The sequence below is a fragment of the Haemorhous mexicanus genome, chromosome Z (genome assembly GCF_027477595.1).
Source record: "Haemorhous mexicanus isolate bHaeMex1 chromosome Z, bHaeMex1.pri, whole genome shotgun sequence".
Taxonomy (NCBI): domain Eukaryota; kingdom Metazoa; phylum Chordata; class Aves; order Passeriformes; family Fringillidae; genus Haemorhous; species Haemorhous mexicanus.
The window spans coordinates 61,879,829-62,008,974 of NC_082381.1; the positions used below are offsets into that span (position 1 = coordinate 61,879,829).

Genomic DNA, 129,146 nt, shown 5'->3' on the forward strand with positions numbered 1-129,146 from the left:
GTCCAACCATCTTTTAGTAAAAAACATTGATTACATTCTGATTTTTCCTTATCCACATAGTAAGTATAAATTTACTTGAGATATGCAGCATATTCTGCATCTAAACACAAAACATAAGGCTTTTAGCAAGACAACCATTTTTAATCAACACTGCTTTCATATTTAAATTTGGCAGGTTGTTTAATGTCATTAGTTACAAAAATTATATGAAGGGACTGAATGTTTTAGTGATTGTCTAACAGCGAATAACTGTTGAATAAATTAAAAAAAATACTTCATCAAAAATAAAGATGAAACATGCATTCTTTAATAAAGATCAAATTGATGAAATGCTGGGATACAAATTTGCAGAAATTTATCTGAAATTATTTGAAACAGATTCCATTAGGTCCTGACTGATAGAAGTAGGCACCTCTGAAAATTAACTTCATAGATAGAAGCATTAAAATACTGAAGTGATTAAATAATCTTCCTGTAACAAAAGTAACAGAAGTAGCCACTGTATAACAAAAGTAGCCACTTCCCTTTAACAAAGAAATTTTCCTATAGACTGAAATGTTGCTATAGATTCAAATATTCACAAATATACTGGTTCAGGGACGATGTATAGTGATATTTATAAGTATATTTCAAATTTCTGCTAAGGCCTTGATTTGTTCTTTCCACACAGATATACACATAAAGTTCCATGATTTCAGGAAGGAAATCAACAGCCCACTGCTTTTATCCTCCAACTTTACCACATTCACCACAGCTGACCCTGTTAAGGTTGCCAAGCAAATAACAATGCAAGTGACAATTGACACAACAGAAGATATCCAGAATTAAAATACTTAAGATCAATGCTTTCTTTAGCAACATAGATGACACAAATGTTGCTAAAGCTTTACCATGGAATTAGGTCACATCACTCTGGCAACAATTTTCTGGTAAAACTTCTCAGTATCTGGCACCTCTATTTGGTTTTCTACCAAACCAAATAGTATGAACCTTGTTCATATGAAATTTAAAATTGTATGAAACACAAAACCTTTCTAAGTACAAGCTAAATTAAAGTACCTGTATTTGCTAGATAGAATGAGAGATACCTATAAAAATCTTTTACCTTTAATTGAATGCATTGCTATATATTTTTATTAAATTAGATTGCTTATAGTTGTGTCTCATTTTCGTGTTTTTGAAAACATTAGTCATGTGAGTGTGAGCTCTTACAACACCCAGATATCCAATGAGGTTGAAGATCTCAGCTGAAGTTACTAGTTTAGCATCTCACAAAAATTCATGTTCCACAGCAGGAACATGAAGACATACCCTCAGCTGTAGAAGGGCTTTAAATAGTTTTATTAATTCAAGATTATTCTGTTATAGACTTAAATCTCTGTAAATCAAGATCTTGTTTGTATATACTTAACCCTATTTCCCAGTATTTTTTGGTAAATAGTTGCCACAGCTTAAGATAGTTACACAGGGCCCTGAAAATCAGAATACATTTACTAATGTAAGAGCAATTTCCATTTTTTTCTGTAGGGAGAGGTGGGGTAGAATTCTTTGTAGACCATTCCACACAAATGTCAGGTGCTTTTAGAAGGAGATATTAGAAAGATGTGACTGTTAAACCACAGGCTGGTAGAACATGTGAGGACACAGACCAGTTCATAGGTCAAGAGGGAACTCCACGGTTTACATGGATTATAGCATTACGGGCAACACAGACTACTGCAATTGTGTATAAAGTTTCAGAGATACTTTTCTGGTTAGTAATGGGCTGCAGATGGGGATGCACAGCAACTACTGGGAGACACAGTAGCAGCCAGCAGAGGCAGGGGCTCTATACATAGCCTCAACATATACATACTCACTGCAGGAACTTCTTGAGTTTGGCAAGCCCTGGGACAGGCTGCCCACCGAGGTCCTGAATATCCCCTCTCTGAAGACATTCAAAACCCACCTGGACATGTTCGTGTGTAACCTGCTCTGGGTGACCCTGCCTTGGTATGGGAGGCTGGACTAGAGGATCTCCAGAAGTCCCTTCCAACCCTATGACACTGTATACACCTGGAAGGACCAGACACAGCCTATGAGGAGAGCATCCGGTTATCACACTTAGTGGTAATCTCCCTTGAAATGTTTAAGGAAATACTGGATGTGGCACTCAGTGTGGCGTCTAGATGACATAGTAGTGTTTGGTCAAAGATTAGAACCGGCGATTTCAGAGGTCTTTTCCAACCCAATGGATTCTGTGAGTCGGTGTGCCAGCTGGGACAACGGCCCAACGCACGCACTCGGGCCGGAAGGCCACGTGGGCTGAGAGCAGCCACCGGGCACTCCGAGGCCTTGGCTCGGCCCCCTGCAGAAGTCCAGGGACGCGAGGCCACCGGCAAGTCGGCGGGACAGGAAAGACGACAGGCATGGTGGCGGCAGCGCTTCCCCTTCCATCGCCACTTGTCGCCGGCGACCCATTGCTCCTCTTCCTCCCCACCTCGAAAATGGCAGCGCGGGCCACGGGCGGTGGGGGAGCGGTCCGCCCTCCGCCATCTTGAGGCGGGAGGGACGACGGCTGCTGAGCCCCTCCTGCCCGGCCTCCTGCCGGAAGTGGCGTCAGGCGGCCCCCGCGCGGCCACACCCCCCCCGCCGGGCCTCGCGCTGTTGCCGCGCGCCCCGCGCCGGGCCGGGCCCGCCGCGTGCGCCCCGCCGCGCGGGCGGAGAACCGGGCGAGCGCGCGCCCCGGGCCGGGGGGCCGGGGAAGCCGCCGCGCGCCAGCCGTTACCGCTGGCCCCGCCCCTTCCGGGGCGCTCGGCCGCGCCGCCGCCCCCGCCTCCCTCCGTCCGCCCGTCGGTCCCTCCCTCCCGCTCCCGCTCTCCTTTTGTGAGTTATAGCAACCGTTGCCTTGTGAATCGAGCGCCATAGTCACCGTAGTCCTGGCGACTGTTACCCATCAACAACAGCCGCTCCGCTCCCGCTCCTGCTCCTCCTCCTCCTGCCGCTGCTCCGCACCCCCTGCCTCACCGTCACCCACCACAACAACAACAACAACAACCGCAGCCGCCGCCAGCAGCAGCAGCGACAGCGGGAGCGCCGCCGCAGCCCGCCCCGGCACAGGTGAATGCGCTCGGCGGGCGCACCCCGGCCCTCCCTCCTCCTTCTCCGTGAGGCATCCGGGCCCGGGCTGCGCCCTCGGGTTGCGCCCGTGCTCGCGGGGCGGCGAGGGCACGCGGGGCTCCCCGCCGACCCCCCGCGGCCCTGCCGGGAGCGCTGTGCGGTCGGGGGGAGAGGGGCGGCGGGCATAGACGGGGGTGTCGGGCGGGGAGCGGGGCCGGCCGCCGTGCGGGCCGAGGAGGAGGAAAGGCTGGGCGATGCCGGGGACGCAGGCATGCTGCGGGATCTCCAGGACAATCGCTGGGATGCGGTGGGTGTGCGTCTGAGTTGGGTCTCGTTTGTACGGGTCGGGAGGTGGAGAAATCGGGGAAAGCGCTGCGGCCGCAGTCAAAGGTTAATGGCTTTAAACCTGGAAAAAGCCGTAGGGTTGGGAGGAAAGATGCAGCCGGAGATGGATCCTGTAGGACAGCAAGAGTAGGGATTGATTTCCCCCTTTCACTTACAGGGGCCTTGTTCTGATTTGATTTGACTACTAAATGACTTAGGTTTTTCGTGAACTTGCTGTATCTGTTAATGATACTCTCGTGCTATCGATCATATCAACCCACCTTTTTTGTGCTTTCTGTGTGTAATTTTTTATTATATTCATAATTAACGTTGCAGTTTGTTTTCGTGCGAGCTATATTTTCTTTGTATTGTGAATTGGGGTTTTGTTTATTCAATACCCCCACCAATATATACATAGTGTAGCAGGTTGGTTTTTTTTTCTTGTTGCACTCCTTCTGCAGGGAATTGTTTTTAAATTATGCTTCATAGTGACAGTGTAGCATGGAACAGTACATGTGTAGGTCTAGTTTTTTGCACAGTGAGTTATGTTCATGTTGAAAGAATCCATTTGTTTCCTTAAACTCTCCACGATGAAGGAAATTCAAGATACTGATTGTGGGTTTTAGCGCTAAGCAGCAAAGAATGGAGAAAAAAATCAGTATGAAAAAGAAGTCTGTGATTTTGTTAGTGGTACTACTTTTCAAGAGTACTTTTGTGAAAGAGGGAAGGGGCAGCTATTTACCCCTCAAAGAGATGTAGGAGGACTCATGTTATTAATGAGTATGGTTTCCTTCTTATTTTTAATCCAAAATGCTTGCTTTCTTCAACCATTTTGTGATTGCTTATTAAGATCTAAAGATTTGTGTTGTCATTGATGTCAAGTTGTACTTCATATACTTTTTGAATTCTTTGGATGAAGTGAATTTTTGGCATCTTTTATGGCAATGAAACATTTAACATCTTAACATTTCCATACGCACTTGTACTCTCCCCTTTGACTTGCCAAATCAGGTGTTGTTTTGGTAGACTTTATTCTTTCTGAAGTGGTGATTTATTTATTTCCTTATTTATTTAGTAATATAATTAGGAAAAAATAATGCTCTTGTGTTTAATCTAAACCCTACATTTAAGTGTGCATACCCCTTTTCCGTTTTGAATATCCTTAGATATCCAGTGTAAGATATGGGATTTTTCTCACATTGGAACTACCAATGAGTGTGACTGGGGCAATTTTTTCAAGCAGGTATTAGCTACAAAATCTGCCAAGTGATTAGTGCTTGATACTGATATTCTTTGAGGCAAGGCATATTGGATCTTTTTTTAAATGCGTTTTAATATTTCATAGTTCATAAGAACTTAGAAAAGAAATTATTTTAGATAATGACCAAAAGCCTCTACATAATCATCTTTTAATTTTTTTACTCTAAGATGAAACCACTGTGTGCTAATTTTGTAGGCCTGGTGTAAATAAATTCTAAATACATTAGCAATTTTCAGTGTGAGTTCTAGTAGGGTATCAGTTATCTGGCACATCTAAGCTTTTATGAATTTGTTGTTAGTTTCTGTGATTCATTGGTTTTGAAATAATTCCTGGCATCTACTGTTGTTGAAAAGATGTCAGTTCTGCCCCATACCTTGCTTGAGTAGGTCTCTTAGAGCAGGACAGAAAACTGCTCAGGATGGGATCATTCCTGGGTATTGAAATCTGTCAATATGTATCTAGGCCGCTAGGGTAGCAAAGGAAAGTGTATGCCTGTGTGTGAGACAAAGTTTCTGTTCCAATTCTGCTGGGTGATGTATACAGGTGTTTCTGAAAAATCATATTAAAAGCACATGTTTTTGTCGAAAACCAAAGACCTTTGTAGTACTATTTGGCTGCATTTTCCTTAGCCAGTTACTGCAATTTGGAAAATAATAAAGCAGGTGTAATCACTGCTTTTAATATTATGGACTTTACTGACTCTTTCTTCTTTCTGGCGTGCTGCAGTGACCACAGATGAGATCTCCATTATGCATTCTGATTCCCTAATGCCCACAGCTAGCAAAATAGTTGGTGTTTGTGATGCTAAGTAGTGTTTAAAAATTACATGGCTTGTGATATTTATTTATTTATTTATTTAAAATGCTTAGGTTTTCATGACTTACAGAGTGTGACTATCTTATTTTGTTTCAATGTATCCAAACAAAACAGTAAGGATCAGCTACTCTATTGTGCTACTAGTAAGCTAACCTACATTATGCTACTTTGGTGAAATCCTTTCAGTAAGGTAGTGTAGGTAAATGAAATCAGCATCAAAGAAACTGTTAAAAGCTGTTAAAGATTTTAAAGTCCTGGTGCTTTATTAGATTCAGCTTTGTTAGCACTATCCCATTTCTTGTTCCTTCCTGACAGGGTATTGTTAATCAAAAACTGCCTAGAGAAATAAATGTTGCACTTTATTTCCATTTACTAAACTTTTGAGAAGTCTGGCTGCTTTTGTTTGCTTCTGTTACTTGAAACGTTAGCCAGTGTCTAAAATGCAATAGTACTTTATCATTGTAGTTCCTTTTAGTGTTGTAGCTAGTGTTTCTCATTTTCATGCTTTACTTTGGAAGGCTTTCTTCCTCTGAAAATATTCTAGATTAGTTGTATTTTTTACCTGCAGTCGTCAACAGCTTACCATATGCAGGTATGTGTCATTCAGAGTGCTTAAAAAATGAATAGGTTTTAAAAAATATATATGACTATTAAAATGGTTTTTAAAAATTATTGTCAGTTGAAAAGACATATGAATGCTCTACAATACAGAATAAAAAATAATCTTTCAGTGGCAATATGGTGTCCTTGTAGTTGGAGTTCCATTTCAAAATCAAGCTTCTTGTCAAATTTATGTACTAGAGTACAAAAAGAAGAATGTTTTGAAATTATCAATGAAAATGTTTTGGTTTTGTTTTTTTTTGGCCAAGAATTAGGACTGAAAACTTAATGATGCTTTTAATATGAATAACTGAAGTTTAAGACCTTTTTATTTCAATTAGCCACAAGTTTATTGTCTATGTATTTTGCCTACAGTTGGTTGTCAATCAAAACAATACTTCTCTTTTCTCTCAGCTAAGATTTTGATTTTTAGATTTGGCTAAATCTAGTTTGTTAGGGACAGATGGCTGATTTAAACAGGTGTCACTTTAATTTCTTGTGCCTTGTGCTGAAACTTCCAGAGGTTTACAAAAGAGCTTCCTAAAGCAGATGGTGATCTCCACTTCTGTGATTAGAAAAATATACTTTTGTAGGAAATTATTTTCCTAGTGACTAGGTGTATTTTAATAGTTTGTGTCATATTAGAGTTTGTGCTTTAATAGTTAAAATGTCAGCAGAGTTTGAAATGTTTAATATAATACAATAATTTTAAAATTTCTTTTCTCATTGGACTTTCAAAGGAGATACGAGTATTTTGGTGTGAAATTCAGCAGTTTGAGTGTGTAGATAGCTGTAGACCTAATAATTGTTACTCCTGCAAGACCAAGAGCAGATATATTCCTTGGTGTAACATTTTGTTTCACTACCTTTTCTACTTAAAGATTATTTCTTTTTGGAATATTTTTTAATAAAAATTAATTACTATTAAGAATACAGGATTAGTGTCAAACAAATGTATGTTTATTTCTTTTTTTTTTCTGGCACCTTGCTGTATTAGCCTATCTGCTGGTTTCTTTTATTTTAAAATTTTTTATTCAGTAGTTATAATTTCCTCAGTTACAAAAGATTTTAATAGGGAAGAAAGAAATTGAAGTTAGTTTTTAAATAATTTTTTGATATTTTTGTTTCTAGGGACTCCTTTTTTTTGTTTTTATGTTGACTTTTTTATCACAATGGCTGGTATTTATTGTTAGTTGTTTTCTTTTTCTAGCAGATGCACCAGAGGGTGCTGTGCTATTTGAAATACAAAAAGGAGAGAAAATCCTAAAAGTTTGTTCATTGAAATGCATTGGTAATGCACATGAGACTTAAATAAACATTACTGAAATTTTCACACTTTTCTGTGCAGTGCAGTATAGCAAACTTACTGTTTTGACAATATTATGTTAAAAATCATAGAGAAAATTGGCTGTTCTGGATTGGATTATGTCTGTGTATGTAGATTCACACACTTAAAATGCAATTTCTGTTCATCAAAAGAAAACAAATATTTATATGTAAATTGTGTCTGTTTCACATGTAGCTAAAACTATATAAACTGTATACTTACTGAAGTTTACTACATGAATTTATGTGAGACACACATGCATTTTGGAGTGACCTTTATTGTATGTTATATTTTTCATTTTTAAGTCTATGTTCACATTTTTTATAGCTAATTTGCTCATATGTGAATCCTTTTTGAATTTTTTTCCTTTCTCATTGAAGCTCTTCCTAGATGAAACTGAGGTTGGCATGGGGGGTATGTACTTATGAATTGCAAAAAGGACAGGATATTTTTCTCCATCAATCAGTAGTTCTGAGAAGGAAAGCCACCAGCCCACCTCCCCCTCACACCTTGCCCCCCCCCCCCCAAAAAAACCAACAACAACCCCACCCCCCCAAAAAAAACCACCAACCAAAAAAAGCCCAGACCAGCCCCTTCCTCTACATATTTATAAGTTCAACTAGGTTTCATTTAAAAAAATTCTCTATGGATTTATGAACCTGTCAGATTAGAAATTATTTGTAGTAACTTCTGTAGTTTTGTAATATCTATTTTTTATCATACCCCATAAAATTAATAAGGCAATATGTGTAGGTGGTTAATGGTGTTGAGTTTAGTGTAATTTCCCTTTGGAAAGATGAGAAAATACACAGAGTATATCTAGGGTGGTACACCTTAAATTGCTTTGTTTTGGACACTGTTGCAAACAATTTAGTTGTTCTACCTGTTCCACTATTGTGAGTAGTTTGATAAGTTAGGAACTTCAGTTCTGGTGTCCTAAAATCAAGAGATAGCTGATGGAATATATTGTAAATTCTATTTGATAAAGAAATTTCCCATTTTACAATATAAATTTTACTGAGACTTGGTAGTTTAATTTCTAGCAATTTAGACTTCCTCGTTGAACATCTAATGTATTTCTATTCTGTCTTCTTTAAATTCTTGCATGACATTCATAGCAATGGTATGAGAATGCCAAATATTGTATATGAATAACTGAACTGGAGTGTACTTGTAGCATTTATAACTTCATTCATTCATCAAAGAGAGGAAAGAGCAGTTTACCACTATTTTTAAAGGTCATTTCATTCACCCATAGACCAACCATGTTAAGTCCATCTCAGCTTCTTAGACCATCACTGAGTAAAAAATATAATTAGTTCTTTCATTTCTTCTTTTTGAAGACTGATTTCAAGTTTATAAGGCCTTTAAGGCAAGAACCTTCTATTTAAATTTTGTTCAGGTTTTGGGTGCTACTACTACAACGAATGACTCAAAGCCATGTTTGCTGTTTATGTACCAAGTAAGTGGATTCTCTCTTCTGTTTTACTTCCTCATTATATTTAATTTAACTATGCCTTCTCTTAAATACCACCTCAGGGATTTTTTCTAAACTCTGAAACTCAGTGTAGTTAAGTTATGAAACATTGTAAAGTAGGAATAGAAAGAGGCATGTCTGTTAAAAGGTGAAGTATGTCAGTTTGCCGGTGCCATTGACTCAGATTATTCTACCTCAATTAAGGTGTTCTGGGGTTTTGGGTTTTTTGTCTGATTTCTTTTTTATGTGCTGTTAACTATACATCCTTTGCAAGCAACTTTAAAAGCATAATAGGATTCTGTGACAGAACTATTTACAAGACCGTTATTAAGGTTATACATAGCTATTTATTTATTAAAAAATACATTTTTGGCTCCAGTGAACCAGTTTATGTCTGCTGAATTTTCAGGTGATTCTCTAATACCTTTGGTCTGATTTTCTTCCCCCCTCCCCAAAAGTACCTAAATCTGGGGTAGGAAGAAGGCAAAGCAGTCTTAATCTGACAATGTTATTGAATGTTTACTGAATTTCTGAAGTTTCCTTTCTAGTGGATTAGATTACTAGGACTGTCAGTTTGTACTGTTCTCTTTTGGTGTGATCTGTTGCAGATTATCCACAAAGCATTTTGAAATGTTGCTGTTGTACTGTGTGGCATCATCTTAAGAAAATTAGTCTTATCACCTGAGCTTTTTCTTCCTTGCATTGTGGTAGCATTCTGCACTGCAAAGAGCTGAAAGTGAAATTAGCAGTGAAACTAACAGAGTTGAATGATAAAAAGTGACTAGTGTTATCTAAAGAGGACTTAATCTATTTATTATTGGTAGGGAGAAAGCAAAAAAAAAAAACAAACAAAAAAACCCCACCAAAATAGCTGTAGTACTCATGCTGTTGGAAGCAATGGTCAATGTCAGGATTTTTGTCTTACATTAAATGTCTCATAAATTTGAAGACTTATTTTCTATTTAACTGCTGCAAAACATATTCTAAATTCTCCATTTAGAGTTCTGGGTTTTTTTTCCCAGTAAGATACCACCGTATTCTTACCTCTTTATTGTTCTGAGACTTGAGAGTAGATACAATAGAGTTATGGATTTAATGAAGGAAGAATGTTTCCTACCTCCCATTTTTGCTGATTAGATGCACATTGTAGTTCTTCCATTAGGAAGGACATGTGGCTATACACAAAGGATTGTTGATTTGTCTTTCTAGTTAATATTTTGTATATTGTGTTTATTATTGGAAGTCAGTGTTAATTACCTTGTATCCCAGAGAATTTAGAAGATACAATAAAGAATTTATCTTTCTTTATAACTACTTTCTTTAATTAAAGTCCCATTCTTCCTTTTCAGTGTTTTTCAGAAAAATGGTTGTTGTATAATTGCCATTTAAAAACTAAATTGTCTCAAAATTTCTGATTGAGAAAATCTGGAATAATTTAATGATCATCTGATATGCATTTTACAGTTAAGTTATAGAAAGGTGTTGTTTAAATATATATAGTTCAATAGACTATAGGTGTTGTTTAAATATTTATAGTTCGAGAGACTACTACAGTAATTTATAAAATACATGGCTTATGAAAACTATTTAGATTACTTCTGTAGGAAAGTCCAGCTGTTTTCAAAGTTGCATTAGCCTTGGATAGTAAGGAGCAGTTGAGTTACCTCCATAGAAGCTGATTTATCAAATTGACTGTTAGCCATGAAGTGAATTGACACACTGTGGTAGCTAAGATCATATGAATATTTGTATTTGTCTTTATCATTTAGTTCACTCCTATTTTGTTTTGTCTTCTCTGTGTTAAATCAATTCAACTGAGTTGCAATTTGCAGAGGAGTTGATAAATAACTTTTCTATATTCATTGTATTGTTTTCCTGTTAGATTTAGTAAATGGAAAAGTGTAGAATCCAGGGTGTTTCTAATTCCTCACAGTTGAAACTGGGTAATAGTAACAGCAATTCCCATAACTTCTAGGAAGTTTATTCGTTAGACTTTCTGAAAAGCATGGAAACTCTTCTGTGAGCTATATCATCCTTACAGTTGTTTTAGAAAGTAGAACGTGCTTAGTGTTAAACAATGGATTTAATGTAATTTAATTATTATTTAATAATAAATGGAGGTAAGTAGGACAGAAATATAGCTTCATTCCCTTATTTTGTGGAAATATTTTTGAGCTGCAAGTCTGGATTCTGAAGTGAGACAAGAGTGAAGTGAGGCAATTAAGATGAAAACGCAGCTCTTCATTGTCTCTTTCCAAATGCTTTCTGATGAAGGTTCTCCTGAGTTGCTCTGGCTTTCTCTAACTTTGAAACTCCTTTCTAGGGTAAGGAGCACGGTCCTGAGAGGGTATTGCATGGAACAGTAGTGAGCAAGTGAATGTATAGAGATTTCAGTATGCTGGATCTGTAGTGGTATGGAGATGACAAAGGCATAGGGTTTTGCAGACTTCAGGCTAGTTCACAGAATTTAGGGTTTGTGTCTGAAGTACCCTTTGCTAGCAAACTTAAGTCACCCTGAGGAAAGGTTTATTTACAGTAAACTCAGAATTAGAGATGGTCCTACAAAGCAATAGCATAATTTATCATGTAAGTAATGATTCTGTCTTAAGAAAAAGACCTTCCAATGTTTTAAAAGTTGTGGGTTGACACTGATTCAGTTGTATCAGTTTGATGTGGTGTTTTTTTTTACTGCTGTTGTTTCAGGTTATTCAGATAGTCAGTTGTCAAATACTATAACCTTATGAACTTGTGTGGTCTGGACTATCCAGATTTTATGTTACTGTTTTATATCCATACTTCCTGTAGAGGCAGATTTAAATTTCAGATATTAAAATTTCCTGCCATGATCTTGATTCAGGCCACTGAGTCAAATTTCCTGTCCTTAACAGGGCTTGAAGGTCTTCAGTATCTTCACTCCTTGGCCTACTTTTTAATTTGTTTCTCCTTACTGAATTCTGAAGAAACTGACATTTCTTGAATTCTGAGAAGAGCTGGACACAGGATCATGATTTCAGAGCAGTGGCCAACTTTCATGACCTGATGAAAATGGATTCTTCATGCAGTCTCAAATCACCCATTACAAGTTTGTTTGTCACAAACATATTTAAGGCAACTGAGATGAAGAGAAGTTTTAGTATTACTTTCCATGTGAAAGATTGCCATATAAGGGCACCCAGCTGCTTGATTTCAGGATGAAATACTAGATTATTTGGCTAAGACTTGTAACAACTCAGTGCTGTAAATCTCAGAAGCATTTGATGGCTTGTGTTTTCAACTCAGATATAAGTTTGAGATATTCAGAAGTTCTTGTGTCAGCATAGTTGTATTTTCTGTTACATGCTATGATCCAAGGGTGGTAACTCTTCAGACACAGCTGAATTTTTGAAAGCTCAACATCAGCAGACTGACCATCTGTAGCTTACTGAAAAAAGGGTTAAACTGGAGCCAGTAGTTAATTTTTTTCCCCTGTACTTAAAAATAATGAATATTTTGAAAAACTACAAGCATTTTCTTCCCATATTTTATAAAATGGAAGAAGATAGAATGTCCAATTCGGAAAAACAGGTGGATCTGACTGCTAGGAAAATAGAAGTTATGTTTTTGTCATCTGTGATGAAGAAAGCTGGGTATGTGTGTGTAAGTTTTGGTCAGAAATGCTTTAGTACTTGTCCCAGAGTTTGTAGTATAAGAATGGGAAAGTAACAGGTTTTGGCCATTAAAAACAGCTTGAAGATGTAATTGCGTGTTCATAGTGGGACTTGAGATGTGATTCATAAGTGTTACATCCTCTAATAAAATTACGTGTGTCATCTCCATAAAACAAACTGCATGGTCACAAGTATAAATTTGTTTTATTGCTAGGCTTTTGACCTCCCATTGATCTGTTCTTTTTGACTAATATTTAGACATCATTTTCAAAAATATGTTCATTCCAGATAAAGTACTTCTGTCTTCCACAGACTGATTCAAAAGCGTTTTATGTGCTCTAGTTACAAGAATTAACTTGCTAGTATGGAAATGTTTAAGATTGCCACAATGATTTTTGCTTTCTTGTTTCCTCCTTATATATATTTTTGACTATATTTAGACTATTACTGTTTAGTTATATAGTTCCTAGCTAGCTCCAGTACTTTTCTCTACCCTGATAGATAGAAAGACAAAACACATTCCAGAAGCTCCAAGCCCCAGGAGTCCAAGGCCTCTATCTTGTCTTGGTTCTCTTTGGGAGCCAACATTCAAACCAGCTCTTGGAGACACATTTTCTTAGATAAAGTTTAGTTCCTATCCAAGCTGGGGGAGAATTCAGGAAAGGGTAGAGCCAGGGGGAGTTACCTCATCAGTTGTGCTTCTAATTAGGGATTCTTTTCAATTATGCTAATTTGCTAAACTTATAAAACTGTGTTCACCCTGTGCAGGATGGGCATTTTTACATACCTGCCCCTTGCAGGCCTCCAGTAAAGACCAGCCTTTATATTACCTCCTCTACTGATATTGTCTCCAAAGTGTATTGCTCATGTCTAGATCTTTAAGGCATCAATAAAACCAAAGGTACAGGAGATGGTTAGGGTACTCAGTGCAGTATGGTGTGCCGTTTGAGGTTGGTTTGGTTGATTGTTTGGGGTTTTGTATTTGCTTGGGTTTTTTTTCCTTGAAGAGTGAAAGAAACATGGTAGATACTTTCATAGGAATAAGAATCATCTAACAAGACATTTTATTTTAATCTAGATGGTTCAGCTTGTCAAATGGAGTTACTTGTGTTAGAGAAAAGGGTAAAACTGATTTTTACATCACTGACTGGTATGTAATTTCTGTATTGAGCATATTGTCTCAATCTGCTGGCCATCCTTCACAGGGTGTTAGAAAGCTTGTCTTTTCTTACAGCAAACATACAGATTACCTATTATAAACACAGTTGTCGTAGTGAAATCGAGAACAAAAGCAGCCACTGAAAAAAATACTCTTTTAACCTGCTTCTACAAGAATCTTCTGGCCAAAAGGGACAAAAATGCCAGTCCTGTGAAGCTCTCTAGGGCTTCATAGACCTGTAGCTGTAGATTGTGGGCTGGGGACATAGTGACTGAGACTACAGGCTGGATGACACCCTGAGGTCCATGGTTGTCAGATAGATGAACATGAGCAAGCAGTGTGCCTATGCTGTAGGAAAGATCAAAAATGTCTCTTGGGCTGTATGGACACAGGTATAGGTAGGAAATTGAGAAAAATGTTTATCCATGTCTCTTCTGTATTTATTATACAACATTCACATGCATTTCTGCTTTTACCATCACTCTTCTGCAGTTGTGGGAAAGATTTTGGTTGGAGTAAGTTCTGCAAAGGGTGGCTAAGATGGTTATGAACTAGAGTGCACGTCTCTGAATAGGCACTGAAGGACCTGGACTTGTTCAGTCTAGAGAAGAGAGAGTTACAGAGGTCCCAACAGCAGTCTTCCCTGGAAGTGCACAGTGTGGTGAAAGGATGAGAGACAATTACAAGAGGTTTAGGTTGGACACAAGGAGACCCTTTTTCCCCATGAGGACAGCCCAACAATGCACTGTAGCAGGCACAGGGCCTGGAAGGGCCCCATGGCGAGCAGAAGCCTAAAGATAGGAAATGCCAAGTCATGGTGAATGGGCTAGAAAAGACCTTTTTCTGCCTTTGGACCCCTGCTTATCTCTCTGTATCCCTATAGGTCACTTTTCTTTAACCCTTGCTATTGGGCAATTTCTGATCCCCCTGTATCCTATATAAAAGGCGGTTTTAGCCTAGTAGAAGAGCCATCATTGGAACCCTTCTCAGAAGACTCAGTAAAGACATTGCTGTGGAACTTTAAATGGCCTTCTCCTCTCTCTCCCTGTGTCTGCCTGCCTGTGGCACCTAGCAAGCTAAGAGCTGAAAACACAATGAGCTGATAATCACTGAAGAGCTGATATCACTTAAGCTTGCTAAGGCTGCCAGCAGCTGAGGGCTGCTTGGGGACTCAGGCAGTCTGTCCTGGAGAGGACTGAGCTATCTGGACCTTTGTGGCCTACTGGAGACACCCTGCACCCAGCAGGAGGCCGAATTATTACACTTGGACCAAGTGACGTTTTGCCATTTCCATCTCTGAAGACTTTCACTCTCTGACTGGATAAAGCCATGGGGAGGTGGTCTAATGCCAAATCTGAACCTGTTTTGGGAGGGAAGTTTGGCTTGGCAGCTCCTGATATCCATGGCGGCCCCAGCTATACTATAATTTTACTTCGGATTCTTGCTCTACAGCAGAAGTTCCTACATGTGATCTAGTTTGCCTTCTAGTCTTGCTGGCTAGTAGTTCACTTTCCTAGGACTGTACTTAAATCCTCACATCTGGAAGTAAAAGTGGAGGGATAGAGCTGGAGTTACAAAGTTGTTCTCTTGACATATATCACGAAGACCTGGATTGGGTGCCCAGGAGATGATCTCCCTAACAAAACAACCCATGGGTTCCTTTTTTTCTTCAGTGCATTACATTTCTGTTATTTTGGTCCAACACTTCATTCTATGGATTCTGCAAACTTAGGTCTGGACATAGACTGGATTCCTCACATTTATTTATACAGTATTTTAGAATGAAACCTTGAGACTTTTCACTGGAGTCCTGCAGAGGGAAAAAAATAAAAGCAGTAGCAAGAAACCAAAATATTTTAGGTCTCTAGAGGAAAAGACAATGATGAACAAAGGGTTATATGATAGAAGGAGGGACCTTGGTTGGATACCTGGCAAAACCAAAGCCCAGTTGCTAATTTCTGTGGACATTTATTTGTGAGTATATATCAAAGTCTTAATTTGCAATTTTTAATTATTTTGTTGTAGCAAAAGAGAAGAATAAACCAGAAGAGGAAGAACTGCAAATGACATTTTTATTCAGAATTTTAAAATAAACTGGATAATTTCCCTTCTTTGTTGAAACAAGTTCAGGGGTGTTGATGAAACATTCTATATTTGGCTTCTTGCCTGGTGATTTGCAAGTGGTGTTCAATGTACATAACAGCCAGCAATCTGAAGAGGGTATCAATCTTTTTTGTAATGAGGGTATCTAAAATTTTCCTGTAACTTGACTATATCTCTGTTCACTTTGATAAGAACTGGACTGTGTCCAAAAAAAAAACTGTTTCAGAAGCAAGCATGATCATTTTGAGTGTATGTAAAGAGATGTTTGTTTTAAAAATGTATTTGCTTTAGCATATAGCTACAGATATAAAATTAATAGCAATGATAGAGATCAAGATCAAGGATCTAAGGAAGTATGTATTGCAGTAACTATTATTGGTGAAATCAGAAAAAATAGATTGATAATCAATGCTTCTGTGGACTGAAGTGGTTCTCTTTGGGGGTCTTTAGGTTGTTTTGGCTGGAGTTTATTATGATGGGACATTCAGATCCATAGCAAAATTAATGTACTTTGATTTCTCTTACTCTATTTAGCACTGCTTGAAGGATATGTATACATTACTAATTATGATAAATGTAGTCTTTAAAATCATGACGGTATTAGAAAGTAATCCCTTTATTTAAATGGAGATGTTTCATATCAGCTAATAAGATAAGTTGAATGGAACCATTAAGGCCTGGGTAAGCAAATACATTATTTAGGATGTGTTTGTATTTTATTTGTAATATATTAAACTTACCTCTGTCAAATTTGAGAATTTAAGTTAAAGAGGGGTGTAGGATTTCCATAAAGTGTTTCCAGTGATTTTTTTTTCCACAGAAAAATAATTTTTCTGATTGAATAAAGGATGTGAATGCTCTGTGAAACTCAAAGAGCCATAAATGATCTAACACCATGACATAGTCAGTACCTTTTTCAAGTACCTCTTTTTTAATACATGTTGTATGTGTCATGGTTTATATTTCTATTTTCCATATTATAAATGAGATACCTAATAATATCTGTTCGATATAATTTTTACTGTTACTTGGCAATTATGGAAGAACAATGAAATGGTATGTTACATATTCATATGTCTTTATCTTAAGACTTAGAAATCAAATTCAGTTTCTGCTGTTCATGACATAAATCTTGTATAAATATTGTGGCTGAATGTTCTTTATAGTTGAATTGTTTTTTTACTCTCTATAGGTGCAGTAAGCTGGAGCCAAATTTAAAAAAGTTACCAAATAATTATAAAAATCAGTTACCATTACGTTTTGTCAAACCATCTTTTGGAAGTAATATTACTTAAACTTTCTGAGCATAAAGCTTTTTGTCAGATTATATGAAAATTTCCATTAGGAATGTTTTGTAACATTAGAAGCCAGCAAACAAATAAACAAACAAATGTGTTTTGGATCCAACTGTGCAATTCTCAATATTCAATTTCTCAATATTCAATTTGTATAAAAAAAATTACTGTAAACATAGAGATTAGTTAAATACACACTGTTGTACAGTTCCAGTCATTGTCATTGATTAATGATATTCTTTCCTTTTCTTTTTTATAATTAATTAATTTCCCCTAAATTTTTACTTTTTTATTATTTTTTATTTTTATTTCTGTGTGCTGGTATGCTTTTCATTATTCCTTAGTTCAATTGGGTTTAACATTGTACTTAATTTGTTTTTAAACTCTGTTTTTAAATTGAAGGCAAAAAAGCTATGCTAGATAAACCTAGCTAATAAGAATCCTTATGCATGTTTTCATTTTACAATTTTATTTTATCAAATGCTTTCTACAGTCAAACTTGGCTAAGAGCTTAGAGAACTGTTTTTTTGAGAGAAAGGTAGTGGTGAGTAAAGAGGATTTAATAATTTTAGGATATTGTTTATAAATAAATGCCTGTAGGCTGAAAATATAAGTTGAAATGGTTTGTTCTAAGTCACACATGGAATAAAAATAAAATATTGGTATCTGTCCAGGAAATACAAGCTGTGGTTGTTAAATCACTATCTTTTCAGGTGCTCAGTGCTGTTAGGTTGGAAAAGCAGAACAGAATGTGCTGTGGAACTGAGTGTCTTTTACAGTGAGGTCAACAAAAAGCCATGTGAGAAGGTTTTTTTGTATGTTTGGCTTGCAGGTTTGTTTTTTTTTTTTTTTTTAAATGATTTGTATGTATTTTAAATGATAAAATAGCTTTAATTTCATGTGACACAAAAGCAACACCGGGAGTAACAGTGTCTTGTGAATAAATATCTGCTTGTGAAAGCTAATGTCTTGGGAAAGGTCACACAGGAAGGCAAACAAAGTTATAATTAATATCTTACATAATGTTGTCAAGTGTGAGAGTGAATTTCAAGCATGTTTAGTAAAATAGTATTTTTGTAGTGAGAGGTTTTTTGTCATTTCTTTCAACATAATGCTTTTCTTGTGTATTTCCTGTAGAATTGCTGCTGCTGAATTTGCTCTTAAATTGAGTATAAATTTCTTAAATAAAAAAAAAGAACATGGTAAACATATTGAAATATTAGTTGTCTTGTTACAGTTACAGTACTTCAAATACATGGTTACAAAGCTAAGTAGATTTCTAAAGAGAAACATAAAATTCAGATGGTAGGGCAGGGTAAAGGATATCTTTAGGACATAAAGCAGTATTTTATAATGAGACAGCCTTCTTTAAATAGCTTTCTAAATTTCTAAGTTTGTAAATGTTCCTTTTTCTCTCTTTCTTTCAAATTAAAGTATATGCCTGTCTTGAAGTTTTTTATGTCAGCAGTTTTTCCTTCCTTTGGGTTTATAATGTAGTTCTTTTTTTGCTGCTTTATTATGTCATCACTGGTGACAGTGATATCTGCTTACTTATATTTTGCAATTACAATTATTTTTTCAGTACTTTTGTGGCACTTACCTTTAGTTATTAAGCACTGTGGTTCGGTATCCAGAGTTTGGTTCTTTATTTTTTTCCCCTGTTGTTGTTGGATGCCTGGCTTCAATGTGGTTTAATATTTAACAATTTACCTGAGATAGTGGGGTGGATGCTTTGTCTGCTGAGCATCACACAGTGCTGACATGGTTGTAGGAATTGCCTACAGCTGCTGAGATTGGCTTTCAGGGACTGCTTGATTTTTTATTTGCCAACAGCTACTTTGCTTTCATATTTGCTAATCTCTAGCTTTCTCTCAGGGTGCTTTAGCCTGCTTCATGGCAATGTATGCAGAATTGATAATTAAAAATATATTTCGAAGAACATTTGTTTAATCAGTTTGATGTAATTATAAATAACTTGAATTGAGAAATTCAGAATCTGTTTCTTTTAACAGCTACATGAGAACAGGTAAATCTCCAGACTCTGTAGAAAATAACCCCAGTTGTTGAGAAGTGAAATGCTTGAAGAATATATTAAAATAAGATCTTGAGTAATTTGGAAGTTTTGGTGGAAGGGGGTATATTTGTTGTTGTTTCAGGAAACTCAGAGGAGCAGTTGTATGGACCATGCATTTGATCTGGCCTAATTGTGGTGGTAGCGAATTCTATCCTAAGAATAGGATTCTAGAATTATGGGAGAAACATTACCTTCATAGGTAATCTTACTAATGTGGAATTGTCTCCTAGAGCCAAGGGAATGTTCAGCTTGTACAACTTATTTGAATGGCCAGTTTACAAGCGAGTCATCTTCTGTAATAAAGGATGAAGGAATCTTAGGCTCCTTCTTCAGCTAATTATAGTGAGATTCTGGTCAACTTTCTTTTTCTAAAGTGTCAGTGAGGTGTCTCACCAGACTGAAGGCATCAAGGCATGTTTTGTGTAAAAAAACCACTGATGTCTACAAATTTAATTTCCTTCATCAGCATTAAATAAATATACTTACAGAAGAACATTGAAGGAAAAATGGTGGATGGACGTAGCTTTGGATCTGTTCTCTTTTTCAAAGTCCTCCTTTTCTCTAATAAAATCTTGGGCAACACAGAAGTATGTTACAAGCTCTAACAAAATGCTGACTGCAGAACTCAATTCAGATAATCAGTACCTACTTTTTAATTATAAACCTTAGGTAGTTTTACAGCATGACATGCTTCTATTACTCCTCTAGCTGTATCTAGTTGTTGGTGTTGTCCAAACAGCCTGTCATCTTTGAGGTCATGTTGTCTAGAGTAACATACTACAGTGATCCTTTTTTATAAAATCATAAAAAGTTAACTAGCAATGGTGGTTATACACAGCAATTCTTTAGATTTATGGATTTGGTTAGAATGTGTTTCATTCTGGCATTTTGTTTTAGACTCTACTAGATTTATGAGCGTCAGCTGTTCCAGGCTAAATCCCTGAAATACAGCAGCTAATGCAGTTTTTTTGTTGAGTGTTACCCTGACACAGGTGAAAAGCTCAGTTTTGCCTTTGAAAAATATATTGCAAACTTAAAAATTCTGGAAAAGTAAAATGTTGTAGTTGGAAGAGTTTGAATTCATGAATGCATTCTGCTGATATTTGCTGTTTTACCCCCAATCATCTGAGATTTTTGTCTTCAGAACATGCTTCATATTTGTTATCGTTTTCATGGTTCCCCTAAAAAACATCAGCCACTAAGTCATACAAAGCATTTTGGAAAGGATAAACCCTAGCATTTCCTTATATCACTGCTGGAATTAATTTTGTGGCACTGTCTTTTACATCTGTTGTCTAGATAACTGATCTTAATATTTCCAATAACTACTAGGACAGTGCATTAATTTCTTAAATGTGTACCCTTTAGAAAATAAGTTTGTTTTGTTGTTTTTTGGGGTTTTTTTTTCTGATATACCTGTCTTATTCAAAAGATTATTAGAAGTTTCAGAAAAACATACTAACAAAATAATTAGCTTGAAAAGGTAAGAAACAATCGGTGCTACCATTGAAGAAGAGACATTTGCAACTTACTTTTCACTCCCAACGTTCTGGACAGTCAGGTGACAAATATTCACAATCCATCCTACAGTGTTGTATGGATCCATTTAAAGGACCAAGATGGAGGAAATGCTGCTTTCATAATTCTGGTGCCATGGAACCACTTGTTCTTTGATGCAGACTGGAACTGCCTCAGATTATTAGAAAGAAAAGCCATAATAATCAGCTGTTTTTCATGTAATTTCTTAGCCATTCTTCAGCAGATTTACAGAGATATTGCTGAAAGAAATTAATCTGTAGAGATTTACATAGATCTCTAATATGTAGAATGTGTAAAGGTGACAAAGACACACAAAACTAGAACTCACTTGGAATCTGCTTAGAGGTTTGTTGGACATCTTTTGATATAGATTATAAATAAGAAATATTCTGCCATTTCAGAGTTAATTAAGTTTTGGTTTTTTTCCCTCAAAGTTCCACTTTTATGATCTAGAGTATGAAAATTGTATGAAAATGTATTGTTCTATCAAAAGTTTATAATAAAGATATCTTTGCAGAGTATGTTTAGCAACTCTGTTATACTAACTGGTTAGTATGTGAAGGTTAGACTTTGACAGGGTTTGGGGTTTAGGAGATTTTAGCTTTGCTAATTTAAATGATGGATTAGAGGAAATACGGCTGTCTGCTTTGTTGTAGTGTGCTGTGTAGGTCAGGTATATTGCTTCTGTGTAATTTTTTGGAGTTTGTGTTTGTGTACCGCATTCAAATCTGTCATTGTAACTTTTTTTAAGAGTATGCCTGGAATTGGAGTTGACTAAGGAGAATGTTAATCTATTTAAGTAAACTGGTTAGAGCCATAGGAGAGGGCCTGTGGTGTTTTCAAGGCTTCCCAGCCTGAAAGTGCCGCATAACCCTTTTAGGTTGCATAGCAACAGGCTCCTAGCAACAATAATAGATTGAATTTCCAATAGTGACCAGGCCGGATGTAATAATAAAGCAAGAGTACAAACAGTTGTCATGGTTTTCTTTTCACAGTAAACTAGTGTTGAATTTAGGGAGATTCTGTTTCTCAAAGTGGTGAACCTCTTTGGAAAATGAAAGTAATTTTGAAAATTGAGGTACCAAAACCCTGACAAGGTACTTAAAATGAGTGACTTTGATGTCTAGTAGTTCAGAACATTGGGGAAAACAAAGAAACATTGAATTAATTGTTAACAAAAAAGAATATTTAGTAACCACTTTACATTGCTTTTAAATGCCAGCTTCTTTTATAAATTGACCTGTACTGGATATTCATAAAAACCCCTAGCTGTAATGATATACATATTGTTTAGAAAAGTTAGAATTGTCAGTATACTGTAAAAAGGTGTTGAATAAAACTGAGTAACAGATTTGTTTCATGGCACTAATCTGGCAGTACTTCAGGACCTGTTATGTTGAAAGGTAGAAATATATGGATAAGCAAGTGACTTGGAATGAGACAGAAGTCATGTCATTAAATAGTAATAGTTGTAATTCCGGATGATTGCATTTCAGCTTTAACGTTTTGACCTGGCTAACAGTTGAAAATTGTAACACTGGTTGTTAAATAAAGACATAGATTGACACTAGATTAGCACCACTTTTCAGTTCTAACATCTGGTTTTGGAATGATGTTGAAGTGTCACTGTAGTATAGGTCAGTTACCTTAACAAAAAGGACAAATTAGTTATTTGTAATCCGCTATATTCCATTAATATGGCACTCTTTGTTTTCTGAATAGATGAAAACTGCTCTAAGAGTATAAACTACTCATCTTTAGTTACTGATAACAGGGGCAACTCTGGGGGCTGTACAATATTGAAGAAAAGGACAATAGAGAACAAGAAGTTTGGCAAAAAATCTGTGTAGTCCATTGGGCTGTACATTTATCCTCCTACTGAATTACCATGAAATGTCATGCATTGTGGCGTGGCATGGCATTGAGTGTTTAATCCTGTTTTGTTTTAATTAGTGCCATTGATATGCAAATTTATTTTCAGGATTTTCCATTTCATGTAAACATATTCTATTCTCCTATTGGTTTATTGTAAGAACAATTACACTACAATTTAGTGTAAGATGTCAAAACAATTATTTTTTGTTTAATGTCTATAAGTCGAAAACTGTAGTTTGGAATAATTGACCAGATACCAATTCTGAAGCAAACATCTCATATGCTTTCTTTTTTTATTTTTTGTAGTGATGTCTTTCTTTTCTCAATACGCTAACTATGACTAAAATAACAAATGCAAGCAATAATATTGGTTTATGTAGTGTTAATGAAATGTTGTGTAAAATTACAAGATGTTTAAAAATGCTGAGTTTTTCTAATGGGTTAAGAAGTAGGCTAAAGTAGTGAATGCTTCCAAGCAAAAAGCTATATTAGCATTGAATGTAATTCTTGTGTGGAGGACTATAAGATCTAACTAACTTTTTGGCGTTAACTGCCGTTTATATGCTACTAGAGCATGTATTATATTCTTTCATAAATTTACCCATGTACAATATTCACTCTTTGATGGTATACTGTTATTTATGCCACATTTATCTGCCAAGAAGAGTGAAGAATGTCAATGAGATGCTTTTCTGCTTAATTAAATACTTAACACCCAACTTAATAGGTCTACATCATGTAAACATAGCTGTTAATCAGATATAAGTACAGAATGCTGCTTGTGCGTTGGACCTGAACTTGTGTGTTCAGTATCTCTCTTTTTGATACACTCTTGAAGATTTTAAAGTTACTTGTTTTGGAAAGGTAGGTGTGTAGGGAGCTACTGTGCAGAATTCCTGGGAATCAGACCTGCTTTTATCTAGAGAGGACAAAGATGGACAAAAATAATCTTTGATGGTGACCTTTTGAAGAGAGAGATGGAATTTTCAGGTTATGAGATTTATGCCTGTATATATGAGATTTATGTATTTTTATATTTTTGGAAAATAATTCTTCAGAATGCTCATGTTTGGTTTTTTTTTTTGTTTGTTTGTTTGTTTTTCCAAGGGTTTAATTATTGGAAACTTCCAAACTGCCTAAGATTTACAGATTTTCTTAGGTATTTTCCTATGTTTCTGACAATTAAGAATCTAAGATTTCTGTGGTATTCTGAGAAAAAAATACTCTTTTGCCATTTTTCTTCCAAATGCATTTTATGTTGTAGTAAATAGGAGAGCATCTAAATAGTATTGCTAAATATTACATACAGCTTTACATTTATACTTTCATGTACCAGTTCTTTGTGTTTCATTTGTCTTATATGTTTAATAGCATTTTTGTCTATTCTGAAAGTGCTGACTATGATCATACAATCTTAAATGTAGCCCTTGGGGCTACCTATTTCATATTCGTTATTGATGAGAAAGCTGTCATTAAGGGCTTCTAAGAAATTTATACATATAGTGTGTGAATTGCTGTCTCTCATGATTTAATTTTTGAAGCATACTAGAACAAAAAGCCCAGTGTTTGGAACTTGGGTAATTTCTAGGTCTTTATAGAAGCAGAGAAATTTTCTATTACAGTCATTGAAGGTGCTTACCTATAAAGCAATTTTTTTTTAAATTTTCTCTTACTTGATCATGGAATATAACTACCAAGCCAAAATCAGTCAGTAACATTGAGTTATTCTTGCCTTGAGATAATACGCCATTCAGTTTTTAAATGAATATGAGAATAGTGGTGATACCACCTTACAATCATTTACCTCATTAAAATAAAATCTATTAAGCCTCTAATCATGAGATAAATAAGACTGCAATGACTTGAAATCTCAGTAGCTAGGCCTATATTTTCCTTTTCTGTACTGTAGAAGACAGTATCTTTTGAACTTGAAGGTGTTTTGACATAACAAATGTGACATTAAGATCAGTGTAATTCCTTTGAATAATTAATTGGCATACCAGTGCTCTTATAAAAGTGGCAAACATAGGATATATCTGGTGTTGTTATTTCTAAATAATATTCTTTTATAACTGCAGTAATGCTCACTGTAAAAACACAGTGTTATAGGTTCAGACATACATCAGTTCTTTTAAGAAGTTTCAGTTCCTTAATGTTTTTGACTAGGTAATTTTATCAAAATTTACTAACATCTCCGTTGTGTCATGTATTTGAATGTGGGGGAAGGGGATATTCCCAAATGAATTCTAGTACTATTCAGCTTTCTTTGATATTGTTTTTAATATCTGAAACAAAACCATTGTAGTGTTGAAAAAAATATCTTTTACCAGGTAATGATGCCTTAAAAGTTTGACTCCTGGCTTGTACTGTTAGTCACTTCTGGCTGCGCACTGCAGTTCTTACCTACACTTTACACTTCCATTCTGTATTTCTTCTTTGGTGTGTGAGACAGATGAGTAATGAGAAAAGCAAGTAGTTTAATTTTGAGATGAATCAACAAAATATCAAACTGTATCTGTATGACTGAAACCATTGTGATGTCACAGTATTGCATACCCTGCAGTGAGTTTGATCACAAGGAAGCAGCTGATTACTTTGAAAAATAAGTTGCTATCAATGCTTTCTCTGGGGATTATTTAAAAATAGAAATGTGTGGAAGGGAGAAAAGGGAATTGAAATGTCGAGATAGTAATTGAAAATTATTTCTCTAGATGCAATTTGGGGCAGATTTGGTAGAAAAGGACAGTGGTAAAAGGCAAGGTACCCAAGGTACAGTCTTCACCTTGGTGTTTATTGGTAAGATCTGCCTTCAGGTGTTGCAGGTACCAGTGGAAAACTTGTGAATCATGGAAGGTTTTTAGTTGAGGAGTGTCAGGTTATGATGATTTAAACAAACAATGCATACAAATTTCCATTGTTTCAGGGAAAATGTACTGGGAGCTCACCAATGCCACCAGGAGATCAGTCTTGATTGTTTGAAAGGTCATGGTGGTCAGGGGATGTTCAGATGTGGGGCTGCAGATATGTGTTTTTGCTACATTTCTGATCCATGCTTCTGTCTGTAGACAATTACCACAAAAATACAGTTGTTTTATATATATTCTTACTAAAAAATAACTACACATTCTTCCACTTGTATTACTCCATTTTATTAAACCTTTTTTTTTTTTCAAATTAATAGATATCTATGTAGTGTTCACTTTTGCTTAGGATTGTATTTTCTTTTTTTGGTAGAATACTGACTAAAACCAGATACTAGCACTAGATAATTAAGCTATTCAGCTACCACTTTCAGAAAATTTATTCTAAATGCAACATGATATTATTTAGTTAAAATGGTTTCAATGCTGTTTTGCTATCTGGTTTATTAAAGATGCTTTAGGATAGTATAGCCTCAACTAGTAAAAGACTAATGTAAGGATGTAATTAAAGAATAGAATTGTTCATGGTGATTTGTATTTCATTAATTTAGTCAGTTAAATACCATAATTAATTAAAATAACTATTGAGCTACATCTGAACTAATTGACAGAGCATAGTGATAGTCTAGATGCCAAAGTAAGTTGCATAGAACTATTCCTTGCTTTTCATTAATGCTGGTGTGATTAAAAAGATTCCATGTCAACATTCCTGTGGCTTTGTCACTGCATAACTTACTATGTGACCTGCTGTTCGGCAATGAGCTTATTCCTCATTATTTGCTTTTAAACAGGAAATCTAATTTTTGCAAATTATAAAGTTGCTGTCAGTGTCTATTTTTCATCTGGGAATATTTGAATTAAAATGATTAGGTATTTGAGAATTGATTTACTGGTCATAAACATTAGCGAGATCTTATTTCTGTAGGAGATATCTCAGGTCTCAATTGTCACAGTCAACAGTTTCAGTCCTACAAATGTGTGAATAATTCATTTTGTGCTGTATTTTGCCATATCTTTACTACTGGAAATTACTACTTCAGAGATAGGAAGGTTGATGAAGAGGATTGAATGGTTAAAAAGGCAAAGAGACATATCAAAGATCATGAAAAAGAGTGTGGGAAAACAGTAGTGAATTTAAAGATTCTCAGCTCTTAGGTGAGACAGGGATCTTCACTGCATGGGCCAGGATGCTTGAAAGTTGTTTTGGTTTTTCTAACCTAGAGATTATGTAGAGAAAATAAAACATCTACTGGATATATTGAGAATTTTTTTCCTATGCTTAAGTCTGTGAAATACTTAGGACATGCAAAACAGTAAATGGCTATATGGAGATAGATGTTCATTTTGTGTATATTATTAAGAGTCTAGAGCTGAAAAGTCTCAGTTCTGCTGCTAGCTCTGAATTTAGCCTTCTAATAAGGTCAATATAATCACTCATATATCACCTATTATAGGGTTGAATTTTAACATTCTAAAAAGGGGTGAGAAAAGCAAGAGGATTAGTACATTAGTTGCATTTTGAAGAAACTGGTTAACATCACCTGAGATTTATTTATCACATTGTACAGCACATGCCTTCTGCAATGATTTTGCACTTTTCCCAATGAGTAAATCTACTCAAGCAGCATAATAAACCACCACAATTTGTACTAAAATGAAGTTAGTAAGCAGCCAAAGTAGAATTTCCATGGACTAGAACTTCTAGGATTAGCTGCAGATTAGCAACATTCTTAGCGTATTAAGGTCTGTGTAATTCATATGTTCGTAATGATATTTCAGAAGCTAATGTAATTAAGGTAATTTTTGAAGTTTATGTTCATTCATCCCTGTAACATAATAGAGCTACATTGGTTTATCAGTTTATCTTCAATTATACTGTTGAGTTTACCAAATAACATCTTCATTAACTGAATTTTAAAAAGTAATTTTCATATGCTCAGTCACTGTAGGGGAATTCTTAGTGTAGTACGTTAACTTGATGGTCAAAAATATGATCTGACCATCAAGTCAGAATTGACCAATAGTGTGAGAGAGATAACTACTCAAAGCATTTAAAATGACATGTGGGTAAGAAAGATCATGCTAGTGATTATATTTTAATCTTCCATTACATTTCATTAATTTCAGATGTTTCATGTTTTAAAGAAATTTCTACATACTACAACAAAAAAGATTTTTTTAAAAGCAAAATTAAATAAATACTTATCATATGGCTTCAAGTTCTCTGTAGGTATCAGTCAGTCTCTATCAGTAATCATGAGAAGTTGGAAAAAAATTAGGTAATGGATTTCTCTCAGGCATGCATTAGGAGTTCAAAACTACCAGATGTGTGCAGTATTTCTAGTAGGTGCTTGTCATAAAAACAAGGATTGGTGTCTCAGCCTGTTTTCAAATATCTCTACAGTAGCTAATTTTATTTTTTTTGCGCTTGGTGTTTAAGGTTTCAGGGAGTTTAAATACTTCAACTTCCATTCCATTAACTGTGTAAGTATGATTATGTATATAACTGTTTTGCTTTCTTTGTACTGCTTTTGTAGTTATATAATTTAGTTACTATGGCAGTAGTGGTGATGGGCATTTTAGTTAGGAAAGGTTAATTTCTTCTGTCTGGGGTTTTCTTTGATCTTGCTTGAAAACATGGGGACCTCTGTCCTGATTATTTTTTTAGGCTGAATTGGAATACCACTATATCAATGCTATACTGGAACAAAAATTAGACAGCATTCATTATAATAAAGATTTATCAGAAACCCTGGAGTACATGAACAAGTTTTTTAACTTAACGGTAAGACAGAACACACTTTGGGAAAGAGCTATGCTTACTAAACAGCATCTCTAGATATATTTTCTTGTAGAAAATGTATAGGAAGTACTCTTAAAATTGTGCAGTTACAACATTATAATATACTATCTACCTAGCTTTCCACATTATAAAGAACGTGTAAGAAAGCCATGTGAATAAATTGGTACCTTACCTCATTGTTGCACCTCTTTTGTGTGTGTGTGTGTGTGTGTGTGTGTGTGTGTGTGTGTGTGTGTGTGTTCTCTGTCAACCTGTGGGCCAATTTATTTTTTTCTAGAATGAGTTCTTCCTTAGTTTCCTGGAGAGGAACAGTTATATTTTTTCTTGCATTGATTTTTATGCAGTTGTTTTTTACTAATTTTTGCTTTCTAAGCTGAAGTTGAACAAAATTCCTCCTGATATTTTAAATTCAGCGTTAACTCTCCTAGGAACCTGATCACTTCAGTTTCTACTATCAATGACTGGAATTTCTCAAGATGCTAGCAACATGTTTTTTCCTCAGCTCACTTCGTAGCACATGGTGTCAATTTAAGAACAAAGATGTTAAAAATGGGCAGGAGTATCAATTTTCAGATTGACAATATGGTCTCTTCCTCTGCTTGGACACCATTCTTTATGGACAGTTGACTGTTACAGCAGTATCTAAATGAAAGATGTTTTTGGAAAATCAAATTTTGTGCAGGGGAATCCATGTGTTTGTGACAGCAGATACAAAGAAAGGTGAAGCCAACTGTTGAGACCTTGACTTACAGCATGGAGGATTGAGAAAGCATGTTGTAATAAGAATGTGCTGTAAATAGAGATGGAAAAGGATCAAGACATTCACTACAAGAATAGGGAAGGAAAAGTTTGAGAACTATTGCAGCACAGATAGGTTTCTATAAAAGATAGTAATTATTAGTTTTTGAAAAATACTTAATAAAAACTAAGTAAGATTTCATGAAACCTCTAGAGGCAGTGACTTCTGTACGTTAAACAGTTAGAAAAATGAGGACAGAAAGTACACTTTTCATTATTTTCTTCCTGTCTGTCCACCACCTCTTCCTTTGCCCTTGCTTTCTCCCCTTTTCTGCTTTTTTCCCTTTCTTATACTTTGCCAGACAAGAAACTGTGATAGAAGAACACAGTGAAAGAAGAGAGTTTTAAAGCTTCACTTTGTGTGTCCTTAAAATACATACTTTAAAAGACTTTAGGTTTCTCTTTGAAATATGAAATTAAATAACAATTGCAGTATTTTCCGTTTTTTGTGAAATATCCAGCCTTATGTGGCTATATTCAGCCTTTCTAAAGGCTGAATAATGCCACATAAAGTTTAAATTTGCAACCACTATTCTTGCTGTGATTTTTAGATTAAATTTTTTATACAGAGTGTATAAATTTTTTATACAGAGTGTTTCTTTACAACAATTCTAGATATGATAATCGAAAAATGAGTATATTTATTTTATGTAGCATATGCAGATTTAAAATAATACAGGGAATTGTTTATTAAAAATAAATTATTCTAGTTTTTATGCCTGACATGTTCACTCTTTTGTAGATACTTATTATTTTGTAATAACATCCTGATATGTTCACTCTTTTGTAGATACTTATTGTTTTGTAATAACATTCTGGTTTCCAGAAAGGAGAAAGGGCAGGGGGAATGAAGTTTGAATGTAAAATATATTTTAGCTTCTCCAAAGCTTATGTTGACATAAACAGGTCTAGGTCTTTATGGCTGGCATTTGCAGTCAATTAGCTTTCTCTTCCTTAACAAACAAAGCAAATGGAGTCACAAGACACTTGTTACCTTTTCTGTCACTCTAATAATAATTTATGTATTTAACTTAGGCAGGTTCTTCAGTTGTTTTTAGTGCTAACCGTCCTACATTACATATAATGGAAGAGATAAGTAAAAGTTACAAAATGTATGTGTTGCAAGAGAAAGTATGATTGACAGCTACATTCCTCTATACAGAAAAAAATCAAGCGTGTGGTGGAGCCTAAAGAATGTCCTTAAATGTATAAACCTTAATACTTCAGGTTTTAGCAGTTAGCTTTGAAAAACAATTGCTACTTTGGATTGCTTTTAGTATGGAAACAATTGTTTAAATATTACTTTGAAAACAGTATTTTGTTTTATTGATTTTGGTTTGGTTTTTTTAAAATTTTTGACAGCAGTATCAGTAATAGAAATTACAGAGAAAAGAAAATTTATCTTATACTCTGAAATAGCATTTTACCCCATTTGAAATAAACCAATTTCAAAACTGTAAAATCCAAATGGGTAAAGTGGAAGACACAAGAAAAGAAACTAATATGCTAAAAAAAATACTGTTTTAATGTGAAATAATGTAGGACTTGTGGTTATACTTTGTGAGAGATGGTTATGAACTACAATTGAAAGCTTACCTCTAGAATCTGTCATGTCTGTTGAAGAAGAAAGAAGATCCAGAAATAAGGGTGTTAATCTGGAAACTTGCTGTCTGTTCCCTGTTTTGCAAATTCTCTGTGTGTGGTCCAGAATTAATTGTTTTGGCCTACATACCTGAAGGCCTAAACGAATCTAATTCTTCTTAGCTGATCCTTAGTCAGAGTTTCTAAGTATTAGGGCTTTATTTGGCTGTGATATTTCTTCTTTTTTTTTTCTCAAAAGTGTGAGATTTTTTAACATACTGAAGTTTAGCACCTTGAATTTGTTGCGGAATTTAAAAGAAAATGTCTAGGATTTAAGAGATACCAGTCTTGACTTACCTTTTTAAATTTTTTAGTAGTTTTTATATGGAGTATTTTTCAATCGGATCAAAGAGCTTTTATCTGACGAAAAGAATATATTGGTATAAAATTTACAATATCCTAAACATCAGAGAAGAAATGAGGCTAAATTGAGGGCTAAAATTGTTTAGCATCTATCAGTCTCCAGAAAAATTTTTGGAACTCAAGTGGTTTTTTCTTTATCTTACCCATTTATTTCACAAAGACTGATCCTTATCATTTGTCAATGCAAGAATGTAAATTGCTAAAGTAATTTAAAAGGAAATTGATTTCCTGATGACTTTTACTCGCTACCAACCCGTATATACAAACCTGTCCTTGCAGTTGTCTATTACCCACAAGATTGCTGGGGTGCACTGTGTACCATCCTGTAGGTCATTAATGAAGGCATTAAACAGTACTGTATCCAACATTGATCCTTGCAACTGTACTGGCCACCTGCTGAACTTTGTGCTGCTGGTCACAACCTTCTCTTGTTAAATTCTGTTCAGAAGTTTTTGAAATGTGGGTATCAGCAAATACATGTTCAGAACTTCGAAGACTTTAGTATGCATGCTTTCTAGTCCTAAGAAGTCACAAGTGGGGCAGGGTCTCTCTTGGGCCTCAATGTTGCACTCGTATGCTTATATAAAAAGTCTCACAGGACATACTCAAAGTTGTGTGGGCCCTGGTTCACTGAGTGGTTCATAAGGATTGCATTACAGGCATTACTGTGAAATTCTTACTGCATGTGTTAGGCTGATTATAATCTTAATTCCTGTATTTTTGCAAATCTCATATTTCAGCACAATTTTTTTTTATTTTCCTGTAATGATGGTTATGCTCCAGATGACACTATATTAGCAAGTTTCAGGTTTATCCCAAAGTAATTGTATTGTGGCTTTGAGCAGGAAAGGAGGGGGGGTTACTAAATCTTTGGGGGTTTTTGTCATGTGAGATTGTAGTGATCCAAATCCATATTTTAAACAGATTAGACAACATCCTTTCATTAACTTTCACTTTCCTTGCTATGTGCTTTCATCTGTAGTAGTATTCTTCCCTTTGCTTTTATATTGTATTATTAATTTATTAGCTAATTTTCTAATTTATTTAAAATAATGAGTAAAATTACATAAATTCTGCTCAACTTCCCTTATTTCTTATTTTAAAGCTCTCTCTATAGCATGTGGCAATAAATTGCAAATCTGCTTGGGTTTTAACTTTGAAAACAATTAGTCTCAATAAATTGCTGGTAGTGACCAAATATCCTATAAACTTGATGATAGAATCAGCTCTTAAGCTATTATATTTTATTGAGGTTTTATTGTGCTTTTGTGAAGACTACTTCATGTTCTCTAGTCCATGAGACATGTTGCAGATGGTACAGTTGCTATTTGTCTTGTTTTAGAGTCTGTGTTTGTTACTGGTTATTTCCTTCTTCCATTTTGTCAGACTGGTTTCTGGCTCTAATAAAATAGGGCTTCAAATAATGTGCTGCTTATCCTAAACTAAGACACAACAGATTTTTCTAATAATTTGCTTATCATGAAGATACATCAATCTTCATGCAAAAGTTAGACAATAACTTTTAAGACTGAAATGAAGTGCTAATATATTGTAACTTTGATGTAATATATTAACTCCTGAATGTATTCTTATCTGACATTTATTGCAGAGTATGCTAACAGTAACAGTTTAATTTATGGCAGCTTGATAAAGGAAGTATACTCATATTTGCTTGAGGTCATATTCAGCTTTTGCACTTTGTATACTGCTTGTGTACATACTTTCTGTTAAAATCATCCTTTTCTTCAGTGATATATATCTCTTGGGATTTTCTTGTTTGTTTTGGGTTTTTTTTTTTTCCTTTTACTTGTTTGGATATATCTAGAAACTTACTTGCATTTGTTAGAAACTTCATAAAAACAGCAAACAACAAAACCTATCTTCTTGTTAACCTATGCATCTTCTCTATATAAGACAATCTAATACACGTCAAGAACATTGATGTAAAAAAAAAAAAAAGAAAAAATGGACTGTACTTTTGGAATGCAATTCATTCCAGTATCTGCAGCACATAGAAGTTCTCTTAAGAAGACAGACTGAAATTCTTGAAAATATTAATATGCCCCCTAAAAACGATTACAGTTTTAGCTCACTCCTCCTTTTTGCCCCTGTGAGCCGCCATGACTCATTTTAAAAGGTGCAGAATATAATGGTTAGACCCCAGCTGGGAACTTAGCACTATGAAGCCTCTCACTCACTCCCCTCTCCCAACTACTGCCTCCCTGCACTCATCCACTGCGGGGGAGAAAAGTTAAACTTAATCGGTTAAGGAAAAAACACTTTATTAATTTAAACAAAATAAAATTTACTACTAGTAGTAACAAAAAAGAGCGTGCAGTACACCCAGGGGTTGGGAGAGACGCGTGCTCCGGGAAGTCGCTGGATGGTCATTCCAAGTGCATGAGGGCCGTAAGCCGCGCCCCAGCATGCGCAAGAGGATGGCAGGTCCAGCGGCAGAGCGGGTCGGGCGCTCCCCTGCAGCCTATCGGGCAGAGGTGTCAGAGGTTCTTGGAGCTCTCCCTCCGTCCCCTGGCGGCCGCCCCCTTCTCCTGGCAGCGGGATGGCGCTGGGGCCGCGGGCGCAGCTGGTAGCGCCAGTGCGGGGATGGGCCGGGCGCGCTCTGCCGGCAGCCGGGCGGGCCGAGCACGTACTCCTGGTAGTCGTCGTCCGCCCTGACGGTGTGCAGGATGCGGCCGAAGCGCTGCCTGCAGAGCGGGCAGGCGGCTCGCACGGCAGCCCACTGGCGGATGCAGGCGAAGCAGAAGGTGTGCAGGCAGGTGTCCACGTGTGCCGCGTTGTCCACGTCGCCCAGGCAGATGGGGCACAGCCCGGCTGCCGCTGCCTCCCGCTGCCCCCCGCTCGTGGCGGCCGGCGCGGCGGAGCCGCTCTCCTGCAGAGCCTCGGCGGCACCGCGCGCCATGGGCTGCCGAGAGACGGGCCGAGTGCCCGAGCTTCTCTGGCGCCGGGAACCGGGCAGCAGAGAAGGCCCAGAGCGTGGGCAGAGAGGGGAGACAGGGGCCTCCCGCAGCGTCTCCGTGTGGGGCAGAGAGGGGAGACAGGGGCCTCCCGAAGGGTCTCCTTGCAGGAAAAGGAGACTTTCCTGGAAAGTGACCGAGCAGCCCCTCAGCTGCCTTCGACACCTGCCTCCCCCTTGGTACCCCCAGGCACACTGCCCCCCATTCCAGGAGGAATCTCCCTTCCACACTGCTCCCGCCCAGCCAGTGGGACTCAGCTGGCACAGGTACCTGCGGGATGCGGTCTAGCAAGGAGGAAGTGGCTGGGAGCCCTCAGTGATGCCGAAGGCCCCAGAGCACTCTCAGGAACCAGAACCAAATGCACTGGCTGCTGAAGTGCTGTGGAGTTTATGGCTCTTTGCCCCTCAGTGGTAACACGTAAGTCTCTGGGCCTGCACCACAACCAGCACCTGAGGAGGACAGGAAACACCCCTGAAGGGTGAAAACCCTTGAATCACAGGATGTTTATCATGTTGTGATGGCTTTTTGAGCTGAGATAAGCCTCAGTCTTCTCAGATCCTGTAATGACTGACTGTTTCCCCTTAGTGTGAGGACTCAGCAACAGGCAGTGCAGCAATGCAGGCAGGGAACTGTTGGTGCCTATGAAGCGCTCTGTCTTGGCACTTCAAAGATCTGTCGGGAGAAGAACCCCTTGCTTGTGGTAAGAAAACTTAAGAAGTGGAAGGTAAACTCTGGAGGCCGTCTCTTCTAAACCCCTGCTCAAACAGGGCCACTTAAGAGAGAGTTGCACAGGACCATATGCAGATGGCTTTTGAGAATCTTTAGGATGGAGGTAACACAAGCCGTTCTAGTGGTTTTTCAGCCTCACAGAAAAAAAAGAGTTTTTCCTTATATTTAATAAGGATCCTCCTGTATTTCAGTCACAGGCTGCAGAATGGATATCTGCTCCATTGTGGACCTCTCTGGGTTGCAGGAGCACAAACTGTGTCACCATATTTTTTTCCACAGGGTCCAAGAATCTCTCTTCCAGTGCCTGAATTACCTTTTCTCCTCCTTCTTCTAACCTTGATGTCTGCAGGGCTGCTTGTCTTTTTCAGGTGCTGTTGAATGGCTTTTTTTACCCTCTCTTGATTATGTTATCACAGGGGCATTGCCACCACTGCTCTGCTTTGGTCAGCAGTGAGTCTGTCTTGGAACCAAGTGAAAGTGGCTCTCTCTGACGTGGGGGGAGTTTCTGAAAGTTTACCAAAGCCAACCCTGTAGTCCCCTGGCTACCCAACTGCCAGCTAATATAGGAGCCCATAACTGGACACAGCACTCCAAGTGTGGCCTCACCAATGCTGAGTAGAGGCCAGTGATGACTTCCCTTTTCTTGTTTTCAATACTTTGTAAAATGCAGCTGGGGATTTTTGTAGCAAAATACAATCTAGCTTCTTTCAAGGAGGAAAATTCAGAATGGAGCCTGTTGTGCATATATATGTGCATATCAATAGTTTAAACATGAGAGTGTTTCCTTGGCACATGAATTGCTCAGGTTGCATGGCATCCAGCTGTACCAAGGTAAAGTTTAAATATTTGCTGTTTTGAAGATGGTTCTGTTGAGCATATCTGGACTATCTTAGAGTTAGAGACAGCAACTTTAAAAATAACTTTATAAATCTTTTTGTGTTGTCTTTAGGTTAGTCAAGTATACGTGTATACATGTATGTAAATGTTGCTAGTTATTTCTTCTGTCCTGTAGGTCAGGAACTTACTTCTGTTATGTCTGCACAGAACTACCTGGGTTTTACTTTTTAATATTTTAGCATTCTTTGTAACAGCTCATTATATTCATGACGTGTAAAATACATGAAATTTGTTTCTGTTTTAAAGCAAATTTCTGGTCCTAGAGCAAAGTCTTAACAGAAAGATTTTAACTTTGTCATACACACCTTGCACTGAGAACTTAAGACACCTTTCCTTTTATTGTGCTGTGTCTTGTTAGGTGGTAGTTGTATAATAGTTTTTTTGTGTGCACTGTCTCTAAGTGAAAACTATGCAAATGCTGAATTGTTTCTGTTGATATAAAATATGGCACATTTCAAAGTGCAAAACTAACGCATTTTTAAAGGTTTGTGTTAGGTAGGAGTAACATGCAGGTAGTCTACTGCAGTGTAGAGAAGTTTTGTCCAGGAGCTTGAGGATCGTGAAAAGGTGTGAGGAGAGATAGGAAGGGAAAGAAGAGAAAAATATCAATTCTTGTAAATATCACAAAACTCAGTTAAGGATACTGTTGTCGCTTCCTCTTATTCTAGGAGACACACCATCTCTCTTCTAGTAAACAAATTAAAAGAAGGGAAGAATATTTAATTAGTATTTTGTTAGGTGCAGTATGTGATAACTGTGCAGCTTGCCCTCATGTTCTCGATTTTGTAATTTGTATTTCATAAGGAAATTTCTGTCTTGTCTGAAGTGTTTAAACACTGTAGTTGAAAAAAGTAGCCAGTATGACTGGCTACTTCATTGATTAGTGAGCAGCCTTGACATTTCAAATGTGAGCAGACCATTTAGATTGTGCTTATTTGCAAATATATTGTGAAAGTATAGTGGATACAGCAGGAACTGGAACAACATCTGTTTTTCAACTCCTGTAAGTATTGCCACCGATCTTATTTTGTATTTGGTGTGAGTTGAACTACATTTTTATCCCGCCTTCTCAGAGCAATTGAGGTAGTTGTGTCATTATCTTGATTCACCATAAATGGAGAATCACTTGATGGCATACCAGATTTGGACATTTTAACTGAGTACAAGTTTTAATTATGGTTGTAGGGTTCTGTGGCTTTCTGGGTTTTTTTTCTTAGAATGGAGACAAAATAGTATTTGTTTAAGTGTTATTGACATAGAAATAACAAAATATAACATAGCAAATCAATGTTGACTCACTTATAGAGAGAATAAATCTTGCAGTAGGTAGGCACATTTTTTCTGCTTGGTACCAGAAATTTGAACTACAGTGTACGGAATTGGAGGAAAGCTACTCTTTACCAGAAGTAAAAAATCAGCACTTATCTAAGTATGATGGAGTCAGTGTGATACCTGTCAATTCATCTCAGATATTAAGTGTAAATATAATAGCTGCATTGGCGTATGTGCTGTGAACAGTAACACTTCAGCAAACTTGTTTAAAACACATAGCTAATTTTGTGGGGTCTGACAGGCAAGTTTTCTTTTGCAGTTGAGGAACTTGCCTTACAATGATTGATAGTTTTTGCTTGCTTTGTTGAACTGTAGTAAAACTGCGGGTGATATTTGTCTCTCCATATGCTAAATGTGTGAATAGTTGAGGGTAGCTCAGGCTTTCAGCTCTTCATGCTACAGTTGTTCTCCTAAAGTTACCAAAAAAAAAAAAAAAATCAGTACTGATTTATTTGCGCGTAAGGTAAGAACTATTTGCTGTGAAATTGTAGACAGAATTGGAATAATAGCTCTGTAACAGTAAAACTCTTTTATACTTAAAGGCAGTACATGTTTGTTTATACAGTGCAAGTTCCAATGTTGGCATCAGGGTCCCACTCTTTCCATGTGAAAAGAAGCCAGCATAGTAGCACCTGGGTAGTTTTTACAAGGTGAGAAAGACTCATAGTATAGGATGAAGCCTTAAAGAACAAAAGTTGTAAGAAAAGCTGCAGTAGGAATTAAGCAGTTTTTTTTCAGTAAGGATAACAAGCCTACTGCTGTAATGCTACAAGGATGTGAGCAGTGAAAGAACAAATAATTTTTGTGTCTCTTCACTGGAGACGTGGAGGTATCATGCTGTAATCCAAGTCAGGCAAATAATAATGTTGTGTGTGGTGAAGTTCATTCTTAGTAAGGCAAAGTTTTGTGAAGTAGGAAGTATGCGAAGTTATTTCTTACACCTGACTAACCATTTGAATTAAATCTTACTATTTCCACCTGTCAAATGGTGGAGAAATTTGTTTCTTATTTCTGTTCTTATCTGAGAGCTGTCTTTTAATCTCTTACTTGTGAAGATGATGTACAGATCCAAGCTCATTCTTAATAGGAAATTTTCTTACCTCAAAAACCTACATATTTTTTCTTATGTATAGTGTTTTAAACTTCATCTTCCAGTCTGGTTGCGTTGGTTTTGGGTTGCACTATTCTTTTGTATACAGCCACAGTGGATCAGATGCAGACTATTGAACCTGGAACCATACTGTTAATACCTTGGTTTGATTTGAGTCCATTCTTTCTTGTAGTCAGTTTGTCAGTTCCTGCAGACAGTCTGTGTGTTTTTTTCACTTTTCTACGTACAGACTTCTTAAATGTAACTGAATCTATCTGAGAAACTAACACATTCCAGTTTTCCTATAAAAATCTTTACTTTGTTGATGCCTGGAAGATACCAATTCTTGCTTACCAAGGTAAGCAAGAATGTCTAGTTAAGCTGAATATAGGTTAATAATTTGGTAACTACTGATTTACTTGATTTTTTCCCCCAAGATGTTAGATGTTATCTCTCTAAGAAAAGATAAATGAGATATGGGAAGAAGGTTGTTGGTTTTTCTTTAGGTTGAATTAAGAAATCTAAGCACTCTGCTTAAGTCTCTGTTTTGTTGTTTTGTTTTTTTTAATGAAGGTATAGGTTGTCTTAGAAAAACTACTGGATTACTGATTTATTTGTGCTACAGCATAAGCATCATCTTTAGCATTTAGAACACAAGTTATCTGGAAAATGGCCACTTCTAAGATTGAGTGTGTGGAGAGGCTATCTCAGAGAAACACTGGTCATCATATTTGCCACTAAAAGTATTTGGATGTTTCTGATGTTATAAAGGTATGTCATGAAATTAAAGAGGCAATTTACCTGTCGATCCTTTGTCAGGAAATTATATGTATCTGAATTTAATAGGCTTCTTTTATTAAGGCTGAACAAATCCCTTCTGACCTACTGGTCTGACTTTCCTTCCACATCAAATATAATTGCTTTTTTCTTTTTTCTCTTTTTTCCTATTTCTTTTTTCTTCTTTCTTTTTTCCTTTTTCTTTTTTCTGTTTCCCTTTTTCTTTTTACCCCTTTCTGTGGAATCCAAAGATGAATAGATGGATAGAGCATTTCAGATGGATAAAGCATTTCATTACCTCCAGTCTAAAGTCTGGAACTGAGGCACTTGGTGTTATAGTCAAATCTGCTGTTGGTTGTCTTTACTGCAAGGATGTATCAATCTACAGTTCCCATTTTCTTTACTCCAGTTGTGTCTAAATACTTAGTAATTTTTAACATGTCAACACTTAATATGTGTTACAATGTATTGTTTAGGGAGATCAGAAAGACTCATCTGAAACAAGTTAAAGTTATACATAATTAAAGCCATCAGCACAAGTAAAATATATGAGAATATTTTTTTCTACTACTATTATTAAAATAGAGAGCACATAATATGCTGTGATTTTTACCTTTTAAAAATTGCGGATATAAATTAAAATACATTCCACTGTCTGTTCTTTAAACAATTTAGTCCTTGCAGATTCTTTTTGCAATATAAAATAAAGTTGTCAAAGTATCTTGAAAGATGAATGTTCTACTATAGCAAATGCTGTCAAGACAGGAACACTCTTAAGTAGTCTTAGGAAGAGAGAGGAATGTTGTCCATTGATACACAAAATATATCAGATTATGGTTTAAGAGCCTACAAGTCTTCTGGTAAGTCAGAAATACTAAGCCACTAATTTGTGATTGATCTAGGACCTGAAGTTATTAAAAATATTGCATTTTTAAAAATGTTTCCGTCATAAGTTCCATATTTTCATATTCTACACTTTCATGTAAATTATTTGATCACTTCCTAGGTCTGAAAGTTTAATGTCCTAGAAATAACTTTGAAAATTTTTTTCAGTTTACGGAGTTCAGAGGATAAATCTGCCTGGTGTTGTGCAGACCATGATGAGCAAGCTATACCAATGTTCAGGGCTGACTGAGGCTTCAAGGTAGAGTTAATTACTCTGATGCTAAGGAAGAGTTTGCATGCCCTGCCAAGAGCATTCTGCATAATTCATTAATGTGATCAGTAAAGAAGCTTTGCACTGAATCGTTCACAAAACTTGTCTCTTTCTTCATGGCTTCATTGTCAGTGCTTCTGACAGAATGCAGAAACACTGCATTTTATTCTTTGTAATATTTTTAGGTTTAAATATGGTTTAAATCCATCTTGGGCCTAAATCCCATGCAGGTGCTCAGTTACTTCCTCACCAGCAGGATGGGGGAAAGAATTAGAGGGGTTATCCCTGTGGTCAGTTGGGGTCAGCTGTCCTGAGTGTGTCGCCTCTCAGCTTCTTGCACACCCCAGCCTAATCACTGGTGGGGTGGTAGAAGAAGCATAGAAGGCCTTGGTTTTGTGCAAGTGCTGTTCAGCAATAAGAAAAATATCATTAATCCTGTGTTCAGCACAAATTCAAAACCCAACCCGATACCAGTCACTATGAAGGAAATTAACTCTACCCCAGCTAAACCCAGCATATTGCAGCCCTTATTTCCTGGCATTTACATCATGCTCAGGTGCCATACTACTCAGTATGACCTCATTAACCACAATCCACTTTCCATTTGATGTAATAATTTTCTGTTTGATATAATACTCAGGTAGCATTCCCTTGGTCTGAGAGCTACCTCAGCAAAATGTTCATAAAATGTTTACAAAAGGTCCATTGAGTTTATTTAGTCCATGACTTTGTGCTGTTCTGTTCTGTTCTGATGGTGGTTTGGGACAGGGAGGTGGTGTGTGGAGTAACTGGGCACTAAAGCCAGCTCAGGTCAGTTGCTGCACTGGAGCTGCTTTTTGTAAGTCTTCTCGTCCATCGGTTTGGGTTGTTAGTGTCATGGTAATTCCTGTAAGATGCATCTCAAATCACAGCTTACAGCAACAGTTTAAAGGTATATCCATTATGACCTCTGTCCCTCATCCTTTAGGGCCAGGTTTTATGGTTTAACAATGCAGTGAACTCCTTCACTTGTTTCTACCCTGCCTACCAGCAAGAATTTCCTGCTGTGGTCCACCATTAACCTCCATGGGCTGCAGAGCGACAGCATGTCTCATCATGGTTTTCAGCAAAACAGGCTGCCGGGGGATATCTTACTTCCCCTCTTCCATCATGGGGTACCACCCACAGGAGACAGTTCTCTACAAACTTTTTCAGCATGGGTCCTTGTTACAGGGTGCAGCTCTTCATGACTTGCTCAAGCCTGAGTCCCTTCCAGAAGGTCCAGTCCTTCAGAAACAGCATACTCCAGCATGGGTCTCTCACAGGGTCACAAGTTCTGCCAGCAAACCTCCTCCTGGGTGGGCTCCTGTCTCCATGCATTCACAGGTCCTGCCAGGAACTTGCTCCAGCATGAGCCTATTGTGGGGTCCCAGCTGCTTTCAGTTATCCAGCTGCTCCACCGTGGGGTCCTCCATAGACTGAAAGTGGATACGTGCTCCTGCATGGACTCATCCTTCTACTCAAGTTCACACTGGTGTTGCAGCCTGTCCAGAAAACTGCCACAATGCCCTGGCCACCTGCCAGCCCAGGCACTTTGCCATGGCTGTTTTCAAAATGCTTTCAGGTACGACACAGTGAGGTGATCAGCAGCACAGCACTGCAGCGAGGAGCAAAGGCAACAAGTGGTCACTAATGAGCACTAGAGACTAATAATTCAGTCAGGCAAGCAAGCCCTATGGCAAGCACAGGAGCCTGCTCTTTATGAGCTAAATGGCATTAGCTATAAATTTGATCTAGTACATTTGAGTCAAATCTGTTGTTATCTTGAGCTCTTTGTGCTTCAAGTTGGCCACCAAAAGGACTCTTATGAATTAACCCCAGCTGCCAGCTAAGCCCGGTACAGCTATTCACTCACTTCCCTGCCACTGGGATTGGGAAGAAAATTGGAAAAGTGAGAAGACTCATGGGTTGAGATAAAAACAGTTTAATAGGGAAAGCAAAAGGCACGCACATAAGCAGAATAAAAACCAAGGAGTTAATTCAGTGCATCCCATGGGCAGGCAGGTGTTCAGCCATCTCCAGGAGAACAGGACCTCATCACACATAATGGTGTTGTGGGAAGGCAAGTGCCATTGTTACAAATGTCCCTCTTTTCCTCCTTCTTCCGTCCCACTTTATATGCTGATGTTGCAGCCATGTCTCCTCCCAACTTCCTGTGCACCCCCGGTCTCCTCACTTTCATGGTAGTGTCAAAAGCAATAAAGGCCTTGGCTCTTTTTGTAAGCAGCCCTGCTCAGCAATAACAAAAGCAGCTGTATTTTATCAACTCTGTGTTTTCAGCACAAATTCAACACATAGTCTCACTGCAACAACCATGAAGAAAATTAACTCTATTCCAGACAAAATTACATGATGACTATAGACTTCTTTTTTTTTTTTTCTTTTCTTTTTTCTTTAATTATTCCTCTTTCAGTAGGAACATAAGCATGAGTAAGAATAATTTAGGATGGGATGATAATTTGGGAGAAAGGGATAAGGATAAGCAAGGCTTGTTTGGCTACACCACTACTAGGTGTAGAATGACAGATGTAAATGAGAATGGTGAAGTTCATCTGGACACTCTATGTCCTTATCATCTTCTACATTCCCTGCCTGTTGACATCTTAATTCTTTTCTAATTGCATTGTATTTCAGAATTATTTTGCATTCCCAGCACTTTCTTCTCCATTTTGTGTGAGTTGACACCATACCAAGCAGAGTCCCTGTTGCAGCTAAGGTGTGAATTATTGCAGCTATTATTACTGGATAATTGGGACTGTAGTAATGTTCTTAGAGACACTGATCAAATCTCCAAATTTCAGGCACACATTTTTTTTATGCTCTACTTTAGTCTGTTACAAGCTAAGAATCAAGCACTAGTCAAATATGCTGGTCTTCAGATTTCTTCTGAGGGTTGATACCTATTTTCAAACATCTTTCCATTCATCTGTTTCTTGCAAATAGCTGCAGACTGTGGCACACAAGCCAATATGATAAAATACTGTACTTCTGATTTCTAATTCATTCTAATTCATTCACTTCAAATTCATTCTTTTTAGGTGTCTGAGTATAAGGTGAATAAGAATTTATTTTACTTTTCTGTTTTAAGCAAGCAGTGTAATGTCTCAGAGCAAGAATAAAATGGTATGTTTCACAAACAGACCTTCTTGCTGTTTGTGAAACATACCATTTTATTCTTGCTCTGAGACAAGGAAGGAAAGCACCAAGGAAAGATATGCCTCAGATGATGTCTCAGTCATTAGCAAAGTGAAATAGTCACTAACTTGTCTCTTGACAGGCATGATACATATCCTTCTCTTACAAAATAAAATTGGAGGTTGAGGAAGACAGAAATGGGAGAAACTGGTGAGATTTTATCCATTCCATTCATTGTTTAAGTAGATTACATATAGCTGTCCCTGAAGTAATCCTGCAGATATCCCAGCTCTGAGACTATTTGCATGTTTCCCTGGTCAGCATAGAAAGGATTTGTCTTAGCTTGCTTCTTGTTTTAAGGCAATCTAGTCCTTACTGGTGGCAGAGTTATAATATTCTTGTTGAAGTCTTGTTCCTTGTACTTTCATAGATAAAGGACAGCTGTGGCTTCTGTATTTAGTAACCAAATGGATTTCACATCTGGCCAAGAAAGCCATCCTGACTTGAATCAGCAACAGTGTGGCCAGCAGGACCAGGGCAGGGATTGTCCCCCCATACTTGGAACTGATGAGGCCACAACTCAAATCCTATGTTCACTTTTGGGCCCCTCAATACAGGAACATTGAGGTGCTGGAGCATGTCCAGAGAAGGGCAGTGGAGCCTGGGGAAGGGTCTGGGGTTCAAGTCCTGTGAAGAGCAGCTGAGGGAGGTGGAGATGTTCAGCCTGGAGAAAAGGAGGCTCAGGGGAACCTTACCACTGTCTATAAATGCCTGAAAGGAGACAAGGCAAGATGGGAGCAGCATCTTCTCCCAGGCAACAAGTGACTGGACAAGAGGAAACAGCCTCAAGTTGCCTAGAGAGATTCAGGTTTGATATTAAGAAACATTTTTTGACTGTGGTTAAGTGTTGGAATGGGCTGCCCAGGATACTGGTAGAGTCACTACCCTTGGGAGTGTTCAAACAATGAGCAGACTTGGCACTTTGTGCTATGGTTTAGCACAAACCAGTGGCCGTGGTGGTGTTTGATCAAAGGTCAGGCTTGATTTTGGAGATATTTTCCAGTATTAATGATTCTACAATTCTGTGATAATTTGTCATTGGAGCCTAAACCTGAGATGTTTAGAATATATGTCTCCAAATAACTTTCAGTGTGTCAACAGTATTTTTCACTAGGATTCTCAAATCTCAGAGCAGTATTGTGTATCTTAGTCAAGAGAAGAGTATCACGTAGTAGAAATAGGAACTGCAGAGAGTGTATGTCCAAAACTGGGTATAATACTGCCAGACAATGTGATACCTTTTTTAATTTAAACATCTACTTAACATGCACATATTAGTAAATTTTTCTAGCATAAGCTTAGTTTTGTTGTGTGCTACTATCAAGACACTTTCTGGTAAAATAATATAGAATTTTAATTATACTGTAATGCAATAGTTCCAGCAAAAATACAGAATTTCACCTAACTCAAAGGTGTTGTATACACAGGGTGCCATCACTTAGTTATCCGCTTACTATAGTAGGTATACTAGGCACTTAAGTTAAATATTGTGGGGATAAGGGTTATATATTGGTATCAATGCTGTCTGTGTGAAAATCATGTCAAGCATGTGTGAGCCTGTAACACTGTTTCCAATGTTTTGAACTGCTTCAGCTTCTCAAAACCTGAAATATTAGGATTTATGCATCCTAACTAAAGCAACCAAAACTTCAGCCATTTGGAATCTGATAATTTTTTGATGTATGGATTTTGAGGCAAACTTTGCTGTAGTTCAGGATAAGTGAAAAGATGTTTTTCTTCATTTTCTTTTCCTGTAGATGCACAATCTTGCATTAGAACTGTTGTTCTCTAATATGATGTAGCAAGACAGGATCATGCTGTTGAACCTTTTATTCTGTACATTTTCCAAAATTTAAAGATATTTTAAGATCGAACCACTTTTAGTTTCTAGACTGCTTTAAATAGCCCTTTAAGAGCTTTCAGAAGTTTTTATCCTAAATCTTCTTTCCTATCCAGTGACTGTAAATTCTAGTTTGGCAAATGATATTGGTGATAACCTGAATATGATGTGGTAGGCTGTTATTGGGTGAAACCTATGTCTCTCCCTCTACATTCTCCTTCTCCTTTTTTTTTTCCTCTTTTTTTTTTTTTTTTCCTTTCTTTTTGTTCTTAATTGGCTTCCCCTGTCTCCATTCACAGGGAAACTGTGGGTTGTCACCTGTCTCACCATCTGTTGAACTACCACTGAGGTGATGGGTAAAGGAAAAAAGTTATCAATACAGCCATTGGGGCAATAATTCTGGCATGAATTTTTTCCTTCTTCTTGTACCTGGTGAGGAAATGGCTAACTCTGAAGCATTTGAAAGTTACCAGTGTATTAATAATACCATAACTTTTAAGTGTTAGATTATGACATGCGCTAAGGCAGATCTGACTCTTTTCAGTGGTGCCCAGTGTAGGTACAAGAGGTGATCCTCCCTCAACCTGAACCAAAGCTTTTTCTGTGAGGCTGACCAAGGATGGGCACAGGCTGTCCATAAGGCTGTGGAGTTCCTGTTCTTGGCTGTATTCAAAAGTCACCTGGACGTGGTCCTGGGTAGAAGGTACATAGGGTAGCACTGCTTAAGCAGGTCCCTTCCAGTCTCTGGGATTGTACTGTCTTTTGGTCAAAGTCCAATAGTAAGAATCACAAACAGAAAATTTGTTACACAGAGGTGACACATGGAGAAAATAAGCTATTTCTTGTAATACTGCTCATTCTGTTAATAAAGTAGATTTTTCCAGCTATAATATTTTTACTTTTTTATTTTATGTTTTGATCTACTGAGTGGTCAAAATAAATATAGTCTCCATTTTGACATCACTTTTTCTCTCTTTATTTCATTATTATCAGGTACATGCTCATTCTTTTGATGAAAGGACTGCAGCACAGTATCATAATAGAAGAAAAAAACCCACCCAAACACCCGTAACTTACTTCTTAAATAACCTAGAGATCTCCTTTCATAATTGCATAAATTATGCAGAAGCAAAAAAAAGCTGTTTTGTACAGGTGGTTCTCCTGCTTTCATGTTCTTCCTCAGAAAGTAATCAAAATACATTTTATTGTCAATAATTTTGAAAGATGTGAAGAAGTAGCATTATACATGTTAGACTTTATAATTAATTCTGCTGTTATCATTAGTGCCCTAGAATAAGATCTTGGCTCAGTCTAAAAATTTCATTTGATATTGCAACTATCATTCTGTGTAGAGATATTTTTCTGAGATTGTGAACATGCTCATTCCAGCCCATGACATTTATGCTAATATAATAATTACAGATGCCTCAGTATCTGAAAAATATCTGAGTACTATTAAAGATGTATAATGCTTGACTAAGTGTGAATTAAGAGCCATAATGTACTCGACTTAGCAGTGTAAACAGCATCTTAGAAAGCACACTAAACTTGTAGAAATGTTCTGTTAATAAAATTCTTTATCAAAACTTGTTTCTGGTTAAAGACTACAAAATACCATCCCAACAAGGAAGTTCCTATGAACTTCATCCTAGATTGTTTCCTGAAGACATTTTTGCTTCTGAAAAAAACAAAATGTAAGGCTAGATATCTAATGTCCCTCCATTGCTGCCATTTAGTTATGTTTGCTGTCCCAGCACATCACTGTCATCTCAACAAGGCAATAGTCCTGCAAGTGCATAGAGGTCTCTATTCCTCATGTTTATTCACCATGCTGAGTGTGAGGCCATTGTATACGCCTTCACATTTGAGCTCTTGAGACGGGCACTGCAGCATGCTGATTTCTGGAGGAAGATCTGTGTGGCTTCCTCATAAACATGCCTTCTAGACACTTCCTTGCTCATATGCACCTGCTTGAGGTGACCCTGCTTAAGCCTCATTTTTTGACTGTGTGTTGCCTTTCATTCATGTCCCTCCAGGCCTTTGCATGTCGAACCTGTCAATCACTTTTTCCCTGGGCTGCTGGAAAATACTTCCCTCCCCATACCACTCCTTGCTCCAGTCCCTTCCTACCAGGTCAGCTATCATATTGGCAGAAATATCTCTGCCCCAGTTAATGAGGCACAACCCAGCTCTTCTAAGTAGTTAACCTCAGAGAAGGCCCTATGGTCATAAAAACCAAAGCCTTGTTGACAATGCCGGTTCTACAATCAAGTGATGACATGCAATATCAGTGCCCTCTTCCTCAGACCCCTTCACCCAGGATGAAGGAAAATACCTCTTGGACTTTTCTACTCACAGACTCTCTAGTGGACAAATTAATGTTTTAGAATAGCATAAATCTAATTGTTTGATGGTTTGCTAGTTTTCTCAAAACAAAAATTTTGAGAAGCTTTACCCTGTAAGTGGATGTAATCTTGGTGCTGGTGTGTACTAATGGGTAAGGCTGCTGTGTAATACTGATTAATTTTCCAGCAAGAGAAGATACAATTTTGATGGTTTTGAAGGTAAAATTAGTAAGTAGATCAAAGTGAGAGTGTCATGAAGTAGTCATTCAATCTAAGCACCCATGTGCTGTGATCTCCTGGCAATACAGGATTTCCTTATGACTGTTGTTGACTAATACTGTACCCTTCTTAGGGACTTAGTAAACTGATCATCAAACAATGCTTTTTTGTATTACAAACTTTCTTTGAAGGAGGTACCAGGAGTTTTTACTTGGACAGGTGTCTTCCCGTGTGCATATCGGTATCTCACCCTTCTGTTTGTTACTCTTTGACAAGGTTTTACTACTCAGAAGTATATATTTAAGTCCAGAGAGGCGGCAACTAGTACTAGTACCAGGCAGAGTCCAGCTGCCTACTTTGGTATCCACAAGAACCTTGGGAGAAGACAAATTCTGTTTAGTAGGACGCTGGGGTTCTAACATGAAAATACATTAGTATCTAGAGACTATTGTAATATTTTGTTCTTCCTCTGTGAATAGCTTGTGTAATCTGTCTTCTGCTCTGGGGTAACACAACACAGTTATGAAGTCAATTATTGATAAAATTTTTGTTTGTACAAAAATTGAAAAGGAATGCTTATGTGAAACTAGTATATTACTGAAAACTGTTTCCATTTATACTCTTGTTCAGGAGCCAAGCATTCTGTATTAATTGTTGAAACAATATTTTGAGTTTTCCTTTATTGTGAAACGCATTATGTTGCTGCAAATTCTTAATTAATGTATTGGCTATTCATCATTATAAATAGATAAGATTTTAAGATTAGCCTTTTATTCCGACTATTAAAAGTCTGCCATTACTGCATGTGATTATGAGATCCAGTTTGGTTTATCCTCTGTGATGTTTTGTTTAGGCTTCTAGAGGAGAAAAAAATTTCCTGCCGCACTTGAAAGTAAATTACAGGCTTTCATTTTCTGCATTGAATTAAAGCCTGTTACATTATTTGATCTACACAATAAAGCATAAGTAGCTAAACAAAACTTTGCAAACTCTGGTCGCTTAAAAAAGTAAATTAGTTCAGCGTGAAGTAGTCCAAGAACAAAATAAACCGTAATCTGACACATTTTAACAATCCCTTTTGAAAAGTATTAGAACAAGTTATATTCTTAAATCATTCTGTCTTCATATTTCAAGTCTCAAAAACAGAAGGATTCCAATTGAGAATTTGGGTATGTTAAAAAAATCTTTAAGGGACTTTAACAGACAACATGAAACTGCACTGAATATATAGGAAAGGAATAATTTTCAGCTTTGCCTAAGTTCTGCCAATTATACTGAGGAAACACTAACCTTGTTGCATCCAGCAGCTGGGTCCCGACAGTATCTTTTCCCACTTGGAGGGGTTAATTAGTCTTCTTTCAGAATGCGGCCTGTTTAGCTTACATTCACATCATGCAACAAGCACTGGCTATACAAAGCAATACCATTAACCGATGGGTGTGTCCAACTGCTTAATTAGGCAGAATAAAAAGGACCTTGCCAAACATTCATCTGTTGTTTGTCATACACCTGACAGTCCAATTAGGCAAGGATGACGTCTTTTCTGCTGTAATATTCACTTCCTTTACTTACATGGAGTATCAGTGAAAAAATGGGAGAGTCTGCCTTTAGATTATTGTTTTGGCTTTAATCCTAGCCAACAGCCAAGCCCCTGCAGCCACTCACTTACTCTCCCACTGTTGGGGAGAGAATCAGAAGGGTAAAAGCTGAAAAGCTCAGGGGTTGAGATAAAAACAGTTTAAAGGGAGAGCAGAAGCCACACACACTAGGAAAGTAAAACATGGGATTAATTCAATGCTTCCCATGGGCAGGCAGGCTCCAGGAGAGCAGGGCCCCATCACACATAACAGTAACTAGGGAAGAAAACCACCATTGTTCCAAATGCACACACACACACACACCCTCCCCCCTTCTCCTTCTTCCTCTCACTTTATGCACTGAGTATGATGTCACATGATCTGGATTATCCCTTTGGTCAGTTTGGGTCACCTGTCCTGGCTGCATCTCCTCCTGACCTCCTGAGCCCCCCCAGTCCCCTCCCCAGTGTGGCTGTAACAAAACCAGAAAAGGCCTTGGCTCTGTGCAAGCTCTGCTCAGCAGTAACAAAATTATCTCTGTATTATCAAATCTGTGTTCAGCACAGCCCAATGCCAACTTCTGTGAAGAAGGTTAATTTTACCCTAGGCAAAACCATCAATGTGTTCTCAATACTGAAGCAATGTAAAGGAATTACACTGATTGCACCATTGATGTGATGCTAGAAAAACTTCCAGTAAATAGGAAGATACTTAAGGTTGACTGTCAGACCATATTTCATGGCACCTAGAGGGAAAAATATGTACAGTGTACTGAACTATAATAAAACTTTGTGTTTAGGATAGAGACTTGAACCAGAACAATATAAGCAGTCCCGGCTGAATGCCAGGTGCTCACCAAAACCACTCTGTAACTCCTCCAGTCCTGAGCTGGACAAGTGAGAGAAAATGTAACTAAAAGCTCATTGAGGAAAATAATAACAGGGAAGGATCACTCACCAATTACCACACCAGGGAAAACAGACTTGAGGAAAATTATTTGAATTTATTGCCAGTCAGATCAGCCTAGAATAGTAAGAAATAAACCTAAATCTTCAAAAACCTTCCCCTCACTCTCTACTTCCTCCCAGGCTTAACTTTATTTTTGATTCTCTACCTCCTCCCTTCCAGCAACGCAGGGGAATTCAGAACGGGGATTACTATCAGTTTTTCACATATTGTTTCTGTGGCTGTTTCCTTCTCAGGGGGTGAACTCCTCATACACTTCCTCAGCTTCTGTATAGGAACCCTCCCACAGGAGATAGTTCTCCATGAGTCATCCTGTGGGCTACAGTTTTTCACAAACTGCTCCAGCTTGAGTCCCTCACATGGGGTGCAGACCTTCAGGACGAGGTTGCTCCAGAATGACTTTCCCCTGGGGTCACAGGTCCTGCCAGCAAACCTGTTCCCATCTCAGCCCAGGCACCTTCTGAAGTCTGCTCTTCCACTCACATGTCTGCAGGTTCTCTCACGTACTCTCATTCCTTTCTTCTGTGACTGCAATTTGCTTCTTCCCAATAAGTTTTTTTCTCCTTTCTTCGATATGTTATCTCAGAGGCACTACCACTGTCACTGATGGGCTCAGGACTCAGCTTTGGTCAGCAGTAGTTCCATCCTGAATCTAGCTGGCACTTTCATCAGACACGGGGAAGCTTCTGGCAGCTTCTCAGAGAAGCCACCCACGTAGTTCCCCTTGCTTGCTACCCAAGCCTTGCCAGACAAACACAATATACCCATCTCTCCTTCCTCACCTCTTCTTTATGAACAGCCTGCACTACAGCCATGGGGTTCATCTCACCAACTTTGAGTAATCACAACTATGTCGTAACTTTCTAGCAGCATGGAGGCTTCCAACTCCTCCATATTTATTGTGTAGACAACCATTTTAATTGTTAAAATTTTAACGTATAAATGTAATCTGAATTTCTGCCTCTTTATTCTTTTTTATGCTAGTTTTTGTCAGGTGTGCTTTGTCCTGAAGTACATCCGCTGCTTAAAAGTAGAGGGTTCAGTTAACCTGAGACTCTGAGAGTCTGTTGATTAATCTGAAATTAGTTTGATCAAGAATTTATCAGTCTTTCTGAATATTTCAGAAGAGCTATTTAAATCAATCCAGTGTTCCATAGGCATGTTTTCTCTTTCTTTTCCATTCTTGGAGTTTAAACCAAGAATGGTCCAAACTGACAAGGTCCTTGCCCTATCGCCTGACCTCATACCAAATTTATATACCTGTTTCCTGCTTTGCAGTGGCTACATTTGAATGCAAAGTGAACTAGAGACAATTGGAGGGAGGAACTGCAGAAACCCAGTCTTAAATCAGCTTAAACTGCTGTGGACAATACTGCCAGCCTTGAGAGGAAAGTTTGATGTTGAGAGCTGGTTCCGCAAGGAGAACACTGAAATTTTTTCATACAGTAATTAATTCCTCCTGTTATCTAGTGGTATGTCCTCAATATTTTATTATGTTTTTGTCTCAAAAAAAAAAAAAAAAAAAAGTTGAGGTTTTGGGGGAGATTGTTATTTGGTGGTGATAGTAGGGATTTAAGTTTCTTCAGTGTCGGTCATCTAGGTCTCAGGAGTTAAACTGAAAAAAAAATCACTTGCATAGGTCATTCTAAGTATCTATAATTTTTTTCATATAAATATCTTTTATTATGCATGATAAAGCTACTAATTTTTAGTAACAGCGGTGCTCAGATTGCCAAAGTATTTTGTAGCTAATGTAGATTAATAGAGACTGAGGGCAGTAAAAGTTTTCACAGAACATTTGGATTACAGAGTAGTAATTTGTGTTTGTTCACTGTGATTGTTCACAGACACATACAGTCTTCTGTTTTGAAGGTATCAGGTGAAGAAGAACCTGCCTCATCTATCTATTATTTTCATTGGTTAATCGTCCACTGCTTTAAAAAATTTACAAAGAAAGGGAAATAAAAGGTTGATTAACAATTTTGAATTCATTTTGGTTTGCCACCATTCAATTGTGTTGTCATTTTGGCTGTGCAAATTTGAGGAATCTGCAACTCACAATCTGTGTTTCATATGAAGGCATGACATTCTTGGTTGTCTTTCTGATAAGTTTTCTTTGTCAGGCATTTTCCTTGATTCTTGAACCATTTCGTTATTCTACCCAGATTTTGTTGTTCCCTTTAAACCAGGGTCATGATCATAGCCACTTACACCATTTATGTATTTCTAAATGGTTTTAGAGTAGAAAAAGTTCTTAATATTTGCTTTAATGCTTTCTACTGAAGAAGGTAATTTGAGTGACTTTTTCACTGCAACTCATTAAATGCTTTTCAGAGGTTACTTTCCAGAGTAGAGGGCTTCATTCTGTGGCCTGCTTCAAGTTTAGCTTTGAATTTGAATGTATAGAGATTTTAGTGTAATTCAGTAAGACAGAGAAAAAATGGTTTTGAATGCTGACCAGGTATTTACAAGCTGAGAGAAGATCTGCTGCTGATTTTTCTGAGTTATTCCTAAAGGGACAAAGCTCAGATGAGTGGTGCATTTCTTCATATTTAAATAAAAGATATTTCAAATATAAGATAAAAATAACATAAAATTCTATTTATACAAGTTCTTGTGCTAGTAGGGGGAAAAATCTTTGGGCTCATAACAAGATTGGTATTAGCTAATTTTAAAATTTAATAGAAAAAGTGGCAAAATAAAAACATTTATGCACTAACTTTTGGATTTTATATTTCAATTTTATTCAGAGATCACAATGCAGACATCAGAGACTGGGGCGGATACAGGTTCAACTGTGACTTTACAGACATCTGTGGCTGGCCAGGCAGCAGTTCCCACACAGGTAGTACAGCAAGTACCAGTTCAGCAACAGGTATGTGGCTGTTAATTTTGAGAAGATTGAAAAAAAAATCCTAATAAGAGTTCTTTACAATATGATTAAGAAATTGGTTTTGTGCAATACTGCTAAAGGAACTTATGCTCTGCTTTTATCAATTTTCGTATGCTGAAATTAAAATAACCAGAGAAAAGCAAGCTATTTTCAGGATCTGTTCCTTAACTAGAGCATCTGACAAGCTCTGGTAGTACTCACACATGATTCTAGCTGTTATTTATTATATAATTCATGCAGTAGCTCACAGAAGTCTGCTTTATGTTACTGAATATTTATGTTTTTTCCTTTAAATAATGCTTATGTTTCTGTAATTATTGACTATACAATTTCTTCATCTGTTTGGATGTCCATGTAAGTACAATACGAATGTAAATATGAAAAGCACTGTTCTTTGCATCTCTTGGCTTGAATGCATGCAGATATATGCACAATGTCATGAAAGTTTTTGTGATATGACAGTCAATAACTCATAATGTAAATTTGCCTGGGAAGGAAGTAGATTTGTGTAGCAGCCAGCACAACACACTGTTCTGTTACATGAGGTGGTTATTCCTATGCAGAACCCATGAGCTTTAGAAGAAACGGAGGCAGAAGAAAATGGGGAGCTTAAAAGGCAAAGTGTGGAGGTAGAAAATGGGGATTCAGTGTGAAAGCCATGATGACTGTCTAGGACTTTTCCAGAAAACACAGAAATTAGCTGTCCATGTGATGAGTATTCTGGATGACATTTGATGTTTTTCTTAAAAATCTGACTTCCCATTTTCCAAATCAGTAATATGAGAATTAGATATATTTTATTAAACAGTGCCATTTGTTTCTGTGCTGGCAGAGCACTTCTTTCTAAATTAAACTCTTCAGCATTTGTTAAGTTCTTAAATTCCAGTGTATTTTCATATATGTGTTTCACAGTCTCATACATTTCACTTATATTTTTTCCTGTTGTGTAGACTCAGTTTGTAGTGCCTTGTAGTTCCATTACTGTAGTACGATGATTGAACTTAGCTACACTTTGTAGGAGATTTGTCTATAACTCTTTGGTAAGATTTCTGAAAGACTATTTTCTTGTCTGAAATACAGTCTGGATAATTGTTTGATTTATATCTTCTTCCATGATGACAGATGTTAATACATGTCATTTATATGACTTGTTCCTTTCTATTTTTGTATTTCACTTTTTCAGATACAAGATGGCAGTTTGGTAGTGCTAGATGGTTGCTAGTTTTCAGCATATCAGATGTACGTACAATGGTCTAATGTTACATACTGAATTTGTGAAGTACTGGTCAGTGGGAAGGACTGGAAACTGGTAAACTGGTAAAAAAAAAAGGTTTTACCAGTAAAAACTGGTAAAATAACGTTAGTGCCATATAGGATACTTTATAGTAGTTCTAGTATTTGCGTTGATTGATCTGGAAGGTCAGGTTCTATGCACTTGTGTTCTACTCTTACAGAAAAATGGAGAATGAACACGACTTTGGTATTTGTAAACTTTGTTTGTGCAAAGTTTCTACCTTTTTGAAAACTTCTAGGATAGAATTGGCTCCTTGTTTGTTCAGTGGAACCGCCTACTGAAGGGACCTCAGGCCCAGCAGTTGAAGTCTCTGCAGTGGGAATGTGACTGCCAGAGAGCCTCATGAATGGAAAGACTGGGAATTTTCCTTAACATATTTTCTCACATAAATAATGTGTTAATCTTTGTCACCAACTGTCTATATCATATTTTCTAAAGTAATGCTAGTTGTCCATTAATAATGTTACATGTATGTCAAAACATAAAAGCCAAGGATGAGATTGGGTTTTTCCTTCTTTGATTATACCTTAATAAGAACAGCAAGCAGTATTTTTTTTGCCCTATCTGAGTGTGTAAAACTGTTCCTGATCACCTTTACGTACATCTTTAGTACTGCTACTTCTGAGTATCACCTTGTATTGAATGCACCATCATAGTACTGGATTGTTTTTCCCTGTGAACATAGTAAATTATACTTTTCTGACTGACTCTTAACACACTCTTTTCCCAAACATCAGCATAATGTTTGGGAAAAGAAATATAAAGGAACAGGGATTGAAAATCCAACAAGAATGTCCAGAAGTCCAATGCAGACAGTATTGCAGTGATTGAAGCACATATGTATGGGAGATATATGTAGAGAGAGATGGTTAGATTATGGAAGTAGTGAGGAGGAAGGGAAGAGTGAAGATGTGATTGTGGTATGCCAGCAGGAAATGTGATGAACAATGTAGGTGGGATAGGTGATTTCAATTGCAACATTGGAAAAAAAAAAAAGGAATAGCAAATATAAAAACAATCACTGTGTTGAGGAAATTGCAGGTATGATGTGTCCTGAGGAATTACCTGCGTATAAATTTCATTTGCATAAAGTTAATATAGCCTCTATGTACCTTTAGTAGGAATAAGTCAATTTGCCTAAAGAAAATTAGGAGAAAGAGCCATTATAATGGCTATTTTAATAAAGACATTCTTTTGATGGCAGAGGGAAGACTTACTATTTTTGCTCATTCAAAGTTACCAATGTTAAGCTGGAGAGGTTTTAGACAAGATATATAAAATATGGTTTCTTTTTTCCTATGATTCATAATGGAAATGCTTAGTGATTTTAGCTGTATCCAAATTATGTGTGAATATTCAAATTTTGATTATAATTTCTTGTGAAAATACGTTGCTAAAAACAATGGGACACTTCTGGGATTTTGTTAAATTCAAAGATACTGTAACATGAGTTTCCATGTATGTAGAACAATTTGGTGTAAGTTGAAACTTCCATATCATGATTTGCAGTAATTTATTAGTACTTTTTAGTGAATAATGCAATTTTAGATTGATTTGTTTTTAATTAATAATAAATGTATAGTATTTCATTTTTCTAGGGTGGTTCCTATTTCTGAAGTTTCTGTTCCTGTATGTATACCATATTTAAATGACATTGCCTGAATGCATTAATTTGGGGTTGATTTTATGACATCATGTTTCTTATATGCACAAAAAAATTAAATTTTTTTTCAAAATGAAATATTTTTGCCCTGAAGAAGAGCAAGCTGAATAAGTGGAAGGGCAGACTAAGAGCCTTTTCACTTCAGCTGTATTAGTACTCAGGCATCCTGTCTTTTGAAAAAATAATCAACAAATTAGTAACTTTTAATATTTCCAGCTAAAACAAATCCCTGATTTCCATACAGCTGGTGTTACTATGCAGCTCATAAAAGTCTTCTGTAATGCTCCGAGAATAGGAACAATAAAGGTACCATCTATGAAAACCTGGATTTTTCCTCTTGCAGAAGTGGCTCTAGTGGCGACTGGTTACATGCAACACAGCAAAAGTCACTGTTGAGATGGGATAGAGGGGAATAAGAAGCAAAAAGCAACAACAATAGGACCAAAAATGTGGGAGTGTAATTAAATTCTGTTTACATAGCCTAAGACGTTCTCTTAGTCTTCAGTTTCCTTGAATACTGGGATTTTTCATTAATATATGATTACTTTTTCAACAGGCAGTCTTCAGCTCAGTGCAGTAAGCTTCTAAGGATTCAAAATTAAACTCACTTTTGAGTTTATGCCATGTGATATGGAAGAATTGGGGAAATAAAACTAAAATTAAGCTACATCGTAAAAATATGTCCACGCATCTGAAGCTGGTAAAGCATTTCTTCACAGTCACTGAGTTCGGTGGCCGTTGCATTCACAAAGCATTCTATCATTCATTAACTGGAGATGCAGACTTCTGCTAATCAAAATTGCTCCTAATGCAAAATCATGTTTAGCATATGAAACACATAATCATGAGCTGACATTAGCCATTATATAAATATGAATGTGCTTAGAATATTACAGCATGTGCTATTTATATGTTACTTGCCAAAAGTAATCCATACTAATGAAGGAAAAAAATTATTTTTATCTCCAAGGACAGAAAATGTTGCACATCCAAGCTGTTTGCAAAGACACAGTGGATAATTATATGTTCTTTTTAAAATGTAATTTAAAAACCCTTATATATATATATTGCTCTGTTGTTCTAGTCTTTGCTTAGTAGTACTTTGAACAGGAGCACTTTTTATTGGAAATCAAAGTTGACTCTTATATTCTGATTCATGCTTTAGTGTAATTTCAGCCTTTCAGTACGCTTTTATATGCTTTGTTGTCAAATTTTCATAGGCAAAATGTAACTTAGTCCTTCATTTGTTCCTCCGAGGTAGTATAATAAGAATGCAATTTATTTTTGCCTTTTTTTTTCTTCTTCAGCTAGTAAATATAGCTACACATGTATTTTGGAATAAGTTTTCATTCTCCTCTTGTTGTCCTGATAGATTTCAGCCTTGCTTCTAATCCTATTCCAGTTTTTTATTTCAGGATAGAGTCACTGAAGCAAGAGGAATGAAAGATCTACTATCTGTCCTTATTTAAGTAAAAAATTGCTATACAAATTTGTTAATTTTCTGTTTTTCAGTCAGAAAATAATGAAAATTACCATGGCTAGTTCACCAGTCCACCCTAGAACATAATTTTTGAACTTGCATACTGTTGCTGTTTCATAAATATTTTATTGTGTTTTCTATTTTGAGGCCATTTGAATTAATTATTGGAGAATTTTTTAATACAAGAAGGCCATTTAGTTTTAGGCCTATAGAAAACACTGCGAGAATAGTCAACAATTTCTGCTCTGCCCCAAAAACTATGTGATTTAGTTGATACCACTTCTTTAACAGCTTAATAAAAGGTGAAACGTAATGATAAATTAAACAGATGTGAAGAAAAAAACCCACCTTTTTTCATATTTTTCATGCTGTTTTGTTACCTCATAACCAACTTCTCTCAAATGATTTTGTGCTCATAGAGAGTAAATATACACATCTAATTTCTTTCTCATGAGTATTAAAAAGAAGATTCAGAGGCACTAGATTTAATTCTCATTAAAAAAACTAAAATGAAATTAAGTAGGAAATAAAATTAGTTTTGGAAATATACAACAAAGACTTTCATGATGGCAGAGGTTTCAAGACCATCCTGAAGTCTCCTTACTTATTTTTTTTGTCATCGCTTAACAGGAAAAATATTTGCCTCTAGCCTTCCCCACCGAAAAGTTCTTAGTACATTGCAATACCATGTAGTGACTACAGCTTCCTTTGGCAGGATAATGAATTTAACTGTAGCAGTACTGAGTTTCAGAGAAGCTGAAGAAAAGTAAGTTTTTTTATAAACTTTTAAAATTACTGTACTGAAAAAACAAAATCAGTGGCCCTCTTTGTATTGAACTTCAGTGTTAAAGGAAAAGCATTTTGATTTTCAAACGTAGGTAAAATGTTTTAATAACACTGTAGCATATCCATTCTTAAATGTTGGTTTAAAAAACAAGTTACTTTCTATGCATAAGAAGTCCTGATGTTTCTAGTCATAGTACATGTTAGGCTATTAAAGAAATTACATAAAAACTGATGGAAAATTGAAATTAAGCAATGAAAATTTTAATTTTAACAGATTTTGGTACTTTGTTTCATAGTAAATTAAATTTTTGTTGTTCTTACTCCACGTTAGAAGAGAAACACATTTTGGAATTTTTCAATTTCCTGTCCAATAGACAGCAAACATTGATGCACTGTGTACACACTTTGTCCCTGCAGTATCATCTCAGTTCTGACAGAAAGGTCTTGCACTGTGCTGAATCTGATGCTTTTGAAATGGGTAACAGCTTGTATTCAAGAATAATGTGAGGATAAAATAATGCCTTATATAGAAAGGGAACGTGACCTCTCTGTTTTAATGCTGTGTTTGTACACAATGTAGAATTCCATTTTACCAGTGTATGCAGGTTATAGGGAGAAAACCATGTCTCCTTTATTAACAGCAAAATAGTGTGGGTTATTTTTAATAGGAACTAAGCCATATTCAGTGTGTGTGAATAGGGAACAAAGTGCATTTTGGGAGTAGTTGGGTGAGAACATGGAATTGATACTGACAACAGCATCATTTCCACAGTGTTCCCCAGCTGTGCTACTGAGAGAGAAAATGGGGCATCTCCATTACATGCCAGGTGACAAGCTACTGGTTTTAGGAACAAAGCCTGCTTTCAAGATGTTTTCTCACAGCCTAGGTCAAGTAGATCAGTTTGGTGTTCTGTAATAGATTGATCAACAATGACTCCCCTTTTCCCATTGATTGAAGGTAATAAAATTGACTCACCCAAAAGGAATAAATATGCCTAGATTTAAGCTTTAAAAATATCACATCAGTAAGTTGCATATATGTTTCACAATAAAGCACATACGTATTTTGACCAATTATTGTGAGTGGGTAGTTTTGTCAGAGTTTGGCACATCTGAATTTTGAGAGGTACAGATTAATAACAAGGTTACAGGTCTTTCTTACAGTGGATTTGGATCAAGCCCATTCCATGAAATGATGATTTGAATTAATTTAAGTTATGAAGTCAAAAGTAATGGAAATAGAAATAATTTAATTTTGGAAGATGTTTGCACAATACAGCTTTTTCTGGTTTTTAATTCAGAGAATTTTCGAAGTTCCTACTAATGCACAATTTTGATTCGAGTTTTTGTGATTACTTTGAGAACTGAACCTTTCTGTTAAATAACTAAATATTGTAGAAGAAGAAATGTACACAGTTACCTTGCCTTAATAATTAAGCAGACATCTTCAAAGTATACTTTTTGAGGTTGAGAATTGTATTTCAGCTGTATTTCTCAATTTATGTAATGATTCATGTGGGAAGTCATTAAAGTTTAGATTTTAATAGATACCTTAGCCATCATGTTCTGTCTTATTTCTGTTATTGGACAGAATCATCTGATTTTTCATCATGGTAATATAACTACATTCTGAGCTTTGGCTGTTTTCTCTCTTCTTCGGACTTTGGGTTTTACTGTCAACCTAAGGAAAGGTTTCTGTAAAAATCTAGATTTTTGTTTCAAAGTCAGAGTCAATATTATGGAAAAGTAGGAAATGTGCTTATTTGCAAAACTTTTTAAAACACAACACAGATGAAAGTATTAGATTAGGATATTTTTAAAGAGCTCTTGGAGGGAGTTCATCAAGTGCATGAAACCCAGACTGATCTGGGATTTTGGTGGTTACAGTTGTTAGAACCAAATGGTTTAGATTGAAGTAGCCTTATAACAATAAATATAAGAAAAATTATTGTCACCTAATGTTAGATCTATTTGCTAAAAAAGTGCATTGATACTTTCTTGATTCATTTTTTTTGGTAAAGTTGTGTCAATCTGTGAAGTCTCTATAAAACCCTTAGAATGTTTTAGATTCTGGACTGTTCTTGGACCAGAATATGGCTTCTCTGAAAACTGGAAGGTGTAAAAGTTGAATTTCTTCATCTTTACTGTGGAAGAAGACAAAAAAATAGGATTGGAGAGAAAATTGGCGTGACCTAAAACATTCCTACAATAGTATATGGATCAAAGGAGTTGATAAGTAGTTGTCCTTAGCGATACATGTGAAGATAATCCATGCCTTACTGCCTCTTGTTGTTTAGTTCATTGAGTAAAACCAGGTTGTGTTGGAGTTTTTAATAGCTGATAATATTCTGGGAAAGGGGTTACTCAAACTGGAGGTTTTGGCCCATAACTGTACACCGCAAAAAAAAAAATCTTGTATCACTGTAATTTAACTCCAGTTAAACAAGAGCTAGAGCATCTTAATGAGAACATTTATTTCTAAACTTACTGCAATATATTTGAGCTATGATTTTAAGGCTTGTGCTATTTACTACTTAAACAAAGTAAGAAAAAGAATAAATGTAATGAAATGATACTTTCTTCTGTAGTAAATGTAATACTTCAGCTTGGTGCAAAAGAAAGTTACACTTCATCTCATCTTTGTGTTCTCCGGTTTTGCCTTTGGCACTGAAGATATGTATGAGTGTGCATCTTCAGTGTTAGGGCTCTGTTCACCGAAATTAGAGCGCAAATATTGTGTAAGAACAGTAATTTTCTTTGCTAGTGCTGTGATATACCTTTAGTAATTTTGAGAACAGAGATATCCCAAATTGTTTAGAAGCCTCTAGGTGCACTGGAGCATTGATACTTCTTTATGATATCCCAAACTTCTGGTTTTCTTGTTTTCAGGTACAGCAAGTACAGACTGTGCAACAGGTACAGCATGTCTACCCAGCCCAGGTTCAGTATGTGGAGGGAAGTGACACAGTCTACACTAATGGAGCTATGTAAGTTGGAAAATGGTCAGAATTTTAATGTTCATTAAAGCCTGAAGTTAAATACTTTCAGTTAAATATTTTCAGTTGATTCTATCAACTACTGTATATTAAATTAGGAAAAAAATTATTCAATTACATTTCTTCCAGTGTCAAAATAGTTTTTTGGATTAAAATGTGAATTCACACTATTTGTTTTTATTAAGGCACAAGTTTTGTGTAAGTAGAATTCTTGTAATTGTTTTAGTTGCCCCCTGTATGGCATAGTGTTGTTTGAAAAAGTATTTTCTATTTCATGGGTACGTTCTGTCTGATAGACATATTTTATAACTTCTGTCCTCAGGACAAAAGGCAGGGCCTTCTGTCTTCCTGGCTGCAATCCTAGTGGCAAATGATAGAAAGGTGCAGCAGCTGTAATTACTTTCTAGTAATTTAATTTCATTTGTGTGTTTGATAAAATGAGATCAGGTTTTTTTTTTTCCAAAGGAATGCGGAAAAGCAGAGGAAGGAAATTAACAGTTTCATTTGCTGCTTCTTTAACATCCTATTTTCACATGATTGTGCATTTCCTGCTTTCCTGAACAAGCTTTTTCATCATGAAGTTTCTTTCTTCAATATGCAAGCTAAGAAAGACTAAAAAAAAAAAAATCCAGATTTTATTTGGCCTCTGGACATTACCTAGTCTAATAACAGGCTTGGAGCAAAACTGCCTTTGAAATTGGCTCAAACTTCAAAGTAGAGTTTGTTGCTTGAAAAGAAGCTTCTCAGTGTAATTTTTTCGTTTACCATTTTTGCTTTCTAACTGGCTTTTTGAAGAAGTACAATTTAGAAAGCTTATTGATTGTCTGAAGATATTTATTGATGGTAATCCAAAAGCAGTTCAAAAGAGTAATATTATTTGGATTCAGAGACTTAGGATGCTGACACTGACAGTGTTCTTTGGTCATTTCTACTAGCACATTTTGATTTATTAATTTTTCATGTACTATCTTCTCTGGTTTTTTTCTCACTTGTAAATCCTAAACAATGTATTTTAAATATGCATTTGACTTCTCTGTTGTACTGATTTTGTCTGGGATAGATTAATTTTCTTCCTAGTAGCTAGTAGCAGCTGTGTTTCAGACTTGTGCTACAAATAGTATTAATAATACCTACTGTGAAGAAAGTAACTCTACCCCAGCCAAAGTCAGCACACAGGTACAGTGGCATAACCTCACTGTGACCATGATAGAACCTATTAGCCTCCAAAAGAGGTCATTCTTAAATATGCTATTTTTCAAGTTTCTCTTTTCATTACTTCTAAATTCTTATGTGTGCTGTTGGGACTTTCGGCGGTGTATAAAAAGTGTACTACACTACTTAGGAAAAGGGAAAAACAGAAGTAGATGTGACTGACTGCTTGGTATGAACCTTCAGGTTTCCATTATTTTATTGTATTTCTGTGTCTGAATCCCTCTGTCAGTTGCTGCAAAATCAGTCAATAGGCTATAGAAGAAGAAAGCTCTTCTTAGCATATGAGCTGAATCTAGATTGTTTTTCTCTCCTACAGAGAAGATCTTACCTATGTTGTTGTGAACAGCAATATAGTGGACAAGCAATTTGTTGTTCAATCCTTGCAGGAAGATTAGCCTTTCTAAATATTGTCATTTCATTGACAGAGAATGGACCCAGTCTGTGTTTCTACTCAGACTTTTCAAAGATTCTATCTAGCCCATTTCCCATATACTTTTGTACACCAGATTTTGGGTAGCCTTCCTATGATTATATGTTTGGTATATTTTATGATAAATCAAAATCCTAATTATGACTCAAAATCAGATATAGGATTGTTCTGTAATGTATCAAGGAACAGTACTGCTCTGGCAATGGAATAAGAGGTCTGCAAACCATAGTTAGGGTGAAGACATTAATTCATATAGGAATCTCTGTAATAAATTGTCACAGCATGCCTGATGAAAGACATTGCCTTCCACTATGCTGTCATGAGACCTTGCTTGGAGTCTGTGTCCAGTTCTGGGGTCCTCAGCAATTAGAAGGACATGGGCCTGTTAGAGCAGGTCCAGAAGAGGGCCACGAAGATGACCAGAGGGCTGTGGCACCTTTCTTATGAGGACAGATGAGGACAGATTGAGAGGCTTTATTTTAACCTTCCATTGCTTAAAGAAGGCTTACAGAAAAGGCAGGAGATAGTGATAGGCTAAAGAGGCAGTGGTTTTAAACTAAAAGAGGAGAGATTTAGATTAGATGAGACAGATATTATGAAGAAATTCTTGGCTCAGAGGGTGGTGAAGAAGGTTGTCCAGAGAAGTTGTGGATGCCACATCCCTGGCAGTGTTCAAGACCAGGCTGGATGGAGCTTTGAGTAACCTGGACTAATGGAAGATTTCACTGCCCATGGCAGGGGGAGTTGGACTGGAAGATCCTTAAGGTCCCTTCTGACACAAGCCATTCTACAATTCTGCGAAAGAATTATCCTTTATTTTAAAATGCAGTACTTGCAGACTAGCACTGATTTAAATCCATATACAGTAGCAACAAAGGATGCAGTTGCAATATATATCAGGAAAAAGTTACCTTATTCTTTGCATTGTAAAACTAAGAAGTTTGTCAGGTTTCACATTCTTTGTCAAGTGTAATTGTTGTATTCCTATAATACAATTCTTCCCACACATTTTATATCATGATTTGTCTACACTTAATAGTTATTTGGTTTTAATATAATTGGAGGCAATATAATTATACAAGGGGTGTAGCCCACAACGTGTCACATACATTGTATGATATGAGAATATTAGAATTATATTATCTACATTTGTCTCTAGTTAACAGCAGTTTGCTTGTCAAGCATGTCACTTTATCCCGAAACAAAAGTGCATTGTTGTTGCAATGGCATGTACCGGCTTACATGGCTGTTCAGAATATATTAAGACTATTATTGCTACACCTATGTTAAGAAGTCAATTGGTTCCACATAGTAAACTTTCTTCTTTCAATCTTCAGATTGTAAAAGGTGAATAAAATGTAGCCATTTTCCTGATAGTTCTGGTAGAGCAAACAGGGTTTTAGTTGCGAGGATTGTGCAAGGGTTGGTATTGCTGTTGGATCCAAACCACGTTCTTCACCAACTTGTTTTACAACGATTTGTGGTCTTTATGTTGGCAAAATGCACCATTTATGCAAACCCAAGAATTTACTGTTGCCTTAATTGAAATCTCAATGGTTAAATAAAGAAATTATTATCAATATAGTCAAAATTGTTATCTTCCTACTAGTTACTAGTATCTATCTCTTTTTCTCTGACATTATCTTTTTCCTTTACTACCTTTATGCATACTAAGGTGAATGGCTCCTGTCTGACTTAGAGACAATTACAGCAATTTACCACTAACACTGGTGTTTTGTGTGGACAGTGTATGATGGGTGATGAGGATGGCACAGTGTGTCCACTTGCAGCTATTTTTGTGTTCTAGCACAGTCTATACCTTGTCCATATCAGTGTATTTACTGGTTTCCATTTCAATAGTTTATCTGAATTTGTTTAATGTGGTCTGTTTTTGCCAGAATGGATACTTCTTCAATACTGTTATGCCAGCTCATGGTTCTCTTTGCTACAGTTTTGATCTAGAGTCACGGATTGTTTATTCTGTACAGAATAGCTATTTGATATTAACATCTGTTAGAGCAATGCTTCAGCATTTTAATCATGGGTTTCATACCACACAATCATAGAAAGCTTAGATAAAATGGAAACAGATTAAGTAACATTTATCTAATTGTTCAGTAATCACTACTAGAACAAAACTCTAGACTAAGACAGAGAAGCATAGACAAAGAGAGCCTGACAAGCCCAACTCTTGCAGATTTAGTATGTACCCTTTGACATGTTCCTAATAGTGGCAATACTGTATTTCTTGGACTATAGGTCTGCTGTACTTAATCAGAATTTTAAAAATTTGTAATTAATGTTTTCTTTACTGTCTAAATTACAGGTCCTGAAAATAAAATTTATAGAATTCCACCTTTGTTTTAATTTACTATATTCCCCGGCTTGCAGGGTTTTCTGTAGCTTTGCATTGTATGTGCTTCTATTGCTTTGTTTTCATGTGAAAAATGGTCTTGGACTAAGTGTTGAAGATCTGAGTTCTTTTTTATGGCTAATAAATGCCTCTCTATTATAATTAAATGGCTGTATCATATTCTGTTGTGACAGTCTCAGGGTGTATGGCACTTCCTTTTCTTCCCTTTGCTTAGGATACATCACCTCCAGAATGTGGCTATGGTAAGGCCTTCCCTCAGTATTAGACAAAAGATTTTGTTCTCTCTAGTTTCTGTGAAGCTGTCTGTTAGCTTAAGGACCATAGAATTATCCTGAAAACTTAAAGGAGTTTGAGGATATTCTGACATGAAAGAATTTCTTGGTTTGGAGGTTTTCTACGGTTGAACACTCATACATAGTGGTCAAATGGATTGGATATTTACATAGAATCTGATCATAAGTGCAGATGGGAATAAATTATTTCCAGTGTGTGCATGTGCATGCTGAAAACCAAGGGAGGACAAGAGCAAGTTTACTCTTTCTGTGCCATTGTTTTTTGTTTTTTTTTTCAGAATGTCAGTATCTTTGAAGAGACAGAAGTGTCTGTATAAGTTGGGCTCAGTAACTTTATATTAGAGTCTGTAATGTAGGGTAAGACATTGCAACTGATTTGTGTGGTAATGCTGGGGCTTACTGGAATTAATTATTTTCTGGTTTCATGTGCAAAAAAAAATTAGTGTTTTAAACAACTTTATACCACAACTTCATCTCTTTTATTTATAACATTATATTTTGTAAATCATTATAAAATGTGTGTAAGCAAGCAATGAGGCATAATAGGAAATGCCTTGGATTATTGTACCTTGCAATGCTTCTTTGATTCTTGCTGGTATTGTTAATTTCTATTGTGGGATCTTAACATCAGGCACCTGCTCTGGGCTTGCTTAATCTGAATTGAATTCTCACAGTGCCTGACTTTTTGTTGCTTGCTCTCAGGGTAAACATGATCTAGTTTGCACAGCCTTCTGGAAACTAGGACACTGCAGCCTAACTACTTAGACTTTAAATTCACTTGTAACTGGTAAGCTTTATTCTAATGCCACATTCTAGTAAGCACTGAATTTCACAGTGTTTCAGTGGTAGGAACTATCAGGTTCTGTTGCCTTCCTGCTATCAAAAGCAAGAGTTGGTCATCAATGTGTTCTCATAAAGAGCAAGAAAACTTTGAGATTACTCCCTGTACAATTTTATATGCAGCTGTTAAAGGAGGGAAGAGCTGGGTATGCTTTTAAAACTTTTGCAGTGGGAAGGAACTGACTATGATATGTGTCAGGCTGTTTAAGAAAGTATAACATATTTGTGCTACAAGTGCTGTGGAGAAATAGAAGATCACGTCCTTATTTGTATTTATTTTCCTCTTTGCTGCAACTTTATTTTAAAAGGTCATATTAACATGTGCAATGACCTTAAAACATTTAAGTCTGCTTTCTAAAAACATGATTTCTCAAAACTGCTTTCTAAAACATCATCTTACTCAGCTGCATTTTTAATTTCCAGATTGAATAATTTTGATTAAATTAAAGGTCTCTTTGCTAAGTTACAATTATTATTGCATGGTCATCTCACTTTTAAATACACTGTTGATCTCTGTTGTGAAATGTTTGCTAAATCATCTCCAATGATTGGGTATTCTAAAAAACCTGGTTAGTTGTTGGACCAAATGTAAGAGTGTGTTTATTTTAGAGTCAGACCCATTGATGTGTGTCCCATTGATACACTGATACAGAGTGTTATTATAAGCAGAAATAGGTGCTCTGTTACAATCAGTCCTTATTTAGAGACTGTGTGTGATATAGAGGTCTATAGATGGTACATATGATATACAGATATACCTTAATAAGGCAGATATTTCATCTCCTATTGCACAGCAAGTCTATGACTAATTCTCTTCAAAATTTGAAGCTTTCTCTAGAATTTGCATTGCTTCCAATATTCAGTTCCACTTTTGCAAGTGAGAGTTGTTTTCCTCGCATCTTTTGTACAGTGTTTTCCTCTAGCGATGTCTATTTTTGCTGTAAACAAAGATTTATCCTTTCATTACTTTCCTTACTGACAGCTGATACCAAGATTTTTCTTGCCTCTTGTGAGAGAAATTACAATGTCAGTCACTTGGTGATCATTTCCATGAACTGTTTCCCCTGAGCCAACATTACAACATTTCCCTACATTTGTCCTCTGCTGCATAGCACTGTTCACAGATGTAAAGATAGAGGCAACATCCAGTTTGCTAGTGGTTATCGTGCTCATCACAAGATGAATGACCTCAGGGTGCACCAAAGAACAATTCAGTTAGACATTAAGAAAAAATTTCTTTGTTGCAAGGGGTGATCAAGAAGTGGAACAGGCAGAGTGGGGAAGTGATGGAGCCCCCATCCCTGGAATTGTTCACAAAACATCTCCCCATGTGGCACGTGGGGAGATGATTTAGGGATGAAGATGGGAGGGTTCACTGATTTTCTGATTTATTTTTTTTTTCTCCTTAACAACTTGATAGAGCTTTCCTATGATTCTAAGATAAACAGTATTCCTAAGGTATCACAAGATACTACCATGATACCTTGGCTTGGAAGAACAGATTAAGCAGACCTGCACAGTAATTCAATACATACATAGGTAATTGCAATGCAAATATCAACTGATTTTAACTTTCAAAAGAAAGTTTAATAGATTAAATGTCTGTTTGAGCATTAGTCCCTAAAAGAACTATTTTGCTTTGTTTTCAGCAGGCTGCAAGGCATTTCTTTTGGATTAGCTTCAAGGTTTTTTGCTGCTGATCTTGAGGCTTTTGAAATACTCAGAATGGAAAGTGTTTAAGTAGCTTAAAGAGGGGTAAGAGGGAATAAGATAGTATGAGGCTTATGAAACATTTCAGATTTTGAAACTTAAGTTTGGAGATTCTGGAAGTCTCGTCAGGGGAAGGGAGAAACTGTTGTAGTCATAGTTAACAAAGCAAAATTTCTGACTCTTCTTGTTAATGAGGTACTATTATGTTCCTCAATCATTTAGAAGTAGTGCTTTTCTAAAGGTAAATAAGAAATTATAATTTCCGGGTCTGTTGTTTACTTATTAAGTAATCTTACATAAGTTTTCATAAATAAAAAAACAGTAAATTGCCTTGACTTCTTCTCTATATTAATTTAAAAATAAATATTGTATGGATAAAGAGGAAGAAAAGCCTGAATTAATGTTCTTGCATATGTGTCTTGATCATCAGTTTATTGCATAAAACATGACTGCAGCTTCCACCTCTTGTGTTTCTGTTCAAAAGTGTCTGGAGTTTTGTTATTGGCTTGTTGTGGTTTTTAGTTACAAGCCATATAAATTGATAATCCCTATGAATTACAAGAAATGTTACAGATTTTTATGCTTAAATAAGAAAATTAATGGTTGGGTGAGCTGACCGATTTTTACTTATCATGCTTGCCAACATACAAAGATCCAGTCTTTGAAATAATTAATTATATTTACTTTAAAAATTTGAAATATATAGAGTAAATATCAAATTTTGTTTGTGGGAACAAATACAAATTCAAAAATTATAAACAGATTACAACACATGAAGAATAATTATTCAAGATAAGTAAATAAGAACATGAAAGACATGATAGAAGGTTTCAGTAGCTGAGAAGTTTATTAGGGTGAAATGTTTAATGCCATGTAAATGTTTCATACTTGATAATTATTTTTAAAATGTTACTGTTGCATTCCTTTAACTTCTGTAATATTTGTGATGTTTTTTCAAGTTATAGTTCTGTTTGGTTTTATTTCTTAAATGATTTTTTTTGTCATTACATTAATTCATGTCTAATTTTGAATTTGCCCTGTAAAAATAACTGCATTTCCCAAAATACCAGCAGACTCAGATTTTCAAGCTTCAGTGAAGAGCTTCTGTGAATTTAAAAACAGTAGACAACAGAGGATTCTTGAACATTGGACCCTGCTAGCTCATATTTGTAGGAATTGTTTGTAATTTTGCAAACTACACATTATGCAAAACGTATGGCATCCAACTTGAAATTGAAATTCCATTGTCAAATTAAAAAAAAAAATTATGCAGATGAAACTTTGTAGATTTATTTGCAATATATTAATAATTAGATTAGCTCTGTGTGCCTGCCTTCAATTTTTGTTGTTTCTTTCTCTCTTCATCTTCTTGTAAGACTGACAGTTTTTCTATAAAGTTCAGTGGATGCTTGGCTTACCATTGTCACTGAGTTAGTTATTAAAATCTTTGACTTGATTAACTGTTATTCTCTGAGGAGACAGGAATTGTTTGCCAATCTTATTTGGTTTTAGTTTTTGTAAATCAATTTCTAGAGTTATAACATTACCCTCAGCTAAATGAAATACAAATAATGTATTTTCCTTTTTTTTTATTTTCTTTTCTTGAAGCCGATCAACAACTTATCCTTACACAGAAACCCAGATGTACAGTCAAAACACTGGGGGAAATTATTTTGATACTCAAGGAAGTTCTGCACAGGTGACAACAGTGGTCTCGTCTCATAGCATGGTGGGCACTGGAGGGATTCAGATGGGCGTAACAGGAGGACAACTCATTAGCAGCTCAGGAGGGACCTATCTGATTGGCAATTCAATGGAAAATTCTGGTCATTCAGTGACTCACACAACGCGGGCCTCCCCAGCGACAGTAAGTATTTCAGACTGATGCAAAACCTTTGAGACTAGTCTCTTAGTCACTCAGATATTCTTGCAGACTGACATAGTTTTTGTGACAGAATACATTGCGGTATTATGTTGTCAGAATAAGGACTACATAGTACTTTTTGTAAAAGAAGCACTATATATGTATAAGATACAGGATTAAGAATACTGTGAAAACTTAATCATGAAGGCATACCTTTCCCTTGACAGCTTGTGAATAATTACATTTTGTATATTAAATTTAAACATTTTGTAATTTTTCTGAAAACGTGTGAAGAATACAGTGTTGTTGAGTGTAACTGTTAGATGGAAATGTTAAATAACGTAAGTTATAGATCAATATTTCTGACTTCCCTGAATTTAATCAGTTTGTTTGCCTGATATTAGTATAGTTTTGGTAGCTTATTTAAAAAAATTTCCAGTTGTTCAGAATACCAAGGTAATGTGTTCTAACACTTCATTCTTACTTATCTGTGGTCAGTCTCTAAATTGTGTTCAGATTAAAAGCTCTTTTGAGAATGTCTGACAGTGTTGTGGGAAGATTCATACTGATGCATACTGTTACAACTATGGTATAGAATATTGTGGATACATAAACATGAGCATGGAGAACTTAACCTAAGAACTTACTCAATCAGCCTTTATTTCAGTTAGGAGAATGGGTTTATACTACTCTTACCTTTGCTGCCCTAAGGAGTACTTTTACCTCATGCTTCTGAGTATTCTGGTCTGCACGCAGAGATTTGGAAATAATGGGGAAGAGAATTGTGAAACATAGGGTAGCTGCAGTTTAAAAATATAGAAAAGAGATAAAGCATCAGTAATAATACAGATTCACCAGTATTCAAAAAGGCAATAAAGTTAGGGGACTTAATTTTTAGGAACTAATGTAAAAGCATTGGATAATTTAGATGATCTGAAAATTCTCTTCAATTTGAATCTTAAGGTGATTGGTATGAATAAATACAATTTTTGGTACCAAGCAGGAAATTATTACTTTATCCAAAAAACCCATGCAGTATTATTTCCGGATAACAAAAACTGTGAAGAGTCATAATTCATGAATAGTATAACTATCCCACCTGAACATAGGGGGATCTTTCATAGTAATGGAGAATCTTATACTTGAGTTATAAAAAAGAGTATATTTTAACATTTGCCTGTATTTTGCATGACTTAATAGAAGAACAGTGTTTCTTAAAAAAGTGTCATTCCTCTTTCAGATTTCAGATGCTTAACTGACTGTGAAAACAATTGAGGCTTAAATGTATCCAGTAAACACAAATGAAGAGTAGTAGAGTTACTTTGAAGTTGAAAATCCTAGAATTATTTGAATGTCAGAACTCCATACTATATTTTGCAAATTAAAACTGGTTTGATTTTTTTTCAAAAATTAAAAGTAGAATTTGCCAACCTTGAATGGAAACTAAAGTTCATGGCTTCAGCAGCATTTTTCTCTTTCCCAGTTTGTCAGTAAAATAGCCTGTTTTAATTGCTCAGAATAAATTCTATACTGCTATATCAACTCACTGTTAAGAATAGGAGAAAATACTGCTAATTAAACAACAATTACTAAATTGCATTTTTGCACTAAAATAATTTCCTCTATTTTTTAGTGTGTTATTTCTTCTTTATACTATAGTTCTTAAGAATGATACATTAGAGTACATCAGAAGTACTTTTTTTGCTAAGGAAGGGGGGCATAACATGATTTTAGATAATAATTTTAGGCTAGGTGTGTTTCAGCTGAAACATAGAAGAATTAATTGAAACACTTAAGGTTCAGTTTAAGCTCAGTTTAAGCGCAGTTTAAGCTTGAAAGCACCACATCTCTTTTAATTTTACTAGGTGGCATAACTAAACTGAGTTAAATAGAGCAATATAATACTTTAATTGGATTGCACCTTTGATAGGTAGAGCTTGTTTCAGTTGTGATCCTCATTTGATCTTTACCATCATAACTTTTTTCATTCTTGTGCAGAGAATATATTGGAGTGATCTAAATAGCCTGTATTCAGACTGTTTTGCTAGAATAATATGCAGAAATTTTTTTCCCAGTTTTGAATTAGTTTGGAGAATTTTCATACAGAGAAAAAGGATATAAAAATTAGTAAAAATTTATTTATTAATATATGTGGTCATCACAAGTTCTCTTTATTTTGCCATAGAGGTACTAGTTCTGTTTACTCTTTTCAGCTGATAACTTCACTTGTTTTGTCATTTATCACCCTCACTGATCAAATCATTATATTATGTAATAAGCAAATTATTGTATGAATGGTGTTAACTCTTTCTGATACATTTAGTTTAAGTTAAAAGAAATAAAGAAACAGGAGTTTCTGGTTAAAAGTCAAATATATAAAATAGACAACTTTTATTAACTATATTTTAGATAAATTAAATTTAAAATTACTCTTCAGCAGGTAAGCAATTTTTTAATGCAGAATTCAATAAAAGATAGACTTTTAAACTTAATTTTATTTTCACTTTTTTATTTATTGTTTAATGTAATTCTGAGTTCTGCTTCAGAATTTCAATAAAGAGCTAATATTTTGGTTGTAATATTTAATTTGTTTTAATTTTCTGTCAAATATTCATACAAGAAAGCAGTCCTTATTAAGCAACAGCATGCAGTAGCACTGCTTTTATAGCCAAAATATCAAAACTTATGCTCTCTCAAAACTATTCCAACATATATACAGTAAAGGTTTATGTTGGTATGCATGAATAACTTTTGTTAGCTTTTTCTTTTTTCTTTTCCATTGATTTCACTGCTTCTTTCCATTTTATCCTTTGCTGGCCTATTAAACTACTATCTCTACATACTGAAAAGGTTGGGGTTTTTTTTGACAAAACCAGAAAAGAATTCAGAATTTAAGAACTTCTATATAAGATGCTCAGTAGATAAGCAGATTTCCAAAATTATCATTTCCATGTGAGTATGTTTGTGGATTATTCAAGAACATGTGTGATTGCATTGAAGAAGAACTGATTTAGCCTAGCTGGATGTCTGTTTGAAACAAATTTGCATGTTGAAACCTGTAGGAAGGGGTCATGTGTTTGGTTTACTGACAGCTGTCATTAAATAAGGAACCACTACATTTAAGGGACTCTCCAAAAAATTGGATTGATTGCCATGTTAATGAAATATAAATCATCTTCCATTTTTTCCCGATGTGTAAACACCTAAGGATTGTTCTTGTGATGAAAAAAGGTAATCTAATTACCGTATTTCATAATATCATGGGATTAAAAAATTCATACAGTTTCTAGTAATAAGTATGTTGTTGTGCTTGTCAGTCAGTGAGAGGCTCCCATCTATTAGTCTTGTTTTCTAACAAGTTTTATGACTGATCCTCAATTTACAGTTGTCATTCAGCAGTCATCACCAACCATAGGAGGTCTCCACTCATGCTGTTATAGAAATTCATCCTATTTCAGTGCAAATCTAAATCTGCATGAAAATAAAATCAAAATGTATGTGTATGTAATGTATCCCCACAGACTATTAGTTCTGCTAGTAAACACAGCATGCAAAGGAATAACTTTAAAGGAAGGATAATACCTGCTGAAAATATATTTTAGTTATTGGAGAGAAAACAACAAGATGTAAGAAGGCCCCATACAAATACCATATCCTGATAATACAATTCTAGTGGATGTATTATAACTATTTCAGAAAAACTAGCACCTCTTACATAAGGGCATAAAGTTTTATAATTTGGATTTGAGTTGAGATTTTCTTTATTAATTTCCTTCTTGGTACAGGAGCTTTTTCCTCCTCCATTTCTTAACTTTTCTGGTAATTTTGATGTAGCTAAATCCATTTTAGCATAAAATAAAACATTTTTGATCAAATCAAAGATCCACAGACTTTTATGCAAAAAGGATTATTAGATCATTTTGACTGACATCATATACAGGCAAGATATTTACTTATAATTTCTGCAATGGAGTACAGTGGCTTCTTTTGTGAAAAAAAAGAGTATCAGGTGGATCTTGTGCCTTGATAAATCTCCTGCTTTGGTTTCCACTTCAGGCTATAGAGCATAATGGCTTCTCCCCCTCTCTTCCAGATGTTTCAGCATAGCAATGTCACCAAAATAATTTATGTATTTCTATGTCCCTTTGAGTACCTTGCTGCTACACTGTAAATTCTTGCATTAAGACTATGCGATCTTCACAAGACGAGGAATGTGGGGGGAAGGGAGAATGATTGCTACTAAGGTCAGCCATCTACCCCAACTAGATGCTGGCTTCATCTGTCTATGCTCCTTGCTTCTCCTCTGATACGGCCTGGCCTCATTGGCTTTTAGTGTGTCTTCTCCATAAAAGCCCTGTAGCAATTATAGTGTTTCCAATTTTGGCAGTTTAATGTTTATTTCTGGTATTTATCAAAAATCAAGTTGTTGGAAACTTGGTTTATTCCAATGCAGTATTCCAGTTTCTCATTTTAAAAGATTGCAAGAAACACAATTTTTTTTTATCATAAGATATCAAAAATAGGTATCTTTCAATCCATGGGAAGAATTTGTGTTAATTCTTTTTGTTTTAAAAGGCATAATAAACTGGATGCCAGGAGACTTGCCATGATGATGTTCTCAAAACAGTCTGGTTATCAATGGCATAGATGTATCACCTTTCTGAAGGACTACAGGTTTCTGTGGTTTTGATTAAATAAACAATTGTCCTAGTATGGCCACCCTCTCTCTCTAAGGCCGTCATGCCATAAATGTTTTCAGATTTGATTTTAATAGTAATCTGAGTTGAATTTTCTTTTTGATTTCTCTGTTTTGGTTCTCTGGTGTGAATAACTCTGATGTATTTACATGTGTTTTTCAGTGTTAGGTGAAATGTATATATTTTAAAAGTCTTTATGACAAGCTTCACAACAGATTTTTATATGGGATTTTTTGGTTTGCTTCCCAAAGGTGGGGAAAATGACCACAGAGAAAAAGGTTTAGAATATGTTTAAAGATGTATGTAAGAGACATTAGGTATACAAATAACTGGATGATCTGGGGCAAAGATGGTATATTAGTCAGTTTGACCCTATGTTGGAGAACTTCTTGTTAAGAAGATAAATATAGAATCATAGATTGTTTAGGGTTGGAAGGGATATTAAAGATCATGTCACATGTCCTCTGCTGTGGACAGGGACACCTCCCTCTAGACAAGGTTGCTCAAGACCATATCCAGCCTTGCCTTGAGCAGCCCTAGGGATGGCAATTCCACAGCTTCTCTGGGCAGTCTGTTCCAGTGTCTCACCACCTCACAGTGAAGAATTTCTTCCTAATATCCAACCTTTGTTTCTCCCCTTTTAGTTTGTACCCATTACTCCTTGTCCTATCCCTGCAGTTCCTGACTAAGAGTCCCTCTCCCCCTCTCCACCTTCCCTGCAGGCCCCCTTCAGATCCTGGAAGTTGCTGTGAGGTCTCCACACAACCTTCTCTTCTCCAGGTGGAACAGGCACAACTTCTCTCAGTCTGTCCTCATAAGGAAATGCTCTAGTCCTCTTATTAACCTAATGCCCTTCTCTGGACTTGCTTCAACAGGTCCATGTTCCTCCTATGCTGGTACTCCAGAGCTGATGCAGTCCTGCTGGTGGAGTCTCAGCAGAGCAGAGGGGCAAAATCCCCTCCCTGGCCCTGCTTTCAGTACTGCTTTGGATGCAGCCCAGGTCATGTTTGGCCTTCTGGACTGTGAATGCACATTGCCAGCTGTTGTTGAGGTTTTCCTCAACCATGACCCCCAAATCTTTCTCTGCAGGGCTGCTCTCACACTTCTCCACCCAACCTGTAGCCTGAGATTGCCATGACCCAAGTGTAGGACCTTGCACTTCACATTATTGAATTTCATGAGATTTGCATCAGCCTGCTTGAATTGTGTCAAAGTCCCTTGGGACCTGGGCAGTAACATTACATTTGAAAATTTGTGAAGGAAAAGGTAATTGGATTTAACTCCAAGCATTTTTTTTTCCAGTCTGTGTCTGTGAGGTATGCTTTTTCTCCCAAACGACTCCATATGTTCTTTTATAGTCACTAGAGAACATGCTGTATTCATTAGTCAGGATGCATGCCTTATGTACCTGTAGACTACTGGTAGTGTGCATTTGCACCAGGTGTTTTGACCTGTGTCTGTTGTGTATATTAAATTTTCATATTTACAATTTAATCTGGGGAGTTTTTAGGAATAAAAAAAGCCCTTCTAAGTTTTTTAAGGTTTATCAACATTCTTTTAAGGTCAGCTTTATGTAAAATACTGTACTAATTTTACACCTTTTCTTTTTCTTCTTCTTTTTCTGCATATTTACATTACTTTCATTCCACAGTCTTAAAGAAGTATCTTTCTGTCTGTTTTCATAGTACTGTTTCAATATTTTGAGCAAAATTTCACAGAATCTGTTTGCAGGTGTTGCTACAGGTTTTTCTATTGACAGGAGTGCAGATCTTTTAGATTTAAGTCTCCCAGCTGTACGGGCTAGATTGGGGATCTTCTCACATGGTCAATATAATTTAATTTTTGAGCTTGTTTCTTGTGAGCAAGCTTGTCTGCCTAACACAACCCTCTGGCACAGGTTTCAGAAAACAATATGACATGCATGAATACTCTGTCCTGAAATAGTAATGAAAGCCAACATGAACCATGCATGTTTGTGGCATCTTAAAAGGCTGAAATTGTCGCATTTTGAAAAGGCCTGTGTCCATTTATCCTGTATTTTCAAATTCCTTCTGCCTTATTTAAGTACGCACAATTGCCACAAGTACCCAGGACTTAGCCAACTGTACCACTATATCAGTCTTGCTTGTATACATATGATGAATTAGTAATTCCTTCATAATGGAGCATTGTGATGATAGCTGCTTTAGAATTTCACTTCCTTTAAAGCCTGAAAGGGTGAACCTTTGGAAGTGGATAAAGGGCATTGTGAGTGAGAGGAGCCTGTGGAAAAAGACACAGTAGCTATCTCTTTTCAATAGGTTGCAACAATATATTGAATACTAAGATGCCACCTGCCCGCCCTGCTGCTGGTGGAGGGTGGTTTGCAAATGCAAACAGAAACGAAAAAATAATTGTAGGCTGCCTAGATTATTCACTAAACCACAGGAGTTCGATTTCTGCACATTGTTGGGTTTTTTTTTAAATTCCTCAGAGCAACTTACGATAACATTTTGTACTAATTGTTAAATTGTTAGTTGATCATGGAAATTGTTAGTTGAATCATATGGAAAAGCGCTATTTCTTTCTTTTTCCTAAGAGGAAGGGAGTTTTTTGCTAAGTGGGTTTGGTGTAGTTGTTTGTTATGTCTGTGCTATATGCATCTTAGACTATTATGTGTCATTTGTTTATCTAGTAATGCGTTAATGAATACTGAGCCATAACCTAGCAAAAACAGTCAATAACTTCCAAATCAGTAGATCATTTAAGGATTACATTGTAGACGCACATACTGGGATCAAACTGCTGAACCCCAGGAGAATATCCTTATTCCTTAATGATTGTGTCTGAATATAAGGCAGTGCTTTACCTCACTAACAAAGTAAATTGAAGAAATTCACAATCATAGTTTCCTCATCTGTAATGCTCTTAATTTAGTGACTGCCTATGTTTGTAGCTGTACAAACTGATTAGTGTTCCTACATGTAGTGTAGCATTTAACATGGTTTCGTTGGAATTGCAGTGGGAGTGATAGTGTACATTTCAGTTATCAGAACTTTTAAATAAATGTTTTTAGTTTATTAAGACAAGGGTGTATGACTGATCACATATTCAAATAAGTGGAATTTTTCTTATTTAACATATCAGATAAATATCTAGGAAGTTGTGCCTGGAATCTCTCACAGCTTATTAAAAATGGAAGGGTATCAGTCTTCCTTTTGCATTTACACATCATCTGTACACAAAATATTATAATAATACACTCTGTATTACCTCTGTAGTTATTCTGTGTTAGTGCTTAAGTGCTATTTGAATAGAGACGTAATGTTCAGTTTTTTACAGCCTAAATAAAAGTCCCTGGCCAGAACTTAGAACCTAAAAGCTTGAAGGAACAGATCCTTCATTTAAGGAACATGCCCTTCGCTTAAGGAATTTTTGGGTAGCTTTTCTTTCCTGTACATGGGTGTCACACAGAGCCTCCTGAAAACCCAAACCCTTGGAATAGCAGAGGAGAAGAAAATAAAGTATTTCAGCTGTGAGGGACTTACAAGAATAATTTAGCCCAACTGCTTCACTTCATGGCTGACCCAAAGGTAAAGCAGGCTCTTAAGGGCTCTGTCCAAATGCCCCTTACACAGTGATAGGCTCAGGACATTGTCTCTATAAAGAAATGCTTCCTAACAGTGAGTCTGAACCTCCCCTCTTGCTGCTTTGAACCATTCCCACATATCCTGTCACTGGATCCCAGGGAGAAGAGATCAGCACCTCCCTCTCCACTTCCCTGCCTCAGGAAGCTGTAGAGAGCAAGGAGGTTGCCCCTCAGCCTGCTTTTCTCCAGACTAGACAAGCCCTATGCCCTTAGCAGCTCCTCACAGGCCATGGTGTCCAGTCCTTCCACCTGACACCTTCTTGCCTTTCTCCAGACACCTTCAAGGACCTTCCCATGGTTCTGAAATGGTGGAGCCCAGAGCTGCACCCAGCACTCGAAGGGAGGCTCTGCCCTAACACTGGACACAGAGGGATGGTCACCTCTTTAGGTGCCAAGGTTGCTGCACTCAGGCTGGGGTTTGCTGCACCCAGGATGGCATTTGCTGCACCCCGGCTGGGGTTTGCTGCAGCCAGGATGGCATTTGCTGCAGCCAGGATGGGGTTTGCTGCACTCAGGATGGGGTTTGCTGCAGCCAGAATGGGGTTTGCTGCACCTGGATGGGGTTTGCTGCCCCCAGGATGGGGTTTGCTGCCCCCAGGATGGGGTTTGCTGCACTCAGGATGGGGTTTGCTGCACTCAGGATGGGGTTTGCTGCCCTCCTGGCTGCCAGGGCACACTGCTGGCTGCCACGGAACCTGCTGCCAACCAGCTCCCCCAGAGCCCTCTCTGCAACCCCAGAGCTGCCCCTCTCCATGTCTAACATTTCTCTAGCCCAGGTGCAGAATCTGGCATTTTGACTTGTCATTTTCATGTCACTGGTGATTGCCCAGTACTCCACTCTATCCAGATCCCTCCCGTCTCTCTGCAAGGGCTTTTGTCCCTCAGGAGAGTCAACAGCACCTCCCAGTTTGATAACATCAGCAAACTTACTAATGGCATTCAACTCCTTGTCCAGATCATTGTTAAAAATGAACAGAACTGGCCCTAGAAATGAGCCCTGTAGGGCACCAATAGAGTAAAACAAGAACCAGCCATAAGTTTTCAGAAAGGGCAAGTGAATAATTTAGTGTCTAAAAATCTGTCTTCAAATCAGTCATATTTTATGCTCAAAAATAGTTAAAGAAGTAATCATATAAAAATGGTGAACAAAATAGTAGTGAAAACAATTTCTCTTTAAGCTTGTCCTAGTAGAATATGTGGAGACTCATTTTAATATAGATCCCATTTCTGAGCTTGTTAAAGTAATTAACATGTTTTAGTGGTAACCAGTGTTGCTTGGCTTATATGATGCACTAAAAGTGAGCACAAATTCTGTGCCTTCAGTAGCCATAGTCATGAAATCTACTAAAAGAAACTCCAGCAACAAAAATCTCCCAAACGATGAAAAGCCCAACAGTTACCCCCAAAAACCATGGGATCAATATGGCAGTGAGGAGTCAGTGTCATCTGTAATGCCACTTTTCAACTGAAATTACTAGAGATGCTAATTTTTTTAGCAGATTGGTTCCTTGAACAAGGACCACAAGTTGCAGTAACAAAATGAGAGTAGGGCAGTAGTGGGAATGAGCAGCAGGAAGTGTAACCCTGGTGTACAGTACTGCTGTGGATTAAGCACTGTGGTACATGTGACCTAACATTCAGATTTAGGATTGAAATGTCTGTACACTCTCAATTGTTTGATTGTTGTATTTTTTTAGGAAGGGAAACTCTCTGGCTACAGTATATAGTGAACTGACCTTATGATGATCTTTTGAGCTTGTAGTTTTCTTCTTGAAGCATGCTTTTAAAAGCCAATCTTTCCTGTGTGATTGAATACTTTGACCTCATGGTATTTTCCACTGAAGCAAGTCAGATTGTTAAAAGAAGGAATATTATTGCCAAGCAAGAATGTTTTCTTACATAGTAATTGTATATATTTAATAATGTACCTTTTTTAAAGACTTGCAAAGCTAATATTACACGATTAAAAGAAATTACTCCTCACAGCTAATATATTAAAATATTGTCAATTGCCCTGGAAAAAAAGGAGAAACTAGTTTTACAGGTAGATTCAAATATCAGCTATAGCAGTTTTCCATTTCTACAGAGAGTAAATTCAGCCAATATTGATAAATTATGTCATTAAAATGATAATTAGTACTGTGGTATTTGAAGTACGATAGACAGGGCTCATTAAAAGTGTTTACAGAGATAATTATAAATATTTTTTTAAAAGTTTAAGTGGTGGTTCCATTGCTTTCATTTTGGCCATTTATTGTAGCTAATAATTGTGTGCCTTTTCTTACTGTGCATTCCATTGTCTCTGTCATTTTCATTGTTGGTTTTTGCTCTTCTGGCCCCCCAGATAAATTACACTTAGGTTTTTTTCTTTAATGTTGTTGCCAAACCAATCAAAATCAAAATATCCATTGTTATTTAAAAGGAAAAGAAAGAAAATGGATGTAAGAATAACCATACATTTGCATTTTAAAAAAATCTACTTTGTATTTTAGTTATACTGTGTTTTCTTTTCCTTTTTAAAAGCAAAATTATTGTGAACAAATCTGCTTTTCCAAAGGCTGGATCCTGCAGTCTGTGTAACTCCTGACTTTCCATTTACTTTGGCAGCTGGGGATCTTCAAAGGGTACTGGCAGGAGTAAGGGTTGATGTCCTGTCCCAGTGAAGCTAATGGTGTAAAGCCTATTGAATTACTTTGGTTTGGGATTTGATTCTGTGATTTCAGATAGTTAAAGTTTTGTTTCTAATACAATTCTTATTGCAAGCTCTGCATGTTTCTTCCTTGTATAGTTGAAGGGAAAACATATGGAGGCCTTCCAGAAAATCGTTTAGGGATTTTTATTTTTTTTCTTTAGTGATTATGTTTTTGTTCAGTCTGGGTTATTTTTATTTCAATGCAGCTCACCAGTAATTCTACTTCTTTGAGCTCATTCTGAGCAGCTTGGAAGGTAAAATGAACTTTGAGACTGTGATCCTGCAGTATACATGTTAGCAAAATTGGATATGTTCAAGGACTTTCTGACCTCATTGAGGAGGCTTGTGTTCACTGGGACTCTAGAATGAGGCCTTTTAATAAAATATTTGCCCTAGCCAGGAATAAAGCAGGCATTTCTGTTGATCTGTAAGGAATCTGTCAAAACTTCTCTGATCAGGCTTTTTTACTATCCCATCTTGAGTCCTTTTTTTAATGACATCTATTATCAGATTGAAATGGCGATTGAGACACTGCAAAAGTCTGATGGTCTGTCCACTCACAGAAGCTCTCTTCTCAACAGCCATGTAAGTTGTCTCTTCTTCACATACACTCTCTCTTGCTTGTTCTGCATGCTTAGCCTGCCTCTAAATGTTTGTTTTATTTTATTATTACTTTTTGCTCTTAATCTTCCCATCTTAGTTGCTTGTAATCTTCTACTACACCTCCCATGGCTTTATTTTGTCAGATTAAATGTCTTTATGGTATATTGCAGAGTGTTACCTGTTTCCTATGCTGTACACATGTGTTAGGATGAGTTAACACATTTGACTGTTTTGCGGGTTACAGTGTAAATGTCATGCTAAGGTTCAATTAATTCTAAATTAGCTGGCTTTTGGCATTTTAAATACAATTGTCTGCATCATAAGAACTGTGTACCATATACTAATTTTGTGGCATGTGAAGAGGAAGAGAAGAAACAAACAGCACACCTAAATAATATATTTAGGTTGTTCCTAGGTGTTTCTTCATTTATTCTGACTAGTGAGTTTATTTTGAAATTACTCATTTAAGAATCCTAAGGATCCATCTGATGACCTGGTAAAAATGGAAAGCAGTGCCTTAATTTGAAGTACACAGAAAATGTCTTATTCATCTGCCTTTTACTTTGTTCTCACCCTGCAAGTCTTATGGTTAAGAAGTTTTCAAAGACAAAGCTAAAAGATATTTGGGGAAAACATGATCTCCAAATATAGTGAAAAGCTCATTATATATAACTCATTATATATAACTTTAAAATAAAGGAAAAAGACCAAGTTAATTTTAAACTTATTATATAAATAATATTATTACTTTGTAAGTTTTTAGTCTTCTGAAATGTTTTTTTTCTGTTGGTTCTTATGGTTTGAATTTTGTATTTTTGCCATGTTGATTGGTTTGTATTCGTATTACTTTTTTTTCCTTCTCAGCTTTGCTTATTATATAAATTCAAATACCATTATTGCTTTACAGAAGAAATTGAAATTTAGTTTGCAGTCTGAATGTAGAATATGATGGTAGAGATTGTCCTTTGGTAATCAAATTAAAAATGTATACTTTAGAAGGTTTGGGTTTGAATTTGGAATTTTTTTTCCTGTAGGGGTCTGGTTTTGTTTAAGTTAAAATCAAAATGTTTTCTGGAGAATTTAGGCAAACTTTTTTCTTAAATCTAAAATTTAAAGAGGAAAACTGTATTATAAAAAGTTACAGGAAATTATATACAGAAAGAAAACTTAAATTCCACCTTGTGTGCTTACAAAATAATTATTCTGAAGATAAGGTAGTATCAAAATTATTATTTAAATAATAATAGCTATTTTTTGAGTAATAATATCAAAATCATTGTTTAAAAGTAATTTTTAACAGACTGTAACTTTTTCAGGAATGTTTTAGAACTGTCTAGAAAGACTTAAAACACCAGAACTATTCTAAGTTTGTGTTTAAACTGTTAGGAAGTGCACAGTCTTTGCATAAAACCAAGGAAGATTACAAGATAAGCTGCAGTGCCTCTGTAAGCTGTGTTTCACTCATTCCTAGTTCTAGGCACTGTTCACAGTGTCTTCCCAATAACAAGATTTGCACAGAAGATCGCAGGCTTTCCAGCTGTGAGGACTTACCATGGTATTTCTTGACTGTGAAAGCTTTGTGAAAAATACTGTGAGAGGGATGTATCTTTGACTCTGCGGGGAAAGAAAAATTTAAAACAACCCTTGTACACATTTTTACGGCAAAAAGTATTTCTTGCTTTTGGTCATTTTGAAAGAAATTTAAAATCTAGATCAAGCCTACAGGATGCTTTGTCTGTTTTGAAAGCAATGCTTATTGTCTTTAAACTCAAGGACAGTGTAAAGGAAGTTAAAGTGTAGATGTACACTTTGTCTCTTTAAACTTTTCTTGAAGTTACCTTCTAATGGTTTGGTTTGGCATTTATTAAAATAATTGACCTAACAGATTTTAAAATAGAATTTTAAATTGTGTTTTTAATTAACATATACACTTAGCAGGTGATAAATTCATTTGTGGAAAGATTTTCGTTTGGGATTTAAATTTTCACCCTTTGATACCTCAATGAGGTTTTGTAGGATTTTTTTTCCTCAATACATGAGTTCTCATTTTAAGGAGTTTGTCATTTCTCCTCTGTTTTCTTTTGTTTCTTGATGTATTTCTGCATGAGATCAACTTATTCAGCTAAGTGATAGTTGAGTGTTTTATAAGCATTGCAGATTAATTGAAATCACACTCAGTTTAACAGGTCTGGATCTGCAAATATTTCATACCTTTCCCCATCTTACCAGTTCATTATGGTCAGTACTACAAATTTATAAGCCACGACTCAAACCTGAACACTTTTAGAATTGTATTTCAGCTTGATTGGAAAATGTTTGGGTTCTTTAAAAAGTTGTTAACAATAATGTTGGGGTTCAATTTTCTCTTAAAATCATGAATTAACTGCACTTTTTCTTCCAGGCTATAATCTTATCAAGTAAGGATTTCAAGGATTTGCTACTAAGTAACTCCTTCCAAGAGCAAAAATTCTTGCATTGCACTTAACTTTTGATTTGGCTTTTTGTGTGTTGAATAATGCAAATTATGTTTGAAATAACATCTGTTAGAAATTCATATAATTAATGAAGTGCACTCAAAGTGATTAATAATAGATTAGAAACTGTCTGGAGGAAAATATCTTTAATGTTACATACAGAACTTAATTACAAAATAATTAATTTTTGTTTGTTAGTCTTTTGGGATTGACAGAGTTTTCCCCCAGGGAAAGCAAAAGTACTTCATGTTCTGTATTGTTCTGATTCAATTCTAGATTTAATAATATATGACAAATTTTATATACATGTATTAATAAAAATAGAGATGTAATAACAGATTTTCAATCTGGATAGGTTGCAACCACTGAACGTCAGAATTATCCTTGTTTGTAAGCCAAGACAGACTTACGTCAGATCACTAGTGAAATAAGTTTAATACATTCACACAAAACTCAAATATTAACAATTATACCTTTTCTTCAGCTATATTTCAAAATGGCAGATGCTCAGTTTGGAAGCACTTGTGAATGTTAGTACGTATAAAACAATGATAAGTGGTGATTAAATGTACTTCTTCATTTTCTTTATTTGAAATGCAGAATTGTCTACAAACCAAGCTAAAATATTTATGTCTTGGAAGCATTTGCATCTTATTTCTGTATTTTTTTTGAGGTTAGAAAATTCTAGGGATCCATGACAAGTACTGGGAAAAATAAGGAAAATGTTGACTTATCAAAAAACTGAAACAGTGAAATTTAATGTATTCTCAGACTATATTGGTTTTGCTATATTTTGTCATTTTCCTTTAATAATAAATCTAGGACTATTAAATTGTTCTTTTAACTTTTTTTGTATATTAGTAACAGCTAGAGGTGTTTCATGAGTGTGCTGTACTTAGAACATGCAGTGATGTTACATAATATTCTTTCATGTTTCTAATTACCTACCACAATTATATGAAAAGATTACTGTTTTTCCAAGAAACTCATTCTGTTTCTTTTGGAAGTCAAAGGCAAGCAGACTACAGCTGAAAGGGTTTGTATCCCTAATGATTCATAGATGTACCAATTATTTTCAATGTTACCTAGGTAGCTCTCTGATTTTATGCAGTAGCTTTTTTCTTATCTGTATCTTAATGTTTTTAATAACAGACAAAGAGAAACAGTATCATATTGCAGATTTACAAATACATTAATTACCTATTGTGTCCAAGGAGTTTGTTTTCTGCAATTTATGTGTATTACATTCATGATTCCTTTATTTCTTTGTGGTACTAACAATTTGTCTCCAAAGCATAGATACCTTTATTACATACTGATGTGTGGTACTGAATCAAAAATATTTTTAAAAAAGGGCACTTTCCTGTGGTCACAAGTGCAATGAATTCTGCTATTCCCTGGTAATTCTGAGGATATTAAAGCATTATTGTTTAACTAACATTTAAAGACACTCTGAGGAAGAAAGTAATTTTTTAGTAGACCTGAAGAGTGGTTCCAGCTGTCAGACATTAATGCTGTATGGCTATAATATTTTTAATAAAGTATATAATAGGGTTTTTTTTTTCTGTTTTGTATGTGATATAGCTTCAATGGCTTTTAGACAACTATGAAACTGCAGAAGGAGTGAGCCTTCCAAGAAGTACCCTTTATAACCATTACTTACGACACTGTCAGGAGCACAAGCTGGATCCAGTCAATGCTGCCTCCTTTGGAAAACTCATACGGTCAATCTTCATGGGACTACGGACCAGAAGACTTGGAACTAGGTTTGTGCAATTGAAATAATGAATTATAATAAAAAATAAAGGTCATAATTATGAATAAGAAGCTAGTCAACTAGGAAAAAGAATACATAAGACCTGCATTAAAATATTAGTGGTTTTCTGTCAGTTCTGTTTCTTCATGTTGAACAATTCTATGTTTTTTCAAGATGCTATTATAGTTTTATTTCTTCTGTTTTGGACAGTTTATGTGTTTATATTTTGGTAACTACACTTCAGATTTTTATCATTACAAATAAAACATAACTTTCCTTTTGGAAATCACTAAGAATACTGTTTGCCCATAACTAGGTAAATTGTATTTATTTGCTTTTTTTTTTCTTACTCAAGTGGAGTGCAAGTTAGTATGCTGATAATATTTGTTTGAGAGAGTGAATTAATCTCCCAAAGGCAGTAAAATTACGCTCATGTAAAACAGGTATGACAAGAGAGCCAGACCTGATTTGTGTATGTTGTTTTGCAGTCAATGTAAATTGTAAAGTAAATGTAATATAAATATGTAAAACTAGTATTACTGCTCTTTTAATTCTTGCTTTTCCATAAAGGGGGAACTCCAAATATCATTACTATGGGATTCGTGTCAAGCCAGACTCTCCTCTTAATCGACTACAAGAGGACATGCAATATATGGCCATGAGACAACAGCCCATGCAGCAGAAACAGAGGTAAAGCATGAAACACAACTATTCACACTATTTCTTTTTCATCAAGTCTTTTCCTTACATGGACAGGTTTGAATTCCTGTTCAGCTTTTTTGCTGTGAAAACAAAAGTGTGCTGAATACCCAGTTGATGTCAATGATGTCAGGCACCAGTCAAAGTGAAAGAATGTTTGCCTAGAAATTTTCATAAATTTTCAGAAAATAAATAATAATAAAATTACCTATAATATGAACGGATTCTTCTTAACTATATTGAATTCTTGTGGTAAGAGCTTTAATTTCAAACATTCCTGTTTCTTTTCATTGCTGTATCATTTTATGTTCACACTTCTTATCAGAGAACTTACTATTAAGTTGCTTGGAATTTATTTCATGTCCTGGTGAAGAATTAATATGACCGCAATGGTTTGACTTCAAGTACATGTAAGTATATTCCCTTAGTATCTGTTGTTCCTGAGGAGCCTGTGAAGACTCAGAAGTAGTTGAAAACTGGGCTATACTGGTGGTGAAAGAATGTGTGAATATGCGTATTAAAAACTATGTTAAAGAGAAAATTTTAGGGGAAAAATTGGAAATGAGTAAATTTCTTTGAAACTAATTTTGATTTGACTTGTGTTACTAGCCAGTCATATTACCCTAAAGTAAAATATGTTATTAGATGCATAATTTCATGACACTCAGATAGAAGTGCACCACATCAAGCAAGTCACCATTAGAACACCTACTCCTCCAAAAACATTCAGTTGAATGAACAGTTTGGTATAGTGTCCCAAGCATATTTTGTGTCCTTGTACACAACTGAGTTATGGAAAACCCAACTTCAAACTTTAACTTCAAACACAAAGATCATTTTGATCTGAAATGATTTTACTGTCATTTCCAGACAGTACAGATTATTTACAACACTAAATGGAAGCTCATGTAAGATATATGGTCTTAACTATATTTTGCTGAGCATAATACAGGAGCATGAGATGTCTCATAATAACATCATGTAGAAAATGCTTGTTACAAAAACCATGGCAGGATAATATAGTAAGGAATGATGGCAGGTATTTACAAAATCTCCCAGCAAGCTTATTTTACCCACTCAATCTCATTCATTTAGACATTTCATTCACTTGCATTCAAAATTACATTTGTGCACCAAAACATATGGTCTAACTAGAATTATTTCTGGGAAAATGATGCCAGTCAGCTAAACATTGTCACATCTCTTGTCTTCTTTGTGATTCACAAAGAAAAAGTGACTTTGGAATTTCATTATATAGCTGCTAGGACAGGACATTTCTTTTTGCATTATTTATGTTATTTGTATTATTTGCATTTTATTTAACACCACTGTATGTCTTACATATTTCCTTTATTTTCCTCACCTAAGTATGTTTGGCATCATTTTCTTAACTTTAGGTTAGTATGTTCCTTGACTATATCTGAACAAAATCACACATATGGCACCGTGTGCAGTTAGTGCACGCTTCTGTGCCCCATGTTTTGCACTTGCACATACGTACCTGCACCAACATGCACCCAGTTGAGGCTCAATTCACACCAAGCCTAAGATCTGCAGCAAGAATCTGTAGAGGTGTTGATGATGGGTGGGAACTGCAAGATACCATTGTGCACAATAGGTCGCTGTTACATAAAAACTACTGTGCTATAGAAGGCTTAGTATTTAACTTCAGTGTTTCATATATGATGGTATGTGTTTTTATCATTGTTATCCAAGTGTATTGAAAAATTCTAGCAGGATTTATTAAGAGAGAACTAAAAAACTGAATATTGTAATTTTCACGATTATGGTAATATTTCTCTTTTGTCAGCTTGTTAATATTTCTAGTGGTTTTTAGTGGTTCTTTTGTCTTTTAAATTAGTGGCAAATTGCAGACGATATACTTTGTTTCTGGGTAGTTATACCAATTCTACAATCTCTATCAGACACATCTAGTTGAATAAATACTTCTAGTTCTCTTCAGCAAAGGCTGTAGACTGAATGTATGCCTCTTTTTTCTTCATTCCTTTTCTTATTTTGGGAACCATAAACCTTTTGGATTTGCATAACTTCAGTATCCCAAAGTGCTAGTTTTTAAGTCTTCGTTATCATCAGACAGTATTGTTGTTTCTTCTTAAAAATAATGAAACTTTACCTTTGTATTATAAAATTATGTCAATCTCTGTGGAAAGGGAAGGATTTGATTCTTTTTGGTATAAATTTTCCGGTGTTACAATATACTGTTACTAAGCTAAATTCTACCAGAAATGGGAGTACTGCTGGAATATCACCTTTGTGAATTCTGTAATGCATTGTTAACACTCTGGCTTCCCTTAGTGGTTTTTACTTCTGTTTTTTACAAAGTAAGTAAGAATCTCTAAATTCTTTTGACACTTGTCCTGAAAATTTTATTTTGAGATGGAATAATCAAACTCAGTGTTTCATTTAGTAAACAGAAAGGATAATTTGTACTTTATATTTATGCAGGTATAAGCCTATGCAGAAAGTGGATGGAGTTGCAGATGGCTTCACAGGAAGTGGTCAACAGACAGGCACATCTGTTGAACAAACTGTAATTGCCCAAAGTCAACATCATCAACAGTTTCTAGGTACAAAAAGAGGTTTTATACTGCTATTTAAATAAGTAAGATGAATTTTTTTTTTCCAGTGACTATCAAGCCAGACAAGTAACATAGTTGCATCTGAAGTTATCATGCCCTCTCTAAAATCCTTATTCTCAACAGAACTGAAAGGCACTTAAATTACACGTTATGTAATTTAAGTTTTATGTAATATTTAATATGCATAATGTAAGTATAAAAGGAAAATTAGGAAAAACAGTGTGAGATATTCTTCATATTACATAAATATGAAGTTGTGTTGCATAATTATATTAAATGTGCATATTGAAAGTTGTTTCCTTCATGTGCATTACAGTGCATTTTACTTCATGAGAGTTGGCATAGGGGGATGGCATTGCACTACTATGCAGGTTAGCCACTTCTGGCTGTTTTGAAAGGGTGTTTTAGTGTTGTGAGTGGAAGTAGACAAATAGTTTCAACTGAAAACCTAAAGGTCAAGTTTAAAAATACCCAAACTGTAGATTTGTTGACCAGTTAAGCATGTATTCCAGTCATACAAGCAAATCATAATTTAGGTAATTGTTTATGTTAAAAGAATCCTTGGCTGTGCTGATAGAGTGTGCTATTAATGTAGGCTTATTTGGCTTGGATTGCCAAAATTCTTTGGCTTGATTTTGCTATTACTAAAACCATTTGGAGCATAAGGGTAGCATTAAAATGTTTGTAATCTTCTTTTCCAGGTACCTTTCAGTTCAGTATTTATATCTTACCAGCTCGTCTCTCAGAAACATTTGTGGCAAATAGTAAAAGCACACATTGGCTCGTAAAAGTCTAGTAAATGTCAAGTAAAAATGTATATTGAGTTTATTAAGCCCCATCACACCTGGCTGCATGAAAGCTCTTCAGCTGAGCAACAAAAGAATTATTCAACGATTAGACTCTCCTGCACTGACTCGACAGATTTCCTTTGTAATAGTCTGAAAAAGCATGTGTTAGGTTCTCCATATAGGTATACTATGTAAACAATAGCATTTTAATCTATACTAGTATAATTTTGTATTTTTTTTTTTACTAAAAATTATTATTGTATTTAGTATTTTGGCATACAACGGGTATTAAGTAATTTCCCCTTTGGCTATTATGAACTTTTGGAATTTATTTCTTTGTATAATCCTTAAATTTTTTTTTTAACTATACTGTAACTGGCACCTCTTTCATTATGTTGTCATGACAACAGATGCATCTCGAGTACTGCCAGAGTTTGGAGAAGTTGAAATATCTTCTCTGCCAGATGGTACTACCTTTGAGGACATCAAATCACTACAGAGTCTTTATCGAGAGCACTGTGAGGTATTTCCTATAAACCATTTATTTTCAAAAGTTCACGACTTTCATTTAAGGCCAGTACAGGAGAATAGTGCCAAATATATTGAAGCCGTTATAGTGGCATGTGACTTTCCCCACAATATTTTACTTATCTCAATGAAAAGGAGAGCAAAAAGGGTGAATGATCACCTTTGCAGGGGAAAGAGTAATATGTCATAAATACTGCAAATGAGATGTTGTTACATGTATGTTTTTCAGAATGTTAGACTTTTGATTGCGTATGGAGATATTTGGTTTAGTCAATAGCAAATGTAAATCAGGTTAGGTTATAATTTTATTTTCTTTTACATCAAAAGCAGTAACATTTTTCTTATATCAAAGAAACATTAAGACATTTAAACCACATTTGATACTGAAAAATATGTCTTTTTAAATTATTTTTGAAGGTGCTTCCAACTTTTAAGGCATTATGAAAAGGAGTAACATGTCAGGTTTACTTTTCTATTTGCAGTAGCAGTAAATATTTTCTGTGCCAAAACTCCTCTAATATGTTTACATAAGCCATACTAGTTTCCAGAGGCTTCCATGCAAGCCTTATGTAAGTCTCTGTGCACAACAGTTTATAGTGCTGGATAATTTATGGGTATCAAAGATAATAAAACAGATACCATTTATATCTTGAGAAATATACAGTTTGCCTTGATTCCACTCTGTGATGAAGGAAAAGAGCTGTAGATCTAGTTGGAGTTGGGAGTGGAGGGATTCTGGGTAAAAGACAATATCTAATGTTTCATTTCTTCAGGCAATACTGGATGTGGTTGTTAATCTTCAATTCAGCCTGATAGAAAAATTGTGGCAAACTTTCTGGCGCTATTCTCCTTCTGCTCCACCTGATGGCACTCCTGTTAATGAACCAAGGTCAGTAAATGTTTCTCTTTGTTTAAGGTGTCTCATGATAATGTAAGTGTGAAATTTTAAAAATCCTATTAGTTTTAACATAGTAATTTTTTGTCCTATGATTATTTTCGAAATTAGATTTATGCTGTCTGGCAGTTTTGTATAGTCTGGGTGTATGCCAAAGGTCAGTCTTGAAACAGTTGTGTCATCCATGTCCATTTTGCATGGACAACTAGAGTGAAGTTGTCTTTTCCCAATAGTCAATCCACTTCTTCTAAGCCAAAAAGATCATGCATACGTCTGCACTATTTATGAGCTGTAGGAGAAGTATGGAGACATTTTTAAATCCATTTTTAAATTCATTTCCATGTGAGACAACATGTAAATAAGTTATATTGAGTGCAACTGAGACATTTATGACGCCTATATAAAAAAGTACATTTTAACACCCAGGTTTTTACCCGCTGTAAATCATGGAATCATAGAAACTTTAGGTCAGAAAAGTCAATTTCAACTGTTAACCTAGCACTGCCATGTTAGCTGCTAAGCCAAGCCCCTAGGTACCATAAATGCATTATCATTTATTAATTTGCTACATTTTTTTAACACCAGCAATCTGAGTGAAATAGAAAGTCGACTTCCTAAAGCAAAGCTGATTACTCTGTGCAAGAATGAGTCTATTCTGAAATGGATGTGTAACTGTGACCATGTGATGTACCAGGCTTTGGTGGAGATTCTCATTCCTGACGTCCTTAGACCTATTCCTAGTAAGTTCAACATCTGAAACATTTTGTAAAGATTTTTCTGCAAGCATGTATATGATGGAAGTGTACTTGTGCCTCACAGGGCAGCTTAAAAAAAAGTTAGAAAGTTACAAAATACTGTATAATTTATCCCTAGTTTTGTTGTGCAAGGAGTTGTGCTGGGAAATGCCTATGTCACATATTAATCTTTGATTAGTCTGGAAGAGAACTGTGGTCTTTGTGGTTCCATCAATTCTAATAACTGTTAAGGCAATGAAAAATTCCTACTCCAATTTATTATTCTAATCTGCTGTTTTCCTGTCATACATCCTGCATGAAATAGTGAGTGATTGTCCAGTCATATCACCATTACCAGGAGTAAAGTTTTCTTTTCAAATTTAATTTTTCTAGAATCTGTCATTGCTCTAGCAATGTATTTTTATGGCTGTCTTTGGTAGAAAACAAATTTATGTGAAGAAAGTTGAACTCCTTCATGAAGTAATTATTATCTCACAAATACTGTCCTAAATGTTATACTGAAATCATGTTAATTACTAAAACCCTCATAATTCCTATGTATTATCTTCTTCCAATGAAAAAACCCTGGTATTTACTTTGAAAAGTTGGATTGATTTTTTTTTTTTTTTTTTTAAATTAGAGCTGTAAGTAGTTTTGCAGGTAACAAAGCTATATTGTCACGCTGTGAACACCTCCTCTGCTATAGTGAGTCCAGCAGTAATAAGCATTCAGTACGAGTGTTTCATGGCAGTGCCTTGCAAAAAAGTTTTATTGACTTCTTGCTTGCCAGTGGAATAAAATCAAGTTTTAGCAAATTATGTATAATACCAAAAAAAATGAAACTGGAAATGTATAAAATACAAAGGTTTGCCATTTACAATGCACATTTTACCTTTTGTTTAAGGAACGAGTAGGTTCTTGGTAGCAATTGACATAATTTGTGCATCTTTATAGCAGAATAAAGGAAAAATGGTTTTGCAAATACGTGCAATTATTGACAGCTGTTACTTGTGTAAATTACTTTGCATTGGTTTATATTTAAGGTTTTACTTCTCTGATGACAATACCATTAGGTAGGATTTTAGAGTAATATAGTGTATCACAAACAATTAGTTAATAATAAAAACTCTCAAAAATTTAATTTAACATTTAATAGGTTGAATGATAACTCTCACTTGCAAAAGCAAGTTAATTTCTGAATTAAAAGGTGGTGCAGACAGGTTTTCATTAAACTTGATCCTTTCCTTTTCAGTTGCTTTTCCTGTAAAGCCTGGCAGTCTCTAGAGAGGTGTTTAAATGACAGCATGCGGTCTTCCTGCCTTGCTTTGTAAGACACATTGGGCATTGCCAGTACAGGATTTCAAGAAAATTGGCAAAATCAATTAATATCAATAACTAGATGCATTGTGCCCTTTTCATGCTATTTCTTTCTGTCTAGAATTACCAGTCATATTTGAATAATTGATACTTACTGTGTTTGACATTCCTGTTTTGGGGATGGTTATCAAACTGTTGGATTCAAACACATCATCTGATCCCAGGACTTTTCCCAAGAGACTCTTTGTGAACAGTCCAGTGGTTTTCTGCTCAGAATTGCACTCACTGAGCTACCTTTGGAAGACAGCTAACACATTTTCTTACTTTAGGACCTGCTAACTAAATGGCTTTTTTTAGCACCTTTCCTTTACTTGGTGGGCCATTCAAGTTTCTTCTTCACTGTTAAATGGTTAAAATCTTATGATTTTTTTAAACTCCTGCTTTTGAATAAAAGCATCTCCAGTCATTACAAGAGACTGAAATAATGGGTTAAGGTTGAATATAACAAAAATGCAGCTGTAAAGCAGACAAATTCATCATCCTCTGTGGGAAAATAGCAGTTTGTAGGAAAGTTTGGACTCTGTAGAGGTGCTGGGACTATCAATGCTTCATTAAAGGCATGTTTATGATTTTTTTTTTTAATAAATGGTAAGATAGCAGCAGTTGCTGCTCAAAATAGGGAAAAATATTAATTTGAAAGGGGCTTGAAGAAAGCATAATTTTTTCAAGTTTTTTCTTGTTGTTGTTGTTGTTTAGATCTTTAATGTTTTTTCTTTTAGACAAGTCCTATTGTTGATACATATTACTGGACTAGGAAAAAAAAGACTGTTGAGGAAAAAATGGTTTTACTTCTAACCTCTGTATTAAATAAATCAGCTGAAATATTTCACACCCACAGAATGAATGAAGAATTTCTGGGTATGAAACAACAAATTCAGTTTCCCAAGAAAGTGAAATGCTGTCCATTAGAGTAAGGAATAAAGACCATAATTATCTAGTGTCCCCTTATGTTTTAGAGTGGACATCTTGCATCTTCACATATGGCAGAATGGACAGTAACAATTTGCTTGTGAGTTAGTTTCCATGATAGGTGGAGAATTTATGCAAAATAAACTTCCATGCCATATTACACAATTCCAGACAGACAAAAAATTGAAGTACTGGAAAGACTGTAAAGCTCAGTTTTGTACAAGTCAAAAGGGTTTTAGTTCAGAAGTCAAGCTTTTTAGGTGCTTATGCAAATCAAACTTTCTATAACTGCCATTGCCACATCCTTTAGCGTGCGACTAGGAACACTTAATGATTTAGGCCATTTACTTTGCACCATGCTTATCATACAAAGATTCTTTGGAAGGGTTCAGATGAACTTAAAAGTTCAAGGATGTAGGTACTTATGGTTTTGGTAATGGCTACCTGTATAATTAGGGATATGAGAAAAATTCTGTATTTAATATATCTCCAAAGGTCATTAGAAATTCATGATGGTTCAATACAATTCTGATGCCTGATTAGCTACTTTAGCTATTTTATTTCTTCAGAACTTAGAATTCCTTTTATTTGATCCTTTTTCTTTCTAGTTAAAGGCCTTTCTTAAGGCCTGAGCTGCTTTTCCATATTTATTTTTAAAGGCGATCAGCCTTACAGTGATGCAAATAATTTTGTAACATATATATAAGTAAATAAAAAGGAGTCATGAGAACACACTCAAAGTGAAGAAGTGGTAATATTTTTCATAAATGTCTAAGTGCTATTCATACAGTATTTACATTATTACTTCCATCTTGTCTGGTAGGTAAGAAACTGTGAGTGAATACATAGTCAATTAGTAAGTGCACAGAAATAATTCACAAAGCAACACAAGTGAGCTAGGGGATTGACAGGGTTGAAGAAAAAGCCTGTTCTTCACATGTAAACCTTAAAGGAGAAAAACCCCTGACACCATAAGAGGGCTCAGCTAACAGATACTTTGTAAGATCAAATTGTGGTCAGCTAAGCATCCAAAGGTGTCGTGAGTTATAAGAATTACCAATATGGATTTTACTGCTTATGACTGCAACTTTGAAGATGTGAAAAAGATAACACAAAAAATACAGTTTCTCTTCTAGTAAATTTACATTTCTGGTAGGAAGCTTTATTTTAAAAAGGTATTATTAAAAAAAGGTATTACTTCCTTAGGTTTTTTCCTCTTCACTTTTGTAGTTGCATTCATTCTCCAGCAGTCTTCAGAAACCTTTAGTTTTTTCTTTTTTTTGCCTGCTTTTTGCAGCAGTTTGAGTGTAGTGCTGGTATGTCAATGTGTAAGGTTTAGGCAGGGGAAAGCTGCGTTTCTGTCACTCAGGAGATATGATTTTATTTTTTCCAGATACAGTTGCTGGGACAATACTTCCTGCCCTCCTCTTTTGAAAAATTAAAATTACTGGTATTAGTAATGCAAAGTACTATAGGGGCTTCTTCAGTGTCTCTCTAAATCTGTCAGCCATTCAGCAGTTCTGTGGATGCTATAGAAAAGAAAAAAAATGCACACAGATTTCACAGTCATTTGAATAATTTCACTTTCTGTCAGTGAAACACACTCCTATATCTTATTTATTGATGATATCCTTCAGGACTGCATGTGAACAGAATTTATTCTTTAAAACTGAATTAAGCAGCACTATGACATAGTTCAAGATTAATTTGGACTTATTTGAGGAAACGGCAGTATTCCTAAAAGTGGATTTTTCCCCAGACTTTTGCTTTTTGAACAAGGTGTCTAGGTAAAATGGAAAGCTGAAAATTTGTGATGGAAAATTCCACCACAACTGCTGCAATTAGTGCTGTTCTTGTATAGGAGTGCCCCAAGCAATACTGCTAAGTTACTAACTTCTTTGGAAGATTGTCTGGTGAAGAAGTCAGAACTGCTTATTAAACCAAAAGTAAAAATAATTATTACATTATATTATTAAGACATTATTGTGTAATCTTTATCTCAGTGAGGCATTTTGAACCTAGACTAGATTTGTCTAGTAAGTAAATGCAGCGGACTTGAAAGTTGGGTACAAGCATTGTACCCAAGTTGGTAGGGTTCAAAGTTGGGCATTTTGAACCAAAATGCCCAACTTTGAACTAGGTTCAAAGTTGGGCATTTTGAACCTAGACTAGATTTGTCTAGTAAGTAAATGCAGCGGACTTGAAAGTTGGTTCTGAGGATGCAAAACATTTCAAGACAGGTGCGCTGCTTTCTTTTCATTCTGTTTTTATTCTCCAATGCGCAGGTGCCTTGACCCAAGCCATTCGCAATTTTGCAAAAAGCCTTGAAGGTTGGCTTTCAAATGCCATGAACAATATTCCACAGAGGATGATACAAACCAAGGTAGGTGAAACTTGAAATACTATTCTTGTAGTGGCAAACCAAGTGGGTAATGGCATCTAAAAGCAGATGTATTTTAACGTTAATGCCTAATTTCATGTTTAGCATCAAGCATCAAATAATGGCAGAAGAAATAATATTATTTGATTTGCTACATGGTATAATTCAAATATGAGGACTCATTAATATACACTATTAAAATAAAAGTCAAGACTCAATCTGTAGAATTTATCTGTGGAGAACAATATTTAAAAATAATAAATTTTTTCATAGGTTGCCGCTGTAAGTGCCTTTGCCCAGACTCTGCGAAGATACACATCTCTTAATCACCTGGCTCAAGCAGCTCGCGCTGTGCTTCAAAATACTTCTCAAATCAACCAGATGCTCAATGATCTCAACCGTGTTGATTTTGCCAATGTTCAGGTAAAATTCAGTTTTGAATAGCATGGGTTTTTAAAGTTTTATTTCTTCTATGATTTTGAACATCATTGTCAGGCATCACTCGATCAAGAAAGACAAGTGCTAATATTTTGCTCATTCATATACTTTGTGACTCAGTCCAAATGTGACAGCTTATGCTTTAGGAAAGTAAGAGCTCAGAACCATTACCTGTTTCTATTTACTCTCTTGAAATGCACATATTCTTCCAACTTCTATGCAAATGTAGAGCAAATACCTTCTTAGAATGGGTACCATGAATTGTGTCTTACTAATAGCAAAAATGATACTTTAGGATTAGAACTCAGTAGCATATCTTCTGAATGTCTCCCAAAGTCATTAAATGCATACCATTTTCAGTAGAGACTGTCTCCATATATTAGTATTAAAACCCCCTTGATTAGTATTTTTTTTTCTATGTACCTCTGCCTAAATTTACAAGATCTCCTGAATAATGGATTAGATTAGTACGGTTAGAACCTATAGATCATAAATACATGTTTTTACTAAGCTTAATTTCTCTACATGTTTTTGCTTGTCTGAGGAAAAATACTTTTGTCCTTTTAGCCAGAGAAGTGAAAGGTTTCAGATTCCTGGTAGCTCTCTGTTTCTCTTAGTTGTAAAAGAGTGTTTTAATGTACTTGTTAACACATTTAACAGAAATCTAGTCAAGAGTTCTTGGCCAAAGATACAATATATTAAGCACAGTAATATGTTGACATGGATACAGAGTCTGTGAATGAGATGTTAACTTGGCACATGACAACTAAAGTTTAAATGGAAATGGCCTGCAGTTAGTGAGCTTTTTTTTAATTATTTTCTGAATTTAACTGTTAACTTTATTTAAACTTGGTAACACTGACTAAATTGCTGATTGCTCTATAGGCTGTTTCTCCGCTTATATGCAGCTTATGTTGTCTTTAAGTGATGTGTAATCTATTACTGCACAGAGTCAGCAAACAATCCTTGTTTGCATACAAAGTTTCTTTCTTAAGACGATGTAACAGATGATTTGTCTTTAAGCTTAACTTCTTCAGAACAAAAGGAATGTTGCACTTGATTTCTCACTACTTCTTTTATTACTTTAGTCCCCTGCATTTGACTCTTCTTCCTATTTGTCCTGCCTGAAATCCCAGAAAAAAATTACAAGATATAAGTATTTCAATAGAAAAATTACAAAAGTAGAAGCTTTTTTTCACAAATGAATGTGGGAAACAGGAAACTTTTTTGTTTACATTGTTTGTTCTAATTTCTTTATTTGATGTCAGTTCTTTCATGCTATGCTTTTCCCACCTTTTGCTTTCAACAAAACTACAACAGATGTAAAATAAAAAACACTTCTTAGTCTGTCTAGTAAGTGGGTCCCGTCTCTTTCATCCATTGATCAGCTTAACCTTTGAGATACAATTACATTGTGTGCTTTGGCTTATGTATTGTCAATTCATGAGCTGCCATGTGCTATAACAGGAGCAGGCTTCCTGGGTGTGCCAGTGTGATGACAACATGGTTCAGAGACTCGAAACAGATTTCAAGATGACTCTTCAACAGCAGAGCACTCTGGAGCAGTGGGCTGCCTGGCTTGATAATGTAATGATGCAAGCATTGAAACCGTATGAAGGAAGACCCAGCTTTCCTAAAGCAGCACGACAATTTCTGTTAAAATGGTCTTTCTACAGGTAGTATTTAATAGATTTTAAAATATTCTAACAATTCTATTAATTGCAGAATTGTGCATTGTAATGAAGTTGACAAATCTAATATCAAACAGTGGCTTGGTACATCATGAAAAACAAGAAGTGTTTTCAGAGGACTTCTGTTATTAACCTTGAACTCAGGGCTATCAGCAAATGAACAGGGACCTAAATGGCCCTAGTTTATTGTTTAAAGGCCATCTGAAAATGAATGCATGTGTCATTTTGTCCAGAATTAGGAACATATTATGAATTGTTTTGGTTAAAAAACTATGCAGTTATTAAGTCACTGTTGTTATTATTACTTACTAAAACATTGTGCATCAATGTTTATTAGATAAGAAAGGCAAAAGCTGTTTTTAATATATGAAAAGAACATTAAGACAAGCATTTCATGTTAGCTGCTTATTGAAACAGTTATCAGAGTAAACCTTGTTCTTTGAACTTGACTGTAGCAACTGCTTGCTGAAGATACGAAGACATAATATGAACATACAATAATTCTATTGTTTTTGAATTTTAAGTTTTGAAACTTTTTAAATTCTGGCAATTAAAAGTGTTGCTGTGGAAAGATTAACACGACAGACACTGTTTAAGCAATAGTTTTTTTAAAAACAGATAGTTTTCTTGCCATTTCAGTTGTTGATGTTTTCAACAAAGTTTCTTCCAAGTTAAGTTTTACACTTGTTCAATTAGTGGTAGTTATGCATAGGTCAATGCAGTGGTAGTTATGAATAAGTCAACTAAAACCAAACCAGTGTGGTTATTTCCTATGTGGTGTTCAACAGTACATTCTGAAAAAGGAGAGAAGCAAATGATTGCCCTTTCCTGGTGATCCCTTTAAATCAGACATTTGAGGATAATGTTACTTTTGAGAATATTGGTTTTGAGGTGAAATGTCTGTCTAGATGGATAAATGTTAAAATGGCTGTGACATACAATACATAAACATATATATATTTTTTATTTTCAAATAGCTCAATGGTGATTCGGGATTTAACCTTGCGCAGTGCTGCTAGCTTTGGCTCTTTTCATCTGATCCGCTTGCTTTACGATGAATACATGTTTTACTTAGTAGAACATCGTGTTGCTCAGGCAACAGGAGAGACACCTATTGCAGTTATGGGAGAGGTAAGATAATATGTAAGAGACTAGATTGATAGACTTAGAGATGAATCGGAGAAAGTGTTTTTGCAAATTTTTAAGCGTGTATGTAGAATGGTCAGATGTTATGCAGTATTACAATAGACTGAGTTGCAAATATATACAGTGGTTTCAAACTTGTTTCACTGGTTCATTGAATTGTTAAAATCAGTTATTTCTAAATGAACTTACTCTTTAATGAATCTGCACACAGATTCATATGCATAGTTTGAAAAATGTTGATCAACCTGCAACCATTTTCCACTTTTGAGACCTGATTATTTTATGTGAAAATAAGAAAGAGCATGGTAATAGGAAAATGTTACTTCTATGGATCTGTTTACATGCATTTACACACATAATTCCCACACAAAATGTATACCCTTTTTGACATAAGAAGGTTGGTTTACATGCAGAATTTTGGCTTGTACAGACCTGTTCACATACCAGTGCAGGCATACATAGAGGTTTGCAACACATTTGATTTTCATACAGTTGTTTCAAAGACTATTGGCTTATAAAAGAAGATCTGGAGTCTCAAAACACAACTATTTTTTTATACACAGCTATGGCATTTGCAAGGCAAAGTTTCTCTTATCCCTCTTCTTTTCAGTAGTTTATCTGACCTTTTATTTTGAGTGAGACAGTTAGGAAAGCATGAACTGTCCCCAAAGAACAATGCTTCAAAGGTGCTGGAAAATGGATATATTTGAAAATATGCTAAATTGTTAATAGGACAGATTTGTTACATTTTTACACTTGCGAGTCACTCTATCATGTTCTGTGTTACCTATAAATTGCAGGTAATTTTGCTAGTTGAGTTGTCATTCTCCCCACAAGATATATTGATAGGCTTATTAAATATTATAAAGAGATAATATACTTTCAGGAGAAGTTGGAAAGTGTCTCAGATTGCTTTGTCAAATTATTTTATATCATGTGTCATGACATGTTTTAGAAAAATAATTTTTCTGCTTAGTAGAAAGACCCGCCACCAGTATAGATGCTCTTACATTTCTTGCCTTATATTTGCAGAAAGTACTACACAAATATGCAGTAACTACATTCTTGTTGTCTCAGCAGACTTTATATGATAAAGTCATAAATGTAGCATAGGGCCTCTAAAAAGTTTACGAGATTGAATATGGAAATTCTGTGAGGGAGTAAGTATTGCAAAATTTTTGGAGGTGAGGGACAGAATAGAAGTAATACATGAAATGCATGTCTTCTTATGTTTCTGTGTATTCAATGGCTGAAATAAAATGAGGAAGATTACAGTCCAACAAACACTGTAAAACAGTATAAACTGGCTGCAGCTGAGAAAAGCATTCTCATACTTCTTCCTTCTTCTTCTATCACCCTTGGACACAGGTATTGGCAAAATTCTTTTGGAAAAGAAGAATTTTGGTATCATCATTCATGGCTATAAATGTATCTATCTAAACAATGTGCTTTTCATTTGATATCCACTGGTGGCATTTTACTCTTCCAAATTTCACACAAGAGAAACAGAGGAAGGAAAGGGAAGAAGGTTTCTAACTTAAATGCAGCTTCTTTTAAAAGCTCTGGATTTTGATGTAAATCAGTTAACAGGTTATAAACCTTTTCTCAGCAGTGCCTTTCATCTGCCTTCCAGGTAGATTAACAGCACTGACATACTTCATTTTTGCTCAAGCACAATTAAAATGGTGCCTGGGAAATTTTAAAGAGAGTTTTTTGTTATAATATTGGCAGTTCAGAATGAATATCCATTATAATTTATGGCTTTATAAGACACAGAAATATCTCACTTCAAACAACAAAGGCCCTGAGAAGGCAATCTTTAAAAAAGGTTGTAGTTCTCCATTCTAATTTTTGAGGGTTTACTTAGTGATAATTGTCTTAATAAGCACAAGACTGAAATGGAATGAGAAAATGTTCTGCTATGTATATGGCTGCAGCTAAGATCATGCATTTGAATGAATGCATCAAACCAGTGGAGCACAGATTTCCTACATCATAGATATTCTAAGTCCACATTTGCTTAAGACTGTATCCATTTTTTAATTGTTTATTTTGCAGTTTGGTGATTTAAATGCTGTGTCCCCTGGAAATATGGATAAAGGTAAGTATTTTAGTATCTCCAGGGTATAATTCTGTTTAGACCTAATGTGTCTCTGAGCAAAATAAATCCTTATGTTTTAAAAAAACAGTCAAACAGAATTTAGAGCTATCATCCTATAAAGTATCCTATAGAGTATCATCCTATAAAGTGTATGTATATGCTGTACGGATACATCGATATAATACAATAGCTATGTCTATAGCTATGTAATATGCTACATGTAATAATGACTGGAATATTGTAGGTTTGTTTTACAGTAAGAATATTTTGGAGATGCTTATTTTTGTCCCAGAGAAGTACTCCAATTTTTATGCAAATTTTGTTATATCTAATAGGATGCAGCAGAGTAACAGTTGTGGAAAGAAAGACAAGAGTATGCTTATGGATATTTAACTGTAGTGAATGTTTTGCTAAGTAAAGAAGCAGAATTGTATGCAAGTAGTCAGGAGAAATTAGTTCCTTAAATTCTCTTCCTGCCCTATTTTGACATGCATTCTTATATTGACTACTTGAGTGATTTAGGGTGATTTGACCTCAGAACTCAACCAGTGAATATAAGAATGTTTGTCAAAATTTGGGGTCAAGTGACCACAACTCTCCTCACCTCAATTTCCCTATCTGTCCCTAAAAGTAACAACTCTTGTTCGTCATGTTTAGGAAATGGGACATTTTCCAATATGAAGTTAACAATGTTTGTTACACCTTTTGAGATTGCAGGCTTTTTTTCCACATCAAAAGTGTGTAGCTCAAGTGATGAAACCTGAATCTGTTTATCTGAGATAACAGTTAACTTCTTTCCCATTAAAATTTTAATTTTCAGTTTATGCTTTATCACATTGCTCCCCTGTATTGCAACTATTGCTTACAAAATAAAGAGCCTTGTATTAGAAACTTCTCGCTTTGTGGTAGTTACATGCTGGTTTGTTTGTGCAGATGAGGGCAGCGAAGTTGAAAGTGAAATAGATGAAGAGCTGGATGAAAGTGGAGAGCCACAAGCTAAGAGGGAGAAAACTGAGCTAAACCAGGCATTCCAGGTGGGCTGCATGCAGCCAGTGCTTGAGAGTGGAGTACAGCAGAACCTCCTGAACCCAATTCATAATGAGCACATTGTTGCAACTACTCAGACTATCAGACAATGCAGTGCTACTGGAAATACATATACTGCAGTCTAATGTGAAACTTCCCCTGGCCTCTGACACACACCCCATTGCATTAGCTGTTTAGGTTTAATATGAAAAAGTAAAAAAAAAAAAGAGAAAAAGTCCGAAGGTTGACTGTTGTCAAATGTAACTGTTCTGATCATTATTTTGTTGGAGTTGTTAAATGGAATGGGTGTACGTATTTTGCCAGGTCTGTTTAGAAACAAATTTTTGTAAATGAAATCATTTTACTTTGGCCACTCAATATGAAGAGGTTTCTTTGTATCAAATGCAAGGAAGATTTTTGCAAAGTTTAATGTTTTGTCTTCTTATAATAATTTAATTTTTTCATAGTTTTAAAAATATTTTAATGTTAATTATTAGTTATGCTGATTTCATATAGATAGGTTTTTAATTAGATGCACTTCTGTGAAATATCAAAAGAACTGTTTTCTTTGATTTACACTGGAGGCATACTTATTTGACAGCAGATGTATCAAATTTGTTATAAAAGGTGCTTTTCATCGTACTACGAGAAGACACTATTTTAATAAAATTGTGAGTATTCAGGGGGATTTTTTGTAATAATGCTGGAGGGTTGAGAAGATCTCCTCATTTCTTCCTGTGAGGAAGAAGCTGTTTAAAAGACAGAATTGTATCAGAATGTGGTAATCTGTATGGCATAAATGTACCTAATTATCTGAACATGATGTAAACAATGCAAGCTTCTTTTAAAATCAACAGTTTCAGATATTATTTGCATACCAGTTCCTCTGTTTTGAGACTACTGATTCTATATGTGAGGCCACTGAACAGATTGCTTTTGATTGTTCAGTGGCACTGTAGTTGTTAGAAACTGAAGCTAAAAAAGAAGTGACTTGATTATTGTTAATTTTAAGTGTATGTGCTACTTATGCTGAACTGGACATACAGGAAAACATTCCATTTGGATGACTTTCTTCTATTCCAGGTCTTTTCCTACTAGTGGTTCAATCTGCTGCTCTTAGAAAAGATGATTTATAGAATGCAAGGAATGTAGCAACCTGCATCATTTTCCTTTCAAAAACATTTCCTTGTTGTTAAAGTGGATTTAAATTTTTACAAAAATTAGACAAGGCAGTGTAACTGGCACACCTCACTTGTACCTATTCCCAATTGTGTAGAATTTGAATAGGTGGCTAGATGGACCATTGCCATTTAAGAATGTACATCAGGGATCATTGTACCTCGGCTATTACATGGTGCCTTAAACAGAACTGAAGCTAAGACTTAGTACTTTTTGTTATTCTTAACTCTTAAATTAATTCAACAAGGTGTGCCTGTCATTTTCAAATTCCCTAAGAAGTAAGGACAGGTTACACAGCCTTCAAAAGAATAAAAGGATTTTTTTATTATTAAATAATTTTAATATCCCTCTTAGAATGACAATAGACCTATTTTTTCTCGTTTCTAGCTGGATTTCACTTTAATAGAAATAAAATTTGCTTGGGAATTTGGAAAGCAAAACTAGCTTTAATACCAACTTCAAATGTCAAAATAGATTGACCATAGTCCCAAGCATGATTATATATTTTCTAAACCCTTGCCTACTTTTAATTTTAAAAACTAAAAAGAAATAAATGAGCAGGTACATAATGCAGTGCATGTTTTCAATTTCTATATTTTGTGGTGTATCAGCCAGATATTACATTTTAATGGTTAAATAATATCAGTTTATAGAGACCATATTAATTGACATTAAAGAACTCAAGTTTTTCTTCACAAACATTTCATTATGCAGACACATAAGTTTACTACACTAAAGTAGTAGAATTAAATAAGAAAAAAAAATCCAATAAGTGAATGAGAACACAAAAAGATCAACTTTACAGGAAAAACTGTTTAAAAAAAATAGGATTCTTTTATTCTGGTTTATCTAATGTGTCTGGAAATGACTTTAAAGTCATATATACCAAATGGGAGAAGAGCATGTAAAATGGAAGTGTGTTTATAGCAAACAAGTTTGTTGCTAGAGTTTACATATGCTCCAAATGCAGCTGCACATAAACTAAAATGTCCTAACATTATTGGTGCACAAAAAAAAAATTTAATTCCTTTGCAGAATTGTGAACCCATCCAGCTCATTCTGTGTAGGCATAATTCCTACTAATGTCAGTAGATGGCTTTTGCCTCAGTAAAAAGTAAAAGTGACATTTATATTCATTATTTCTAAACTCATAAATGCACTGAATCTCATTATAGATTTTGTTGTCGCATATATCGCTCAGTGTGTCCTGATTTTTCCTTAGAAATCAGCACATCTGTACCCTTCACCAAAAATGCTAAAACTAAGCTGTGATAAATATTTACTCCCCTTCATTGTGCATTATAAGATGTTTACAAGTAAAATAAAGTGAAATAATTCAACTTTTTTTTTCATTTTCAGCTTTTTTTTAATACTGTAGTAGTTGTTTTAATTTTTGTGTTTGTTTGTATTTTCTTATTCTTTCTTGGTTTAATGTTGAATTTGTTGTTGCTGAGAAAAGAGTACAATTGTAAAAGGTAAATCTAGATTGCTAAATATGGTGGGACTTGAGTATCTTTCATTGTTTAGCTTTCCTCTCCAATCAGTTGTTAAATGTCATAAAGTGAAAAACAAAACTGAACAAAAATCTGAATACAAAAAAATGGAATGCATTTCATAGGTTCTAAAAACAATGAATTATCAAAACAAATTGGAACTTTCACAGGTTCAGAAAACTGACTGGAGTCTGTGTTCTTACTCTTAAATCGTAAAGATTTTACCAGGTTTTTTTAGAGCAACTATCTTACCGTGTTGTAAACTTACAGATTTGGGGGTCTTTTGTTTTGTTCTTACTGAAATTTCAATCAAACACTTAGATAAAACATTTTGCACACTCTTGCTGTTTAATAGCTGGGTTTTAGTACTTGTTGAAGTAGAGAGATACGAATACCTCAGTGTGTATTCTGTAATGTGTAGCGTGCGGCTGCATTGCCACACCAGCTCTGAAGTCTGTTGTCAGTGCTATGGAGAGGTGTAGCGTGTGTCCACAGGGTAGACATTATGAGAGTTGTCATGATTTATGTGTTTTATCTAATCTTGAAATGGAATCCAGAATAATTATTTTAGAGGCATTTCCCCCATTAGCACAAAATAGCACAGTAAACAGTGTGGGGGAAGAGGTCTTGTTGAACTACCTTTTCAAAGCACAGGGCCCAATTTTCAAAAGTTTTATATATGTTAAAGTGTTTTGTTACATTTCATTCTTCTTGTGGTAAATCAGTTTTAAAACTTTTTTTTCCAGGTTTTTTTTTTTTTTTTGCTTGTACTGTAGTATGCTTAAAGCACCTTCATTTTTTAAAAGTTCCATAAAAATTTGGAAAATAGATGTTAAATTATTTGCCTATAAAATGATGATTTTAAAGGCATTACTGCCTTTAGTTTAAAAAAATAGGAAAATGAAGTTCTGTCATTCAGGAATGCATAGGTCTATGTATAAATTTAATTTAAAGCAAGGTATTTTTACATATCGGAAACACTTTTTGTTTAATCTTGGTTTCCCTAGGAGAAATGATCTGATACCTTTATCATTCTCACCAAATGATATCTGCACTGTTTAGAAAAAATCCGTGTTAGAGATGCACTGCAATCCAATTTACTTCAGAATGTTTTTACAAAACAAAAACAACCCCTGAGAGCCATAAATGTGCTGACAAAACCCCCAGATTTATTAGTAATATAAGTATCTAACAAAAATTTCAGAGTTTAAAATACAAATCTGAGAGAGCAAGATGAATTTCTGAAAATTGGGCCCTTGTCACACTAACAGGACATACTCTTTGTATACAGTTTAAAGCAAATTGATACATGGAATTCTAGTATCTCTGCTAATTTGTTTGGTGATTTAACACTGACAATAAAAACTGGAATAGAAGCATAAACACACAGTGCTTAGTTCTAGTACTAGGAAATTAATTTGATATAATGCCTTGCATTAACCCTTTGAGCATTGTAAGTAACACGATGGGAACAAAGATTTTTAGATAATTTAACTAGTTCACTGAGTATATACTTTGAAATAGCTTATAGTGTTGTAAATCTTTTTTTACTTATGTCTAAAGTAAATACTTGCATACAATATGGGGATGTTTTTTTATTAATAGGGGCCTCAGTAGATGTAGGCAGAATATTCATTGCCATTTATATGTACTGTGTAATATAAAACAGTACTTCAGCTCCCTGGTTTTCATAACTGCATATATATATACAAAGAAAATCAAACATGATTCTAGAGATAGGAAGTTGTCTACTTTAAGATTCCTTTAGAAGATAAAGGTTTAGAAAATATATTCAGCTATTTTGAAAATCTCCTGAGATAGATTAGTATTGGAATACTCCGGTACTGTAAAAGAGAAATCTTTAGGATTACAAGAAGGTTTAGTAATAATAAATTTTGCAGACTATTTGATGTGTTTGCATTGAAATTTTTGGCAGTGTTTGTGAGAAACAGGAACAAAAAGTGCACAATTATGTTAATATTCCTTTTAAAACTCAGTCACTGCAATAATGACTAGCTAGAAGATGAAGGTATTTTATTAAATTTCACATACAAGGGTACAGTTTGGATGGCCCTTATTGAATGTCAAAATTTTAAAAGCAACCTAGAAATTGCACGAGCAAATAATTTTAAAGCCCCTTTGTTCTTTAAAATTACTGCTTACAGGAACAAGGGAACAAGTGTAGCAGCAAGTAAAGGTTCTTTTAACTTAGAGATACTGATGCCACCTTACTAAGTGAGAATACAGTACATTTTCACCTGGTTCCTTGCAATATCAATCAGCAAACACTAAAGCAGCTGTACTTATTTAAGTCTAGCTGAGGGCAAAGAAAAAGGGTATCATTTAAAGTTATTTAAGGGAATTACGTCAGTAGTATAGTGCAAGTAAGTTGTAAACAGTTTTAGTCAGTTAATGCAAATTAATGCATAATTAATAAACATAAATGCAATACTCAAAGGGTTTTAATTTAACAACTTTTTTTATTCATAATTTACTGTAAATGCTTCTGAGTTTGCATGCCTTGATCATTGCTGCTAGTGATTTTATGTGCCAGTAGACCTGAGTTTAATTTACCAGTTTAACTAAGAAATAGTAAAAGCCACTTACAAAGTGACTGCCTAGTGTTTGTTTGAAGTAAAATATGCCTTAGTTTGAAAACTGTCATTTTAACTCTTGTTTTATTCTGATTTTCTTCTCCTTTTCCTGTTGAAAAAAATAAATTGGCATTTTGGGATTGGAAGCCCTGAGTAGTTAAATATTCGGTAAGAATTGTTCTTGGAGATTGCTCATTAAGGCTGAAATTCACTGTAGAAAACAAGGCCCAGAAAAAGCCTACGGGCATCAAATGAGCCTCACTTAACACTAATTCAGGAAGATGTTCTTTGTATGTTCTTAAGCACTTTCTTGGTTATGGTGCAAACATCTTACAGGAATTTTCAGTTCTAGATTAATTTTACTCTGAAATAATAAAAGTCTTTTTAGGAGACATTTAGACTTCAAAGGAGCAACCTTGAATGGACTGGGTTTTAACAGGAACTCAGTTCAATTCTTTTTGACTCACTGATACCAGCAAAAGCTTTTTACACAAAGAATATTTAATGGGTTCCCCAAGTAAAGTTTCCTTCCATATAATATTAAAGTGACTGCCTTGTATTTAAACATTCAATACCCATCTTAAAGTAACCCAGTTAAGCAACTTAAAATATGTTGGGAAAATACCACTTTTGTACCAAAGCAAGTTGCCCATTTCCACTCATACCCACTGAAAATTTGGATTTACAGTTAATAACCAATGAGGCTGTTAAAGAAACTTTGAGTGCCTTTCAAAAACTTGGAAAATTGTGCCTGAGGTGGTAAACTTTAATTAGGTTAATTCTAGAGCTACCAATCAGTAATTTTATCATCACTCAGGGCTTTCTTACCTTCTAGGAAACTTCCCTTGTTGCATTTATTTTATACTGTATTTTTTTTAAGTGCCATCATTTAAATTTCACTTAGTAAGTGGCAGATTACATTATCCAGTCCCACAGCACAGAAACATCATAACACTAGGACATATTCAAATTCTTATTTTCCAGTTGACTGAATATATTATGTAAATGAGGTAAGCAACTTTTTGTAGATTGTATGTGTGAGATAATGTAATGTTCTTTTCCAGTTTTTGGGCTACAGTTGAATATACTTTTTAATTATTTAAAGAAGACATCTTTACAGAATAATGTGATGGTTTTTTTTGTATAATGTATTTGATTTTGTAAATACGTATTTCCTGATGTGATTTTTGTGACAAATGCTAAATCTTTTAGTATATAATGTCCTCTCAAAACTGGCAGGAGCTAAATAATAGTTTGTTGGCAATTTGTATTGTGTACTGTACAATAACTGGGGACCTTTTATAATTATAAAAATATATATTAACTTTTAGTGTGTTGTATAAAAAAATGACTGGAACATACTAAAGACAGTAGGATTTTTCTGAATATTTCAGACTTGAACTCAGGCTAGCTTTCTTGTGTTTTTCAAAACAAAATTGTGTCTTGTCTTTTAAAATCAATAAATTTGTTTTCTTGTTACAAACATATCTGAATGGCTTCAGTTCTTGTATAGCTGTTTTGGACTGCTGTACTGTTGATTTTGAGAGAAAAATTACTGCACTTACACCTTTGAAATAAGACCTTTTTTTTTAATTTAACAACCACAGAACTAAGTAACAAGTGTGTCTCAGATGGCAAAAACCCCAAGTATTATGAATCACAGAATCACAGAACTGCTAGGGTTGGAAGGAACCTCTGAAGAACATCTAATCCAGTGCGCCTTGCCAAGGCAGGATCACCTAGGAAGTCGGTTCAACTGAGCTGCTGTTATATTCCCAGTAAACAGAGACTGTAATGTACTCATTTCAGTGTTAACAGTAATTTCCCATTACAGATTTATGTAGTTAACAGCTAACAGTGAAAGGCATGCAGACTCTGGCCTCCAGGAATTAGTGGTGTCAGTTTGGTACCAGCAGAACCTACTTCAGCAATTTTTGCTGTAAATATTCTGCAATATGGCAATGTACTAGATGTTTTGACAATTACACAAAACATAGTTGAAAGCCTAATCTTACGGGTTCATATATTCTTTGGGTCTCAAGTATGTGTTGCAGGCACCATATATATTTCATATTATATTTCATATAAAGAAATGCTGAATTTTATTTTAATGGGGAGGACCCACCAAGTAATAGATGCTAGAACATACCAAATAACTATCGCATACCAAGATTAAAAAAGGTATTTCACACAGAACTGTGGTAAAGGTAGAAGAGTTGCACCCTAAAACTTACTTACTTTTCTCAGGATGTTCGGCCATAAATTATGGTCCACTCATTGCCTATTCTTTAATTTCAAATGAAGACCAAAAGCTTAGTATAGTACAGTATTGGTGCCTGCATTGCATTGTACCTTACAAGACTACAACTACACCAGTGACCAGCTGCAACTAAAGAGTTGGGAAATGGTCAAGGCTGGAAAAGACCTTCAAGATCACCCAGTCCAACTGTCCGCTTGTCACCCATAAACCACCCGTCCAAGCACTACCCTTGTCACCCATAAACCACCAAACCACATCACCAGACCCAGATGCCTCTTGAACACCTCCAGGGATAGTCACTCTACCACCTCTGTGGGCAAACTGTTCCAATCTCTGACCACACTAACAGTGAAAAAAAATTTCTACCTCAATCTCTCCTGGAGAAATGACCTCAGCTGGAGGTCATTTCCTCTTGTCTTCTCAGTGCAAGCACAGCAGAAGAGATCAACCCTTACCTCACTGCAGCCTCCCTTCAGGCAGTTGTAGAGAACAATGAGGTCCACCCTGAGCCTCCTCAAGACTAAATAAACCCAGCTCTCACAAGTGTTCCTCTGTGACATGTTCTACTTGTCATTCTCTGGACACCTTCCAGGAATTCAGCATCATTTTTAAAGTGAGGAGCCCGAAACTGAGCACAGGATTTGAGGTGTCACCTCATCAGTGCCAAGTACAGGGGAACAATCCCTGCCCTGCTCCTGCTGGCCACACTCTTGCTGGTACAGGCCAGGATGCCATTGGCCTTCTTGGCCACCTGGGCACTGCTGGCTCATGTTCAGCTGCTGTCACCAGCACCCCCAGGTCCTTTTCCTGTGGGCAGCTTTGCAGCCACTCTGCCCCAGCCTGTGGCACTGCCTGAGGTTGCTGTGACCCAATGGCAGGACCCAGCACTTGTTGGACCTCACAGCACTGGCCTTGGCCCATGATCCAGCCTGTCCAGATCCCTCTGCAGAGCCTTCCTGCCCTCCAGCAGATCAGCACTCCCACCTAGCACAGTGTCATCTGCAAACTGACTGAGGGGACACTCAGTTGCAGCACCCAGATAATTGTTAAAGATGTTAAACATGACAAAAAGTGCCCTGGGGAGCACCATTGGTGACTGGCCACCAACTTTAGTTCCATTCACCACCGCTCTCTGGGCCCGGCCATCCTGGTTTTTTACCCATCAAAGAGTCCACTCATTCAGGCCACAAGTGGTTCTTCTAGGAGGATCCTGTGGGAGATGGAGTCAAAGGCATTTACTCAAGTTCAGATAGAAAACACCCACAGCCTTCCTCTTGTCCACTAAAGCAGGTTGCTTTGTCATAGAAGGAGATCAGGTTGGTCAAGCAGGACCTGCCTTTTGTAAATCCATGTTTGCTAGGCTTGATCGCCTGGTTGCCCTGCATCTGCCATGCAATGGGCTTCACGCATCTCTTCCATAGCCTTGCCCAGAACTGAGGTGACTACAGCCCTGTAGTTACCAGGATCATCCTTCCAACTGTTTTTGCAGATGGGCACTACATTTGCTGATTTCCATTCTTCTGGAACTTCTACAGTAACCAGGACTGTTGGTAGATGATTTAGAGTGGTTTGGCAAGTAGTTTTACCAGTTCCCTCATTACTCTGGGGGGATCTCACCAGCGCCCATAGACTTGTGGGTGTCTAATTGGCACAGCAGGTCACTAACCATTTCCTCCTGCATTTGGGGGTTCCACTCATCTGCCCATCACCAGTTTCCAGCTCTGGTAATTTCTCAAGCTGAGTATCTCAAGGTCAAGTGGGAATGATATTAAAACCAAGGCAAAGAAGGCATTAAATACCTCTGCCTTTTCCTCATGCCCTGTCACTCACTGTACTGAAGGCATTAAATACCTCTGCCTTTTCCTCATGCCCTGTCACTCACTGTACTGAAGGCATTAAATACCTCTGCCTTTTCCTCATGCCCTGTCACTCACTGTACTGAAGGCATTAAATACCTCTGCCTTTTCCTCATGCCCTGTCACTCTCTGTACTGCCCTCTGCATTCCACAAATGATGAAGACACTCTGTGACATTCCTTTTGCTATCACCATATTTATACAAGCCTTTTTTGCTGTCTTTAACTGCTGAGGCCAAATCAAGTTCTAGTAGGACTTTGGCCCCTCTAATCTTCTCCCTACATGGTCTTGCAACATCCTTACAGTCCTCCCAAGTTATTTGACCCTCCTTCCAGAGATGATAGATTTTTTTTTTCTCCCAAGTTCTCTTTAACCAGTCTTTTTTTCCCGATGACTTGTCTTTCTAGATAAGGGGACAGCCTGATCCTGAATATTTAATAATTCCTTTTTAAAGCACATCCAGCCTTCCTGGACTCCTTTGTCCTTCAGGACTGACTCCAAAGAGACTCTGTCAATCAATGTCCTAAACAGGCCAAAGTCTGCTAGATGGAAGTCCAAGGTGGAAGATATGCTGGTGCCCCTCCTTATTCCACCCAGTACTGAAAACTCTAATTTTTCATGGTCTCTCTGCCCAAGACAGCCACCAACCACCACATCACCGACTAGTCCTTCTTTGCTCGTTGTCATGGTTTAAGCCCAGCCAGCTGCCAAGCCCCAGGCAGCCACTTGTCCACTCCTGCACCAGTGGGATCGGGGAGAGAATCAGAAGGATAAATGCCAGGAAACTTGTGGGCTGAGATAAAGACAGTTTAATAGGGAAAGCAAAAGCTATGCACACAATCCAAGCAGAACCACTTCCATTCTAAGCATGATGCCACATGGTCTGGAATATCCCTTTGGTCAGTTTGGGTCACCTGTCCTGAATGCATCTCCTCCTGACCTCCTGAGCATCCCCAGTCCCCTCCCCAGTGTGGCTGTACCAAAAGCAGAAAAGGCCTTGGCTCTGTGCAAGCCCTGCTCAGCAATACCAAAAACATCTCTGTGTTATCAACTCTGTGTTCAGCACAAATCAAAACACAGCCCCATAGCAGCCATTATGAAGTAAGTTAACTCTATCCCTGCCAAAACGAGCACATACACCTAAAAAACAGGTCTAGCAGGGCATCTCCTCTGGTAGGCTCTTTCACCAGCTGTCTCAAGCAGTACCATCCACACAGTCCAAAAACTCCCTGATCTGCTTTGTCTTTGCTGTGTTCTGTTTCTAGCAGACATTTGGCAAGCTGAAGTCATGCACACATAAAAGGGCAACATGAGACTTCTGGCAGCCACTTGAAGAACACCTCATCTGCCTGTTCATCCTGGTCTGTAACAGACTCCCACCACGATATATGCCCTGCTGATCTTCCCCTGTCTTACCATAGGCACTCAGCCTTGTCATCTTCATCATAATCATCAATTTCAATACAATCAAATCACTCCCAAAAAGTGCTATTCTATGTTTAGAGAATACTCCTAATTGGTTTGCTAATTGAGTTGAGGCTTCATTTTCTAGCATGTGCCTTGCTGAGACTAAATAGGCTTTTCTCTGACACATACATGGGAAAACGATGTGTAGAGGGACATCGTCCCTAGAGGGATCACACACCAACTCTTGAAATAGCCTACATTGCTAAGCTCTTTTCTACTGACAGTGCTATCAGGAAGACCCTGCAAAATTCAACCTCTGTTGCTGTTCATATTAACTGAACTGATTTTATTATGAAAATTCCATCCACAGTAACACAGATCCACATATCCAGACCTCTAAGCATGAAGTACAGGTAAAATGTAGGAGAAACTTGAAAATACTGGGCATTGTAAGAAAAAGGAAGTGTAAGAAAGACAATAAATTATTTCTATTACTCCTATAAGGTAATTTTCTGTGCAATGTTATTGTCAAATAAGTAAGATACATTCTACATCGAGTTATTTTAAGTGTGACTAATTTGACTTACCTAAAGCATTCCCTTTAATTATGTAAAATCACACAGAGCCTGCAGCAATCCAGTGTGCATCAGCTGATTCATTCTGTATCAAGGTCTATGCCAAAAACCACATGAAATATAAGCCAGTTATTTTTCCACAAATGCATCTGACCAAGGCAAGTAAGAAGAAGAAACCTTGATCTATTTTTGGCACTGTTAACAGTATGCTAGAGAGAGCTTTTATTCTGACTTGGCTTTGCTGGTCTCATTCAAAATTTTGCTAAATCCCATTTTACATGCACTTCTCCAGTACATTAACTAACCTAACACGTCAGACTGTTCAAAAACCAAAACAACCCCTTATTGACTGAAATATGCTACTGCTGACATTTTATTCTAAATGTTTTATAAGCAGAACTGTTCTAGTAACGAGTAACTGTAATAAGCATTTGCCATGGGCACACAGTACACAAGATCTGCTGCTGCTTTTATGATCAGAATTCATGGCAGATGTAGTCGGTCAGTACTTATCTAGTAACCTACTTGTTAGTTAAACAGACATATTTTCAGAGCTCTAGATGGAAGAGATATGAAAAAACTGCTGTCTCAACGCTCTGCAGCTGGATGTTACCTTTTCCCACAATAAGTGTTGTCCTGGCAAAGTGAGTCAGAAAGAGCTGAAAAAGCTGCAATAGCAACACATTGAAGTGAGGATGACAGACTGTGTTGCTGCAACACAGGCATTGAATTTACTGGTTCGTGTGAGTGACAAGGTGACTGTTACTCAGAACAGTAGCAATCACTTCATCAATTTATTTCCCTGGTCTTCAATGGCTTCCAATGCCCAATAAAAATTTAGACTTCCCCTCTTCCTTCAGATTTCACTCAAGAAAGTCAAACAGCCAAAATCAAAAGTTGCAATAATTAAAATTGCAAGAAAATGGGACAGCCCTAATCATCACCACATAAGTGACCACTTTACCTTCTTGGTGGACTATTTTGTGTGTCTTTGGGAAGCATAATTCTTCTACCTGTACACTTTACCGCCATCCGCTTATTACGGCAAATCCAATTCCATTCTCTACTACACCAAGTAGACAAAAAAAACTTGGTTTTGGATGTTTCTGCTGACAAACTGGCCAGCATAACTAACAATATATATGTTGAATAATTCATCCCAATCAAGCTTTTTTGTCTTTTTCCTATTAAAGAGAATTTAATTGATTTAAATTTCCTTAAAGTGTGGGTGGACGTTTTGTTAAAAATAAAAAAGTAGTCAAATATGTAATCCATTATAGACAAATCCTGCTGTGATGCTTGATGGGGAAAGAACTGGTCTTATTTAACACCACCAGTTCTGATACCTTTAAACACACTAAGCAGGACTGTACCTGCTGTTGCTCTTTACTTTCAAAGCAATGGGGCTCTGAAGAGACAACAGCCCAGCTGGGAAAGACTGTGACATTCAAGCCCAATTCTGTGTTACAGCACAGGGTATGTATCGTAGCAGACAAACCCCGGAACAAGAAATCCATGTTTCAGAAGGCTGAACAGTTGCTTTATTAAGCTATACTGTATTATATTATACTATCCTAAAACTATACTCTACTACTCTGTACTAAACTAAAGAAAAACCCATCACCCCTTACAGACAGTCATGACACAGCTGTGACCTGACTGGTCAATCAATCCAAACAACCATCACCAGTGTCCAATTAAGAAATCTCTCTTCGGTAAACAATCTCCATAATACACTCTACATGTGCCAAACTACAGGAGCGGCAAATAGAGATAAGAATTGTTTCCTCTTCTTTCTCTGAGCTTTCTCACTGCCTTCCCCAGGAAACATCCTGGGAATGTTGTGCCTGCTGCTTTCTGTGAAGAGAGCTGCAGCCACAGGTATGCCTGTGGAACAATGTTGGTTGATCTGTTTTAGCCTTCAATGTCAAAGAAGCAACTCAACAATAATGTTTAATAGAACATATTGTGGGCCTAAAGACTTAAATTTGTTTTAGGTATAAAATATTTGATTTAGCAAGAGATACTGAAAATCTAGTGTTTACAGAATTAGTGAGGAGCTCATTGGTAGCATTAACTCGATACTATGGATACTGCTGACTTTGTTGATGGCCAATGAAAGACAAAACTGAATTAAAAGCTGTTTTCCTATTACTTCCACAGATCAGCTTTGAAACCAAAATGGTGCACACACAAAAAAGCATTCACAACAAGGTAGCAGTCTCAGGTGAGCAACATCTTCCAGAGTGTTACAGTCAAATTTTGATGGAATTCACCACATGAGGGATATGGTAGTGACTAGTTTGAGCAATAGCCCTTGTAGTTATTTCCTCACATTCTTGAATAACACCATAGTTTAAAGAGACTGATGGACAGGAAAATCATTGGAAACTACAAAGGCAGAATACAAACTGATCATCACTTGGGTCTTGGTCTTTTTAAGAGGTTTGTTTTTTTTATTTTGCTGATTCACCTAACAATTCAACATGTGCATTAAAGGCTAAAAGGAAGGATCAAAATTTCCTGTCCTCATACTACCCTTTGTTCAAACTTTCAGGAACACAGGTGGGTTTTTTCAGAGACATTGTCCTCTTATTTAGTTTGATAATTAAAACTAATTTATGCCTTCAGAAAACATATTTGCTCAGTGTATGTGTGATAAAGGGCTGTAACACAGAAATTATCCAGAACTCTTCCCTCCATGTCCCCATTCCCCTCTTCCTTCCTCAAAACCACATATATTTGGTTCAGGAAGCAAGCTTGCTACCCTATACTCACACTTGCTGCTAAAAACTAGTGCACTGAAGGCACAGGCATATAGCTGTTTAGTGGTTTAGTGGTGGAGCTTGAAGTTGGAACCAAGGCTGCAAGTTGAAGCTGAGGCTGTAAAAGCAGCAACAGCAATTGCCTGAAGCTGGCCTCTTTTGTGGGACACTGTTTTTGTTTTATGTTCACGAGAAGCAGCCAAGGACAAGGTGCTCAGTGTCACGCTTCTAGTGAGGTGAGGTAGTCACCCAGTAAAGATCCTGGTAAAAAAAAGATACTCTTCTGTCTCCTTGTACATGTGAAAAAACTTACCCCTCTGAACTAACCTTGCCACCATCTTGCATTTTCAGAGCATAGTGAGCAACATCCTGCCTGTTGCTCCATTTTATTACTGGTGTGTCATCAGGTTGTCACATCTAGGAGAAGTAAAATCCATCTGCATGTCACTTTCCTGCTTATCCACTAGATTTCTACAACTCTTAGCTGGCATTTGCCCTGTATTTCAGCAACCTGTAGATACCTTCTTCTGTGCTAAACAAATGCAGTGTTGCCTTACCTGTATTTATTCAACCTTTCACTTCAAGAATGAATTTGACAGCCCAAAAATCTCTGTTATTTGGACTAGATGTTAATTAAGAGGCTGTGGAATTGGCTTTGGGTGTAAGTAATCCTGCTGAGTGCTGAAGCACTGCCTGTGTGCAGTGTGCTATGCACCTGATGGCACATGCAGACAGCCTTGTTCCTCCTTCATACAGTTGTAACATCACATTCCCTCACAGAACAGTCAAGAGGTTATTGTTATAGTTAAACCCTCTCAGTCATTAGTGCAAACAGAGGTGCAGCAACGTGTGCCACATCTGTACATTTTGTTGCTAAAGAAGCTCAGAGCAACAATTCTCTGATGAACCATTTTATATGTAGGGGGAGATCATCAATTTGTACAACCACACAATCCTTTGAATCCATTCAGGGTGGGTACATCTGCTTCCTTTCCATACAGGATAGCCCAAGTAACCATTTGGGTCCACAGATTACTGACATACATACTACAAAATGTCTGGTAACGCAGTGAGCTGAGGCCACCTTAAAATCCACACGGTACTCAAACCCAAGAGCACTTCCCAAATATTGATTAATTAACCTTCATAGTGTATCTTTGGCACAGAGGCGTACATACTAAATTAATTAACAGGGGTTTGGTTTTTTGTTTGTTTTTTTTTTTTTTTTTTTCCCTTTTACCACGATGGGGCGGGGCTGGCACTACCTAACTCCAACAAAAACTCCACAGTCCAGGAAAAATTTTTATAGCAAAACAGCGACACCCGCTGCTGGATATCACAGTTGCACCCTTTTGCTCCTCGAAAATAAAGCGAAGGTGAAAACGCCAGGGAGGGGGAAGCTGAACTCCAAAGGGGCTCGCGAATCTTCTCGCTTGTATCGCTACCAAGAACCTCAGGTTGCGGTCTCAATGAAGGGCTGCCCCCAAGGGCCGTGGTCATTCAGCAGGGAGACAAGGAAGGAGGGAGGAAGGGTGTCACGATGTCACCACCTCCTTGCCTCATGTGCCCCGCTGCCTCTCCTGGGCACAGCGACACAGGCGGGAGGACGAGCGGGGGGCGCGGGATCGCGGCCGTGCTGTCTCCGCACCCGCAGCGTTGAAGCGTGAGGATGCTCCGCGCTAGGGAGGAGCTGCCGACGGGACTGCAGTTCGCCAGCCCCGGCCAGAACATCCTGCAGCTGGAGAGCGGGGTGCGCGGACTTGACTGTGACACTCGGGTAGGTACCGAAGCCCCCCGACTGTTCCTGTCCCGCGTCACCACCCAGGGCGGGCTCCGCTCCCGCTCGGCCGGGAAGCAGCTGGTCCCTAAGCGCCCTGGGCACTTCTTGCTGCCGGCTCGGCGGGAAGAGGTGCTCTGGCTCACGGACTGCCAGCACTGCGCGCACCCCCGGTGCGGTGCGAGAGGCTCCCGCCGTCTTCCCTCGCCTTCCCCAAGTGCCGGCGATGGCCTCGAAGTGGGGCCAGGGGCGCCGGGGCCGAGTCTCTGGCGGTGTGCGGTGGCTTGGGGCTCGGCCCCTGCGCCGGGGGACGCCGGGCTCGGCAGCGGCGACCCTGGCCGGGCCGGGGTCCCTTTAGCCCTTGGGGCACGTGTCTGTGCGAGCGGCTTTCCTCGGGTGCGGACCTTGGTGCTGCTGGCGAAGACCCAGCTGGCACTCGGGCGGAGAGTCGGCCGCCTCTGGGAGCGCTGCCCCGACACAGCTCTCCCGGGGGGTCCAGCAGCGACGCAGTGCCTCTCGTCTGTAGTAAGCTGCTCCGTCGGGGAAAGGTGCAGACTGCTGTGTCAGGGTCGTTTCTTCTTCATCTTCTTGAATTTGTACCTTAAGGCAGGGATGGTCAGAAGAAGTTTTCCCCCTTACCTGAAGGACAGGGGCTTTTCTTGCTATGAAGCCAAATGGGAGAGAGAAAATAACCACCTGGAAAGGGAAGGAAGTAATGGAAGCCAGTCTAGTTGTATGAACATAACAGTTTGTTTTTCTGCTGCTGCTAGTTGGACTTCTGTGCTGAGACGGCAGCAGAGCACAGCAGTGTTTTGAGATGCACTGTGCTGCTGGGAAAGTCCAAACTGGTCCACCGGAAGGGTACTGCTTAGCCCTGAAGTAATTTTCCCTGGCTCTGCTATTTATAGGTAGGCTGGCTTAAGGTGCAGAAGTCATGTCTGCATGGACACCTTTAGTGGCTTTCTTGAAAGCAATCTTTCAAATTAATGTCTTTGCAAGGTAATAGCACAGCTGAAATTTTAAAATAAAATCAACTGCTTGAATCTAGGCGGGGGTAAGATGGTGAAAAAAAAAACCCACCTGAAATTGATGTATGTACAGAAAGCAGTAAATGAGGTGGACGAATGAGACCAATCCAGAGCTGTTCTAGACATGGAGTGCTTGTCGTGGCTTTGGTTTTTTCAAAATGGATCTCAGTAACTTCTGAAAGCATTGGTGGAATAGATGTTTTACAGTTGTGCTTGGTTTTTGGTCAGCAATGTAAATGAATCAGTATTAGTGCTGGCATTTGGACTTGGGTTTTCAGTCATCTAACATGTCATTTAAGAAGGCACGAGTGACATAAACTGACCACTAATCACTGCTGATACAGGCTTCTGTCTTGCATTGTATTACTTACAAGACTGATCTGTAGTTACTGCTCTCTTGGTGTTGCCTTTTATACACAGTCTTGCATGTGAAAGACCTGGTGGAAGCAGAGAGAAATTCAGAGTTAACAATTCCTTGCTTTGGGGATTTTTTTTTTTTTTTTTTTAATGTAAGGGCTCACATAGGACACAACTGAAAACTTTGATGCTATAGTGTGGGTATATTGAGTTTTTTGTGTCCAGCAACACTGGGCTTTAGTTTAATAAAACCCATTTGTAAGTTTTGGGTGAGGGTGCATCGGTGTGTCATTGTTGGTAAAAGAGAGTAATATTGCAAACCCATTTTGAGGTGGAGGCTACCTTCTTTTTTTCTTTTCCTTTCATAAGAAGATGTTCAAGTTATGCCCTATCAGACCCTATGGGTAATACAAAACTTTTTAATAGTATCTGGTAATTCAACAACTTGATGCTTGAATAACTTTGTGTGTTAGGTAAGAGAAGAAGTCTGCAAATAGCTAGATGGTACAGCCTATTATTAATACTGCTGATGTAGAAGGGGGTGAGAAAATACAAACATTAGTAAGATCATTCCAATAAGCAGACACTAATACTAGAAAAAACACACTACGCACATTAGATATATGTAATTTAAACAATAAAAGGAATTGACATAATTTGGAATCTTGACTTTTTTCCCCCTTCCTGCTTCAAATTGAAATGATGAAAATTACTTTACTTCCAAACTTCCTACCTAAATATATGTCCCCAAACTAGGTATTGGATAAGTCTGGAAAAAAAATTAGGAGTTGGACTCAATGATCTTAGAGCTCTTTTCCAACCCAAATGATTTTGTCATTTAAATAGCAAAACCAAACAACAAAATGAAAAAAATTCTAGTTTTCAAAACTATCTTCTTTCTTTACCAATAAGAAACTATTTTTTGGAAAATATTTTTGTAGAGAATAAAGCATGCACTTTTTATGTGTATTTTCAAGTGATAAAATACTCCTGGTCAAACTGTCTGGTCAAAAATAATCCAAGTTCAGATCCATCAGGACTGGATGTTGTTACAGCACTCAGTTTATCTGTAGTTTCTATACTTCGTGTATCACTACTGCATTTGTTTGATTCTTTTGTGTTATTGTCTGTAATTTAATAACTGTAATTAAGTATAGAGCTAACTAGGAACGTAGACTACATTGCATAGCACAATACACAGTATACAGTTTATTACTGGTACTCAGAGTGATTTTAAAGTCTAACAAGTGACTGGGTTATACTGTGGGTGATTGGCTGCTGGACTTTGTGCTCCTTGCTTGCAGTTGTTTGTAAGAATTCCCCCAGCTCAGGCCTTACATGCTGGGGCAACACAGGGTCTAAAGTCAAGGGGTGTAAGTACAACCACTCTGTCACCCAGAAAGGAACTCTGAAGCAATAGAATTTCTCCTTAAGAGGAATAACTGGCTCCTGCAAAGACTGACAAATACAAGATATTAAAACATGGGAACAGATGTCATTTTGCTTTATCAGACAATGGATCTGTTTCAGGTATGAGACAGTAGACAGCAAGAATCTTCACAATGCAGTATTCATATACATGGAGAAAGAAGAAACACTTGACCTTCTCAAGTACAGGTGCCTCAGGCAGTAGGTGAGTATATTTTTGAATGTGGTGCAGAGGGACCAGCTCTGAGCTGGAGCTGCAGTGGTTTGGGAGGAGCATCCATCAAGAAAACTGGATTCTGGTGAGCTGTGAATGCAAGGAGAGCTGCAGACTCTTGTGCCTCTTGAGGCCTCTTGAGGAGGAGAGGCACTGTCAATAAGACAGATGATCACTTGGCCTGAATTACTATCTGGGACAGTTCATCACCGCTGATTTGGAAATGAAAATGTAATCTGCAAAACAACTCCTGAAAGGAAGGCAGCTGCTCCTGAGAGGACTCAGACCTTCAGTCAAAATATTTTAATGGATGCTGAACAGAAGAAATCCTGCTGTCTGACACACTGCATTGCTTTGGGGTGCAATACTAAAAATGTAATTTATAGCTGATTTATGGAATGATCATAACAGAATTGCAGAAGTTCTGGTAAAAATAGTGAGAACTTCTCAGAAAAAGTAGAAAATTTTTGTCCAGGGGGTGTTCCCAGAAGGCCAAGAGAAAATTCAGAGCTGCACCCACCTGGGTCTAAGGAAGCTTAAGAGCAGATAGAAGAGAGTCCTAAGATGCAAATATAGTAGAGTGGTGGCTTCTCCAGAGCTGCCAGGCCTCTTGGATTCCCTATCCTGTGTAAATTGGTATGTAAACAGATCTCAGTGATCTTAAACTGAGACCAGTGAAGTTTTTGAAAGGTTCAGACTCTGGCATATGGCACAGCTCTAACTCAGTTATACTGTCACTTAACTGCTCTGAAAGACCATTAGCTGCAGTTGTCTGAAGTATTTTTTTCCACCTTATCTGACAAAATAAGCTTTCTTGAATACACTTAGAAGCATAGAATCCTTGGAATCTTGTAGTGGTTTTGGTTTCTTCTGTTACTTTATTACTGTTTTTTTTTTTTTTTTGTCTCTTACAAGTATCAAGGATATAAACACAGACAGGATTTAAGCTTCTAAAGATAAAAACATATCCAGCTTTGCTGTACCTAGCAGAAGTAGATAACATTTTTCTCAGTCATAGCAATTTTAATATGAAACAAAATTTAGATCTGTTGAAGCTGAAAAGAAGAACTAGCAGCTAACAGCTGCAGAACCCATGTATTTCTGCATTAAAGTGCAAGTTCTGGACAAAAGCCTATTACACTAGCTTTTCACTCATTTGTTTTGCCTGAGGTTACTAGGAAACAAAATCCCGGATAGCTTTGAAAGGTATTAGGAAAGGGTTATTAGCTGTTACTTGTAGTTTGCAGTGAGTGAGGAGGGAGGGAAGAAAGTAGTATTTTTCTGATTCAGCAGATATTTTGACAAAATTCAACAGTAACTTAAGAGATAATGCAATTTTTTTCTCTAGTTAATACAGAGTAAACTCACCAATGCCTAGGTAAGCTGCTTTTGCAAACTGTCTTTTTATTTAATCGACACGGATAGGATGGTCTAGAAGAAAGTGGAAGAGTAGTCCTTATTTTTGTTTTGAAAAGTGAGCAAACAGGTTTTTTTGAAATCCTGATTTTTTTTCTTTCCCCTTACCTTTCATGTAACAGTATCTGCGGTAGTCTTGTTAGTTGTAAATGACAGAGCTAAAAACTGGGAGGGTGGCTGATTGGTTTATCTATTTACAGTTGAAAAAAGGTTACGAAATCTGTAATAAATTTGTGGTTTGGTCCTTTTATGTGTTAGGTCAAGTCAAGATAGGGAGTAAAATTTGGGCATTACACATGCAAGAAAGATATCTTTTTTAGATGGTTGGTGTCTTCATTTATGGAAGGCCATGAATTTTGTAAGAGTTGTAAATTAGTGCAAGCCCCAGGGAAGGTCTGCTGTATCTTATCACATATTTATATTATTACTTGTATTTCTTTAAGATCCTTCACATCTTCCTTGGCAGTTGCCCCTCTGAGCTTTATAATTTTGAATGAGGTACAAAATTTGAATCAGGCACAAATCCTCATTCTATAAAAATGTAATAATTTTTCTGCTGTGATTTATTGCCATTGACTTCAGTTGCCATATACCTGGAAGGTGCATGGGTGGCATTACACTTGCTCATGTTTATAGGATTATGTTATTTTGTGTCAAAAGCAAATTGCAGCTCTTTAATACAGATACCTGGAAAGCAAGCCATCTGTGCTGAGGTTATGATGATCTGTTAATTTCAGTCTTGTTGTTATGGTTGAAATCTAAAGGATCAGAACTCTTTCTTCACTGTTTTATGGTAGCTCATTATCTTTAAGTCTTATTCACATAAAAATATAGTTGAAATGTAATGATATTATCAGAAGGGTGTGGACATGGAATTAGCAAAAATAAAGTAAAAATAAATATCTCCGTAATTAGAAAAGGAGTGTGGCCTTCTCTCTGCAAATCTAGTAACTTTACACCAGGCCCATGCCCTCCAAGATATTTTTGTGTAAAGAAGGAGGTGCACTGACTCATTAAATGTCAAATTGAGTAGACAGGAACAGAGTAAAATCAATTTTCAAATAGCAGTATGATGTTTTGCAGGAGTTATAACTGGATACAATAAAGTGGCTGAGGTGTATAACTTCTGGTTGTTGTCAGAGCAGTTTTAGGTAACATTGGACTTTGGGGGTCTCTCAATATTAAAAATTCACTGAAAGGGCTACATTTCCAATTTTATCAAGAAAGAAGCAAGGCAAGTAAGTATACTACTGCTTGGCAAACAAGTTTTTCAAAATAGAAGAAAAGGAAAAATCCTGCTCTAAATCACACTAGAATGATTAGTGAAAGATAAAAGCCCTCTTGCAGCACCGCAAGGAAGCATTTCTAGTGCATGTAGCTGGAACAGTTGGTACTTGAAATTACGTCTTTGACAGTAGATGCTGCCCTCCTTCCCCTTCAGAAATGTATTTTCTGGTGCTCAATGAAGCATTGCTAGTTGTACAAGGAATCAGATGCTCCCAATGGAAAAAGTACCAGGAATCAACTAATTAACTGGTCTCTTATCTATTGTGGCTTGAAAAAAATAGGCTTTTAAAAACAGATCCTGCTCACCAAAGCAGCTAGATGGAATTCTGCTTGCTTCTTTTCTATTCAAACATTAGATACTTGAGTCTTTTGGGCTATTTCTAGTTCTTCCAAAACTGTGTTTCAGGTAAATTACCACCCCTTATCATGGACATTTGCCTTGTGACCTAGCAGGGAATATATATAGGGTTTGCTTGCTTTGCTCTCAAAGTGGGCCTGATGATACCACTTTTGTATGAAACTTCAGTCTGGTTATTTGGTGATTTTTTTAAATGCCTGTGAAAAAATGTGGACACCTGTAGGTTTTGAAGAAAAGCAGTATTGATGAGGAATAGAGCATGCACTGATGTGCAATTTGAGCGGAAATTTATAAGGAATCAAGGAGATGGCACTGTGGCAGGACATCTCCCTACCACAGAAGGGGGTATGCTCTGTCAATCAGCTGGTGCAATAGCTCTGGACATTCTCCCCCCACACATGACGTGATGAGATGACCCAGGCCAGCTCTCTCACTTGTAAATCATCACTTGCTAGGGAGTTATTTCTCTCTGTGGCACCAGGGGTAGAACTCCCAATAAACACCTGAGCATGAGAACAGGTGTGGGGAGATAAGCTGGAAATTCCTGACTGAGAGACATTACTTTACAAACTATAAAAGCTATACAAACTTTCATGGAGGCAGAAACCTCCTGCACACACCCTGGAAACGTGTAGAACTTCTCAAGCAGAGTTTGAACACAAATTTGCCGAATACTTTCCTGGGAATTGAGTGAAAGAATTCTAGTGTACTCCATTACCAATTCAGTAGTAAATTACATTGAATCCTAATCTATACTATTTCTTTCCTAGCTGTAAATATAGGTACCTTTATCATGCACTGTATTTTTTCTACTAGTAGTTCTTTTTGTTTTATTCCCGGGTAGTAAGTAGTCTGTTTAAAGTCTTATGTCTGTTAATTTTGTTAATTCAATAAATAATTCATCTTGTAATAGACCTAAGCAACCATTATTAAGAACTTGCGAGTGAGAGCAGTCTATCACAGGCTGCCTAAAACAGCCACTCAGAAATCTGCATCAAAAGCAGGACTTGCCCGGGCTCTTGCCCTCTCCTTCATGGACATTCAGCAGGACTATGTCAGTGCTGAAACAACAGCGAATGTGGTATCTCAGTAGCTCATGCAGTTAGGAGTATTGAGGATACTCATAAAGAAGCATAGTAAGAACAGTATGAAAGTACTGGTGTTTAATTTCTTAAAACAAGAAAGTCTCTAAAGGATGCAAAAATGATCAGCGCTGACATCTCAGGAGGGTTTAATTTTCACAGCAACAGCAGTTTAGACTCACAAATACCTGTTCTGTATTCATCTTAAGTACTTAATTCAGGATCACAGAAAGTTGTGGGGGTGCCTTTGCTTTTGGCGATCCCTGTCACTTGTCCTTAGATGTCCAGAGCTTGCATTGCCTGGCAGAGGCCTGCAAGTCCAGCAGAAGTGTTTTGGGAACATGGCACTGCACAACACCTCTGGCAACACCTTGGCTTTTTTACTATTCTGTGATGTCCTTACTCCAGGCACTGATGTGACGTGGGACAAAGAGAATGACAAAGGTATAGGAGAGATAAGGAACTCTTGCTTTCCCTGTTGTCATAATCAATTTTACACCAACATTTCCAGTACAGATGCCCCTTTCTCTCCAGAAAGCAGTGGTCTGGGGAAATTTGGATCTGATAAGGCTGAGCAGGGGTCATAAGAGATGTGGGAGCAGCACAGGCAGAGCAGCAGGATGGGCATGCAGCTCTCGCATGTGCTCTGAGCATGGCTTGGGCTAACTGTGCCAAGGATGACCTCATTGCAAGGCTTTTGAGTAACCACATCTTGCAATCCTTGATGAAAGTTAGATAGATCAAAGCCTTTTCCAGAACCTCTAGATTCCTCCAGGCATTAACATGACCTCTTAAAGTTTGTTAATACCGTATTATGAGGTTTTAACTCATGTAGAGCAAATGTCGCTAACCACAAAGATTTTCAGAGTGGAAATTCTTTATGGAAGTAAGGGATTTTCAGAGTTTTGCAGACTCCTGAAATGTAGACTCTGTCTGGTATGGCAGCAAGAAAATATTCTTGTGCAGTCTCGTAACATCTGAGTATTTCAACCTCTTCCTATGCTCAGCTGCCTTAATAAATAAGAAAATGCCACCACCCCTGTCTCACAGAAGAAACTGAGGGATGTCACTGAGCTATGACTTACTACTCATTATAATAAGAAGGTTGGTTTTGAGACCCTTCTGCCACTAGACCAGTGACTGATTTTGCTTGTGAAATGACAAGGAAAGGGTAGCAGGGCACATGGGAAGAAAGAACTGTTGAAAGGCTGTGAAATATGGTATAAGTAAAGTTAATCTGACTTTAGAATTCCAGGCATCTGTTCTGGTTCTGCAGCTTTAGCTGAGGTGATAAATGACCCCCACAACTAAATCTGAATATAGCTATACCACAGGAATGTGCAATCAGTTTTCAAGCTTTTGCCTGAGTAAACAGCAATTTGTTTGAGACAGTTTGCAAATCATGGATTTTTGGTTTGCCATTAGAAAAAGTCTCAGACATTGCTTCCAGACTATTGCATTGGATGCTTCAGTGCCTTTGAAAATATGAGCTTGTGCCTGAGCAGACTGAGTTTGCTTGGTTCACTTATTTTGAGTATGTTGCTGAAGATAAAAAGCCCCTCATATATGAGAACTCCAGTGTGAAATAGTGTTTTGTGACCTCTGACAATTTGTTGGGCCTATTTCTTACAAAACAAGTGGAACCCCTCTCTCTGATCAGCTTCACAGAGATGACTGGCTGGACAGTGAATTGCAAGCAGCTATGTGATGTGGCTTAAGGGGAGAACAACAAAACTGTAGTTCTGCTGGTGGCCCAGTGCCAGGCCACCTGCTTATAACCTAAGAGCAACTATTTCTAGTAAAATTTAATTGCCAGAGCTAGTCTTGGCTGCTGCTCCACTTCACTCCTGCCAACTGCAGAGCCACTGTACTTCCTGCTCCACATGTGCAGGCAAAATCATCACACAGAGTTGGTCCAGCATTGGTCTGTGAGTTTATTCAGCCTCCACCCTCTCTGGCTGCAACCTTGACTGAAGTCAGCAGTCAGTAATGTTTTTTTAGGTTTGTCTGATTTTCCTGTTGTGAATCCAAGGAACAATGCATTTTTTCAGGGCAAGAGCAAAAGTGCTGGCCCAGGCAGACTGCTTGGTAAGTATTTTTCTATAAGCTTTAGTCATACAGCCAGCACAAGTATCCATAGCTAAGGTAAATGGAGCAGAAAACCACAATATTTGCAAGTGACGGAGTGCTATCTCCATCCCTCTTGCTATTTTGCACATAGGCCTCTTTTGCTTGAAAAGTAATTTGCAGTGACAGTGATCCCCAAGTCTATACAAAACTGCTCCAAAGGATTAATCCCTGTACTCTTCAATAGCTTCTTGGCTAGATAATCTGGTTCTATTGAATTTCAGCCAGAGATTGCCCCATATTACAAAAGACTATTTCTCTTTTGACAAATAATGGCTGAGCTGTCTCTCCCTGATGTACTGCTGACTAAAAATCAGTCTCCTTCATACCCCATATTATAGAAGGAGCATGCATTAGTCTGCATGCATGCATGCATGCAAAAAACCCCCCCAAAAAAATTACAAAAGAAAACTATTTAAGGACCTTCTAAAGGATCAAGGCATAAAACCAGATTCTGATTATCAAAACCAGATTCTGATTATCAGCAGAATTACATTAAAATGTGGGTCTATGAGCCTTTCTTCAGCATTTCATAATTGTGGGTCATGAGTAGTTTTTGATAAATATGCAGCACCTAGCAAGTAGATACCACATGGTAACAGGGGCAATTAGTCATCCATATCACATTCTAGCAATTGTGTTGCATTTTATTAATGTAACTGTGCCCAGGACATTGCAACCAGCTTC

At 36.6% G+C, this 129,146-nt stretch overlaps 1 protein-coding gene across 4 annotated transcripts; it reads left to right on the forward strand.

Moving 5' to 3' along the window:
* The first annotated feature begins 2,808 nt into the window (after positions 1-2,808).
* RFX3 (regulatory factor X3) lies at positions 2,809-110,005 on the forward strand. Of its 4 annotated transcripts, none has more exons than XM_059873468.1 (17): positions 2,809-3,099; positions 53,010-53,134; positions 61,265-61,362; positions 69,839-70,097; positions 81,622-81,696; positions 85,773-85,954; positions 86,515-86,634; positions 89,110-89,231; positions 90,442-90,554; positions 91,333-91,448; positions 92,040-92,194; positions 96,760-96,857; positions 97,128-97,277; positions 98,760-98,968; positions 99,961-100,114; positions 102,188-102,230; positions 103,164-110,005. In XM_059873468.1, exons 2-17 carry the CDS (start codon positions 53,018-53,020, stop codon positions 103,400-103,402), a joined length of 2,250 nt encoding a protein of 749 aa, XP_059729451.1. In that variant the 5' UTR covers positions 2,809-3,099; positions 53,010-53,017; the 3' UTR covers positions 103,403-110,005. The 4 variants fall into 4 exon arrangements, with proteins under 4 accessions (XP_059729451.1, XP_059729455.1, XP_059729452.1 ...); XM_059873469.1 differs by lacking the exon at positions 2,809-3,099 and adding an exon at positions 3,265-3,406; XM_059873470.1 differs by lacking the exon at positions 2,809-3,099 and adding an exon at positions 51,577-51,731.
* The last annotated feature ends 19,141 nt before the right edge of the window (positions 110,006-129,146 follow it).

Excerpts from the sequence above, each read along its gene's own strand:
- RFX3 (XM_059873468.1), top strand. The coding sequence starts at position 53,018 with ATGCAGACATCAGAGACTGGGGCGGATACAGGTTCAACTGTGACTTTA. Across the intron at positions 85,955-86,514 it reads ACCAGAAGACTTGGAACTAG|GGGGAACTCCAAATATCATT; the intron begins GTTTGTGCAATT and ends TTTTCCATAAAG. Across the intron at positions 102,231-103,163 it reads CCCTGGAAATATGGATAAAG|ATGAGGGCAGCGAAGTTGAA; the intron begins GTAAGTATTTTA and ends TTGTTTGTGCAG.